Source organism: Myotis nattereri (assembly GCF_964212035.1).
Source record: "Myotis nattereri genome assembly, chromosome: 4".
Classification (NCBI taxonomy): Eukaryota; Metazoa; Chordata; class Mammalia; order Chiroptera; family Vespertilionidae; genus Myotis; species Myotis nattereri.
In genome coordinates this window covers 10,421,208-10,565,386 of record NC_138079.1, presented here as the reverse complement: position 1 = coordinate 10,565,386, position 144,179 = coordinate 10,421,208, and the positions used below count along the sequence as shown (strand labels likewise).

General features: G+C 39.0%; 1 protein-coding gene across 1 annotated transcript; it reads left to right on the top strand.

Moving 5' to 3' along the window:
- Window positions 1-46,145: 46,145 nt before the first annotated feature.
- On the top strand, window positions 46,146-126,716 carry FGF10 (fibroblast growth factor 10; the record flags this gene model as incomplete). Its single annotated transcript, XM_081090216.1, has 3 exons — window positions 46,146-46,524; window positions 120,743-120,846; window positions 125,064-126,716. The coding sequence occupies 3 exons, from the start codon at window positions 46,146-46,148 to the stop codon at window positions 125,259-125,261; spliced, it is 681 nt and encodes a 226-aa protein (XP_080946342.1). The 3' UTR covers window positions 125,262-126,716.
- Between the last annotated feature and the right edge of the window lie 17,463 nt (window positions 126,717-144,179).

The window sequence follows — 144,179 nt, the reverse complement described above, 5'->3', positions numbered from 1 at the left end:
GGAAAGGCTTGCCTTTGCCTTAAGCAAGCCCTGTCCTTTGTTTCTGTGCATCTAGCCTGACACACCTTTGAAATAAGCATGACCACCCTCAAGAGAGCTCATGACCTGAACTATTCTGCCTGCGTTCTGCCACTCTCATGTAATCTTTCTTAATTCCCAACGGATCAAGGAGCTGCAAACAGTCACTTCTTTGAAGCATTTATCTCAGTCTGTTGGGATCTTCCTTCCAGGCAAATCCTCTGTTGGAGTCAAATTTTTCTAAAAATTCTCTACAGGTTTGGACGTTCTTGTTCTTACATTGACATAATAAAAGATCCACACCTTTGTAAAGGTTTAGGAGGGGGCCTTCAGTCTGGGCAGGGAGTCACACACCCTGTCGGCAAAGACTACTAGTGCTTCGGGTAAGAAGAACAGAAGTTTGCAGCCTTCTTTCCTGGGATGCTGTCATCACCGCAAACATCCCCACCCCCATCTGCTAAACTGGTCCTGTTAGCCAAGAGTGAGTCTCTCCGTGAGGGTCAGCAGAAAGAAGGCAGAGGGGACAGACATGGCCTTGGGGCGGGGCCAGGTAAATTCCTTATAAAACAAGGAAAACCTATAGCTTTGCCAGCCTGAAGTTGCAGTCTAATTAGGAGTCAATAGTGGACCAGCCAGAAATTTTGTTAGAGGCCCTGGAAGTGAGAGAGCTGCAGCAGTCCTGGGTAAGCCATGGCTGACCGGACACTGTGGCCATGGGCAGCGAGACTCAGGAAACTAAAAGCCAAGCTAATGTCAGACCTGGCTCAACGTTGGATGTGCGCGTCAGCCACACACACGTATGTGCAGAGAGAGAAGCCTTGCAGAGTCAGTGTTTGAGCACAACCTCTCCCCAGACCCTGGACCATGCAGATCCAAGGGTGACCCCCAGGAAGTCAAACTAAAGGAAATAAATAAATAAACAGCAGACATATCAACAGTCCCATTCCAAACATAGGTCAGACAATCTTTTTAAGTATTCTATTCTTTCCATTCTAGTCTGTCTATACTTGTCCTAAGAATGCATATTTTTTCAATCCAGAAATTCTTCCTTTTCATTTTTATTTATATTTTTATTCCTTTGTAATTTTATCTTTCCTCCCCTCAATTCTCCTATCCTATCCAAAGTACTGTGTCCTTCTTTCTAAGATTTTTATCATTTAAATATGCAATTAATATTGTCTCCTGTATTATTTGCACACATGTAATCTTATTCATTCCCATAAAACCACCATTAATAATGAAGTAAATGACACCTTTTAAAGTTAATTTATTTGCCCATAATCATTAAACTAGGTAACAGAAGTAGATTTGAACCCAGATTTCTTAACTGTAAGCCAAACTGTTTGTTCTACATCAAGATGGCAGATAAGAGGATTTGCTTGTTTACTTGAATAAACAAATGCTATAATAAGAGACAAAGAAGAACATTACATGATGATAAAGGAAACACTCTAACTTCAGGACATAGCCTTTATAAACATTTCTGCAACCAACATAGGAGCACCAAATATATAAAGCAAATATTGATAGACATAAAGGGAAAGGCCAACAGTAATGCAGTCATCGGAAGGGATTTTAACACCCCATTGACATCAATGGATAGATTTTCCAAACAAAAAATCAACAAGGAAACAGAGGCCTTAAAAGACACACTAGACCAGATGGATTTAATTAATATTTTCAGAGCATTTCACCCCAAAGCAGCAGAATACACATTCTTTTCAAGTGCACATGGGACATTTTCCAAAATAGACCACATGTTAAAACACAAAACAAGTCTCAATAAATTTAAGAAGATTGAAATTGTATCAAGCATCTTCTCCAAACACAATGGTATGAAACTAGAAATCAATTACAAGAAAAAAACAACAACTAAAAAAACACAAACATATGGAGGCTAAATAACATATTACTAAAAAAAAAAAATGAAGGGATGAACAGAACTAAAATAAATAATCCAAAAATTTATATGGAACCACATAAGACCCTAAATAGACACAGCAACCTTGAGAAAGAAGAACAATGTTGGAGGTATCATGCTTCCTCATATCAAAATATATGACAAGGCTATAGTAATAAAAACAGCATGATACTGGCATAAAAACACACACAGAGAGCAATGGAACAAAAGAAACAGCCCAGAAATAAACCCATGTCTGTACAGCCAATTAATATTTGACAAAGAAGGCAAGAACATACAATGGGTAAAACAGTTTATTCAATAAATGGTGCTGGGAAAATTGGACAGATACATGCAAAAAAACAAACAAAACAAAACCTAGACCATCTTCTTACGCTATATACAAGAATAAACTAAAATTGGATTAAAGACTTAACTATAAGACTTGAAACCATAAAACTCCTACATGAATACATAGTCAGTAAAACCTCTGACATTTCTCTTCACAATACTTTTTTTTCTTTGCTGTACCTCCTTGATCAAGGGAAACAAAAGAAAAAAAATACGCACAGTGGAATACATCAAACTAAAAAGCTTTTGCACAGCAAAGAAAACCATCAACAAAACAAGAAGACAACCTACTGAATGGAAAAACATATTTGCCAATGATACATCCAATAAGGGGTTACTTCATAAAATTTATAAATAATTTATGCAACTCAACACTAAAAAGAACTCAAATAATCCAATTTAAAAATGTGCAGAAGACCTGAATAGACAATTCTCCAAAGAAGACATACAGGTGGCCAAGAGATATATGAAAAGATGCGCAATGTTACTAATCATCAGAGAAATACAAATTAAAACCACAAGGAGATACCACATCACACCTATAAGAATAGGTATCATCAATAAATCAACAGGCAACAAATGTTGGCAAGAAAAAAAGGGAACCCTCAAGCTGTTGGTGGGAATGCAGATTGGTGCAGGTACTATGAAAAACAGTATGGGGGGTCTCCAAAAAATGTATAATGGAAATGCTTTATGACCCAGTGATTCCACTTCTGGGTATATATCCAAAGAAACCCAAAACACCAATTCAAAAGAATATATGTACTCCTATGTGTTTTGAAGCATTATTTACAACTAGAGGCCAACTGCATGAATTTGTGCATGGGTGGGGTCCCTCGGCCTGCCTGGCAATCTGGGCCAATTGGGGCCATTTCACCCAGTCTCAATTGGGGCCAATGGGGGCTGGCTGGCTGGGGAGGGACTGTAGGAGGGCTCCAGGGCATGTCTCACCCAGTCCTGATCAGCCAGATCCAACAGCAAGCTAACCTACCGGTCGGAGTGTCTATCTCCTGATGGTCCTTGCTCATCATAGCGACTGGTCAACCAAATGGTTGACTGATCTGTTGGACACTTAGCATATTACACTTTTATTATATAAGATAAGCAAGATACGGAAGCAACCCAAGTGCCCATCAATAGATGAGTGGTTAAAAAAGTGATGCTACATATACACAATGAAATATTACTCGGTCATAAAAAAAGAATAAAATCTTACTTTTGCAACAGCATGGATGGGTATCATGTTCAGTAAAATAAGCCAGTCAGAGAAAGACAACTATCATATGATTTCACTTATATATGGAACCTAAAGAACAAAATAGACTAATGAACAAAATTGAAACAGACCCATAGATACAGAGAACAGACTGATGCTTGCCAGAGAGAAGGGGATGGTGTACTGGGTAAAAAAAGTGAAGGGATTAAGAAGTACAAATTGGTGGTTACAAAATAATCACAGGGATGTAAAGTACAGCATAGATAATATAATCAATAATACTGTGTAACCATGTATGTTGCCAGTTGGGTACTGAAAATACCAGGGGAAACACTTTGTGAAGTATATGATTGTCCAGTCACTATGCTGTACACCTGAAACTAATCTATACTAATGAAAGACAAACATGAAAATCGACCATACCTTCGCTATGCCTTAAGCCACGCCCACCAGCCAATCAGAGCGACTATATGCAAATTAACCCAACCAAGATGGCGGTCGGCAGCCATGGAGCTGGAGCAAGCAGGAGGCTTGGTTGCCCCAATGATGGAGGAAGCCAAGCTGCCATGGCTGGCTCTGAGCTCCACTCAAAGCAACAAAGTTTCAATTATAGAAGGTAAGTAAACCCCAGATAACTGCTTTCAGCCCGCTGTGGCCACAGAGCTGGAGTGAGCAGGAGGCTTCCCTCCCGCCCGCCCTGGCCGGCTCTGAGCTCCTCTCAAAGCAACAAAGTTTCAATTATAGAAAGTAAATAAATTCTAGAATAAAAAAAAAAAGAAAAAAGGAGAGGCTGAGAGCTTCCATCGCTGGTGGGCTTGGCCAGCCTGAAAATGGCCCTCAGCCCCTCACCCAGACTGGCCAGGCACCCCAGTGGGGACCCCCCACCCTAAAGGGGGTGTGGCCAGCCTGCAAACAGCCATCAGCCCCTCACCCAGGCTGGCCAGGCACCCCAATGGGGACCTCCACCCTGAAGGGGGTGTGACCAGCCTGAAAACAACCATCAGCCCCTCACCCAGGTTGGCCAGGCACCCCAGTGGGGACCCCCACCCTGAAGGGGGTGTGACCAGCTGCAAACAGGCATCAGTCCCTCACCCAGGCTGGCCAGGAACCCCAGCAGAACCCCCACACTGATCCAGGACACCCTTCAGGGCGAACCAGCCGGCCCCCACCCATGCACCAGGCCTCTATCCTATATAATAAAAGGGTAATATGCAAACTGACCTTAACAGCAGAATGACTGGGAATGACTGGTCACTATGACACACACTGACCACCAGGGGGCAGAAGCTCAATGCAGTAGCTGCCCCCTGTGGTCAGTGCGCTCCCACAGTGGGGAGCTCTGCTCAGCCACAAGCCAGGTTGATGGCTGCCAGTACAGTGGTGGTGGTGGGAGCCTCTACTGACTCCTCAGCAGCGCTAAGGATGTCTGACTGCAGCTTAGGCCTGCTGCCCACTGGCAAGTGGACATTCCCTGAGGGCTTCTGGGCTGCCAGAGGGATGTCTGACTGCCAATCCCCTGGGGAGCAGGCCTAAACCAGCAGGTGGTCATCCCCCAAGGGATCCCAGACTGTGAGAGGGCACAGGCCGGGCTGAGGGACCTCTGCCCCGAGTGCACCAATTTTTGTGCACCGGGCCTCTAGTATAAAATAATACTGAATATAAAGTATAATTAAAAAATAAAATTTGTAAAAAATAAATACATTAAGTAAATAGCATTATAAGAATAATTTGAAAAATAATCTCCCTAAATCTTTCTCGGAAAGTTATAAGTTAAAAAGCAACAAATAAGTACAAAGAAGAATTGAATAATATATTTATATGTCAATCTAATAATTGTATGTGGGATTTTGTATCTTAAAAATAAATAATTTTTCCCAAAATTAAATTTTTTAAAAACTGATAAAATGCCAGAATAAAAGGAGGCTTTAACAAAACCAGAGATACACTATCATGCAGGTCATATGTTAATATATAAAATACAGCTAAAAGAAAAAGCTTACTATAATTCCCTTAAAAACATCCTAAATGAATATGGGTTGATAAGTGAAGCAGTTCAGAACAGGCCTCCCCAAGATGTGCCGCTTCCGCATGGGGGTATTTTGAGCTGAAGGCAATGGAGATCCTGCAAATCCAAGAGAAACTTGTACCTCTCCCTTAAGAATTTCAACTGGGGCCTTGCCCATAATAAGCGTTACCACTGGAATGACTTTTCCAGACCTATCGATAGGGAGTGCAAATTTCTTATTATTGAATGTGTGCTCTTATCATCCTGCACATGACCTTCCCTTCCGAAGCCCCAAGGTGCCTTACTTCATCCTTAGCTCAGAATGACATTTATACTTCATCTTAACCGCCTCTCTCTGAACTTCTCATGTATATGGGGTCTCTGATTCTCTCATGTATGTGGGGTTCCTATATGTATGTATGTAGTTCTTTTGTCTTGCTAATCTCTCGTGTTGATGTAATTATTAGACCTGCTGGAAGAACCTAGAAGAATAGAGGAAAATTTCTTTCTCTCCCAACAAAAGTAATTAAGAAAGATATTGTCAACTATCTAGAGATGTAAAATACTGGAAATGGTACAAAATAAAACTCATGGGATGCATCTAAACAATTATTTTAAAAGGACATTTGTAGCCTTAAATAAATACATTAGGGGAAAAGAGAAAAATAATGATCCAGCATTAAATGCAAGAGGCTAGAAAAGAAAAACTCAGTAAATTCCATTTAAATAGTAGCATAAAAATAAGAGTGGAAATAAAGGAAAAGAGAAAATAAATATTACAAAGGAAAAAGAACATAACTACATTTAAAGACATGATTAAAAAATATGAGGGAATTCTACAACCTACTTCATGCCAATAATTTTGAATTCTTAGATAAGAAAAATAAGAAAGGCCATTCAATTTATTTTTGAGATGATATTCAAAGAAGAATTAAATACCAACTATACTTAAATGCAAAAATCCTAAATAAAATAGCAAATAGAATTCAAAAATGTGAATAAAAAATCATGACCAAGTGGGTTTCCCAAATAATGCATGAGTGATTCTTAATTAGAAAATCCATTATTCTAAGATACCACATGAATGGATTAAAACGGAAAAATCCTATGACCTTGTTAATGTATGTTATATAGCATTCAATAAGATTACTCATTTAGGATTTTAAAAATAACTGAAAAAAATCTTAATCAACTAAGAACAGAAACACTTAAAGATTGCATTTAATAGTGAAACCTTAAAAGCATTCCTAGTAAAATCAGAAAGGATTCTTTGAGGTACTAATTAGACCAAAAAATCAAATCAAAACAAAACAAAAAACCCCAAATGTTAAGAAAACTGGACTTAAAGATGAAATAAAGGGGCATTTCCTTTTCTCAGTAGCTCTGTGAATGGGCAGCCCACCCAATCCACATACAGACTTTCTTTGAGGGCAATGGGATTAGTGTGAGGTTTAAGTACAAAACAAGCAATTGAGATCTCCCCTTTGTTTGAAATATTTCCTATGCTAGACGTTAAAGAGGGGCAGGAGCTCCACCAGCCTGTTTGAGAGCCAAGCCTCCTGCTTAAAACCTTATGAACTCTTTGGGTGATCAAACTTGCAGCACTAATAAGTTAGGCAGGGTAACATAAGTCCCCAACATAAAAGTTTTTCAATTTTAAAAGCTTTTTTATGGCCATTAAACATTTCAGACAAATACTCATTATGAACTAATTGGTAGCAAATGTTAATTTGAAAACTTAAGCTGGCTTTGAGTTATAGTGGTTTGGTTTTGAGACTTAAAAACTAAAATAATGAGAAAAAATTGTGTCAGCATCTTTTTCATGCTTAAAAATTTTAATCAGCGAAACCTATTGTTCTTTACATGGCAACTCTGAATAAAAGAAGCCTTCTCATCCCAGTGCTAGGGAAGCCCTTCTAAATTCTTATACCTTTAAGATAATTTCTCCTCATGGGTCTCCCCCCCTTTTCACTGTCAACCTCTACATCTGCTGAAACATGCTTGTGAAATTCTCTTTAAGTTTTGAAATCTTGAGGATTAAAACAAAGATTTTCTATAGATGTCTACCCATTCTTAGGATTCCTATACCTTTTTCTGCTTTTTCAATTTAAAAAAAATATATGAAGCATCATAGTATGGACTAATCTAAATATCTCAGGAATTAATTTCTTCCTTATCTAATGATACTGGACAACTCAGGCTGCAGGATATTTTTTCTTTTATTGACTCTACATCTGTTTTTCTTGCATAATAATGTTCTCAACTTCTATCAGGTTTGTGAGATGGGAAAGGGGGATACCTCTCCTCCCTCTCCTCCCTCTCCTTCCTTTCAACATGATTTCCCTCCCCTACTGGCAGGTCTAAGCAGTCTTCTCCCTCCCACCCCACCGTCAGTGTTTCATAAAGTCTTAGTAGATTAGCATTTCAGAAGGGAAGCTCATTCTTACATGTGAGAGAAGATCCCAGTTCCTTCTCATTCAACCAGTCACACTGGAGTTGCAACAGGTGGGTCATTCCAAAAAGTAAAAGGGAAAAGAACAAGAGAAAGAACCATTCTTTAAGGTTTTGTTTCTCTAATTGCTACCCATTCCCACTGAACCCTCTACCATCCATCTACCCTGTTGTTTGTCTTTGACCATCAGTGAGAGACTCCATCTAGAAGGAGTACCTTAGGGGAGGGGGCATTGCACTCTTTATTTCTATTAGTTACACTGTGCTTTTAACACATTACAGTCCCTGTAGAGTAGGTGCAGGGGGGGGAGGGGGGGAGAGGGGAGGGAGGGAGGGGGGAGGGGGGCGAGGGGAGGAGGAGGGGGAGTGGGGGAAGGGGAGAGGGGAGGGGAGTGGGAGGCCCTCCTTGCCACTTCTATGCTTTCCTACAAGCCTGTACTCTGCTACTCTATCCTCATCACTTAAATCTTGGCGTAAACCCCATCTTCCCAAAGGCTGTCTTTTATTAGTTTTACTTAAGCTGATTACTACTCTATATTCCCCAATTTAAAATCTTACTTGCAAATTTTGATTGTTATATATTGGTTGAATATATACATTTTGCTTCTGAATATTCACATCTCAAGTTTGATGCATGAATTATGCATTCTTTCTGTCTTTTATTTCTTTCCTTTCTTTACTTCCTCCTTTCCTTTTTTCCTTCCTTCCTTCCTTCCTTCCTTCCTTCCTTCCTTCCTTCCTTCCTTTTTCTTTCTGTGTCCCTCTCCTTTTCCCTCCTTTCTATACTTATTTTATTTCTAGAACTGAAGATTCTTTATAAACATTTGCTCAACTACAAATTCAATTTTTAAGGTATTACAGTATAATTGATTAGATTATATGTGGAAGTTGACCATATATTATTTAGAGAAAATATTAAAAAAAAGAAAATAGATTCTAACCTGTCTGTTTCATGGTTTAGCCTTTTTCTGTATATGTCTGTATTTTTATCTAGGGGAACAGTACAGCATGCTGGTTAAATCAGAGTTTGATGCTGTACCATGAGTGTTCAGATCGCAACACAGTCACTGGCTGGATGACTCTGGCTAAGTTACATGACTTCTCTTCACTCAGTTTTTCTATTTGTAAAATGGGAACAATCATAGCATCCCTCTCATAACATTGCTGTGGGAATTTTAAAAATGAGTGTATGTAGGTACCTGATACACTTAAATGCTACATAAGTTTAACTACAACAGTTTAAGAGTACCTTGTCCACACATCTAAACTCCAAAGAACTCTGAAGCAAAATTGCCTCTCATGACTAATTTGCAAGCACTGTACTTAACTTTTATGAGACCATTTATAATCTTTCTTATATAATTTTGTAATCTTTTTTAGTATATATATTTTTATTGATTTCAGAGAGGAAGAGAGAGATGGAAACATCAATGATGAGAGGAAATCATTGATTGGCTACTTCCTGCATGCCCCAAACTGGGGACCAAACCCACAACCTGGGCATGTGCCCTGACCAGGAATCGAACCCCTGGCCTCTTGGTTCATCTGTTGATGCTCAACCACTGAGCAACACCAGCCAGGCTTGTAATCTTTCTTAGTGCAACTCAATTTACATTACAATGAAGAAAAATTACTGTATTTGATTCAGACCCTACAGAAGGATGCAATATTAAATTCAATAGATTAAAAAATATTACCTTTGTAAACTAAAAATACAACAACCAACCCTATATCTGAAAGACAGCTAACCCCCAAAATTTTGGATAAAATGTTACATATTATTATAAATTCCTCTATATTTCTGCCCTGATATAATATAAATTCAAATTATGAACTTGCTCTTTGTATGCTCACCCGATGCTTGTGTTTGAAGTGAGTGATTATTTCCATTTCTGCATGCATGTCACTCCAGAGGACCCTTCTTAGCTTTCCACACATTGTGTCTCTCTTCTCTTTTCTCTTCCATGTTGTGCTTCTCCTATCATCCTATGTCAGTTAGGAGTTGTATTTAGAGATGAGTGACAGACTGGATTTCAGAGCCTTGGTGCTGAGTTTATTCTTATGCTAGGGTAAGAAGTCCAGGGATTGGAAGTGCCAGGTCAGTACAGTAGTCCCATAAGGGCAGTCTCATAATAGCATCAGTGCCCCAAGGGAAGAGGCCACCCCAGCAGATGTCCACTTATCTTTTATTAGTCTGAACTACATTATAAGCTCACTGTTAGCTGCAAGGAAGATCAGGAAATAAAGTTACATTTATTACAAATTATAAAGCAGAGGCAGTGAGAAATAATTGGCTTGTAATGGGCATTAAGCCAGCCACCCTGCAGTGTCTGCTGCTCAGCCCAATCCCTCAGTGGCAGATGGTGGAACCGAGTGAGAAGACTGAGAAGACGTCATCATCACTGCTTCAAGAGGAAGGAAGACGTTTAAGATTCTTTGTTGCTCACACCCCAATGTGACCATATCAATACTGTAGCTGTCTCATTGAGTGGAAAATTGAATCTTCTACCTTCTCCCCAAGTCAAATCTCCAAGTTCTTAGCCTTGTGGCCTCTGTTCTATCTTCTCCCATGCATTAAGCTACATAAGCGTTCTCTTTTGTGTTTAATTTAACATATAAGAAGTTCAGCATGTATATGAACACTCCTGGTTCTGTAAGAGTTTATCTGTCGGTACGTTTGTGTACAAGCATGAAGAATGAGTGTAAGGCTGTGGAGGGACGTATAAGCCTGTGTTTGTTTGTAATCGCTTTTTCAGTAAGTCCCAAATTGAAGGAAAAGGTGTTCTTACCAAAAAAATAATGAAAAGGTAATAGTCCATCTCTCCCTGGTTTCCTCTCTTTTGTTATAAACCTTTGTGTGAGAAACTTCCACTTCTAACCAGTTGCTTTTCCTTTGTCCCTGATCTTTTCTTGGTACTGATGTCTCCTCAGCAACATGTAAAAGATTTAGCCCAAGCCAGTTTACTCAGTGGATAGAGCATTGGTCTGCAGACTGAAAGGTCCCAGGCTCCATTCTGGACAAGGGCACGTGCCTCCGTTGTAGACCCCTCCCCAGCCCGGGCTCTGGTCTGGGCTTGTGCAGGAGACAACCAATTGATGTGTTTTTCTCGCATCAATATTTCTCTCCGTTTTCCCCTCTCTCTTCCACTCTCTATAAAAATTAATGGAAAAATATCCTCGGGTGAGGATTAAAAAAAAAAAGATTTACAGGAGCAATCATTGAGCTTGGGAATGTTGTAAATCAGTCATATATCCCCCCAAAACGTTTCCTTAATGTAGAAATTCATAAATACTTTATCCCCATATTACCAAATTCTACGATGGCTTCTCTATTCCGCTTACTTTACAAAGAAATATTACATCTCTTCCTCCAACCAGCCTACTTGAAAGAGCAGTTGCTTTCAGTGACTGAGCACAAAAAAGTCTTAAATGCCTATGTTGGATGGTTAGAAAACAGAATATGTAAATGATCAGAAGTGCACACAATCAGAACACCACACAAACAGGAAGGCAGCGGTGGCAATGACACATCCACAGCCTACGCATGCCAACAATGGCTAGCAAATCCCAGAAACTAGGGGGAGACGTGGAACAGCTTGTCCTTCACAGCCCTCAGAAGGAACAGCTCTGCCAACAGCCCCATCTCAGATTTCTAGCCTCTGGAACTGTGAGACAATAAATTTCTGTTGTTAATCCCATCCAGTGCATGGTCATTTGTAAGGGCAGCTCTGGAAAACTAATACAATAATCATATAATATTTCTATACTCTAGATCTTCAAATTGTTGAATGATGCCCATTGTCTATGGCCGTGGTCAGCAAACCGCAGCTCGCGAGCCACATGCGGTTCTTTGGCCCCTTGAGTGTGGCTCTTCCACAAAATACCACGTGCGGGCGCACACATACAGTACAATTGAAACTTCGTGGCCCATGCGCAGAAGTCGGTATTTTGTGGAAGAGCCACACTCAAGGGGCCAAAGAGCCGCATGTGGCTCGCGAGCCGCAGTTTGCTGACCACTGGTCTATGGTATCGAACACAAATGTCTTATCATAATACTATATAGATTAGAACCTAATCTGATCTTGGCTGCATTTACCCCTTTATTTCTGTTTATTATTGCTTTCCCATTTACTACATTTCATTTCTTCCATTGTAACATGCTCTTATGTGTTTTTGTGTTTAGTTACCTTCTGCCTGATGCGTTTCCATCATCATTTACTGGGTAATTTCAAGCTATCCATTATGGCATGTCTATGTCTCATTCTCTGTGAATTACTTCAAGCAGAGTTAGATTTCTGTTGTCCGCGTTCCCTTGGATATTTCTCCCCTGCCCTGTTGTGGTGTTTACCAGGGTACTGTTCAAGCTTCATCGACTCTCCCTGCCCGTGCACTCATTCCCCATACACTGAATTCTTAAAGGAAAGACTTTCTGACATGTTTATCTGGCACAGTGAAAGCTAAGCAAACATTCTGAATAGATAAATGAGCCCAGAATTTCTTTAACCCTCTACTCATTAAGATACTTTCTCTTCTCATCCAGGTATGTAGATAGATACTCTAGTCTATGCATTCATTTTTTAAAATTTTTAAATATATTTTTATTGATTTCAGAGAGGAAGGGAGAGGAATAGAGAGATAGAAATATCAATGATGAGAGAGGATCGACTGCCTCCTGCACACTCCACACTAGGGATCGAGTCTGAAACCGGGGCATGTGCCCTGACCGGGAATCAAACTGTGACTTCCTGATTGGTAGGTCAACACTCAACCATTGAGCCATGCCGGCCTGGCTCTATGCTTCCATTTTTAGTTATTCAACTTTAATAGTTAAAATGTTAAATGCTTTGTTATTTTATTTTCATCAGATTATATAATTTATTCAAAGTTAAAATTCATTTACAAGCAAGGAAAATAACTTGTTATAAACATTTTTTTAAGGGCCTATTGGCCAGGATTCATAAACTTTTTATAACATTCAATGCAGAAAATCATTAGACAAAGGAATAAAGTAAAATGGTTTTATCAGAACTTTGGTTTAAATCCTGATATCAAAATGTACTTCTCAGCAGAGGGCAATAGTTGAAGTTTAAAGTGAGATTCAATAACCGCACAATGTTCTTGGCTAGAAGTGCATTACCATAGAAATATTATCAAATATTATGAAGAAATATTATCAAATGGAAAAAGAGTGAGATACAGCATTGCATTTATTATTTGTTTAGCAAATATTTGCTTTAGAAAGTATAAGTGTAACAGTTAATAGGCACAATTCTGGACATAGGTAATGATATTTTTTTCTTAGAAAGAATTTCAATATAACCATAATTCCACTTGCCAAATTTTTCTGCATGGAATATCTCAACTGATTGCATTGAATTTTAATATTCCACTCATTGTTCAGTAGATGCTGGAATTTTAAGTCAAAAAGGAAAACACTGGTTATCTAGTTAAAATCCTCATTTTTAGGTTAGATGGCTAAGGCCTAAATAGTGTAAATAACTTGTCCAAGCTCATGCAGCTTTTTGGTGGATGGAGAAAGATTGGAACCCAGATTGTCTGCCTTCCGGTAAAGTAGCCTTTCTATTCTAGTAATAAAGTCCAATCACAACAAACTTTAAGAATAAATGTACTCTATCCTTGCATCACACAAAGGACACCAATGCACCACAAATTATTTATTTTACCTAAAACTGTAAGCTCCCTATCATATATTCCACTAATCTAAAATCATATTAGCTGTAATAAGCAGTGATCAGAGGTTTGCAGAGTATGTTTTCATTGGTTCATACCAACCAAAATAACTTCAAAACACTCACTGTGGAGTATAAATAGGTGAAGGCATTATTACAATTTTATGTGCGAGAGTTCAAAGATCCACTTTATTGGGAGATCTAAAGTTTGATGCCATTTTCTGTTTCTCTGTGGCTTGTAATCTTAAATATGAACTTGTTTATTCTTAGTATTTCTTTCAGGACAGGAATATTTGTATCCCCTGCATCTGGAAGGGTACTACACATACAGTAGCCAGTCTATAAAGATTGGTGTGCCTGAAAAGGTTAACACTACGGAAAACACGTGAAATCCTTTTTAGATTCAGGTAAGGAACTAATTATAAACACAATTTTAAGTGAAAGCTGTTGGCAATTTCTATTGAGACCTCTCTGGCGGTGATTGTACACTTTGGCTCCCTAAAGTAATAATGCATACCAGTTCTTATATCCGGGGTATCAGTTCTAAGACAGCTGTGCTGCAATCTTGCCCATGATAGTGCTTCACATTATGGCCTGTCAAATAATACATCACTGAATCTGTCTGTGTTATTTGATTAATATAATTCCCACAGGCAATATCCTTTAAAAAATAGATGTTCAAAGTAGTATAGGAATTGGACTTAGGGTTCCTGAATTCTGGTTCCAAATCTGTCACTGCCAAAGTGCATAACTATAACATTTATTGAGTAATAAACTGTGGGGAACAATTAATAATTTTCCCAGCCTCTGCCTAGAGCTTCATTCCACATTGATTAGTGATATTTTGACGAGATCCCTTGGCTTCCTAGGTTTGTATGTGATACAAGGAGTCTCATTTTGGTCACTGAGACTCATTTTTCTATTACAAAATGTAGTCCCATCCACTTTAAATGTGAATTCTCATCTCACATCCAAATAAAAGTACCTTCCTGCCTGCCAAGTTCAGGCCTGAACCATGCTGCCGAGGAGAGCAGCCAGGTATGATCTTTGCTTTTTTACTTTTTCCAAATGTTTCCTTCTTTGTTTTTGACCCATTCTTCTGCCTCTAGATATCCATTTTTTTCCCCATGAAGTAGAAGGGAAAAAGAATGAAAAGTTTTATATGTTTATCTTCTTCATAGGTAGTTGTAGGTGACTCTTATAGGCAAGCACCCAAATTCATGTTCTTTTTTGTGGCATATACTTATGGTTTCCTGCTGGGGTCCAACCCCAGCAGGTCCAGGGGTCCCCAAAGGCGTGGACGGAGTCGGCGAAGAAGGAATGACACGGAGATAGCGTTCAGTTGATCAGCATGGTTGGGTTCTCTTGCCTGGTTCTATTGCCAGGTTCTGTAGGTTCTCCAGCCAGGTTCTGTAGCCATGTTCCCTTGCTAGGTTCTCCAGCCAGGTTCAGTCCAGGTTCTCCAGCCAGGTTCAGTCACCAGGTTCTAGTCAGGTTCTCTTGCCAATTTCTGTAGTCAGGTTCAGTCCAGGATCTTTTTCTTTGGACTCAGTATGGCACATCTTCTAAATCTAAGAATCAATACAGTCTTCTTTCTTTGGACTCAGTATGGCACATCTTCTCAATCTGAGTTCTGTACTATCCACCTTCTTACCCTACGTATCCTCTGTAGGGGGGTCTGCAGTACCCTGGTGGAGTCCTATCCGTCCCAAGTGTGGGGTTCTCAATGGAGCGGGGGAGGGCTTACCTAGGGGAATCCTGTTCCAGGAGTTCCCAAAGGTGTGGACGGAGTAGGCGAAGACTATCCACCCTCTTCCTACGGTGGAGTCCTATCCATCCCGAGTGTGGGGCGCTTACCTAGGGGTCCCTGTTCGGGCGCCAGATGCTGGGGTCCAACCCCAGCGGGTCCAGGGGTCCCCAAAGGTGTGGACGGAGTCGGCGAAGAAGTAATGACACGGAGACAGCGTTCAGTTGATCAGCAGCCTAGCCAGGATCTCCAGCAAGGATCTCCAGCCAAGTTCTGGTCTGGATCTCCAGAGAGGTTCTGCTTAGGATCTCCAGGATCTTTTGCCATGTTCTCTCGCTAGGTTCTGTCTCTAGGTTCTGAGGCCAGTTTCTGTCCAGGATCTTTTGCCATGTTTTCTCCAGCGAAGTTCTTCTGTCTCTAGAGAACGATCTGTGTAGGTTCTGTGCCAATTTCTGTCTCTCTCTCTCTGTCTCTTGCTGTCTTGTTACATCTGTATTTATACCAGTTGATTCAATCCTATCAATCTCTATTTCAAAGGTTAGGGCGTTTCTTATCTCCATTCCAGGGAGTAAAGATTATGTAGCTTAAGCATGATTGTTCATAGTTAAAGTGATTAATTACCCGCCTGGCACTTAGTTAACAGGTTTTATTCCCTCCCTAACTTCAGGGGAAAATCCTTACCTGGGGAAACAACCTTTCTCAGAGAGGTGACCTTGGTTAAAACACATAGTGCCAAGAAGGTGAGCAAACATATTAAGAACAGTATGCCATATATGCCAGGTCCCTTGAAACAGCAAGCATGGACCAGCTCCCGGCAGTTTCCTTAGAGGCCTGCACAGAAAATGTTCATATTATTCACCCACTGATGCCCTTTGTGGGTTACCATATCTGTCATATTTTGCTAGGTTGTGCAATGGCAACAAGCAATCCCATAACGTAGTGGTTTATATCTACTTTACTAGTACATTGCATGCCCTCTGCTGATTAGCCTCAGAGTTTCTCCCAGCATCTTCATTCAGGAACTCATAAGGAAGAGACAGCCCTAATCTGGGACCTGTTGCTGCCATTACAGAAGGAACACAAGATAACTCAAAGTTTTAATTGAGAAACATAACACACCACTTCTGCTCAAATTCCATTAGCAAAGAGAGTCACATGGAAAAGCTGGGGCAGGAAGTATGATCCTCCCACAGGTAGGAAAAAGAATGTTTTCGATGAAGAAAACTGCCTTTGAACCTTTACCCCATTGATCTTCAGTTCCAGGTAACATTGCACAACCTCCAACTGTTGATTGAGGTAACACCATGTCATGTCATGCTGTTGGGTGAAATATTTTCAAGATGGCTCCAACATGGCTACCTTTAATTATATCTACTAGCCCCTAATATCTGTTCACAACATCTACTTGGTCCTTGGAATCTGTGATGTCTACTTGGCCTTGGAGTCATAGGCAATTTTCATGGCAAATCATGGAAGGCACACTGCTTTTCTGTTGCCATCTCTTCTACCTTGTTATTAGATGGTGTTTTGTTTTTGTTTTTTTAAGCTAATTCACACTAAAGTTATCCTATCTAATAAAAAAGTAATATGCAAATTAACCATCACTCCTCACACCATCAGTCTGTCACAAAGATGGTTGCGGCCACGGAATTGGAGCGAGCAGGAGGCTTGTGTTGCCCCCGGTGATGGAGGAAGCCAAGCTTCCTGCCTGCCCTGGCCGGCCCTGAACTCCGCTCAGGGTACAAAGTTTCAATTATAGAAGATAAATAAACCCCAGATACCTGCTTCCAGCTGGCCTGGCCTCCGCTCAAGGAGGGGCTGGGAGCCTCGGTTGCCAGGGACAACCCGACCTGGGCTCTGCTTAAGGCTACAAAGTTTCAATTTTAGAAGTTAAATAAATCCCAGATACCTGCTTCCAGCCTGCGGCCGTGGCCAGCCTGAAAACAGCCATTAGCCCCTCACCCAGGCTGGCCAGGCACCTTAGCGGGACTGCCCCCATTCACCCTGAAGGGGCTGTGGCCAGCCTGCAAATGGCCATCAGCCCCTCACCCAGGCTGGCCAGGCACCCCACCAGGACCCCCCCGAAGGGGCTTTGGCCAGCCTGCAAACATCCCTCAGCCCCTCACCCAGGCTGCCCACACCCCCATGGGGTGAGGGTCCCCGCTGGGGGGCTTGACCAGCCTGAAAACAGCCATCAGCCCCTCACCCAGGCTGGCCAGGAACCCCAGCAGAACCCCCACCCTGATCCAGGACACCCTTCAGGGCAAACCAGCCAGCCCCCACCCATGCACCAGGCCTCTATCCTTTATAATAAAAGGGTAATATGCAAATTGATCCTAACAGCAGAACAACTGGGAATGACTGGTCACTATAACACACACTGACCACCAGGGGGCAGACGCTCAATGCAGGAGCTGCCCCCTGGTGGTCAGTGTGCTCCCACAGGGAGAGCTCTGCTCAGTCACAAGCCAGGCTGACAGCTGCCAACACAGCAGTGGTGATGGGAGACTCTCCTGCCTCCTCAGCAGCACTAAGGATGTCCGACTGCAGCTTAGGTCTGCTCCCCTCTGGCAAGGGGACATCCTCCGAGGGCTCCCGGGCTGCCAGAGGGATGTCTGAATGCCAGCTTAGGCCCAGTCTCCTGGGGAGCGGGCCTAAGCCAGCAGGTGGACATCCCCCGAGGGGTCCCAGACAGCGAGAGGGCACAGACCAGGCTGAGACACCCCCCGAGTGCACAAATTTTTGTGCACTGAGCCTCTAGTCCAGAAATAAACAGGAACCAGGATATATGTTCTCCCTACATTGAACTCAATGTGTCAATTTCTCCAAAGTGCTTTCTCATCACAATCTACTCTGGTATATCAGGAGGAAGGCCTAAAAGCTTCTGATGCTCAGCAAACATTCAGCTACAACTGAGATGCTTGTGTTTCCCTGCTGAGGAAACCCACAGTTTACTATCATGGATTCTCTTGTGGCAGGGGAGCAGCCACTCTCCTTTTCTTCAAGAGAAGAAAAGGGGACATACTACCACACTCCCTACTAGGCTGAAAACTCATGAAATACATAAAACTATTCTTTAGTAAGTTCCAGTCTTCTCTTTATTAGCCTGCGATTCATCTTGAGGAGTAGAGTTGAAGGACTTTGTTAGCCATCGCTTCACTAGCCCTGGAGGTGGTGCCTGGGTTCTCCTTGAAACACCTTAGAATATGGAGATTTCTAATGCTTATTATCCATAACTTGAGGAATTTAGCTGAATCCAGAGACAAATACACACACACACACACACACACACACACACACACTACAATATTCTTTTTACATAACCGAGGACAAGTAAATTAGCTTATACAGGACTTAGTCTTCTTGTGGGAAAGAGCACTGTTAACTGTAGGATGCTTCTCTAAGTCATCTCAAAACCAATAGGAAGGGGATTAAGAGGTACAAAATTCCAGCTATAAAATAAGTCTCAGGGATGTAATCTACAGTGTAGGGACTATAGTCAATAGCTCCATAATTCAGTACAGTGACAGATGATTACTCCAGACTTATCATGATGATCACCTCAGAAGGGCTATAAATGTTGAATCATTATGTTGCACACCTGAAACTAATAGTACATGTGAACTATAATTTAAAAGAAATTTTTTTAAAAATAGAAAAGGTGGAGAAACACTGTATACAGGTGATGGGACACTTTGACCCTGGACTTATTTACATACTAGCAAGGAACAGTAGGACTTATTTTGTAAAGCACAAAACACATATTGTGAACCATTGAACTTTTGCCTTCATTTTCAAATGACATTTCTGACTAAATGAAACACGCCTCCAACATGTAGGTCCCTGTTAGGCCAATTTTAAAGCACTTCCAGTTTTGAGAAACCATAATGTGTATACTTCAGAATTTTCCATTCTCAACTACTCCTTGCACGTCATAAGATATTTACTTAATTTAAAGTAGAGAAAAGATTTTAAATTAAGTTATAAAAGATTCAGAGAACTCTAAATTCAGTCCAGTTTTTTGAAACCACAACTGATGAAAAATAAAGTTATTTTGCAAACTTCAGTTTGTGTTACATTCTTAATTTTATTTAAATGTAGGTATTTTGTAATTTCCGTTTCCTCTCATATAAGAAAAGAGCTGTCTGAGGGGGGTTATGGATATAAAGCCTTATGAACTGAATGTATCCTGCAGGAGCTGGTTTGTGCATCATCTTACCCTCTTGGGAACAGCACAAGGTGCATCTTAGCTGATGCAGAAATTCTGGGGCGATCGTCTATCCTCAAACTGTGTGCATAGCACATAACTTAAAAGGAATTCACAGCTTACATAGCATAAAGGACATTATAAAAGAAGGAGAAGAATCAATGTCCCACTGGACATAAGGTGCATCTTAGCTGACGCAGAAATTCTGGGGTGATCCTCTCTCCTCAAGCTGTGTGCATAGCACATAACTTAAAAGGAATTCACAGCTTACATAACACAAAGGCCATTATAAAAGAAGGAGAAGAATCAATGCCCACTAGAAATGCACTAACATTTTTTAGTTTATTTAATACATTGGTAATCTTATTTTATGTTTTATAGGAGATTATTTCCCTCCTTTGAAACAAAATATTAAAGTAAACTGGTCTCTCAGGAAGCATTGGTTGATTTTAACATGCCCCCATGGTACCTTCTATACCATGTGAAATTCTCTTTCAAGTATCAGTTCTAAGTTGGGAATATATAATTTGCAAACACATAGCAGCTTACGTGGTTCATAAACAAGCACCATACACTCAATAGCTAGAAGGAATGTTAGGTGTCATCTAAGAGCTCATAGCAACAGGTACTAGCAAATAGGAAGAATAAAACAAGAGGAAAGAATTAGTATTTTTAAAAGTTAATTAACTGACTCTATTTGCTGATTGTACTTAATTTAATAGCTACCAGCTCGGCTGGCGTGGCTCAGTGGTTGAGTGTCAACCTATGAACCAGGAGGTCACAGTTCCATTTCTGGTCGGGGCATGTGCCCTGGTTGCTCCAGTGCAGAGCATGCAGAAGACAGCCAACCAATGATTCTCTCTCATCACTGATGCTTCTATCTCTCTTCCCCTTTCCCTTCTTCTCTGAAATCAATAAAAACATATTTTAAAAAAATAAAATAAAAGCTATCATACTAGTGGTAACTATGGGTTAAATTCACACAGGAAGTTCAGAAGGTGAGAAGGCACTAGAACCACCTAAAAGACATCCACATGCCACTCATTTGTTCATATAGCTTTTCTAGGGATGGAGGAGAGAGGTAATTTGGTATAAATACTCTTCTAGTCTTCTTTCTCTAAGTAATAAAAATGTATGTTGATATCTGCAAGGCAACAATAAATTAAATTAATGAAATTAAAAGATAAAAGTTAGAAATTTTATCCTTTGCTACATTGATTAAAACAGAAAGTTATTTCCTGGATAACAGAAAGAAGAAGTGAAAAGAGAAGATGTCTTGAGTGGCCATAGGGCAATCCAATTAGATCAAGTCCAATCGAATAATATTACAAAAGGAAGAGGGGTAGTAGAAAGAAATTTGATCCATGACAGGGACTCTTTGGGGAAGAGATGTATAATTTCTGGAAAGAAATCAATATGCCATATTTTTTTAAAAGACAAAAGGGTCTTCTAGCATTAGGAAATGGGAATAAATTAGTGGATCTACAAAGAAGAAATAAGGGAATGGAGATAGACATTTATGTAACTTACATGGACGAGCAGTAGCTATTTTCTCTTCTTAAAACTAATGCCATTATCTCAGTGTACAGTCCATGGGGACTTATCAATTTGCTAACTAATATTGTATCTGGAACAAAGATCGGTCATTAAATGTAGTTTGAAGATGAGCAATAAGTGAATGAATTCCCTGGCTCACCTTAACTTATTTCTAATGTTGAATAGGGATACATGAAATGAATAGAATCAGAGCTCTAAGCAGGGAAGTAAAGGGTTTATTGATAACATGGTCTTATCCATGCTCCCAGTTTAGAAGACATGTGATTTTGTAGATAGAAAAAAGATTGAAAAAAGAATGGTTAGTTAAATAAATAGAGGTACAGAACAGGATCTGGTCACTACACCAGGAATTATTCTGAGAGACTAATGAACACCTGGCTAAAGAGTATATTAAACTGAATCATCTAGAAGTCCTCCAGATTTATACTAACTTTAAAATCAAGTCTATGGGGAGGGAGAACGTTATTAGATAACACTATAAAACTGGTTATATTGAAGGACATTCACCATTACAATAAAACAAATTATGCAATTGGTACAAACAAAAGAATAAAATGACTAAAAAGAGGGTCAAGAATTCTACTGTGTATTCAAAGCCCAGAGTAACAACAACTTTTGGAGTTAAATTCCAAATAGTAAATCAAGATTTTCTGTTTGAAACCATGATTATACCAATAAAAAGTTACACTCTGTTCTAGTAAAATCTTGGAAGAAGAAGATTTAGATGAGCTCTACATGCCATGAAGATGGAAGCTTGTGTGGAACTAACTCAAGTGATTTGAATGCATGAAAAAAAAATCAGTGAAGGCACAAGAAGAGAGCAAGAACAAGGCGAAAATGGTAGAGAGTGTTCTCTACAATCTAGTTACTGAAAGAAGATCTTGTTCCCACTCTTTGAACTACAGGATTTTGAAAATGTGCTTAGTGATGGCCACAAGGTAGAAGTCCTGGGCTCATCTTATTAGGAACAGTATTTACCTGAGGAATTAAGGGACTTGTGAGTGGAAGAAAAACCTGGATTTTATTTGAATGGAAAACAGTATTGAATAGCAGAGTTAAAGATCAAGGTAAGGCAAAAAAAAAATAGGAGTGGCCAGAAGCAGGAAGGATTAAGGGTGAGCTAGTATGTTATGGAAAAGTTTGTGACAAGCAATTCACAATTAAAACAATAGACAGAAAGCAAGGAGGTGTTTGGGTTATCTTCAGAGGGGATGTTTAGTGCACAAAAAGCGGGCGTGGGCAGGAACATGAACAGGTGGCAGAGGCAGCAGCTTGTAAGAGTCAGAAGGCATGAATCTGGAAAGGAAGACAAATATAACTGCGTGGGAAATTTTCCACTTCCGGGCAATCTGTTAAAAGTCGAATTCTGTCTGGAGAAAACAGTTTGATATGATCGTGTAAAGCACAGATTTTACCAGCTCATAGGCTTCATCTGAAACCTAGCTCTGCAGGGCTTTGTGATATTGGGCAAAAAATGCATCTCAATATTAGCCTCAAACTCCTCATCCTTAATTGGGTATTATAATAATGCCATCTACATCACTGTGATATCAGTGATTAAAGAAGATGTTACATTTAAAGGGTTGTTTTATGAACACAGTAATCCCTATATAAATGTTAATATGCTCTTGTTAATATGTAGCTAAAAGTAAACTATCTGATAAATTCTTTATTTACCTGGAAGTAACCGTTTTCCTACCAGATGTCAATCAACTTTGTTAAGGAAGATTTGGTCAGAGGGGTAGGAATGAGAAGACCTTTGATGGAAGTGATCCTGCCCTGTCAGTAACTCTCTAATTCAATGTATTTATAAGGCACCTGAATGTGGGGTTTTTTAAAGTATATTTTTATTGATTTCAAAGAGGACAGGAGAGGGAGCGAAAGATATAAACATCAATGATGAAAGAGAGTCATTGATCAGCTGCCTTCTGCACCCCCTGCACTGGGGATCAAGCCTGCCACCTGGACATGTGACCTCCTGGTTCATAGGCTGATGCTCAACCACTGAGCCACATCAGCCAGGCCTGAATGTTTTTTTTAAGATGCCCACTCTGATTCAGTTGGCCTGGCATGGGGGCCTGAGACTCTGCATTCCAACAAGCTCCTAGGTGATGCTAATGCTGCTGGCCCATGTGCCACGGTTGGGTTAGAAAGGCCATAGAATACCTGAAAATGAGTACAGGAAATATGGCAGGAAATCAGACATGCAACATGGACTTCAGGAAGGAAGCCAAATTTATGAATTAGCATGATATATTTGTATGGTGTTTTGGGTTATGGCCTAAAAAGAAGATGGCTCAAATCCAAAACCAGTGCTATAAGATGTAATTTTCAGAAATGATATTCTGACTTTATAATCTCAAATAATCCTAAAGAGGATTTCTATAGAGCCACAGACATCAATGTAGAAAAAAACATACAGAAAATAAAAGAAAAATGACTCAGGAATAAGAGAAGTCTAGGCCTGCCAAATTAATATTAGAAAGTTGATGAATTCTGGAATTTACTGAGGTTGACAAAGACACCTAAAATTAATTTTTAAAGATATTTTTATCGCAGAAGAACACAATGAAATGGGCCCTCTATAAAAAGATTAACCTGCCAACAGATTATGGAGGAAACACCAAACTCGTTTCCAGCTTGCTTCTGATCATGATCTAAACTCTAGGAAGTAGAGATTATAGTTGTTACCAAGGACAAGAAGCTAGTACATGGTGGGAGTGCCATATTATAGCACAAATTTCACTAAAGGAGCTCAAATGTTTCTGTTTAGGTAGATTACATCTTACACTAATTAGAGATTGCTGAACAAAATCTTTGCGAAACCATGAGGAACATAAAAGTTCTAGACAACCCTAAGTTAGCAAACATTGTCCTATTTGTTTTCATAGTGATTTCGGCGAAGTATTGTCCAATGAACGTGATGATAATCCTTGGCTGGATTTAAGACATATTTTTTTAAATATAATTAATAAAGACAAAGCGTTTTTTCCAATATTTTTGTTTTGTTTTCTTTGTCCAATGAACTCATATTCATCCTTCAAGAACTTATCCAAATGTAGCTTTTGATGACATAATTTCTCATTCTCTTCCATAGAATGAGTTACATTCATTCTTTGTGTTCTCCTTAATCTTAGAATACGTATTCTACTTAACAACTTAACTGTACCTAACAGCATTATATTTTGGTACCTTATTTGCATGTCCATTTTTCAACTTGACAGACAATAGCTTATTTTTATCCTTAAAATCCTTATGTTCTATTCAGTATGTGATGTATATATTAATAAAAGTTTCAAATTGGAGTCTACACACATAGAACACACACCTCTAATTCAATCTTAAGCTGTACTCATAGAAATACAGAATAAGGGAGACATAAGCCATAGTCAGTTGGGTGATGCAGAAAGTGCTTCATGTGTAAATTTTTTAAAATGCAGCTCATCCCAGTGTTGAAGAGCCTGGACTCTGCAGCCCAGATTACCTGAATTCATGACAATTCAGACGCATCATTTACTTAGACAAGCTGAGGAATGCCTCTTACTCTTAGATCTCATGTAGATAATTACAGTACTATTGCATAAGGCTGCTAGGCTGATTAAATGAAATAACGTTGCATATATATGTATATAGGTATATAGGTATATAGGTGCATAGGTACATAGGTATATAGGTATATATGTATTTACGTACATACACACACACACACACACACATATAAATACATAGGTATATATGATCACTTGAAACAGTGCCAGCACATAACTAGCACTAGATGTCAGCTGTTGTTTATTTGTTTTTTGTCCTGGGTGCTGCCCTCTAAGAGCACCATTGCTAAGTAACCCAAACCCGGGACAAGTGGCCAAGAGAACAAAAGAGTCATACTCATTTCATAAGGAATGTTAAAATATCTCAAGCTCTGAGGCTGGAACTGAGATTTGAGAAAAGTAAAAGGTACAAGAGACAAATTAGCCCTCTTCAAAAATGAGACAATGAGCCTGGCTGGCATAGCTTCGTGGTTGAGTGTTGACCTATGAACCAGGAGGACTCAAATTCCATTCCTGGTCAGGGCACATGCCCGGGTTGTGAGCTAGATCCCCAGTGTGGGTGTGCAGGAGGCAGCTGATCAATGTTTCTCTCTCGACATTGATGTTTTTATCTCTCTCTCCCTCTCCCTTCCTCTCTCTCTCTTTATTTTTTTTTATTTTTTATTATTTTTTTTATGAGACAATGAGTACCCTGGCTCTAGGATACTCAAAAGGATAAAAATAGGACCAAATTTGGAAACCACATAGAGAAAGATTTAGATTCAAATAAGGGAAAACTTTTCTCACACATTAAGTAGAATGGAATGTCTGTAGAGGTATTCCAGCAGGATTTAGAGAACATGCAGGTAGAGCTGATAAGTATGAAATTAAATCACTGATTGGCAGGAAGGGCTGGGTTACCTGGTTCATATGGTACTCCTCCCTTTACAGATGATCACCTGAGGTCCAGAAGGATGAAGAAATGTGACAATAGACAGATAAATCCTGGCCTGGAACCCAGTCTGCCAAATTCCCACTTTAGAGCTCTTTTCCAGGAAGTCCTCTTGCTCACACAAAGCAAGTATTTTCCAGAACTAGTAGAGGTGTGCTCCTGAGAAGTGTGAGGCAAGTGTACAAGCGAGGCCGAGCACTTGAGAAAGGATAGGTAGAACAAACCATGTGGAATAAAGCCACTGAGTCTTGGATACACCTGGCACTTCTCTGGTCACTTTATGTAAGGGATTCCCAGACATGCACTTATCTACACTAATAAAGGAGAAACATGCAAATTGGTGTCACTCCGCTACACCCACCAGCCAATCAAATGAGTATGCAAATTAACCCAACAAATATGGCGGTTAATTTGCATATGGAGGCGCAGAGCGAAGACTGAAGACAATGTAGAAGGAAGCCAAGTGCTGCAGAAGGAAGCAAAGCTGCCAAGAAGCAAGCAGGGTGGCAGAGGCAGGAAGGAAGCAAGCGGGCCGGAGGATTTCGCTCCCTTCTCTGCTTTGCTGTGGCCGCAGGAAGCCCTATTCTTGCAGGAATCTTCCTGCAACAGGCCTCTAGTGTGTGTATATGTGTGATCAGAGAATATTCTAGCATGCAAAATTTAATGAGTATAAACTATATGAATCTGAGACATTCTTTGCCAATTTTGCTTCAGATGTCCCAAATTTTCATCTGAAATAAATGTATGCTAGACTTCAGTTCAATGGTCACACATATCATCTGATTTCTATCTATGTATTTAACTACATATGTGTGGTATTTAAGCTGTATAGGGAAAACATTTGAAAAATCTGACCTTTAAATAGGGAGACTCACTGGGAGAGTTGAGAGGTCCTGAGATTCATAGCAATCACGGAATTGAACCTCTGCTGTTCAATCCTTGAATTTAGGGAAACTGCTTACCTTCTAAAATCTCAGCTTCTACCTCTGTAAAATTGAGGTAACAATAGTATCTATGTCACAAAGTTGTGAGGATTAATTAAGATGATTTATGCTAGAGTACTGTTTAATGTTCAGTTTTGTTTTATTAGATTTTTATGTTCATTTTTCATTCAAAGATAAGAATAAGCAGCTAGAAAATGTTGACTTAAGCTAAAAAGGAACATGCAATTAATCTAATACTATCCTGACGACGTTTGTTGGTGTTGAGTCCAAGGGAATTCTGTGCACGGATGTTTTTTCTACAAAAGAGTCTCTCTCTACGTATTACAAAAACTCATGATTGAAAGGAAGCTTATAGGCCATTCCAGCCACCTGCTCTAATCATCGCTGTAACTTCATTCAGGACATCAACTAGCATATGATTGAATATTTCAAGAGACATCACTCATTTCATCTGTATTTAACAGTAATGACAAAATTGAGTGAGGAAAAAGAGAGTAATTCCTTCACATAAAACCCAATTGGTTTATAGAAGAGTTTATTCTACTTTTTTCAGGCATCAATTATCTGAAGAATAAAATAAACAACTGGTTAATGAATTGCTTGATAAAATGTAAAAATAGATATTTCAAGTTTATTAGTGATAAAATGAATTACAAATTGTAACGGGGCCATCAACTATAGTATATTCCAAGTAGGTTTTGTAATCAGAGATATTTTGTTCCATGTGGGAAAATGAGAATATTTTAGAAATGATCCATATCCCCTAACCTCTCAAAGTGTTCAGTATTACGAATTCTCCCCTTTGTCTTTCCTTTCATAAGAATATGTGCCTTATGAGAGCAGAAGCTCTATTTGTTAACAGATATACTCCAACGTGCCTAGTGTAATACTTGGCATATAATTGGTACTTGGTAAATGTTATTTGAATACATGAGTAAAAAGTGAATGAATTGACAAGCAGTAGTGGAAAGATAGCTCATGAAAGCTCCTTTAAGTTTGCCAAATTTAAGAAATAAAAAGGAGCTTCTTATAGTAATAAAGCTAAATTATTTTTTATCTGAAATTCAAATTTAATTGAGCATCTTATATTTTATCCAGCAAGTCTACACTTAGGGGGAAAAAAACCCAAGGGCAAATGTATGTAAAATATTAGAGGAAGAAATGAATTTTCTTCCAAGATTGTTGATGGATATAAATTAAAAGATATGTATTAAATACATGTCTTAAAAATAAACAAAACTTAAAAAGAATTAAAGGGGATAAAGGCAAACCTCTTTAAAAACACAGGGTTTTTTTAAACCTTGCCAGACCCTAAGAGATGTTATGATGTATACTATCGTGAGTGTACATAGGTGTGTTTTGGGATAAACCCTAAAACAGCTTTTAAATGTTTCCTGTACTTTGTCCTTCTCCACTTAGAGGTCATTAGGGATGAGTTGTTGCTATGGTTGCAAGCATGGTCTTACACTTTGGGTTTCATTGTGGAGTCAGAAAAGATTATTACATTAAAAGTAAAATATTGATTCACAGTGCCAAAACCTCAAATAGAACTATTTTATTCACTGACTATGGGAACTATATACCTGATAATTTCCTAAATATTAAGCAAAATATTTGATATCCTAGGCTGGTGACTCTTAAGATCCTTCAAATCTCAATTTAGCAATTAACAAATGTGAAACAATATTAATTATTTGTGAAATTATGTGTCTCTAATAATAGCATAACTTCTAGAAATATTAGGAACCATATCTGAATTATCCATTTTTTATGTAGCTGGAGTTTAGCATGGATCCTGGTATATAGTAGATACCCAATTATTCATTGAATTAATCAAAATTTATGACAAGATGAGACATAAATATGAGTGTCAGCCTCTTTTCTATTTTTGTTAATTAACTTCTCAATTGTTAATTACTATGTTTTTCTGTTCCCTCATACCTTCTTAGTATTTATTGAATGAACAGTGAAATAATGTCCGTTTCTTTATCCGTAAAATGGAGAAAATAGCAAACCTATCCCACAGTGTTATATGAAGACTAAGCAAATTAATCCTGATAAAGGGCTTAATATAGGTAATAGCACTCAGCACACAGTAAATGTTATTATCCATTAGCAGCAGCACCAGCAGCAATAATATTTAGACATTTTTCCAGTTAGCGTTTCAGAATTCTAAATTCTTTTGTCTTTATAGTCTGATTAGAAGCTGCATCTCGGTCTGAATAAACTCCGCTAGTTTTAACAGAAATGTCATCCCTTCTGGAGGAGTCTAGCCTAAGAGTCTCCTGGAAAAGCAATGCCTCCCATCTACGCTTGATTGTTTACCCACCTGGCACCAACCCGCTTCTTTAGCACCCTGCCCTGAACATTGACTATCACAGTTTAACTCTGCCTGTCTGGTCCCCCAACTTTCCTCTTGTATTAAAACAGTCTATTGTGATGTCATTGTCTCAGCTGCTTTTCATCAGATTACATCAATGGAAAATGATCCGACAAACTGTCTTTTACAGACCTGTTTAACACAGAATAGCATGTTTTGTACTATGTTGGCTATTTCACAGAACTTCCTATCATCTATTGTTTGAATAGACCCAGATTAGCAGACCCAAGTTACATGTTCAGTATACGTCATGGTTTGAAATATCTTGTATACTAAGCTAATGTTCTTTCTGTACGTACACTAGCTCTCAAGCTTTCTTACAACAGTTATATTAATAAATGTAAATAAGTTAAAACTCTGCCACAGGAATCTGTGGTTGTTGTAAGAAGTTGTTAAAATCTCGTTCCCCTGTGTTGCCAAAATTGCCTTCCTGATTTACCTGGCATAGTGACTAAAGATGTCAGACTACTTTTATTGGGCCCTCTTGCTAGAGCAACACAGCTTTCTGATGAGATCATGTTCCAATCATGTTCCAGTGTTCAATCCCCTCCCTGCTTCCTCCTGAAGTCTAGGAATGGGAGTCACTCTCAATGGGTCAACTTCACTTAATTCACTTACCCTTTAATCTGTTTCACATAGTATTATCTCTTGCAATGAATATGTAAACATATGTAATTGACTCTAAAAAATATTTTTCAATGCTAACAAAATTTCATTTTTATAAAAATATCTAACACTACATTTTCCCTTTTTAAAATTATCCACACCCCAGATACTCTAATCCCGCAACTCTCAACTTTGGCTGTGCAGAATTTAAAAAATACAGATGTTCTCTACCTGACTCCCAGAAAAGTGAATGAAAATTTTATGGAAGAAAACAGACATTATATTTTCAGATAAGCTTTAAAGGACATTCTGATGGTCAGTCATGAGATTCTTCTCATTCATCCTAGCTCAATAAATTAGTAATATGATTGTTTATTAGAGCTTGAAAATAATAATAAAAGTAATAAGATAATAAAGATTTAAGGCAAATTCTAGAAATGAAGAATATATACCAACCTTATTTCTTTATATCCTAGCACATCATCTTATAATTGGGAACACCTTGCTCTTGGAAAGTTTTGATCTTTGGTGAGGAATGACGGAATGGTAGAAAATTGCCTGTGGTACTCTTTCAAATACCCTCTATTGAATGACATTAGAGTTTTTTGCTCTTCAAATGACTTTTTTTTTTTTCTTTTGGAAGTATTCCACTTGATGAAAAGGGACAACTGATGTAGAGTTACATTATGTAAATGAAGTTCTTTGAGCCAATTAGTAACAATGTGCAATGTGATTAAAAGATGTATTAATTTGAATTTTAATGGTCGGTTTTTATTTATACACTTTTAAAATAATTTGCAGCTTAAAGGAAAATAGAATATATAACTGCATTTTTTAATCTTGTTCTTAATCCCAAACATATTGCATACATTTTAAATACTGTTAGAGGATACCATATCATGATGGTTCAATTATCCATTTTAATCTTACTAAAGATTCATAGATTTTGTTAATAAATATGCATCATGACTAAATAGACAAATACCCAAGTAGTTTTAGAGCCAAACTTTCAGAAGAATCTTAGTAGGGGGGAAACATCTTTTCTTGGAAAGGTTGTACTCCTAAATTTAAATAACTGTGACTTACTCTCTGAGTCATATAATAGACATTAACATCTACGTACCATAATGAGAACTTAAAATGAAATGTGCTCTGTTGATTCCTAATATCTATTCAAATATAAGTTATTAACTCAATTATTCAGGGGCCTATTTTCCAGTTTATGAATTATTTATTTCCTTTGTTTTGAAAAGGTTATTACAGCTGTCAGGGCCAACGCAATAGTGAAGATCCAGAACTTGATGGGAATGCTTATGAGATATTCAAGCATGGAAGGAAGGCACTGATTATAAGAGCAAACAATTTTCAGTTGAATGAAGAACCAAGCAAGATGCTTCAGAATTGTGAAGGCTCATTCTATATCGACTTCTGAACAGAGGCATCAAATGAATTGTCCATGAATTCCCATGTTCTTCTAGTTTGAAGTGAAATACAACAGATAGGATTTCTGCCAACATTAAATCTAGGAAGGAAGCTCATATCAAGTATTATAGCCACAACTTTTATTTGATACGATTAGCAAACCAGACCAAAGGTCTGGCCATTGATTGGGCTTGGCTGCTCTGTGCCCACCGAATTCCAGGACAATTTAAGTTTTCCCAAAAAGGGAATATTCTATTTGGCTCTTTCCCATGGATTAAAATGGGAAATAACCAATAGATGTAATGCATTATAGAAGGGGGAATTTTTGAACTTGATGTCAAAATAGGTTTCTAAAATTTGAGAAACTCTTCTCATAGCATCAAAAATAATGGCCAAGTCACTAACTATATCCACTATTAACTATCATTAAAATATTGTTTGTTGCTTTATCGATACAAGGCAGTATGCTGTGGGTAAATGTTATTAATGACAAGTTTCAACCTGACTCAGGGAAATTACATATGACTCACACTTCTGTGAACAATGTTAGGCTAATCCTGCAAATTAACTCAGCTTTGAATTTTTAAAGGATTTTGGATAAATTTTATTACCAAAATGTCAAATACTTGTCTAATGAAGAAGCTGTGACATTTGTAACTACCCAGATTTTACAACTTTTTCTTTAAGCCATTTTATCAATGTCACCTCTAAGTCATTTTAAACATTAAGAAGAGTGATTTAAAACCACACATTTCTAATGAAAATGTATTTCAATTAGATAATAGAAGTAACACATTCTTTATTGCAATACAATTCCATCAGATTTAACTTATGTAAACGAATAGCTGACACAATTCTGTTTTGGGACATTCAGCACTTTCTCCATCATCATCAGAAAACCAAAATCTTTAAGACAGCCATTTAAGTATGCTAAATAGTTACTTTAAATTATCTTGCAATTCCTTATATTTTAGCACATTTCAACTGATATATATAACTGGGAAAGGCATAATACTGTTCTGCCTCATAGAAGCAGTCTTCCATGAAAAACAGCATAATGACAATAACAATAGATTGCTCATGAGATGAAAAGAAGAGCTCAAAAATAGGTCACATACCAGCTATCTATAATAAATTTTATTGCTGACCAACATAAGCCTAGAAAACATCTGTGATGATTGTCTAATGCAGTCTGGATTATGCACAAAGAACTTGATTTTTAAAAAAATCTTTTTCTGGAATTACTTCTTTTAAAGTTCATGGACTGAAACTAGAGATGGATTTTACTTCTTTTATAGTTCTATTATCCCAACAAAAGTAGATACTTAAAGTCAAGAGCTACTATTAAAAAAAAACAACACTTCAGCAATAAAATGTCAATGACATCATTGCCCAAATCAAACAATTACCAAAGTTTTCTGAACATTGTTACTGGAGCATTTAGTGAAATATATTGTGGCTAAAAGCTAATTTAATTCTTAAGTATCATAACTAGTTTAAGTATCTTCATTTTTTATTTGCTTCTTCTATTAACCTGAGACTCTATGATTTTCCCCATCAAAATACATCTATGTTCACTGTTTTTTGAGATTTGAAAGAACTGCTACTGTCACATGCACTCCCAATCTTCACAATCTTATTCTCCATCCCTCCACCTTGATTCATAGTATATATTTGATGGTAATACTTTATGGTTTAGAATTCAGGAATCATCAAGTCAAAAGCCATCAGAGACACGGAAGGCAATGCTCATTTGCAAAGCAGCCAGGAGTAAGGTAACAGAAAGGAGCAGGACCTGCAGTGAACTGAAAAATCAATTCCTGTTCTAAAACATTCAAATTAAAATTATTTTTTAAATAAACACAGAATTAACCCAGCAAGACAGGTTAAGGGTCTGGCTTCAGTGCAATGTCTGCCATGGCACAACTTTTAGTCTAGATGTGTGGTTCTCAAGACTGGCTGCACATTATCGTCACTGCATGAGTGAGGACAAATAGCTACACAAGCCCAGGCCCCTCCTCCAGAAATCTGGATAAATTGATCTTGAGGGGAGGAGAGTGGTAGGTATCTCTGGAGCACAAGCTATACCTTGGATTAGACCTTCCCAGGGCAAGACAGCTACCTTCATAGCCCTGCACTGCCCCAGACCAACACTAGCTAAGGGTCACCCTGAACAAACACCAGGCACTTCTAGCTCTCTTCACGGGCAAGTGAATGTAGTCCCACCTTTGAACAGTCATGGGTACAGGCTATTGGAATCAAAAGAGCAACAAACCTCAGGTCAGGACCCAGTGAAGAGCCAGGAGCATCTGAGGGACTCTGACAGCAACTGATAACGGTGGTGGCATGACAGGTGATTTTAGTTTATGTGTATGTAAGCGTTATTTAATTAAAATATTTTTACATTATAATATGATTAAACTAGAGGCCCGTTGCATGAAGAGATTCGTGAAATAGGCCTTCCCTTCCCCTGGTTGCCAGCACCAGTTTTCCTTTGGCACCCGGGACCCAGGCCTTCACGGCTCCGGACGGAGCCTTCAGTCTTCGTGGCTCCAGACGGAGCCTACAGTCTTGCCTTCAGTCTTCACTCCACCGCTTCACCCCTATGTATGCAAATTAACCGCCATCTTTGTTGGGTTAATTTGCATACTCTCCTGATTGGCTGGTGAGTGTAGCAGAGGGACCATTAATTTACATGTTTGTCTATTATTAGGTAAGATATTTTATATGGAAAAAGCAATGTTTCTTTATCACAACTGAAGCAGTACAAGATAGAAAACAAAATTGTAATCTCCCACTAATTCTCCTCTATTTCTACTCCCTCAAGTCACCAACATTAAAGTTATTTATTCTTAACATCCTTACCCACATTTATAAAAACACTAGAGGCCCAGTGCATGAATTTTTGCATGGCCGAGGGAGGGGCCATGGGAAGTTGGCTGGCCGGCCCCACCCCAAATTGGGCCAGGCGGCCAGCCACAGTGCACATCATAGCAACCAGTCATTCCGGTCATTCTGGTCATTCCAGTCGTTCCGGTCGCTTGGCTTTTATAGAGATAGAGATAGACAGAGATAGAGATAGAGAGAGATAGAGATAGAGATAGAGATAGAGATAGAGATAGAGATAGAGATAGATAGAGATAGAGATAGATATATAGGTATATAGATATATAGATAGATAGATAGATAGATAGATAGATAGATAGATAGATAGATATGACATGCATGCATGGTTTGCTTTTGTTTATTAAAATGGTAACAGTATACACAGTACTTTTTATCTTTCTTTGCCCACTTAAAAATATGTTACACAGCCATCCTTCCAGATAAATGATAAATTTATTAACATTTAACCCATTTTAAAATAAAAGGAAATATTCAATAATATGGAAAACCCAAAATGTATTAAATGATTTCCCTGTGAATGGTGAACATTAAAGATGATTTTTTTTTCTTGTCAAGTATAAATAATGCTACACTATAAAAATTGGGTACCTATGTCCTTATATGCCACTGACTTATTTTATAGCATAAATACTGAAAAGTGGAATTCCTGGGCCCAAGAGCAGGTCATTTCTAATTTTAAGAGCTAAAGCTTATATGGAGAATTTGGGTCTCCCATTCTCCAGCTCTTCAATTTACAGCATTGCTCCTCACCTTCCAGTGGTCAAGGTCATCACTCTGTGTTTTGGTGTTTCAGCTCAGAAAGCCAGTGGATTTTCATCGAAGTTTCAGCCATCCCACCTGGCTGCTCACTGTAGTTTGCTGCCCCCTCTGTAAACAGGAGCTCTACCACAGTTCCAGTGACCACACCTACACATGGCAATAGCTGCCTTCAGTTTATCAGCAGGTTGCTAGAGGCATTGCCTAGGCCAGAACGGTGTCACATGTCCGTCCTAAAACCAATCGCTGGCAAAGACAATGGTATATTATGTTTGGCTCAGTGAGAAGAGAGTTCAGTATGAGACGGACCTTTCAGTTCCATGATTCCACAATTACTCCATAAAATAATTAAGGTGGTAAGGCCAGGCTTTCAGCGTTAACTACCATCTGTGCCCAAGGGGGCCACCGTTCTCTCTGCCAAGCTCCGCCCCAAACTTGCAGCCCCTTCCGCAGGAAACTCACACCCAGGATTGAGAACAGTGCCTCAGCTTCTCTCCACCCAGGAGGAGAGTGTTTGGGTCCAGGCCGTGAGTCTTGCAGCTGCTGTGATGAAAGACAGGGGCCTGAATAGCGTCCCTCCATTTTCCTGCCAGTGCAGCGGCTCTCCTTGCCCAGCGTCCCTGGGTCCTATTTGGAAGCAGCCTGTGTAACAAAATATCTTACCTTCCCCTCATCCCCTCCCAACTGTAGGTACCTCCAGCTTCTACCCTTTCCTCATGGAAGTTGGAAGGTAGAGCTTCCCCTTCCCCTCCACTAGCATGCAGTGGGCCACGAACTTCCCATGTTCCCTGGCAGTCACTCCATGGAGGCTTTGGAAAATGCACTTGGCAATAAAGAGAATTCAAACAGGAAAAAAAGGGTTCTCTCCAAATGACAGAAACAAGTATTTTTAAAACCAAAAACATGATGTAAATGAAATTGGCTCCCAGCACTTTATACCGTGATTAATTTCTTCCTAAAACACTCATCCGCTGTCTCGTGGATACGGCCCTGTGTGTTTTCAGTAGGCCTAAAAGGGTAGTGTTTATCAATAAAACGTTCCTAAGTACCCAATCTAATTACACTTTATATTGCTAAATCTGGATGTTGCTTTATTTTTCAGAGAATCTGAGTTCCTACCTTTATTAGATATGTGACTTTCTAGCTGTCTATATCTCATTTCCCTGCGTATTTACCCAAAGATACACCAGTCACTTTTTCCTCCTGACCATGCTGGCTATAATTTTTTTAAAACCTCTGGACAATTTTATTTTGGTCTTTGATAATGGAAGAGGCCATCCTTGGGCTCGCTGTGCTTGTTCTCATTTAAATCTTTACCTAATTTAAAAGTGCATTAACAGAAACTCAACTAACAAACTCAACATGCAGAAACAGGGCTGAAGATGGCAGCAGCTGGGTACCTGAATGCTAACTCTTAAGCAATGAGTAAGGATTTTGTTTTTGTTTTTTAAGTGATTTGGCCTCATGCCTCAGGTCTGTCGTGGGCAGACTGGGATCCTGTGCGAAGAATCCTCACCCAAGAAAGTGCCAGAGGCTTCCTGGGAACACCCTCAAGTCGCTTGAAAAGGTTTTCCCTCACTAATTATGTAGAACCTATGTGCAGCCATCCAGCCTTCAGTTTCTAAGCAAAATAAGCAAATTATTTTTCATTTTGGGACAAAAGGAGCTCGGAACTCAGGTCTCCACCCCTAGGGAAAGCAGGAGAGGAATAATGACATAGAGCACAGCACCCCCCTCCCCGCCCCCTGCAAGTTGGGAAGGCTCCCTTCCCCTTCCCCGTATCCATAATCAAGCAGAAGACAATTTTTCAGAACAAATGTCTGCAGTTAGGAAAGGAATGAAGAAGCCGAGGACATGCTTTCATCTAAGTATACATTCAAAACCCAGAACTTTCCAGAAGAAATAATTAAATCATGCACCTGGAAGAGAAAACTATAAAAATATATCGCTGAAGCGTACCACTGTCTTTAGCCCTTAGAGCCTTCCAGCACAGACACCCTCAGACTCTGCCAGCTGGCTTTGCTGAAGTTCTAAGTACTCAGCACTGCTCTAGCCACAGCATCGTGTCAGAGGATGAGAGTAAGTCCTAGCTCTGCTATGTGGTCAGGTTACTTCACTTCCCTGGACTTCACCACTTAAATCTAAAGTCACTACTCCCCTACCTTGTCTGTTGATGACAAAGGACTCACACATCTATTCTTGTAACACTTACATTTCTTGGGTAGGTCAGATATTCATAGTTGCCTTCCCGTGACAATGGACTATGCTTCCTGCTCTACAAAGTAATTTTTTACTAGAGTTATTTCTGTATCTATAAGTTGACTTCTAAACTAGACAGCGTCTAGCACTAATTCATATCAATAATATAAATCTGTTGCAAGTAAATATTGAACTAGTGCAAAAGTTGTATATGTATTTGGAGGAAGTTTGTGAAAAGATACAAACTTAGGGTTATAAGAAATATGAGTACTGGGGGTATAATATATATGATGTTAACACAGCTAACACATTAACACTGCTAGATGAGGCATAGGAATGCTGTTAAGAGAGCAGAACATAAGAGGTCTCATAAAAACAATTTTTTTTTCTTTTTATTGTATCTATGTAAGATAATGGATGTTAACTAAACCTATTATGGTAACCATTTCAAAAATATGTAAGTCAAAGCATCATGCTACAGACCTTAAACTTATAGAGTGATGAATGGCAATTTTTTCTTAATAAAAGTGGAAAAAATAGTGAAAATTGGTCAACTTAACTATTGCCCATCTTCTCAATACTTTATTTAAAGTTAAAAAAATATTTCTCAGTCAATTGAAAATATTTTTCAGCAAATGATCTGACAGGCTTTACTTTTCAATAATTCAAAGTGAGACTAGATGTCTAACAAGAGATGCTTGAAGGTGTGTGTCCATGCATTTGTGTGTATCTGTGTGTAATGACAGGAATGAAAGGAGTAAGGTGGTTTCCCACAATTAAGTTTCAAATTTAAATATTTCTCATATATATTTGTCTATTTTTAGGAAATATAAATAAAACAGTAAAAACAAAATCAGGTAAATAAACAAATCCAGAAAATATTGCTGTCTTGTGTTATAAAGTAGGAAGAATGTGCCCTTATTTGCCCACAAATTAACATGACTTTGGTTAAAAGCAAAACAGTATTTCTTCCTCACAAGTTAGTCAATGAAATATTTCTAAGTCCTTTCTTCCTCTGCCAATAAAATTTAAATATATTAAACCAAAATATCCAAACCTCCACTGATCACTGAAATAGGAAGATGAAAGCCAGAATGGCACAGACACGAAGGAGCCATTATTGATTCCTGAGCAGAAATTAATTGTGAAATGATTTCTGAGCTGTTATCCTGAGAGCAGTCTCCTTATCCCTCGGCGAGAATCCACGTGATTTACTGAGATGCTCTCCTAATTTAGGGGGAGCCGAATACGTTCTCAACCTCGAGGACATGCTCTTCCAAAGGCACATGTGGAAATAAACCCTGAGATTCTAACCTGCTAACGGCCCTAGATATTCTGAAATATTCTCTTTCTCCCTCCCGGTCCCACAGACTCAGAAGGGGCGCTGTTGTTTCTACAAGTAGATGACACCCTTCAGGTCTGTGGAGGCTGACATTCCCATGATTTCCTGGTTGACTGCACACAATGTAACTCATCTCTACTAGCCCTGTCACCCAGCCTTTTTAAAATCCCTTCTTTTTTAAAAAACATTTATTCTTTTAAATTTCCACCTGTAAAGTAAGGGCAGCAGAACTAAGGAAGTTCAATTCTATTCCAACATGTTATCATTGTTTAGGGTGACCAGGTGAGAGGATAAAAGAGCTACAGGAATTCCAGGCTGGATTGATTTCTGTAAGTTATTTGTCTGTAAACTTTGTGGAATTGTCTGGACAACCATCAACCCACAAAATGATCTGGATCTGTATTTTATCTTAGCCGTTTTGGTACTATACCCAGCTAGTACGCCTTACTGTAAAATTCAAGTCTGTCTGCATCTCCATTCATAAATAATTTTCTTTAGATAAAAACAAAGTAGGTCAGGAAATAATACTATTAACTTCCCTCCTCCTTTTTAAACTAAACTATAAACAAAGGTTGATATAACAAATTTACTCACAAAAAAATTACTGATTTTAAAGATTAGTAAAAATTTATATTAGGAAACATTTAAAGTTTTCATAGTATAGTGGAAAGGGGAAAGCTAATTTTATTACAGAGTTTTTAATACAGCTTTCTACAAATGTGTCAGTTATGAACATAATTTTGACTTCCTAACTTCTTTTCTGAAAGTTATTTAGGTAAAAGTATTTCATTGAATATTTAGCAGTCAAAATGCTTTGCTTTGATTTTGGACCTCAAAATAATTCACTAAATACAAAAATAATCAAGAATCAATCAAAACTCAATACTAGATTACATGTTTTCAAAGACAAGTGCCATGTATCATTACCTTTCGTACAGCTCAAAGGACATAGCACATCGAGCAAGCACTCCACGCTTCGCAAGCACGTTGTATGAAATTATACTCCCCTGTCAGCTTGCATATGCACAAAGCCCGTATTAATATGCACTGGTTACTTACTGCGGGAGGTGTGTATGGTAGTTGGTGTCCTAAGACACAGAATGTACCCCAATTGATTCAGGTGAAGAGGTTCAAACAAAATCACCAGTTACAGAGGTGCGGGCAGGTGAAAGGAACAAGTAAGGGAGAGATGATGACAGCTGATCAGCCAGAGAGAGTAACTGTTACCTACCCTTGAGCTTAAGGGGCAAGGGGAAGAACATTATTGCAGGGACTCCAGTGGGAAGTGTTGATCAGGAGAGGGACAGCCACTAGCAGAATAGGGACGCTAAAGCAAAGAGGACGAAGAAATACCCAGAGTTCTCTCTCCTCCTGCGCTCTGATCTCCTGAAGCTCCCATTTTCCCACGGACCAACACAACTGCAAGTCATCTGCCCAGGGGACACTGGTGATGCAGAGATGGCAGCACAGCGGAGCAGGGAAGGGCGGAAAGTGGATCTGGGGACCAATCCAAGAAAAACCAGCACCACAAATACTGCCTTCTCCCAACACGATCATATTTCTGTTAACAGTAACACAAAGTCAATAAATCTTCTTTGCCAAAGTCTATCTAACAGAGGCACAATTTGTCAAATGGGACAATGTGTATCAGGTCAAATTATATTTGATCACATGTATGTTTTAATAAGAGGCACATAGGACAGCAGATGGATTAGGGAACTCACTGGGAACTGATTAAATTAATAAGCTGGAAAGCATAAAAGAAACATCCAGTACTCTGAGAGCCAAATGGAGGAAGAGCAAGGCTGGTTGAGTTGGTAGAAAGGGCCAGCACGAATGTCCAGACTGGAAAGGAGAGGGATTGTGCCAGGGACACAAAACAGAAAGACCCGGTCTTGGACCATCAGGAAGCCAGAGGACAGAAGTTGCAGTTTCCTTCAGCTCCTTTTGGACAGACTAGGAAAACCAGAAAGAAGTCTCAGGGTCTCTCCTTTCTCCTCCCACATCTCTCTAAGTGCTTTCTGAGTCCTCAGATAGTCCTGTTAAGTTCCTCATTAATAATGATGAATGATTGAATAAACATTCATTCAATTCATTCATTCATGCTCATTACAAGGTACGTTGCTCTGTCATATTTATTGGTAAAATTATGTACCATGCACGATGCCTACCTGGCACATCCTAGGTGTCAATAAACATTAGTTGAATACAAATTAATTAAGTGAATGGACAAAGAAAGGAACACACTCTCAACGCCTGTTGCTGTAAGACACTGCAAGTTTAAAGAAAACATTATGATCTGCCAAGTAAATCACACATAAATATTGTGACTGATATAAGGATGTTAAACATTTTGATCTAGAACACAGGACTAAGGAACCCAGAGGGCTGTGCTCCGCAGAGAGCACAGAAAACAAAGAGAACTCTTCGGAAACTTCTCAGCTTTGTCAGAAGGTTCTGTTTACCATCCGCTGGGAGGAGACGAACAGCAGCTTGGTGGAAATATGTTTGTGTTTGGTGCCAAGATGCAGAGTTCAGTTTCCAGGAATTTTTGGTGATTTAGTATATGATTTAAACATTCTTACACAGAGTTCTTTTTTCCATTCAATGATCTTTGTCACCATCATGGCCTTCTAAAAAAGACCACTAAGTCTGTCTGAAGGCTAGGAAATACAAAATTTAGCTTAGCCCTAGTACACTGCTGGTGGGAATGCAGACTGGTGCAGTCACTGTGGACAATAGTATGGAGTCTCCTCAAAACATTAAAAATGGAACTGCCATTTACCCAGTAATCCTACTTCTGAGAATATATCCTAAGAAACCCAAAATACCAATCAGAAAAAATGTATGCACCCCTATGTCCATAGCAGAGTTATTTATAATAGCTAAGATGCAGAAACAGCCCAAGTGCCCATCAGTGATGAGTGGATAATTTTAAAATTTGCAAAATAACATATAAGCCCATATCTGTTCTTTGAAATATCATCCTACCTTATGGAAATTTAATATGCAAATACAAAAAGTAGAATCAAATTATAAATCTACTTTTCTAGAAGATGCCATACATTTTCTGGAGGAGAACTTACAAATTGACATTATATAGAAAAAAAATCCTTGAATATTCTGAAAATGTGTGCTATGTCTTGCTTTCTAATTGTTTCCATTTCACAAGCTTTGATAAAATATGTGTCTTTGCCAAATATGCGTCACTATGTATTTAGCTAATCAGCTAATACTTAATAATTCAATACTAAATTGTTGTATTACTTTTCTCTGTTAATTTATTGCAGCAAAGATATATTGGTTTTTTTTTCTCTATAAGTAAAACCTTCTAACCTTTCTATCACTTCTACCCCAGCATCTAAGATATGTTGAGGCGATGAGTGGTCAGTGATAACGAAAAGAGGAGCAGGCAGGGTGGAGAGAGGAAATAGAACAGCAAAACAGGTGCTTAAAAAATTCAGGACAACAGCCTAGAGCCCAGCACCTGAGCTCTAAACTCATTCTAACACTGACTGATGAGGGCATCAGTTCATTTCATTCATCTCTAACATGAATGAGATGAATTTAGTTATTTCTAATACTCCCATGGCTTTGAAATATTGCACTACTTACTCTCTGTGAGGTAAGACCTCTTGTCCTTTCACTAGAAATGCCTAACTAAAAAAATAATAAGCTATCACTATTTTATTTACCCCCAATGTCACTAGCTCTAAGCATCATCTCCAGTTGCATCCTGGGAAGACCACAAGCCCCAGAGATGCCTTAAAACTGGCATCTTCCACATCCCAGAGGGATCCTGGGCTGCCCACTCACTCACATCCCTGTAAGGGCTACACTGCATGTTTCACCAATGAGGCCTGCACATGTCTACGTCGTGGAGCAGCCTGGCCGGCTTTTGACCTGACTTGGTTATCATTTGAAGCAGTTTACTGACACTGCCAATAGCATCACACATAACTGGACACGCGTCTGTCACTGAGCCACAGATAGCACCCGGGAGCAGAAAGAATCCAGGACATACAGACTTAAAACATAAACAGCTCCAACGGAGTTGCTACCGCAGGATCTGCAAGGAGCAATGCAAACGGCTGGTCTGAGGTTCCACAGCCACATTTTAAGACTCTTCAATGGCTGGTGCCGTGGCCTCACTTTTAAAAGCCTCAGTCATTTCTCAAGTAATCGCACTGAACAAAAGGCCACATCTAGTTGCCCCCCACATCAAGATGTAGCCTAATATTACTGAATCTGTTTAGGGCATAGAAATCAAGCAGGCCTTCCAGAGGTTGGGGAAAAAAAGAGAAAAACAGCCTCTTAGCATGAGTAGGTCCCACTCTCATCTGAAGCTTGTACTGTCCTTTTCAATCGCTGCAGAGAAACAATTAATAAAGGAACCCATTAAGAGCTGATTATTGCTGCGAAAAAAGGAAGGTAGGGTTTCAGCCCTTTGAAGTAACTGAGAATGATTCAGGCCTCATTACAGAGATATAATCTACATTCATACATTTATGTTAGTGATTCAAATCTATTGGGAGAGATTGAATTCCGTTAAATAGAGCATCTCTCCTGCAGGACTTTTCTCAGGCTTTCTCTAGCTAACCCAAGAGGTGACCTAACAATGCCGGCAGCGGAGTATTTAGGGATTCGGCTGTGCTAGGAAAGAAAGGCTGTACAGAAAAGAAAAAGAAGAATGAGATATAATCTAAAAAGCTATGTCAGCTTTTCCTTTGGGCTGTTTTGTAAATGCCCTTCCTGTCATCGCGCTGCACAGAAAGGCGGAGAAAGGGCTCTAGAAGTTTTAAATAGCGCACCTGCTGGAAACAGCTTTTAATATGGAAGTTTTGAGGGCGTGTGTTTCCCCATTTCAGACAGAATAAAATAAGGAAAGCTCTACCTTAAAGATCTGAATAGCTTCTTCCACTGGTGCAGAAATTGGTAGGGGAAGAGAGAGAGGGGAGGGGGAGAGAGAGGGACTCCCTTTGGGGTGGGGGTGGGGTGTTTCTTGTAAATAAATAAAATAAAAAAAGAGATCTCAAGTGGCATCAATAATGTTGATGCCCAGTGTAGAGAAACCTCAGAATAATAACTTCTTGTGTTTTTTAACTTTTCACGACAGAATTTTTATTGTATGGTTTCATCAAACATCATTTTTTAGAAAACATGAAGTTTTAATTAGTTGTCAATTCAAACATTTGGATTCTGCGGAACAATTGGGCTGAGACTCCAGTCCCTTCGAAACACCACCCTTTCTCTCAGGCATTTGTCAGCTCAAGTACAAAACTGTGAACTAGAGAATTGAAATTAGCACTGAGTTCATTTTTAAATATCCGTGCTGTCCTGAAAGAACAAGATTTGTTTGACGTATGCTCTTTATTTGCCTAACCCCTCAATTAAAAGCTACTGAAATCAGAGCTAATTATATTAAATTTTCAAAATTAAAGTGTGGTGCTCACCATATTGTCAAAATCTTCTGAATGTGCATTGCAATGGGCTATAAATAATGCAATTAGCATCTTTGATTCTGGCATTCAGTGGTGCTCTTTCAAAGGCTCCGAGTGCGCAGGGAAATATAAGGGCATGCGTGTAAAGTCCCTTTTCAGGTCGCTAAACAACATAACTGGCAATCATTCCCGATGCCCATCTCAGAAGCAAGATTTTTAACTTCTCTGCATCTTCTATTCACAATGAAGACTGCGGCCACTCCACCTTATAGGGATTCAGGCTCCTTTGTGCAAACACAAGCTCTTCTGACTAGTTCCCTCTAAATCATAGTAGTAGAGGTCAAACTCTCAAGTTCAGCTTGAAGTTACTCTTCTTCCAAGAATAGCAGTTTAAATATTAGGTGAGACCATATGAAGTTGCCAGTTTGGGGGGGGGGGAGGGTGAAAACCCATAAAAAATTGACAATTTCATATGTTTCAACCTGATACAAATGTTCAACTGCTTTACAGAATAGGAATATACGCTACGTCTTTAGCCACTCCTTCCAGGCATACTGTCCATACTTTAAAGTAATCCTTAAAGCTGTGATCCCGTAGGAACTGTCTCTTACTGACTGGGACAGAGGATCACAGTCTTTCTTTTTGTGACTCTGAATTCTTGTCCAAAGACTTGCCCACTGAGGACTTGGTTAGGACGTTTCCCTGGGTTTCGTGCAAGTTTCTGTGAGCGATGCGGGAGTTGTGGGGCGGTGGGTGTGGGAAAGGCAGAGAGTGGTCGTGCAGAGCCACATTGTAAAACAGAGCCCTTTAAACTGGAAGATAGAGGCAAGAAAACGCCCCTTTATGGCAAAGTGCGGAGGAAATGGCATGGAAAAGAGCACAGCAGAGTCGTGGCCAGCTTGTGTGGTTAAGCCTGCGCCATCTCCATAAAGCGCGTTTGCTTTGAAGTGTGAGCGGGATTCAGCAGTTACAGGTCCGTCACTGGGGTCCCCGATTTCATTTGCGCCCAGAGAGGAGGCTTTGAAGGGTGACGATAAATCTCCCTGAGCTTAAAAGGCGGAGAGGGGCAACGTGTGAACTCTTTCCTTCGCCAACGGAAGGGAGAAATCAGAGCTTCATTAACGCGGAGACCTCCTCGGACGCTGGCAGAGAGGAGGACAGGAAGCTCATTAGGTCTCCCTTTTCCCTGCTCGCTGCGACCGACCCGTTTACAACCCGCTGCTGGTCCGGAGGGTTTGTCCTCAGCATCTTCTTTCTCCCCCAGCCCTCCCTCCTCCTGGGAGCCAGAGGGGGAGGGAAAAAGTCAGCCAAGCACCAGGCTCCAGGTGGCTCTCAAGTACTTCGCTGCCAAAAGGGAGGGGAAAAAATCCTAGGCTGGAAAACAAGTGAGAAAGGGGCTCCCCGGAGGGGACTGGTTCAGGCTGGGAGGCAGCAACATTGGGAAAGCCCGAGGGAGGACACGGCCGGGCTGGTGGCCCGCGCAGGGAGCGCAGGGGCGCCTTCGCTGCAATTCGCCGGAGCTGGAGGCGCAGCGGGCGGAGGCTGCACGGCCGGGGCGCGGGGAGAGGACCCGCCGCCCCCCAGACCCCCAGCCCGCGGAGGCAGCTGCTCCCTGCCCCTCGCGGCCCGGCTCCCCACTCTCGGCCCCCTCCCTCCGCCCTCTCGCTGGCGTTCCCAGCAGCCCGGGGTTTCAGATGTCCCACCGCCGCTTGACCCCCTCCCCCTGCCTCTCCACCCTGCAAATGAGGTTTGACCAGCAGAGGCAGAGCCCCCCTCTGGCTCAGAATCCCTGACATTTCGACTCGGCTTCAACCTGTTTACAAGCCGGCTCTGCAGAGGAGGGGGGAGGGCCACGGGGCTCAACAAAACACCACCGCCGTCCCCCCGAACAAGAAGCGACTTTCTGCGCGCTTCCCATCCACCGGCGCCGCCAAAAAGAGAAAGCGAGAGGGAGCAGCACCGGCGGCGAGGCGAGCGAGCGGGCGCCGGCCCCCAGCGCTGACACCCGGAGGCGCGCGCGGTGCTGCCGTCTAGGGGCTGGGCTCCGCGGACAGGGGCCCGAGGGCGCGTCCCGGGCGCGCAGGCTCTCCCCAGCCTCCCCCCGGCCCCGTGGGTTTTGTTCACCGGCTGTCATCTGTTTTTTTTAGACTGTTTTTTTTTTTCCATCTAACATGGTGAAGCAAGGAGTGAAGAGGAGAACAAAGTAACTCCTGGGGGAGTGAAGGTCGCTGGGGACCAAGAGCACCCGCGCCACTGCGGCCACCCACGGCCACGCTTCCCCCGGGGACGGCAGGGGCGCGCGGCGGCGGCGGAGCCCGAGGGGACCGGGACGGGGGCGAGGAGAGGCGGCGGCCCTTGCGAGGAGTTATGGATGGTGGTGCATTCAGTTCTGGCCAGATCCGCTCCCGGAGGAGGCAGCTAAGCGGCGGCCGCCACCTCCAGCTGTCTCCCTGCCTCGCACCGGGTCTCACCCTTCCAGCATGTTCCTTCTGATAAGCCCCTTCCCAGCGCCGCGAGTTCCAGTACAATGTGGAAATGGGAACTGACACATGGTGCCTCCGCCTCGCCCCACCTGCCCGGCCGCTGCTGCTGCTGCTTCTTGCTGCTCTTCCTGGTGTCTTCCGTCCCCGCCACCTGCCAAGCCCTTGGGCAGGACATGGTGCCACCAGAGGCCACCAACTCGTCTTCTTCGTCCTCCTCCTTCTCCTCCTCTTCCTCCTCCTCCTCCTCCTCCTCCTCGTCCTCCTCCTTCTCCTCTCCTCCCAGTGCGGGGAGGCATGTGCGGAGCTACAACCACCTCCAAGGCGATGTCCGCTGGAGAAAGCTCTTCTCCTTCACCAAGTACTTTCTCAAGATCGAGAAGAACGGGAAGGTCAGCGGGACCAAGAAGGAGAACTGCCCCTACAGTAAGTAACCAGGCGCGCTGTCTCCCTCCGTCACCCACCCCCACCCGCGGGGGGAAATCTGTTCCAGATGTGGCCAGCTAAATATTTACGTCCCCAACCCCTGTAAAATGATTAAGTGGGATACTTTCACACTAAATCACACCCCCCCCCCCCGCCCCGTGTATACATTGTGCTGCCTCACCCCTCCCCGCGGGGATCCCTCCACACACACCCCCACGCCTGGTCACCCTACACGCCCTGTCTCTGGGCTCGTCACCGGGTGGACACCCGGGAGTTGTTGCTGCGCACGGATGCCCCTGTCTGTCTCCATCGCCCTGCCCTACCTCACCCCAAGGTCCCCTTCCCCTCCCTGCTGGAAATGGCTCAAGTAAACACTGTGTTTCTTTTCGCTGGCAATCTTATGAAGAGTTTTGGGACAGTTTCCTCAAGCTGAAAAGAATTAGCTGCTGACAATTATCCGGGTTTTATGGAAACTTTATTTAAGAAAGAAAAGTCCATTGCCCTTGCTCCTACCCCCATCCCGTTACCCACCATCTCTCTAGATAGGAGCGGTAGCATTTTTCTGGCTTTGATTTTTTTTTGGGGGGGGGGGTGGGGGGAGCGGGGGTGTCGCCCATGTTGCCTTGAGTGATTGCAGTCCATGAAGTTGGCTTTTCCGGCACTACCGCTATTAGTCCCGGGCCTGCCTTCTCTCCGGGTAACATGATGCTCATGTCTGCGTTGTCAATAGCATATGCGCTGCTTTGTGGTGTCCTGTTGTACTGTTTCTTCTGAAACCTCTCATATTGCAGAGCCCGACTACTACAGCCTTGCGAACATCTGGGGCTGGATTCGCACAGACCTCACACAAATTCCATTGTCATCCTTCTATTTTCAAAGTAAAAGTCATAAGTCCGTTTCCATGGCTGTCGTTTATCCCCTAGCTAGGATGAGGTTTTTCTCCTTAGCGCACATTATTCCCTGGATGTCTGGATTTCTTTCCCTCCCCCCCCCCTTTCTTTCTTTCCTCCCTTAGCTCTTGTTCTTTCTTTCTTGCAGGGGTGTGGGCCGGGAGGGGGCGGGAGAAGGACTAGAGGAGAGTGGATATTGTGTCTCTTCTTGAATCAGTCCAGCAAAGCAGATTACTCTGTTGGCTTCCTTTCCTAGTTACTTTCAAGTGGTGAGACTTATTCATCCTCTATTGATGGCCTTTTGAAAGGATCCTCAGGCTATGTAATGGCGCACTGAAGACAGTAGACAAAGACGTTTGAACATCTTTAATGACCATTTAGCCTTATCTCCATGGTACTCTCAAGTCACCTTTCTAAAGGGACCTTTTTGTGTCAGTTGTTTGGGAATTTGAAACATTATTTGCCAGCTGACTTAAATTCGTGGGTCATACATTTCAAGATTCCTTGGCCCAGAAAGTATCTGGTAGGAATGGGGAAAGATAGTTAACCAGAACTTAGCATTTTCTTTTTAAACAAAGATGGACAAGAATGAAGACTTAGTTTTCTTGTTTGGGGACTCACATACATTCAACATTAACTTCTATTCCTCCTCAGCTGCTGCTTCCATTTACTAAAATTAGCAATATGTTTACAAGTAATGATATTTGTAGAAGGATTCTTAAGTGTTCCATTTTATGTTTAATACTAAAGATGCTAAAAGCCCATTGCCTATATATTTTTTCATTCTGATTTATAGAGAGCAGGTGGAATAATGTCACTTATGATAGACTTTTTTTCAATTGTTACCTGAATTAACTAGAAACTATATATGCATGTTTTAGTTGATGAAAATTTAATTCCTTTGTTGACTTCTAAAACAATAGTTGTGCTGTCATCTAGGTAGGACCAGGGGGAAGAAGTGGTCCAAACAGTTACTGAGGAGTGAGCTGAGAAGTCAAAATAAATAATATTCATGGCCTGAAATTCCTCTTCATATTTTTACTTCAGGAAGATAACTCAAAGAAATATCAGACAATTTTAGACTGCTACCCTTGAGCAAACTTTCTTCCTCCTCCTCCTCCTCCTCCTCCTCCTCCTCCTCCTCCTCCTCCCCCTCCTCCTCCTTCTTCTTCTTCTTCTTCTTCTTCTTCTTCTTCTTCTTCTTCTTCTTCTTCTTCTTCTTCTGACACTAACTTGATTTTGCTATTGCTATATTTTAAGTGCCTTTATGATGTGATGCAAGGACCAACCCACACTAGCTTAGTTATGCAACTTAAATGACTATTTTCTGAAATAATGATCACTGTGTGATTAATGGTTTAGTGAAATGATTTCCAGAGTACAGGTTGAATTATATTTTTATAGTAAAGAATTATCTACAAAGAGAAAAGGATACAACTTCATTGCATAGAAACGAGTGTGGAAATGTTTTATTCTAACTGTCCAAATATATTAATATCTCTTCCAAATGATAAAGTATACTCATAGCCCTTGTGAAAATTAAAGCATCCTATGTCATAATGCAGTCTTAATCAGTGGTTGAAAATGAAAGGGGGGGCGGGTCTTACTCTGTTAAATAAAGCCATAAATAATTTAGGCTTTCCAAGAACATCTGTATGAAGACATAGCACGTGAAAAGTAGAGGTTGGGAAAGCCTTAATTTCACATGTGGCCAGGTAATCAGAATGCTGCTACAAATCCCAGCTGGACTGATTCAGCTGAACTACATGGTATCATTAAGATATTGTCTAAATGTTGCATAATTATATGTGAACAAACTTTTGCAATGCCTACAGGGTAACCAGCCAGCCAGCCCAGCAAATGGTAGCCTGTTAAATATTAGGGTATCTAACCTCTGAAGAGTGTCAGTTCCTTGTCCAAAAACCACATTTCAGTAACATTTTCCTAAGCAAGTTATTAATTATTCTCAACACACAAAGCTGTTCTTTTGAGGTTTGCTTATTTGAAGCTTAATTTTCTTTGTTACTTTTGACCCTAATGTTAAGGCTGCTAAAATACAGTAACAGCTTATCTAAGAGGTTACATGTTTGTGATGTCCTGGATAATTAAACAACCGTTTTACTGGCTTGTTGCCAGCAAAATGCTAACAAAAGGGAAGTAAGGGAATCACCCTTAAGCATTGCAAAATCAATTTTAGCTTCTACCTCCAAAGCTGGATCCCAGAATTTAGATGGTTCTAAAAATATTATATGTGCTAAAGAAATTCTTCTCAATTTGGGTGATAATTATAATGGGGGGGGGGTATTTTCTTTTCTTTTTGGCCACTTAGGATAGCAGAATGAAGGAGAGCAGAGATGAATTATGTTTCTCCTGTTAGAAGTCTGAGAAAGCTTGAATAATTTAGAATAGCTGTGGTGTATCTGTCACTAGACATGCTCAGGCTCATTTAGGTTTGTTTTATCAGTCTTTACATCTAGAGCTTTGCCCTTGAAACATTACCACTCGGCTCCAGTTCTGGCCTCCTGGAAAGGCTGGATACAGCTGTTAGGTACCCTTGCAACTGGGACTGGTGGACTTATTTCTGGACATAAATAAAACAGCTGTGGCCTGCTCCCATGGTTGTCACTTGCAGAAAAGGGGAGTCTAGTGTAAAGAAAATGAACCCTAGATATGAGACAGTGAATGATGGATATTCTCAAAATGGAATATGAGCCCTTCCAGAAAAGGAATATGGGATACAATAGAAAAATCCGTATGCACTGACTGTGTAGTATGTGCCCTATTTCTTTAAGTCTATATATCATTTAACACTCATAATAGTCCTATGATTTAAATATAACTACACACATTTTTTGAATATGAAAACTAAGCCTGAATAAAAGTAAATTACCCAAGGTCGTCAACTTGAAATTGGCAGAGCTGGGATTCAAGTCTATTGGGTTATATCCCTCCTTGTTTTTTCTACCTCTCTGCTACTAAAAACACTGATAACAACATATTAGAATTAGACACCCCAGACCCTAAAAAGCAAATTACCCAAAAACGTAATTGCTATGAATACCTACGGTTCTCCAGAGTGAAATAGGAACGGTAGTAAAATGATGGTGGAACCGAAATGAACTACATCAAAGGCATCACTGCAGGTGGCTCCCTGGTATCAGGCTCTGTTAGGGCATCCTCCAGGTGAAATGCCCTTTTTGATACTATGCTTGGGAATATAATTGCTTCTGGGTACACAAAATACACATACATCAATCTCACTCATTTCAACAGAGGGCATTAGAAATACATGACTACTTAAGAAAACTCCATGAATGTCATTGTATGTAGTAATTGTTTACAGCTGAGGGCCAAATGTTTAATTGCTTCCATGTGTAATAAAATAATTTGATTGTAAATACCAGTATAAAATTGGGCTGCTGCAGAAACGTTGGGTATATGACCCTAAAGCAGCGGTTCTCAACCTGTGGGTCGCCAACCTGTGGGTCGCCAACCTGTGGGTCGTGACCCTTTAGGGGCCGAACGACCCTTTCACAGGGGTCGCCTAAGGCCATCAGAAAACACATATATAATTACATATTGTTTTTGTGATTCATCACTATGCTTTAATTATGTTCAACTTGTAACAATGAAAATACATCCTGCATATCAGATATTTACATTACGATTCATAACAGTAGCAAAATTACAGTTATGAAGTGGCAACGAAAATGATTTTCGTTATGGTTGGGGGTCACCACAACATGAGGAACTGTATTAAAGGGTCATAGCATTAGGAAGGTTGAGAACCACTGCTTTAAAGGGAGGAAATCTTAAGAGTCCTGAAGATAGATAGATAGATAAATAGATGATTAGATAGATAGATGATAGATAGATAATAGGTAGATAGAAAAAGCTTTTAAATGAGTGTGCAAATCAAAAAGGCACTTTACCACATAAAAATGAAAGATTACTGTCTAGGATTAAAGGCTTGTATAATTACTTTTTAATCAAGATGGGAGCTTATTATAGGAAGTTCAATAAAGTGAGAAGATAATTGTTGAGGAAAATAGGGACTCAAATATTATCTCCTAAAAATAATACAACAGTTTCCTGGGAAGAAAGCCAGTATTCAACTTAAGGCTTCCACCGGTGTCTTATTTAAGATGTGGTTGTTTCTAGAGTTTGGCTGCATGATTTATAACCAGGAGCATTTAATCACAGCACCCAGGATTTATGAAGGTGGAAGGCACTGTATTTAATGTTTACGTGACACTGGTCCTGTTACCTTTACTGCATTCCTACCATATGGACCCTCCACTTTGATGGCTTTATCATAAATCCATTAAAAATACACAATTACAGAGAGTTTCCTCTTCATAAACCTGATTTATAACCATCTACCAGGAAAAAAAAAAAAGCAAACACAAGAAAACAGCAGAAATCACATGCCAGAGTTGGAGGATGAGAATTCAGAGACACCAATTCCTAGGTCTGGCATAATCCATTACCCAAATGTATGGACCACTCCTTCCAACAGGTTTTTCAAAATGATGTTTAAGCACAGAATTTAACAGAATCATATCTTATAGAACAAAGGAAACCCATTGTATGTGTATTTCTTATACATCTTTACTACCCAGTTTAGAGCAAAGAGTCTTATTCCAGATCATTCTTTTTAGTGTTTAATGAACTTACAGTAGAACATGAATGAGCACTTTAAATTCCTGCACAATTACCTTAATGTTCAGAGGCAAACCTCATTTGTTATCCAAAAGTCCGACTTTCCACAAGCCAAAATGTTGGGGAAAAAGTTGACAGCTCATTTGAAATGGAGCTAATGTTCCTCACATTTATGAGCTGCCTATGACTATCTATATCTTTCCTAAGCCTTAAACGTCTATATGCTTATCCAAAATTGTAGTACAAATGATATTTCTTTATTATGCTTCAGAAGGAAGATTAATGCATGTGTATTAGTTCAAAGTGATTTTAATCTCTCTTAACATTAATTCTGTGAACTTTGTAATGAAGAGTAATTCAGATGACGTTTTTAGTATTACTTCTCCAACATTTGTCAGCATTAATAGTTGATGTTTGCTTAATGTAAGTCAGTAAAATATTAGCATTCCCCGCCCAGAAATTAAAGTTCTCTTTTAATTTTCCAGTACGATGGTGCATGAGATTCATGTTTATATAATTTGAATACAGCTTTATTTGTCTAGAAAAAGTAATGAGCCTCATTTTGTCTCAAGTCCTTTCTGCAGAAGTACCATCATTTTCACGGTATATTGCAATGATTTAAGGTTGTTTGCGTTTGCCTTTTGACCAATAGTGTTTGTTACTTGGGCTTGCAGATTAAAACTGTTTACTTTTCATAATTGGCACTCTTTTTTTTCACTGCCTGTTACTTTTTCCCCTGTCTGTCAGTCAGTATAACAAGGAATGACCTAGAAATGTGCCTTTAATATTCATGAAAGAAAATATAGCTACATCTTAGGAAGCCACCTCCAACACTCTGTTACTGAATTAACGAATACAAAATGTTGATGCTTTACAGAATCCGTTTCAAACCAAGTATTTAATGAGTACGGATTTTACACAAATAGAAAGTTTCAAGATATCTAAAAGGGAGCCAGGTTACCCACAAAATAATGGTCTTCAAGGCTCCCTGGCTTTTAAATCAGGTCAGTTGTGTTCTTTCTTTGAACATTGTGTTCTAATTGGAACAATAAATCAAAGACGACACACAGAGTAGATTCCCATGTAAGGTGGACAACTGGACAGTGACTTTTTACTGCTGCTCACACGTGCATCCAATTACCATCTGATAGATCCATCGCGCCAGCTCCAGAGCATGGCCTCGTTTTATAGCTCGCCTAATAATTCTTCACCCTAAATCTGTCCAGCTTCACCTATATCTAATCTGTCAGTATGTGTGTTATCATTAATGAGGAATTTTTGAATGTCTGGCATGCTTCCTACAATGAGTAATGACATGGAGATATTAATGAATCATTTAGTTCATCAGAATCGAGGAGGTAAAGTATTAAGTCGTATATCCCCAACTTCAAGTAATCCTCAACAAAAAAAACCTAACAATTAAACTACTTAATTATGAACAGTCTGGTTTAACTGCAACTTAGATCTAAATAGTAATAGTTAACCCTACAAAATTAAGAACATTTTTAAAACGGTATTTTCTATAATCATTATTTTCACTCAAGGACCTTGAGTTTACATGCTTCACTGAAAAACATCCATATTAGTTCGTCCTTAACATTTTTAATGTGTTTTTATTTATTTATTTTTAATCCTCACCCAAGGATATGTTTTCATTGATGAGAGAGAGAGAGAGAGAGAGAGAGAGAGAGAGAGAGAGAGAGAGAAACATCAATGTGAGAAATATCCATCAGTTGCCTCCCATATGAGCCCCAGAGATGAACCCACAACCTGGGTATGTGTGCTGACAGGGAATCAAACCCATGATGCTTCCGTGCACAGGACAAAGCTGTAACCAACTGAGCCATACCAGCCAGGGCCACCCTTAAACTTTTTTTTTTTAAAATATATTTTATTGATTTTTTACAGAGAGGAAGGGAGAGAGAGATAGAGAGTTAGAAACATCGATGGGAGAGAAACATTGATCAGCTGCCTCCTGCACATCTCCTACTGGGGATGTGCCCGCAAGCCAGGTACATGCCCTTGACCGGAATCGAACCTGGGACCTTTCAGTCCGCAGGCCGACGCTCTATCCACTGAGCCAAACCGGTTTTGGCTACCCTTAAACTTTTTTGAGTCATTGCCTTGTTTGAGGATAACTTGACATATTCAAGACCCATCGACTTCTGACTGATACTTCTGTCTTGAGGCAGTTTTACTTCTGAAATATCGACCATCTGTGACAACCCTGCCTCCAAGACATCCTGAATTCCTGACGCTTTATCGCCCCTTCACCACTCCATTCTTTTTCTTCGCCTTTTCTCCCCCCACCCCTATTTTCTCTGGCGTCTAAACCCATTGAGGCCAGGAAAAGTTATCATTATCATTGCTTAGCATCCCATGTTACAGTGAGAGCCAGTGGCCTAGCCGTGTTTGGATGTGTAGCATCCAACATAGTTAATATTCAAGCCTAACAGTCTTCAGCAATGTAAGTTCAATAGACTTGAACAGGAGCTTCTGTTCATTTTGAATCTCCGTGACTTCTCCCTTCTCCCAGCACACTGGCCAATGTCTTACAGCCAGCATTGCCATCCAGTGAAGTTCACAGCCCACAGCAAGCACCTTCTGAGAATGGATGCTGGCTGGCTGGTTACTAAGTCATCACTCTGCATTTTTCCTCCAGGTTAACTATTTCCTCCCCAATAACTCTCCCTGCAGGTCCACTTTCTTTCAAGTTGTTTTAGTACAGGCAACACTTGCCAGCTACTTGGTCAATGTCCTTATCTTTTTGCCTTTTCCTAGACTCCTATAAGAGAGAGAAAGTGAAGATGGTTTAGGAAATCAGACAGTTACTCCTCTTCTATTTTAGTCATCATGTATTTCACAAAAGATGAATGCTAGTTTAGAGGTCTTTCCAACTTCCAGAACCTCATGTAGATTATAAAGCTTCTCTGTATAACCCTGCTAAAAGGAGAAAAGTTGAAAAGATACATGCATGGACACTCGGGGCTGACCCAATATAGAAATGTACATATCTTTATTAGAAAGGTATCAAGACACCGACAGCAGTTAGAATTTGAATTAATCGCCTACCTGTGTTCACATCTTTCAAGGAAGAACTCCTGACACTGCTGAATTATTTGTATTATATGTAGAAGCTGACTATTTACATATGTTACATTGGTTGTTACTGTGATAATAATTAAAAGCCAAGCTTCTTTCTACCCTTGGTTTCAAATTATATAAAGCTATCGATAGCTATCAATAGTTTTGGTTTATTGATAGAATTATTCAAAGAAAAAATAGTATTCTGAGACATGGAGAAAATGGTAACACATGGATGTTAAGTTACATACTATTTATGATCTCTAGTGAAATTTGTTTATAACGTTATTAGTAATAGCCATTGCCACTGTAGTAAATCAGGTTTTTAGGGCCTTTGGGGATACCTCTGTGGAAGAATAAGATTCCACAAATATGGGAAAAAAAGTGCCAGGGATGTTAGTCAGATTACAGTGTAAAAACTTGATGAACAAATCTACCGAAGTGCTTTAGAGCTGAAGCAAGAGAGATGGGGAAGGGCATGTTATTAGAATGTTGGGAGCCAGAGGCAGAGCAGAAGAGGCCCAGAGCATAGTCTGTGGAGGAGGAGGAGAGGCTGGGCGGGAGTGATGAAGACAAGGGTTTTGAACTCCCAGGAAAGAACTCAAGCTAATGAGTAGCACTGCACCGGGGCTGACATGACAAGAAAGGTGTGAGGGAAATATAACCCAAGCCCTGGCGTGTGCATGGCTGTTAAATGAACTGAAATGAGAACCTGTGATCTAAAAGGAATCCCGCTGGAGTAATCCCAGGCACGGGATTTCGGAGTAAGGACAGTGAAGTCCCAGCGCCTGCCAGAGGTGGACGGGTGGAGGAGCTGCAGTGTGGACTTTCATCAAAAGGGATCACAAGACTGGACAGGGGTTGAAAGGGAGCTTTGAAGACACAAAAGTGGGTGCATCTGAGGCTCCAAACTGCCAGACGATTGTGTAGTAGGTGGGCAAAGTGTCATTGGTAAGACAAGGATATTCATGGTACCTACCTCCTTCCTACGTGGAAAAGATTGAGTAAGGCCACTCATTCATTCAACAGAAATGTACTGAGTGCCTGCTTCATGCCAGATACTGTGACACTTACATGCAGTGCTAAAAGCAATGCTGCCTTTGCCCCCCAGAGCTTTCCTACAGTGTCAAAAATCAGCAAGTACACAAAAAGATGCATGATGGGAATTGGGGATAAATGCTATGGAGAAACAGGTAGGGTTCCCTAAGAAAACAATTGGGAACTGCTCCAAACCACACGGCTAGAGAAACCTTTGGAAGGGGGAGATGGGAGATGGGAACTGCATGGGGTGAGTTTGATGTCGCCCCCAAAGGTACAGAAGAGACAGACTGAGCCTGGGGCTTGGGGGAAAGTTTGAAGGAGTCGAGTTAATGCGTGTAATAGCTTAATGGTGCCCGGCGCATAATAAGCCCCCATGAAGCGGCTGCTATAAAAAAAAGAAACTACTAAAGGAAAGCACCAGAAAAGCAACTGCGTGACTTGAAGCGGGGATTACACATACTGGGATTGAAGAAAGTGGCAGGAATGACGCCCACACCTGGCATTTTTTAGAAAGGGAACTATTAGAGCTTCTGAAGTTATTGAAGATTTGGAATTGCAGTGTTTATAACATTCTGAAGTTCTGAGGAAAGAGAAGTCTGGTTCATTAAGAGGCTGGTAGAAGATGTTTGAATATTGAAAGTCACCTGAGGAGAGAGTGAAGAGCTGGAAATAAAGAAGATACAAATGTGTTCAAGGACACAGCGATAAAAGAGAACAAAAGAAAGGAGCAACAAAAATAAGCGCAAAGCAGGGAACTGTGGAGGTTGGGAGACGACGGATTACTGCATAAAAGGAAAAGTGATTCCATTTTAAAATATTGCGGAAGAAATCTAATATTTCAAGTTACAGTATGGTTTTGAAGCAGGATTATCACAGTTGCTCCGCTTTCAGTAAATGCGGCAGTTAAGTGTCTTATTTCTCCTTTCAGCCCAGGCCCTCCAAGAGTTTGCAAACCAGAGATGGAGACAGGAGAACTTCCCAGGGAGCTGGGAGATGATAGAGGCGTTTACACTAAAGGCCAGAGAAGCAGAGCAGAAGACAGCAGCCTGCAGGGAGGGAGGGGAGACGACGGGAGGAGGGTCACGCTGAGGATAAGGGGCTTCAGCGAGTCATAGACTCTGATAAGAAGGGAGGAATCAGAATATCCTTTCAGAAAGCACAGAAGCTTCAGTGATGTTTCAGGAAACAGCAGGCAGGCCACCGGAGGGAGCAGAATTTCCCAACCCGGGGGGTAGCTTACGGAGTAAAAAGCAAAGTACACTGTAAGCAAAGTACATGTAAAAAACTATAGGTTTGACAACTTGATTTGGGGGTGGGGGGGCTAAAATATTACATGAACACGGTTAGCACTTAAAATCAGCCTTGTTTATTTATTTTGCTGTTTGAAGTAAAGAATAAAAAAATAAAAAGAGAAAGCAGAGGAATATTTGAAAAGGATATAAAATGCAATACAATTGATGTAACCTAAATATATTCAAATTGTACTTTGGCAAACAACAACAAAAAACTCATTGTATATGTGAAGCTTGAAAAATAGCTCTGATATACTATCATCTTTAGCATCCCTGATTTGCTAAATGGTCATAAATTTAAAATGTAAAAGAGTTCCTACTGCAGAAGTTAAACACACACACACACACACACACACACACACACACACACACACACCTCACTGGGAAGAGGTCTGGCCCTGCACAGCAGGTTCCCAAAGGGAACTACAGAGGCTTCAGTTACCTGCTCCCGATGTGTACTTTTTCTTGTCATTCTTGTTCTAAAGTGTCTCAGATTTACTTGGTTTAGGTGAGTAGAAAAAGAAACGCAGTGCACTACAGCTCTTCATCTTGCAAAAGAGTAGACTTAAGGACTTACGTTTTTAAAAGAGTAGGAGCAGGATATAGACAGCCCGCTATGCAACTGCGTCCCCTGTTCACACCTAGAGCTTTGGAGACAAACTTCTCGACGCAGAAGCTGGGTTCTAACACTGTGTGGCTTTGGACAAACTCTTCCCTGAGCCCTGGTCTCGGCACCCGTTAAGTGAGGACAATATTACCTCCCCCACTCAATCACTCTTGGAAGGGGCGGGTTGTAAATTTGCACATGAGACTATAAATGTAGAGTCCCATGTGGGGCCTGGCACATGTTAAGAGCACAGACGTGTTCGCTCTGTTTACTGATTTAGGCCATGACTACTGTGTTGTTTGTAATTATACCATTTGCTGCAAAGATATCTAAGTCAAGGGCTAAACAAAACATTTAGACAGAAAATTGATGTTCTAGCGCCTTACTCTATTTTATAGTTTATAAAGCACTTTAATGTTTTCATCAGTTGGTTGTCCGAAAAAAAAATATGTGAAGTGGGTAAAATAATCATTGTTACCACCATACTGTATGTGGATGAGAAAATTGAGTCTACCAGTTCTGGTGCCAACTGCAGGTATATACCTATAGTCAGCGTGAGTGAGTCAGGATTCCCACCCAGGGCAGCCTTAGCTGGCATACCCTCTGTCCTGGTGTGCCTGGGACAGTCTCAGTGTGCACCTCTTGTTCTAGCATATTATTAACAGCCCCCTATTCCCTCTCAAAATATCCCATTACAGATTCACCCTAGTCTCAGCCAGTCTGGTCTGCATAAGGCACAAGTCTAATCTACACAGGCTGGTTTCCTATTAAATACTTGAATGTCTTCCCAAAGTCTTCGGAATAACAGCTACATTTTTTTGCCTGTGATGTAAGGCCCATATGATTTGTTCCCTACCGACCCCCTGCCGCCTCATGTCTATGACACTCCCCATTACAGACACACTGAGTTGATTTTAGCTCCAGGACGTGCCTCTCCTTCGTGTGTGGCCTTTGCCACACGACTAGATCTGGCTGGGGTGATGTTCCTGCCCTCATCGTCCCCAGTACTCCTTCCTTTCAGGTGTCACTTAGATGTCATCTCTAGAAAGCCTTCCTGACCACTCATACTGTCCCACAAGACCTGTGCTCCCGACACCTGCATCTAATATGTTAACATATTCTCACATTAGATTAATTTCCCAGTGCAGTTTCCTTACACACAGAAAGCTTGTTAAGGGTGAAGACTGGATTTACCACATTGATCTTTGCATACAAGCCTTCAATACAGTGTCTGGCATATAATGCCTCCTCTCTATGTATTTATCTAGTACGTTGTTCTTTATAAGTGCATGTCCTTGACCCAGGTCATCCAGACTATCTTCAGTTTTTCCACCTGGTCTGGAAAGTGTGATTCAATACACTACCTACCTGAAAAAGAATGACTAAAGTTAAATATGTCTTACAAACTCCATTCAGTTCTAAGTTCCACAATTCCGAGAACTTAGAAAATGAGTTAGGGCCACCATTACTCAAGTGAACGTGAAGTGCTTCATTTCATACACTCTGGTGAATGGAAATATTGTGTAATCCTTGAAATGGATTGCTTCCCATGTTTCTCTGACTTGCCTAAGGTTACTATTGGCTCTGTTCATGGAGATAAATGAGGACTCGACTCCTTTTTAAAATTGATGCTGGCTGTGAGATAGTTATTTATGGTTTCAGAGTTATATTTGGGTTCCGGGGTAATTTGGTAACAATTAAGAAATGAGCGATTCTTGGTAATTCATTTAGAGAAGAAGAATAATGAGCTGCAAAGAGTGGGAGTAAAGGGATATGGTTCAGTGTTCGCTGTGTTGAAACATTTGCTGTGCGATCCTAGGCAGGTCTTTATCCTACCCTCACAGACTTAATCTAGAAAATGAGTTCAATATACTCATTTTCTAGATTAAGGACAAGATTCCAGGAGTACACCTACTAGGAGATAATGAATATAGTATGCTGATATCAGGTCCTAATCCCTGGAGCCTGTAAATGTTACTTTATATGATCCATTTTTTCTAGATGTGATCAAATTCAGGGTCTTGAGATGAGGAGGTTATACTGAGTTATCCAGGTAGGCCCTGAATGCTATCACTTGTTCTTGTTATATAAGATACAGAGACAGACTAACTAAACAAAGAAGGCAGACAGGGATTTGATGACGGAAGCAGAGCAAGAGAGATTTATAGATGCAATGCTGCGGCTTTTAAGACAGATGCAGGAGCCATGAGCCATGGAATGGGGCTCTAGAAGCTGGCAGAGGAGAGAAACAATGGAAGGAACTTGGCCCTATTATCTCCTTGATTTGGATCCAGTGAAACTGATATTGGGCTTCTGTGAGAGAATAAATTTCTGTTACTTTAAGATACCAACTTTGTGGTAATTTGTTATAGCAGCCAAAGGGAACTAATACAGACTGTGATACTCAAAGTGGGGTGCTGCTGCAACAAATACCTAAACATGTGGAAGTGGCTTTGGAATTGGACAATGGGCAGAGGCTGGAAGAATTTTGAGGCACATGATAGAAAAGGCCTGGATTGCCTTCACCAGACTTCCGGTAGGAACATGGACACTGGAGGCACTCTGCTGAGGGCTCGGAAGGAAGCGAAGAGCACCGGAGAGAAAGCCTGTGTCCTCTTAGAGAATACATACGGCGTCATAAACAGAATGTTGGCAGAAATGTGAATATTAAACATGCTTCTGATGAGAGGGAATAGAGAGCATGTTACTGGAAACTAGAAGAAAGGCAATCCCTGTCACAGTGTGGCAGACATGCAGCTGAACTGTGTCTTATGGTTGTGTGGAAAACAGAACTTGGAAGTGATGAACTTGGAAATTTAGCTGATGAGATTTGATGGATGATGAAGCCTAATTTCTTCTAGTTGCTTAGAGCAAAACTTGAGAGGAAAGAGGTAAAGTGGAGAAAGAAGTGTTAAACAAAATAGAACCAGCACCGGATCATTTGGGAAATTCTCAGGCGATCCAGATTACCAAAGAGGCACAGTAGGAGAATTACTGTTAGGAAAGAACTCTAAAGAAAAAGTCAGGGATGTGGCTGCATGGCCTTATGCTAGTGCTGCGGAGATTAGGCATGTGACAGATGGGTTCCCCCTGCCATCTCAACGAAGGCTAGGAATAGAGATTATCCAAGAAAGGTCTCAGGAGGACCCTCTTGTCTACTGACATGAAGGCCTGTGATATACACAGGAGATCCACAAGCTTCTTTAGAATGTTATATCAGTAGAAACACTGCTGGCTCATTCTGAAAAAGGCAGAGTTAGGACAAAATGAAAGAAAGATGCCAGACTCCCAAAATTCTATAGACAGCAAATAGGCTGGTAAAACTCTTCAGCTGCAGACACATGGAGCTTTCAAGCAAAAGGAAGGATCATGGTGACTGCAGAGCCTTGGGCCCAGAGGGCAGAACCACAAGTGCAGAGGCAGAGAATAGGACCACATCAGGCCATTACCAGGCCTTGGAACATAATTGAATTTGTCCTGCTGGATTTTGAAATTTGTTGAGATGGGTGAGGCTTTTCTTCCTTCCATTTTCCCCTTTTTTGTGATGGGAATGTCTGTGATTATTGTACTGTGCCTATCCTACCATTGTGTTTTATAACAGATACCTTATTTTATAGTTTTATAGATCCAGAACAGAAAAGTTTTACCTCCGGATGATTCTTAGCCAGAGTCTCACCCATACCTGATGTAGATTATTTAGATGATGAGATTTGGGATTTTTGAACTGATGCTATTTAAATGAGATTTTGGACTGGAGTGTATGCTGTAATGTGTGGTAACTTTTTGGGATGGGGTGGTGAATGTATTTTATTTTAATATGGGATGGATGTGAATTTGGGGGTCCAGAAGACAGACCATAGTATGATGAATAACACATATCCAAAGATATCAGGTCTAAACCCTGGAACCTATGAGTGTTCTATAGTAAATTTATGCATATAAAACATTATATAGTTAAGTTTTCCATTTTGAATTAAATTAAAGATTTTGAGACAAAGAGAGTATCCTAGATTATACAAATGAGCCCCAAATACCACCACAAATGTCTTTATAAGATAGAGGTAGTAGAAGTCTAGACATACACACAGGAAACAGAGGGTAATTTGATGATGGAAGCAAAGAGAGGGATTTGACGATGTTATATTGTTGGTTTTGAGGACAGAAGAAGACTCCTGAGTCAAGGAATGTGTTCCAAGAGGCAAGGACTGATTTCTCCCTGCAGACCCTGACATCTTTATTTCAGTCCAGTGGACTTCTGGCTTCTAGGACATGAAAGAATAAATTTCTGTTGTTTTAATCCACCAACTTTGGGGTCATTTGTTACAGCAGCCATAGGAAACTAATACCATAATGCATGACAGCTTTATGTGGTCCAAATTAAGGATAATCTGCCAAAACAGTATCTTATATAGAAAGCATGAAGTAGGGATAAAGTTCAAACACTTTACCCACCTCTTATGAATTGTGTGATTGAGAGCTCTCTGTGCTTCTGAGTCTTCATCTGATGAATGAAGATTAGAATAATTTATGTCGAGATATCTAACAGAGTATCAGGCTCATAATAGAACTTCACATTTTAGTTTGGTCTACATTTTAGTTTAAATGACTACCTGTAAAACATTGTTTGAAAGCATTGTGCATTTGCACATAGTACCTTGACTGCTGGGCACTACAAGAACAAAGCAATGACTTTGTTTATGCAGAACCTGGCTAGATAGGTGGTCTGTTTTTTCATTGGGTCATAAATTCAATCTGGATTAGGGGGAGTTGTTCTCTTTCTCCTCATTGGTCCAAGAGTCATTCCCGTGAAGTTGCATGCTAAACCCATAAGAACCTTTCCAACTAAAGAGGATTCTCTATAGTTAAGGGTGATAGAAGCTCAATTTAATAAGTGGGTAATAGTACAACTAAAATGTGAGTGCCCTCTCTGAAGTATTTCAATGTTTAAATATGTTGAAGGTGGTGGGCATTTGTTGCTTTCCTTGAAACCCTTTATCATCTATCCCCTTTCACTATGGATAAAATTCACATAGCATCCTACGGTTCAGCTTCTCGCATCTAAAAATGTTTCCATAATAGTGCAACTCTCTCAAAATTTATTATCATGGCTATTTATATCACTTGAATTTTAAACCCTGGGGGAAAAAAGCATGATTCTAAAACTAGCATTTCCTCTTACAGAAAATTAGTTTCTCACACCAACAGGGCTATGAAGTTGTAGACAGTAGGTGAATGTTTTGCATTGTCTTAGTAAAGGGGCACTGTCCAAGCTGAGGCTGGCAGTAGCATCTCCTCATTTAGTGCTATGAGCTCACTCTTTCTCTTTAACATTCATTGTTAACAGAATGCCGGGCATGGTAATTTGAGAAGAGAGGTAATGGTGGTGATACTGGGAAAGTGGGTGAGATCAGGAATAGTGCTTTGCTGCAAGGGATGAGGTTAAAAGGTTGACCTGGGATTAGGTGGAGCACAGTGAGCAAGCTAGAGCTACGGATCAATCACCAGCCCTGGTGTCATGCAAAGATTTCTACTTCTGTGCTCTGAGACCAGGCAAATAGCTTAGGTCCATGCAAATCTACAGGAGGCTTTTGAAACTTTCCTAGCAATAGAATGGCTACCAAGACATTCTATTTGAGATCCAGCCCCTACCCATTTCTCTTAATAAAAATAAGCTTCCTCTAACAAGTACTTAGAAAAGGGGCTTGCCCTGACCGGTTTGGCTCAGTGGATAAAAGGTCGGCCTGCGACTGAAGGGTCCTGGATTCAATTCCGGTCAAGGGCATGTACCTTAGTTGCGGGCACATCCCCAGTGGGAGGTGTGCAGGAGGCAGCTGAATGGATGTTTCTCTCTCATCGATGTTTCTGACTCTCTGTCCCTCTCCCTTCCTCTCTGCAAAAAAATCAATAATATATATTTTTTGAAAAAGAAAGAAAAAGAAAGGAAGGAAGGAAGGAAGGAAGGAAGGAAGGAAGGAAGGAAGGAAGGAAGGAAGGAAGGAAGAAAGAGAGAAAAGGGGCTTGAAGCAAATGGAGAAAGAGGCCAGATTTGAAAGAGCTGATAACACCCAATGTGAGGTATTTCTCAAATTTGGGCCTATGGACCCCATGATCAGAATAACTAGGGTGTTTGCCCAAAATACAAATGATAAGAGTCCTATTCAGAAATACTGCCCAGGGTGGGTAAGAGGTGCATGCACAGAAATCTGAACTTTAATAACCACTCTAAGCATTTCTTAATCTCAACAAACTTCTAAGAAATAATAAAATTAAGGCTGTCACTAAGCTAAGTGTGGATGTGAGGGGATGAAAGGCCAAAGGTGTTTTGAGCTCCAGATACTCTGAAGAATTTGGCAGAATGACTTTCTTACAGTCCATGTTTTCACATTTGCCATTTTTCACATATTCTGGCAAAGGAGAAACTGCCAGATATTTTATAAAGAGGAAGTCATTTTGAAAGTTAAAACATATGCTAATATTTAAATACTCCTTGGTTGGTGGGAGGTTTTCCAATACATCTGAGATTAGGTCAGTCTTCAAGTCACTATTGTAAATATGCTAAATCTGGGGAGAGGGGCTGGAAGAGGGGGTCCCCCCGAAAGCTGGCCGTAGGTCACCATGTCCAGTGCACTTCCACTGCTGTTTACTGGGATGCGGCGCTGAATGACAATGGTGTAAACAAACTTGTAGAGACTTAGGGCTCCTCCCTACTTTTTTTTTTAAAGCCACAGGCATTTGTGTATAAACGCCTCTAATCCCAAGAGTGTTGGCAGGAACCTGGCCCTCCAAGTGAGCACTCGAGTCTGTGGCATGGTTTCCAAAGCTGCAAACGCGGAAAAGGGAATATTGATGAGATTCTCGAGTTTCCTTGGGAACAGTCTTTTGAACTCAAGCAGTTCTTTAATGTCCTATCTGTTACTGAGAGACATTCCCCTTTAGTGTGAGGAATTCTTGCTTTCAGTTGTGGAAATTATTTTTTGTTTCAGTTCCTGTAAATGACCCTTTTGTCAGGTAGTGGGACCAGCCTTACAGTAAAGCTGTGACCATGTCCACCTGCGGTGTACCATGAATATGCAAATTAGAGGCCCCTTCTGGTGTCAGTGACATTCCTTTACTTTTTTGTTTACACACACACACACACACACACACACTCATATATATTGATTTCAGAGAGGAAGGGTGAAGGAGAGAAAGAGATAGAAACATCAATGATGAGAGAGAATCATTGATCAGCTGCCTCCTGCATGTCCCACACAGGGGATGGAGCCCGCATGTGCCCTGACCAAGAATTGAACTGTGACCTTCTGGTTTATAGGTTGATGGTCAACCACTGAGCCACGCTGGCCAGGCAGTGACATTTCTTTATGCCTACAAAGGACACCTCCGCCCATGTAACTCAGGGAATGTCTCCTGCAAAGTCACAGGGGATATGGATCAGGAAATGTTAATAAAGATTGAAAACACTTAGCACACTCTCTGGTGCATCTTTTTTTCTCTATGTGTTTTATACATGTATTTCTTCTTTGTACAGAAGGCTTCAAAGTCATTTAATAAGATTAATCAGACTCTGTTCAGCTGAGCTTAGCAGTATGTAAGCACTGCCATTGCCTGCAATTTATTAGTCTGACATGGTTAGTGTACTGGCCAACCTAATGTGTAGTGATAGGGTATTTCACAATCCAAGAAAACTTCACGGGGTTTGAAATTATTTGTTATATCCTGTTGTGCTATACAAGGCGTTTGGCCAGAGGCATTTTGCCCTAATGCTTTGTGCTCCAAAGAATACATCAAATTATTTCAACTATTAAGAAACCTGAAATTGAACACTACTGATTTTGTTCACCAGAAAAATGCCATCCATCAATTGTCATATTATTTTTCCTTTTGGTGACAATGATTACAGAATAAAAGAATGCTGTTCTAGACTCTCCTACCATTCCATGTCCTTATTTAGAGACTGGCCCTTTAACTGAATTAACAAAATTTTCAACCAGTAACAGTGACATTCTGTAATGCAGTAGAACTGATACTAGAAGAAGAAAAATTAGAACTTGGAAAGTTATATTATTAAACCCACTCTAATTTCATATTGAAACATTTAGTAATATTCCTACAATCTTTTAGATTAGCTACATAACAGATCCTTGTTTTTCTCAGTTGATCATGAAACATGTTTTGAGGCAGTTCAGTTTTAACCAACATATGGGTTCTTTGTGTGCCATTGTTTATCATTTTGGATATTGACAGAATCCATTGAATAAACAAATAAAGTTTATTTTATTTTTAAAAACAATATAACATGGTTTGTTTTAGGCAATTGAATGATTGATTTAAACTGGGTGAAGAGTCTCAACTAATGATATCTAGCTCCATGGTTTTAGATACTGTTTCAGTGTCATTTTTAGAATGGGATAAAATCCTAATAACAGCTAATGGTATTGCATGCTTAGTTAGTTCTAAACACTTCACACGTGTACTCATTTAATCTTCAAACAACCTTAGGGTGTGAATACTAGTGTCATTCCAGTTTATAGACGGGAACATCTGAAGCCACTAAGCGATAGAGTAACTTAACTGAAGTCTTCCATTACTAAGTGGCAGAGCTAGGATTAGAACCAAGTGGCTTCAGGGCCCATGCACCCAATCACTATAACACTGTGCCCTTCAGGAAGGTAAAATATACAACAGGTCTAATTTGAAATCCTTTAGTCAGAGGCAAACTGGGCACTATGGTACATCAGCAAATTAAATGCTATAGCTGGAGGAGCCTTATGTAGTATTCTATGCTTTCTTCACTCAACTTTTCCTACATAAAGACCAAAGATGATCACTTCTTGCCCTTTACAAATTTGTATTTGAAGCTATAAAAATCTGTCTCCTGATCACTTTTGTCTTGATACTCCCAATGACAAAACAACAACAACAACAAACAACAAACAAATAGATAAAAATATATGTGCTTTTCCAGTAGTAACCTCTTTAAAGAATGAAAAACTGGACATATTTTAAAATAAAGTTTCACATCAGTATTTTTCAGCTTAAAACTGTCATTTATTTACTATCAAAGATGATACTTTTGACCTAATCACACATGAGGAGAAAATATTTATTCTGTTTTCTTGCAGTTCGGGATACCAAACTGACCAAAGACATACTCTTTCACCAAGAAAGCAAAGTTTTAAAAGAATTTACTTAGAATTGCTGATCTTTTTTATTTAATGTCCCCATAGTACCTAAATTCAAGACCTGAAGTATTAAAGTCATTCATAGTAAACTCCCACATCTACATGTAGCCATTTTTAAGCCCAAAGGAGAACCTAAAAATGATCCAAAATATCTAATCAAATGAAAGATGTATCTCATCTTAGCAAATGTCTTTCCTAATGAATTTCAACCAAACTAACCTAGAATCAACTTTTGGCATACCTTATGCTAATAGTAGATTTGCTTTATACTTTTGAAGGCAAATTGATACTCACAAATCATATGTCACAAGCCACTAAAAGTGTCAGAATCCCACAGCAGGCCCATGGTGGCTTGTTAATCTCTCCTGTTTAAAGGAAACAGACTAATTCACTTACATATAATGAAAGCCATACCTGCTGCAGCCCAGTCCCTTAAACAGTGTCAGCCCATACAAGTCCTGCCTTCTTTCTTCACCTCCTGTCCTGCTCTGACAATTAAACATGAAGCTAAGAAACAATGATTTCCTTAATGTTGCGTGTCTGAGCTATTTCAGATGTCATATATGTACAAAATGTAGGCTTTTTTATTTACTTTGAAAATATAAACAAGGAGGTATCCCTGCCCACCTTTCACCATTATTTCCAACAAAGCATAAAAGATAAAACAGGATGTTAAATGGAGGGGCCAGATGTATGTGTGTGTGTGTGTGTGTGTGTGTGTGTGTGTGTGTATATATATATATATATATATATATATATATATAACCTTTTGCCCTCATTATTCTAATTGGCTTACATTAGGGGAAGAGAAAAAATAATACAAAATAGAAAGTAATTGATAGAGAGGTATGAGGGTGAACTTTTACAGTGAGTGGATTGGCTAAAATGTGGACATATGATCATAACAGCATGTTTCAAAGGATCAAATCAAAGATTATTGATATAACATCAATAGGCTGAAGAAAAAATAATTCTTTATTCTATGTACCCAGAAATTGTCCAATTGTGATAAATTATTCCCAAGTGAATTATTTTTAACATTTCTCATGTTGACATTTATTTTTGTACTTTGAAGAGTCAAATATTCCCCAACTTATTTGCCCAATACACACAAATTGGGCTAATTCTGTTTGTAGTGAGTTTTCCCCTCCTATCCTTGTGTAGTTTTCCTTTGCAACAGCTTTGTCTGCTTTTGGTTCTCCCTGCGGAAGCTCACTGCCACGGGTAGTGAGGTAGCTCTTCCTACCAAATATCTTAGTGACAGAGGAAGGAACCTAGGCCTAAGATGAAAACTTCCTAGGATGAAACAGACTTTTCCTGTGAACATATGTCTGAATCAAGGCTTAGTGGCATGAGAGTGAAAATCTGAGAGTTAGGACATTTTGGGAGGGGAGGGGATTTTTCATTGCAAGCATACTGGATATGTATGTTAGACATGGCTTAGAGCAGTAGAAATTTTATGGAGCAAGAAGGGGGTTTTGAGTTTCCTTCTAAATGTATTTTTAAGAAGCATTAGAGAAGCAGAATTTATGAAGAAAGGAAGACAAGAACAAGAAGAAAGATTTTCCTTTGGCAAATTATTTGAAAACTGAACTGATCATCAAGACAGGGCCATAAAGAAACCACAATGAGATGACTGATTGAAGAGCTCCCGAATGTGGCAAGATCTGCAACCCTACAAGACAACCTGCCAGAGCCTGTTGACAGCTAATCTTGGGGCATAAAATCTGTGTGGAGGTTGTAGGTATGGAAGGGGCTTTCCAAGGTCACTTAAATCACCTCCACTCTTTCCCCACAAACCACATTCTTTGTCACTTGTAATATCTCACACCTACACTGGTAATCTACACTAATAAAAGAGAAAAATGGTAATTGGCGTACGACGCTACCCTTTTCATTGGCTAATCAGGGCTATATGCAAATTAACTGCCAACTAAGATTGGCAGTTAACTGCCAACAAGATGGCGGCTAATTTGCATATGTAGGCACAATGCAGGGAGGCGAAAGGTAAAGCAGGAAGAAGCCTCCTGCCACTGACAGTGATCGGAAACCCAGGGGGGAGCTAAGAGCTGGGGGGCAGGGCAAAGGCGGCCCTGCCCCCCAGCCATGATCGGAGAATCAGGCACCTTTGCTGCCCTGGCCAGTGATAGCAGGAAGTAGGGGTGGAGCCAGCGATGGGAGCTGGGCACGGTCGAAGCTGGCAGTCCCAGGAGCTAGGGGTCCCTTGCCTGGGCATAAAGCGAAGCCCACGATCGCGGGGCCGCTGCAGCTGCGGGTCCCCGCTGCTCAGGCCAGACGCCTCAGCCAGAGGCATTAGGTCTGGGCAGGGGCGGAGCCTGAAACCGCGGGGAGCTGGGGGTCCCCTGCCCAGGCCTGACCCCTCTGTCAGAGGCGTCAGGCCTGGGCAAGGGGCCGTTCCTGCGATTGGAGGGTGATGGGGGTCAACGCCTGAGGGCTCCCAGTATGTGAGAGGGGGCAGGCTGGGCTGAGGGACACTCCCCCCACACACACACCCAGTGCACGAATTTCGTGCACCGGGCCCCTAGTAGACAATAATGATCATAATTGGAGAATCTATAGTACTCAATAATCAATTCTAGTGTTCGAATATAATATCCAGATATAAGAATATTTAAATGTTTTTTTTTTTACTTAATCCTTTGGTTATCTAATTTTAGCTCATTTTGTATTAGATTATCCTCATGAAAAATGAGCCCAAATAACCTACTTAAAATCTTTACATTTTTCACTTATTTCTGTCTTATTTCATTAATGTTGTATAGACTTCAGTGTACATCTTCTTCATTAAATTTATTCTAAGCATTTTATTTGTTTTGACGCTATTGTTAATAGGATTGTTTTCTTTTTCAGATGGTTGTTAATATATAGAAACACACCTGATCTTGTAGGTTGATTTTGTATCCTACAACTTCATATTTTCCACATTAAAACCATCTACAGAAAACCATCCACAGAGATTATATTGCTATAGTTCTACCTTAATTTCCTTGAATCAAAAGGATTCATATTATGATGGAATTCATTTGGATATTTTATTTGGTTTACAGGATACTTTTACATACATGATCTTATTCGATTTTACAGCAGCTCACTCAATTAGGCAGGGTAGGTTGTAATATCTTCATTACCTATGTGAAAGCACTAATGATATTGTACTTAAACTAGAATCCTTTCCTCTGATTTCTAATTAATAATATTCTGCTGCATTACTACATTGCTCCTAGATCAGGGTTTCCTAGCCACAGAATTACTGACATTTTGGGACAAGGAGAATTCTTTCTTGTGGGAGACTGCCCTGAGAATTGTGGAATGGTTAGTAGTATCTCTGGTCTAGATGCCACTAGATGCCAATAACACCCCTCTCCCAGTTGTGACAACAACAACCAATTTATTGTCACAGGCCATGGACTATCAGATTGATGATCTGATCAGATCTGGAGAATAAGTATATTAAATTAGTTAGGTATTCTGAAATCTCCTAAATGTAGGAGGAATCACAATAAGAAACGTTAATTGGATTTTAATTTCAAGTTTAAATTACAAGTGCAGAAAATGTAACTTAAATGAGTTTGGAAGTCTCTTAGCCACCTAAGGCCAAGTCTATAGTCATAGTCTGAGCCGGTAGTCTTTCTTTTTTCAGTATTTGAAACTGTAAGCTTCTAAAATATACTAATATAGTGAATTCTACAATGTAATTCAAATATTAGGAAGTTGTCCTTATTACCATTTGCTAATTTGTTGCCTCATAACCTTCTGAGCCCAGGCTGTCTTAACTTGTATAGTTGTCAGCATATGAAAGAGCTGGAGAGACAAATCAAGAAGAAAAAATATATCTGTGGAAAACAAGAAGATAATTTATGAGAACAAAAAGAATTAAGATTACCAATAGACCAATCTGTTTACAAGATTATGAGTGATTTCAAGTGGATATGTAGACAGTAACACTCTACCTTCTAGGATCTAGGTTAATAATGTGTCCTAATGATATAGAACAAATACCAGCTTGCTCCAAATTACTATCTTCATATTACAAAGAGGGTCTCATTAATCAATGAAGAAAGATAACGTCAATGACCTTATTAGAAAGTCACATTTAAAGTGGATAAATCCTTCACATTCTATTTTCACTTTTCTATCACTTAACTTTTTTGGTAATTGTTGGGTATATAATTTGCGGGGAACTTGATCAGTTCAAATTCTCATAGGACAATTTATAGCAGTCAAGTTTTATTAGAAATGCCTTCCAATCTGTATTTTTAAAAATTGCTATTGATTTTACAAATACCTAATGGCTGAATCTTGCTGGGTCACTGCAAGTAGTAATTTTATTTCCTTATGAAAGATTAAGTACCCATCTTATTACTTCTATTTATCTAAGTTTCCTGATGACATTCACAATTAGAAATTAAAAGAAAATTATGTTTAATTGAGATTCATCAGTTATATTAATACACGTTTTCACTTGAAAGGCCATTATCTTTTGTATTTCACATTGAAAATTATTAATAGTGCATGAAACAATGGACATTTAGAGATCCGAGCAAGTGAAACAAAACTTTTATAACATGTAAATTTGGGTAAATTATATTCATCAGTTGTTTTTCCCTAAAATGAGCTCCAGGAAAGTTGATATTATTGTAGAAGACTGAAAAAGTTAGAGAGCATACTTATTCAGAAATGTGTTCATTATTTAACAGATACTTATTGAGAACCCACTACATAGCAGACCCTCCGAAATATTTGGGGGACAGCAATATTAGTCACTGCTGTCTCACACATGGAACTCATAGTCTATAACCAGAGCTAGACACCTACGCACATGATCATATAGAATAGCAAAGCAGCGCAGTGGGGGAAGAGGGAAGAGTTTGGGGCAGGCACACTCAGAGATGACTAATGTCACTTCAGGTTTCTCCAGGGAAAGACTTCAGCAGAGGAGAACAGAATATATAGAATATCTCTGAGAGACTAGGGACATTGTGGATAGAGGGAGAGTAACACATCTAAGGGCAGATCGGACTGAAACAAGTCCTTATAATTATTTGGGTAAGCAAAAGATACTTTACTTAGTATTAATTCTCCAGCACAGTGATATTCACCCTATGCTAAAGAATTTTTAAAACATGCAATACCTGACTATTATTAAGGGCACTGACCTCTTTTCCCTTAGATTGTTAATTTTTTTAAAAAATGATGACAGCCAACACAGTAGCCATCTGGTGTGAATGGCCTTCTTTAACCATAAATATATAGACCATATAATAAAATTGTATCTTATTGGTAACATGACATAATAAGGTTGCATCTGAAATCCTTATATATAAGAATAGGCACCTGATTTTTTAAAAAGTCACTTTGGAGCTAAAGGGGCAGGTAATTACTATTACTACTATTTTTTGTAAAGCAATCAAAATTATCCCAATTTTTGGTCATATCAGCAAAAATTATATTTTTTGATGTGCCACAGAATTTTAGTAATTAGTCTGTGTGCCATGAGATAAAAAGGTTGAAAATCACTGCCCTAGCATGTAGCACCCATTGATTCTCCATGATATGTCTACATAGGATAGAGAAATGACAAAATGCTTCAAGGACCAGCTACTGTGAATATGTTCATGCTGTCAAATTCAAGGAAATAGAAAAATAGCTGCTGTGTTCAACGTTGTGCTACGAAAGCTTTACATAGGATTTGGTTAATTCTGTCAAAAATACTATGCAGCAGGTGATATTTTTTTCCATTTTTAAGAAGAATTAGGAATATTTTCTCAAAGTTTATAAAGATGGTGAGTAGCAGAGTCATGATGCCAAGATAGGTCTTCCTGAATCGAATCCTTACAGAATGTTGTCCCTCTTCTATATGCGTCATCAGGTAGAGTAAGCGGTTTTAGAGAGTATGGAAGCAGAAGGCAAAAGTTACAAGATTTTGGACAAAACAAAAACAGATCGCCTTTCTAGTAAAGGGAGCAACTGTGAGAGTGGTAGGGGGTGACTTTGTGTGTGTGTGTGTGTGTGTGTGTGTGTGTGTGTGTGTGTTTCTGAGAGAGAGAGAGGGAGAGACTTGTTTGCAAATGCAGATAAAAGGAATGAAAAATGGTGTCCAGGTACTTAAGAAATGGAAACTACAAAACTGCTGAGCAGACAAACCAAAATCAGTGAACAATTTCAAGTAAACTTACAGAAAATATCAAATGCAGATTTATTAAGTGCAACGTAATAATGAGTTTGCGAGGCACAAAGAATCTGTAGAAGCCCAAGGTTCCTAAGTCTTGCCAGATCATGCAAGACAGGCTTCTCTCTCCCCCTTGGCTCAGCTCCTAAATGGAGCTATTATCTGGAGAGATAATTCCAGATGCTCTGACCCCTTCCAAATTCTTATTTGATGATCATTCATCTGTAGTGGAACTCTTACTCTCCATTGGGTTTTGAGAATGATGCGCCCAGCTTTGCTCTGCTAGTTAACACTGTGGGTCATCTCCATGCACCCAGTAGTTCTTGAAGACTGTCAGAATTCTCAAATCTATGACATTGCCCTCGGGGAGGAGAGGGATGGGTGGACCTCTTGAGTGGCCTTCAAATGCCTCAGCATTAAAATAGAAGTCTCTCATGAGTGTCTGAAAAATCTCAGCTGTTATTTCCCCAACATAAAAATTTTTTGAACACAGAAAGCAATAAAGTACAAGCTAAAATGACCCAGAGAGCTTCTGTGGACAGCAGAAGCCTTTTTAGCTGAACCAGCAAACGCTGTGATTGTCATCATTCCAGTCAAGATTTCAACACTGAAGGATAATCTTGACAAAGAGTTGCAGGGCGACTCTTTCCACTTAAAATTTTTATTATCGCTTCTAAGTACATGGAGTACCTTTTAACATAGACATTTCAGGGCACTTTGGTTTGAGTTTTATATTGGGTCAATGAGATAACTAGGATATTTATTCAGAAAAATATTAGAAGTCTAAGTTAGAAAAAATAGGAATTCATCCATGTTTTCATCAGCAGCAGGCCTCCTGAGAAGATTCAAATCTTAAAATATAATTAAGACAGAATATTTTCTAGATAAAGCCATGCCCTTAATATCTTTGAAATCAGCCAATTGGGGAGGGAATGGTGTCTTGTTACTTTTAGTGATACTGATAATGATTATAATGTGTTGTAAACATTTATTTAAGTACCTGTAGGCATGGCATAAAGAAGTGTAAGGTTCCAGCCCCAAGCTTAAAAGATTTGCAATCTCACTTAGGAGAAAAGTTGATAGTATAATGATATGGATCTATAAAAATTCCTAACTATTGACTACAAAATCAATACAGAGGCAGGTATGGAGGTAGACCCTCAAGAGATGCTCTTTGAAGGAATTATGCAAATTAGAGAAGTGGCTAGGATTGCATGGAATTCAAGGTAGTAGCCATGGACTAGAAATATGGCCAGTATGGTCAGGGATCAAAGACCGAATGAGTGTGGCAGGATGAATGATTGCCTCTGAGAAGGGAGAGTGGCGAATAGCGGGGAAAGCTAAGGGGGCATATCAAAAGCCATCAGAAAATCTCAAATGTTAAGCTGAGTCAGAAAGTTCAACTAACATATTAAATGTCTTACACTTCAAAACTACTTTTCTTGATAAGAGTATGTTTTAAACAATAAAATGAAATCTGTGGTTAAAGACAATTCTTATGTGGTTAAGATAATATCGTTTTACTAGAGGCCTGTGCACCGGTGGGGTCCCTCAGCCTGGCCTGCACCCTCTCACAATCCGGGACCCTTGAGGGGATGTCAGATAGCCGGTTTCAGCCTGATTCCCCGCAGGCCCGATCCAGACAGGAGGGAGCCCAATCCTATGCATTGAGCATCTGTCCCCTGGTGGTCAATGCACATCATAGCGACTGGTCAACCAGTTGTTCAGTCATTCAGTCACTTAGGCTTTTATATATATAGATAGTGGAATAATAAATTATAGCATTTAGACTTCAAAATTCTCCAAATGTGTCTTGAGAAATGACATCTCATGAAGTTACAGTATGTCATTGTGAACCCAAACATTGCATGAACACTGGTAGCTGCAAAACTTTTTGTGGTTTTCAGGACTGTGAGGATTGAAATGATCTGAAAGAGCAACTTCCAGCATTCATAAAAGGATACAGATATTTCAAGAAGGTGATTCAGTTCAAGAAGAGGTAATTTGCTGAACAATCACAGGACTAAATATCAATCACATATTTTCAAGATGGACTCAGGTTTTCTAGTCCAGCCAAATTAGACTGCCATTATCTAGCCATTCAAGCTACCTTGGGCTCTAAGGGGCCATATGCCAATGCTGTTGTATTGATCCCTATTGACACTCTCCCCTCTGATTCAGTCTGTAGAATTGGCCCAAAAGACATTTAAATAATTCCAACTTCCCTCCTCCCCGATAACTTGGAAGGTTCTTTAATTTCCCTGGAAATCTGTACAGACAAATGGTAGGTAGAATAATTAAGGATTATGTGCCTTAGGAGATCCAGAACCATGTTAGTGCTTTTGAATACACGTATAATTTTTGCAATACTATCTTTCCAATGTGTGTTGGTATCATTTTTCCTTGAAAAATCCCAAATGTAAAAATGTGTAGGTTCAGGACCTTCCTAATAGCAGCAAGAAAACCCTCAAAACTTCACTAGAACATAAACTCGATATAAGCACACTGTAAGGCACTATGGATGGTTCAAGGGAAGTGCACGGTGGTACCCCAACTTTACAAGACTTTGCAACTTGTTAGGAGGCTTTCATTGGGGTATAAGGCTGCACATAATGGACTGCTGAAAGGCTTGATCCATCGTGCACCCTGAAGTTTGGAGGTTTGGAGCTGTCTATATTGCACCACAAAATAAGAGCGTCTCTCTTGGAGAATATCATTCTGCAATCTTCTATTTTGGTTGGCTAATCCTATTAATTCTATGATTTCCATTTTTTTTTCTTTCTTGGCTTTCAAAATAGATATATCAATTTAAGATACAATGTACTCACTTTTAGTGTTGTCATGGGTAGAGCATGTACCATTCACACTGATGTGTGGAGATAATATGCAACACATGGTTCCTTATGTCTATATGTCTGGCTTTAATCACAGATTCATCATGAAATGTTGCAATCCTGGGGTGAGTTAGCTGTGAGATTCTTCTGGGGTGCAGGCTGGGCTGTGGAACATAGGTGGGACTGCATTATGAGGCTACTGAGGTTAATCACGTCTGAAGGTTTCCAGTCCGATCCACATCTGTTGACACTCTGTGCACACTACATAAACAGTCTGGGGGAGGGAGCCCTTTATTAGGAGAGCGAGAAAGCAGCTAGCTGCCTGTGCTCTATACAGTCCTTTTGTTTTTTAGAGCTTCTGACTCAGCCCTTCCGTTTGCTGAACGTGTGCGTCGTCAAACATCTGCTTAGTAAGCTGAATAATTAAGAGCCAAGAAAATGAAAACATTGAATATAGATTCTTTACCAAACAGAACAGTTCTTATTTTAAGTTTATGTGCTCCAGGACAGCAGTCTCCTGCATTCCCAGGGTGTACTTAGAACTTGAGAGGACATGTGTCATGCTGGGAATCATTCTAACCTGCAGAAGCTTTATACAGAAGTTACCCAACAAGCACAGGTTCAAGATCGTCTCCCTTGTGTATGGGGTGCCACATCCCTTGAAGTTTCTGCCATGTAGAAGCCTCCTGATTCTCAAAAAGTCACGATACTCTGATCTGAAATACCCTTTCAGTCTCAAACAAAAGAAGGATGGAAACACACACTGGGGGCCCAATAGTCTAACCAGCCGTGGGCAAACTACGGTCCAGCCCGTTTGAAATGAATAAAACTAAAAAAAAAAAAAGACCGTACCCTTTTATGTAATGATGTTTACTTTGAATTTATATTAGTTCACACAAACACTCCATCCATGCTTTTGTTCCGGCCCTCCCGTCCAGTTTAAGAACCCATTGTGGCCCTCGAGTCAAAAAGTTGGCCCACCCCTGGTCTAAGCTGACCTGGGAACACCTTTGCCTTCTGTGAAGTCTCCTGACTTTGAAGTCGTTCTGCCTCTGAAATACACCAGCTCCACTTTCCCTCGCAAGGGCTCTCTCGTGTCATCATATAATTTAGTGGATATATAAGTTCCGAAGGAGAGAGAGGGAAATGTATAATTCCTACTGGCTTCCTCAGTACTTCCATGGCAGAATGATTAGAAAGCTTGAGGGGCCTGATAATCCTGTAAGTGAAAAGGCACTGCAGTTAGCCATAAAGACAAACCTATACTCACCAACAAGTTGAGAAAACAGGAGCATGTTGCCCCACATTGTCATCTTTATCATTAAATCCTGAAACGACTTGCCATTTAACAGGGTAAGAGAGGCCTCAGGCAGGTTCCTGAACCTCTGGTGCTTTTTATTTCTCAGTAAAATAGATACTAATAGCATCTCATCCATAGAGCTGTTCGGTGGTTAAAGGACTTCATACGTGTCTGCTGGTAAGTGTTCAACAAAATTTCAACTGGAGATTCTCAGTTGCATCCTTTTTTCTCTGATACCAAGTTCACTGTTAGTCATTTACATACACATCAAATTTTATACCCCAAACTAAACTAATGAGAAAAGGAACACACACATATTACAAGAGGGTCTAAGTTTCTGCCCTACCCCAGCACTGGCGAGCTATATGATGGTGAGAATACTCGATCTTTTGGGTTCAGGTTCCCTCAGCTGTAAAATGAGGATGTTGAGGTAAATTACCTCTTTGGCCCCTTTCAGGTCTAACATCCAGTTTCTTCAACTGGAGTTTTGTTGGTGCCAAGCCAAAATAACTCATCATGTTTCCAAATTGCATTGGAATGATTTTTTTTCTTTATTTTTTTAAATTTTTCAATTGCAGTTGACATTCAATATTATATTAGTTTCAGGTGTATATCATAGTAGTTAGACATTTATATAACTACTTAGAATGTTTTTCAATAAAATCTTAGGAAATTACAGGTAGTGTTAGTGATCTAAATGGCATCCCTCACCTACTCATGCATATTTTTTTGTAACAATTTATTTTTCTAAACGTTTTGGCAGTTGGAGCAGGAAGAAGTGAAACATTAGATTTCTGAAAGTCAAGTATATTGCGGGGAAAGGGTTATAAGGTCACCTGGTTAGTCTGAAGTGTGTAATTCTTTTCTCTCTCACCTCATTCTTGCTTCTTCAGAGTAGCAGTTGAGTGATATTGCATCAGTCTGATAAGGCTCTCTTGCCCTCCTAACAACTAAAACCATCTCGGACACCTTTCCATGGACACTCCCTCCATTAAAGCATCAGAGAATTTTCGAACTGCTTTTAGAAATAGCAGAGAAATTAATGATTTTCTTGAGAAATGCTTTTCACAAGAAGAGTTTGACTGAGAAACAGTTGATAGTACCACATAAGATTCTTACACTGAATAAAGACATGGAACACGTCTGCCTTGAGAAAAATATCCCTGGGACATAGATATTAGAGAAGGAACAGACACAAACTCCGCTGCATTTGGCTGCCAGTAAAGAGCTCGTTTTGTTTACATTATTACTCTCCAAAGAGACAAGATGAGATTGCCATTATCCAAATGTTGTCCAGTGTTTTCCAACTCAGTTCCTGAACTAAAGTAAGAGATTGCCAAAAATCATGTTTACAACATTGAATGCATTGTGTAATAAAGTGTTAGGTAGATCAGCTAATAAAATTAGCTATTTTAGACTTAAATCTAAGTTGAATTTGGGTCTAATTCTCTTCCCCAAAGAGGACAAAGAGAGTTGACTTTTCGATAAACTGAAACGTACCCAACTTTTTGTTGATATTAGAGGGGAGATTCCTTTTCCAGATATTGCCCTTGGGAACCACTCCCTTTCAGTGGAAAAAAAGTTGGCCAATCTCAACTGAATTGCTAATGGTCATCATCTAATTGATTTTGATTCTCAAATTTGTTAAAACTAAGTTGGCAAAGAATATTCTTTATTGTCCCTATTGGCTGACCTAGGGACTCTGAGCTGGAATGGAGCTGGTGAAAGTTTAGGAAGGAACTGAAATTCAATCCTTAGATTCCCATCATTGATTTCCTAGGGGAAATTGTAACAACTTCACCTCCCACCCTTTCCTGACACTGAGAGTTGTATGATCAGCATTCCCTTGTTAAAGCATTAGTGGTTCAAGCCTCTTGGGAAAGGGGATGATGTGTTTTGAATAGTTGGCCCAAAGTACCACTTAAGATAATTTATCTCAATTTATTCTACTTACAAAATGCAGATTAGAAAAACTGAATCATGATGCTTTAAATATACATGCACCCTACTCCCTAAATATCCATGTGGAGTCATAAATAAGAAGTCTTTTATGTTAAGTTGTAGTTACTGTTATTACTTTAGTGTTGCTCAAATATTTCAGAAAAATATGGGCCACTGGATTCTCCTTGTTTTCATGATACCTTTGTACACAGACACCTGATTAGTCACCTTTGTTTTGAGTTCAGCAATCAGAGATGCTTGTTAGTCCTCTACTTCCTCAGTAAATGGTACCGTTTTCCAGGTAGATTGTAAGTATGGAGCGCAGGTTTTAACCACACTTTCGAGTTCTCAACAAGCTTCCTCTCCCCCTGATGTCTATTCATATAAGATCCTTACACATGGTTTTCTCTTTCTGTTCCATCTTTCATCATGTCTACAACAAAGACATTATTATCCCAAGTAGAAAGGGAAAACACTTTGACTTTTCCATAAATAGCCCCTTTTGGAAGATTATCTGTAACATTAGGTTGAGGCCATATACATCCGAGTCCAGGCGACAATGGCTATGCTTCCTGATTCAATCATCCTCTTTCCCACCCATTTTTTCAACCCTATGTGCAAGTGAACTACATGTGCTTGTAAGTCCTGTTTTCCTTATCATGCCATCGAGGTCATAGTGCTGCGCTACCGGGACACATAACTCGGAGACTGGCTACATGCAAGGAAGATGAAGTTCCTGCCTTTTTAAGACCTAGGTTTATATCCACTCTGCCTGGCCAGATAGAAAGCCTAATGAATGGGAACGGGAACTGGTATTACAACGGTAGTGAATCATGAAAGCTAATAAAACCAAGATCCGACCGAAGCCACATCTGGGAATGAGGTTTTAAGGAGCAGGAAGGAATGTGCACTAATTATCAGATTGTTAATATGTTACATGTGTTTTGGAGAGAAGATAGTGTGATTCAGAGCGGGCAGTAGCTGAACCAGTAGCCCTTGGGTTTGATCCGTCGCAGATTTAGTATTAAAACGGGAGCTGCATTATAACTTTTCTAATGGAACAAAGTCCTATACAGGACCTGGGGCTGCCACAGAACATACTACCACTCTCAGAGATTTTAACATTTATATGGAGCTGGGGGTCTGTTTAGACACCTTCTTAACAGGATGGAAATATTAGATATATCCAATAGGCAATGTTTACGGCTCCCCCATGACAATAAACAGTATTTGAGGGCTCTTAAGGTCCTCAGATGCAATTAGATTTAAGAGTAAATTGATTATCTGACTTTAAAAATCCAATGTAATTTGCCCTTTAATGTGAGGTAGGGAAAGATATATTAAATATAATATAATAGGGATTATATTTATATTTAATCAGCACTTCTAGTTAAAAATGTAACTCCTACTTAGCTGATCTGAGGAATGCTAATAATTATAATGTTAAGGCAACATATATACCAGGCAAAAATATTTTAGAAATAACTGAGAACATAGACATTTAACTTGTCACCCATTCTTTAATTTATCTTTAACAGTTTTACTTGAAAGGGAGATTTAAATGTTACTAGAGATTCAATTTAAGAATCTGTTATGTTCTTTTTTTAAAAAAATTCTTTATTAGTTAAGGTATTACAAATGTGTCCTTATCTGTTATGTTCTTTGTTAAGTGGTCTATTTCTTTGTATTTTCCTAAGAAAAGGGAACTCTATAACTTTCAAAAGGTAAGGCAGAACCAACCTATTCTAGTTCACCTAAAGTAGGAAAAGAATTCCAGAGAATCATAGCTTGTCATTCACCACCTTACTTTATGCTTTGCTTTATTACCTGGTTCTATTGCTGTCAGTATGAGAGACAAAAATAGAAGAAAACATCTGCAAAATATTTATGAAATAAGTATATTTGTTGTAATTTCATTTTATTTCAGAAATAGAACCATCTGATCCAGCTGGATAGATTAGAAGTGCTCTTTCAAGCTAAGTTGCATTCTAGCAAATAAAGTAGAGCCTCTTCTTCATGAAAAATTACTGAGCTCTTCTTTGCAATGATGACTTAGTAGACGGCTCACTTCATCATAAAGCTAGGAAGGGACTGTAAAAATGTCGTGATTTTCCAGCTTCCTTTGCTGAAAAAAAATTTCAGATACATTCAATTTTACGAACAGTATCTTCCAATTTAGAAGATATCTAAGAAACTCAATATGTGGATAATAGCCTCTGAATTTCTTTTCCTTATTTCTACAAAACTACTAAAGCATTTGAGACAATTTGAAATAAAATACAAATGCAAAATGAAACCACTAAAATAAGGAAATGATAATAGGGATTATGTAATAAGGGCTTAATTACAATAATTTTTATTAGAAACTATGCTACAGTTTGCTACTAAGCATAGCATTTATCTCTAAGCTTACTGAACTGTAGAAACAATAAAACACACAGAATGAAGCATATACTTCTCAACAAGAAAACAAAGAAAAACTGACAAAAATAGAAGGCTCATCTGGTCAATAAAAATGGTTCTTGACATTGGATTCTTTTGTGGCTACTGAAGAGGGAGGATGAGTTGCAGACATGGAAACTAATATTAACAAAAAGACAGTACAGACCAGACAAGCAGTAAATAGCATAATTTAATTCATAATCATCATAAGATCTCTATGAAATGAGTAGTATTATCTCCATAAGAAAGATGAGGACACTGAAGCTATATGATTTCATTCTACCAACATATTGCACTATGTCATATTAAGGTAATTTTAATTTCAAAACATTTTTGCTAAGAAAGTATCTCTTATCCATTCTTATGACAAATATAGGACATACTATTAAGAAGCTTGAAAGTTTATTTTTTAATAGTAACAAAACAACTCTATGAGCATTTATTGAGCACATACTACACATTAACTCACTTAAACTTCATGAAAATACTCGTTAAGTACTATTAACATGCCTATTTAACTGATGAGAAGAGTCACAGAGAGATCAACTTGCCCTGGTTCCCGTAATTACAGAACCTAGAAGTTTCCCAACATAATGTCTGAATCATGTACTCCTAGTAATCTCAATTAACACAGGGGTGGGACTTAAAATACCTTGGCTTTAGACTGAGTCAAGCAGAGTTTCTGAAATGCTGGGTTGAGATTTTATTCCCAAAATACAAGAGCCTGGTTTGTCCCCTGGCCCAAGTAGGGCCATGCCACCTCTGCATTGGTGTTGCTTGGGGGGGGGGGGGGGGAGGGAAGGGGGCGGGGCACAAAGGGTCAGGCCCGAGTTCCCTCTGTGGCAGGTTTTGCATTGTGTATACAAGCAGCTCTTTACAGAACCTTTGAGTTCCGACAGTAGATTCAGTGCGCTCTGCACTTGTGCATGGAAGGTTTCAGAAAAAGCCCTCAAGCCCTCACCCTGCTGCTGGGGAGAATCTGTTAGGCCTGGTGTTATCTTTGTTCATCAGTCCTCCTGTGGCCAGTGCTGAATGACAGTCACTGGCCCAGGCCATTGCATCCCCAGATGTACTTCTCTTTCATGGATTAAAATTCTAGTTAATGGTTGGCCTGTCTTAGCTTGAGATGCAATCACTAACAATAGAATAATTGATCTATTCTACAAACACCCACTAGTTTCTGAATTTACCATCGAATTCAAATTAAAACATAGCACTTAGTTATTGGAAAATTCACACTTTAAATCTTATCTATAATCGAGTGGAATTTGCATGGTTCAATGCAGTAGTAGCGAAATATCCTTGGAAATGTTAGTATAGAAACTGAGTCATTGGTAACCTGGAAGCTTTCCTTCCTTCCTCCCTCCCTCCTTCCCTCCCTCCTTCCTTCCTTCCTTCCTTCCTTGAGAAGATAAGATTCCAACAATGATATGGCCTGGACATCTCGTACTTCTGGCTTTCAGAAGGAAAGCACACATTATGCATGTCTCCCTGCTCAAGCACATGCAGTTATGTGTGAAGATCTAACTGTTTTACTTATATTTCTCAAAACCTCAGAGCTCTTTCTGTCTCTAAATATTTGGAAAACCACTTAACTTTAAAAACAAATCAGACCATATCAAATGGGATACATCAAAGTGCATGTCCTGTATTAGAGCAAGCATAGCCTCTAAGCACCAAGAATATAATAGCGGACACCTAGGTTGCTTCCATACTTTGGCTGTTGTAAATAATGCTGCAGTGACCATGGGGATGTATATCTTTTTGAATTAGTGTTTTTTTGTTCTTTGGATAAATACCCAGGAGTGGAATTGCTGGATTATATGGTATATATTTTTATTTTATTTTTTTTTTTGAGGAATCTCCTTATTGTTTTCCATAGTGGCGGTGTCAGTTTTCAGTCCCACCAGCTGTACACACAGGTTCCATTTTCCCCACATCCTCGCCAACATTTACTATTTGTTGACTTTTTTTTTTTATAATAGCCATTCTGACTGGTGTGAGGTGATATCTCATTGTGGTTTTGATTTTCATTTCCCTGATGATTAGTGATGTTAAGCATATTTTCATGTGTCTGTTGGCCATCTGTATATATGTCCATCAATAGATGAATGGATAAAGAAGATTATATATATATATATATATATATATATATATATATATATATATGAAATATTTCATATATATATGAAATATTTCACAGCAATAAAAAGAATGAAATCTTGCATTTGCAACAACATGGATGGACCTTAAGGGTATTATGCTAAGTGAAATAAATCAGACAGAGAAAGACAAACATCATCTGGTTTCAATTATATGTAGAATCTAAAACAAACAAACAAGACAAACTCATAGAAACAGAGACCAAAGGGATGGTTACCAGAAGGGATGAGGTGAAAAGGGAAAGGGGAATATAGTGATAATGTGAAAAACTTACACAGTAGCAAATGATTACTAAAATAGTGGGTTTGATCACATTGTAAGGTATAAAAATGTCAAATTACTATACTGTACACCTGAAACTAATATTAATTGTATACTAACTATAATTAAATTAAAAAATAAATAGATTTTAAGCCCTGGCAAGTGTGGTTGGGTTGGTTGGAGCATTATCCCATGCACCAAAAGGTAGTGGGTCCAATTCCCAGTCAGGGCACATGTCCAGGTGGCAGGTTCGATCTCAGGTCTGGGTCCATGAGAGAGGCAACCCATTGATCTCTCTCTCTCTCTCTCTCTCTCTCTCTCTCTCTCTCTCTCTCTCCCCCTCCCTCCCTCCCTCCCTCTCTCTCTCTTTAGATAATAAGAGGTTTTAAAACCCAAAGAGAATTCAAATTTCAGCATAGTCTAAAATGTATTAGCTTATTTTTACTAATTTAACAATGTCAGAGAAAGCAATCTAACCTGTTAATTTTTAACAAATGGATGTTTATGTATTTTAATTACTTTTAAAATTCTTAGGCAGGGGCAATAATATACAAACAACAATTATCATTGGGAATTATTTTCTAAACTACCTAATGATGCAAATATAAACAAGTTTTCTCAGTATGGAAGTTTCTAGAATCAACATTCTTCTAAAAACACAACTGAAGCATGAAGCAAAACCAAGAATGGCCATAGTGATTCCCCAAGCTCTTAACCTAGATACTGATTAAACCCAGATACTGATTTATTTTTACATAATAAACTAAGGATAGAATAAAAATATTGTCCTGTCATTTTGAAGAATTCTTATGGATCATTTTAAACTAAATATATTTCTTAAATTATGTATAAAATATATGTAAAATCCAAATATATATTATTTAAGAGCACCTATGTATAGTCACTTATGTGTTACATACGTGTATTATGCATATACATATATGTTTGCACATGCAAACATTTACTTTTCCTTTAGTATTGCATATCCACTGTTAGAAATATGTAAGGTAAAGAGGCATTAATATAATAACTACTCATAATTCCACTACCTAGAAGTGACCACTGTTCTATTTTGGTCACTTTTGTTTCATTCCTTTCTCTGTACCTATGATTATGTAATTTGCAGTTACCTAGTGGGTGTCATACTGTACACAGTACATGTATTCTTGTTATAGTTTTCTTTTTGTCATGGGCACTTTTTTATATTGTTAAAAATATTTATAAATATTAGTTAAAGACTCCTACAAGGTATAACCTATAGCCATGTTATGGTTTACTTAAGAATTTACGTATAATAGATGTTTATTATATATATTTAGGGAATGTATGCATATCAAGAGTTAAAATATTCAAAATAGTTTTATTAGCGTAATATTCTTGCTATCTCAGACCTTCAGATAAGCAAATGAGACTTTCATTTTCCCATAGCTAGTAGGTGGCAAAACTAGGATTTGAACCCAGGTCTGTACGATTGCAAACACTATGTTCTTAACCACTCAACTTTACTGCCTTCAAAAGCTAACTTTTTAGGTCAAAACCCATTAACATTTTTTAATTATTGACACATTTCCAATCAGCTTTTCAGTTTATTCTAAAGATATGTAACCAGAGAAAAATTAGAATGTTAAACCAATTCAAAACCAAGTATGAGTCAGACTGATATGACATATACATCAAGGCCAAGTCTAAATTTCAAAATAAAGAGATTGTATTCCAGCAAGAGAAATAAATTACTTCACCAATGATAACAGTGATTATACACACACACACACACACACACACACACACACACACACACACTAGTGGCCCGTTGTACGAAGATTTGCACAATAGGACTTCCTACACCTGGCTGCCGGCACCGGTTTTCCTTCGGCACCCAGGACCCAGGCCTTTGGTCCGGCCACAGCAGCGAGGCTTAGCTTCTCTGCTCCAGCTGCTCCCAGTCCCTCCTTTTTTTTTTTTTTCCAGCTCCTCCAGCAGAGCACAGGGAGCCTGGGTTTCCCCTGCAACCCAGGCCCCCAGCCACTCCTTGAGTGGATCCCAGGCCCCCAGCTCCTCCTTGAGCAGAGCCCAGGCCACCAGCCTTTCCTTGAGCAGAGCCCAGAGTGGGCTGGAAGCTTGGCTTCCTCCATCGCTGGGAGCAACCCAAGCCTCCTGCTCGCTCCAGCTCCATGGCCGCCGCCATCTTCAGTTGTCTTCAGTCTTCGCTCCATCCCTGTGTATGCAAATTAACTGCCATCTTTGTTGGGTTAATTTGCATAGTCACTCTGATTGGCTGGTGGGTCTAGCGGAGTGGCAGGGTGATGGAGTGATGGTTAATTTGCATGTTTCTCTTTTATTAGTGTAGATATATCCTAGATAATAAGGCAGTAATATGCAAATTGACTATCACTCCAACATACAAGATGGCTGCCCCATGTGGACACAAGATGGCCAGCAAGGTAGGGCAGTTGTGGGTGATTAGGCCTGCAGGGGAGGACAGTTGGGGGGGACCAGGACTGCAGGGGAGGGCAGTTAGGGGCAACCAAGCCGGCAGGGGAGAGCAGTTAGGGTGACCAGGCCAGCAGAGGAGGGCAGTTTGGGGCAACCAGGCCTGCAGGGGAGGACAGTTGGAGGGGACCAGGACTGCAGGGGAGGGCAGTTAGGGGTGACCAGGCCACAGAGGAGGGCAGTTAGGGGTGACCAGGCTAGCGGGGGAGGGCAGTTGGGAGGGACCAGGCCTTCAGGGGAGGACAGTTAGGGGCAACCGGGCCTGCAGGGGAGGGCAGTTAGGGGTGACCAGGATGGCAGGGGTGGGCAGTCAAGGGCAATCAGGCCGACTGGGGGGCAGTTTGGCATCGATCATGCTGGCAGGCAGAAGAGGTTAGGGGCAATCAGGCAGGCAGGTGAGCAGTTGGGAGCCAGCAGTCCTAAATTGTGAGAGGGAAGTCTGACTGCCCATTTAGGCTGGGATTGGACCTAAACAGGCAGTCAGACATCCCTCAAGGGGTCCAAGATTGGAAAGGGTGCAGGCTGGGCTAAGGGACACACACACACCCCTGCACAAATTTCGTGCACCGGGCCATATATATATATATATATATATATATATATATATATATATAGACATTACAGAAAAGAAGCCCTATTTCACAATGCAACCAGTATTTTCCTCAAGAAGAGCAGATTAATGAAAAGTGAGACATAGTTTAGTGAACATATAAGATGGAGGGTTTGGTGCAAGCAAGAATTTATATCCAGAGGTGATGAAGAGATCCATAACTCACTACCTCCCAGAATCCTCCCCAAATAAGGTTGCCAGATAAAATACAGGACTCCAAGATAAACATGGAATTGAGATGAATAACAAATGATTTTTAGTATAAATGTGTCCAAAATATGGCATGGCATATTTATACACCAAAAATAAAAGCTATTCATTGTTTATTTGACATTCAAATTTAATTGAACATTCTGTATTTATATTCACTAAATCTGAGGGGCATGCAGGAGGCAGATTCCTCAAAACCTCCAGAGATAATGGGAAGAATGGCAAGTTCTACTGTATCTCAGATAGCAGTGACAGAAATTTGTGTTGAATGTTCTTTACAACGCAGAGGATAGGGCACACACAAAATGCATCATTACTGTCAGGTGGTTATAAAATCTAGATCCCATGTTAAGTACCTGCTATGATCTAAATATTTGGGTCCCCTCCAAATTCAAATGTTGAAATCCTGACACCCAAAGGTAATGGTATTAGAAGGTGGGACCTATGGAAGCTGACTAGATCATGAGGCTGGTACCCTCATGAAAGGGATTAGTGCCCTTATAAAAGTGACTCCACAGAGCTCCCTGGCCCCTTCCACAGGTGAGGACACAAGGAGAAGTCTGTGACTCAGATGAGGGTTCTCACCCGACCATGACCCCAAACTTCCAGCCTCCAGAACTATGAGCAATAAATTTCTGCTGCTTATAAGCCACCTCATCATTGGCATTTGATATAGTAGCCCGACCAGACCAAGACAGCCTCCTTTTCTCTGTTCCTAGTTCTACAGTTTTGGCAGGACTATTCCTTTGGTACATTTTATTACTGTTAGCTTTGTTTAATACTTACAGCATATTTCTTCCTACTATTGCCACCCTACTCTTGATTTCATAAAAGAAAATTACATCTTTAATAACTCACTGCTGGCCCACCTTTAAATGCACAACTCTTCAAAATAGGACACTTCCTCAAAGAAATACTGCAGTCTAGCAATGCCCTATCAACCACTTCATCCATGATACAGCTAGAAGACGATAGAATCCTTGGGATCTTCTGTTAACCATCCTCACATTTGTAAAATATTTTCACTCAGACAGGTTCTGTTTGCATTTTAGAGCAAATTATGACAGTCTTAAGAAAAATGACAACTCCAGAAAGGTTGGATGGAAAACTCCTATATTTAATTCAATAAAAATGTATCATGGCCCCAACATAAATAAAATCACCTTACACAGACACTAAAAATAATTGTCCCATATAAGAAAAATGGAGGGGAAAAAAAGAAAATTGTTTTTCTATAGGAACAATAAAAGGCTTGAGCCAGAGCCCAAGGTCCCATTCTGGTACAATGGAGCCCTGCGATAAGGATGCAAGCCAAGTTTGATTAAAAATTATTGATGGCCCCGCTGGTATGGCTCAGTAGTTGAGCATCGACCTATGAACCAGTAGGTCATGGTTTGATTCCTGGTCAGGGCACATGACCAGGTTGTGGGCTCAATCCCCAGTAGGGGCATGCAGGAGGCAGCTGATCAATGAATCTCTTTCATCATTGATGTTTCTATGTCTCTCTCTCCCTCTCCATTCCTCTCTGAAATCAATAAAAATATATTTTTAAAAAATTATTGATGGAACACTTACTAAGTGGTACAGCTAGATCTTTTGCTCTGTACAAAGTAATTCACAGTCCCTGAAACCAAGTACAATATATTCATGTAGCAATCAAAATAAGAATATGGTGGAAAAGGTGTACAAAAAGAAACCCGGAAGACAAAGGAGTGATCCTCAACAAGTGGAGGAAGGTCATGGGCGAATCATCATAGCGAGCATTCCTTCAAGCTTCTGAAGGGAGTCTAGAGAGGACACGGTGATTAATGGTCTGAACCAGAGATATTATGACACTAGCCTCACTTCAGCAAGAAGCAGAAAGGATGAACTCACCCATTTATTCATTTGCCATTTTCCCCAAAAAATATTTATTGAGTACCTACTATTTGCTGGGCTCTCTTATAGGCTTTCGGACAATACAATCTTCAGTGTTATTTTACTTATTTTTCCCCAATGTATCTTCAATTATTCTCATTTCTTCAGTCTATCATTCCTTATTTTTCAATTAAACAATATATATATATATATATATATATATATATATATATATATATATATATCAGTAATTCCCAACCTTTTGGCATTTGAAGACCATGTTTAAAGTTAAGATAGTTTGCAGACTCACACATGGAATTGTTATACTTACATATGAGAAAAAAATACTAGTGTGAATGCTAAGTGAAATAAGCCAGTCAATGAAGGAAAAATACCACATGATCTCACTCATTCATGGATAATAAAGACCATTAAAAACTTATGAACAATAATAGATACAGAGGCAGAGCTGCCTCAAACTGATTGTCAAACTGCAGCGGGAAGGCCAGGGAGGGTTGGGGGGCAGGAGGGAGGGGCCTAAGAGATCAACCGAAGGACTTGTATGCATGCATATAAGCATAACCAATGGACATAAGACACTGGGAGGTAGGGGAGGCCAGGGGATTGTCAAGGGCGGGCGGGGGGGGGGAGGGGGGGAAGGACACATATGTAATACCCTTTGTGATACTTTAAGCAATAAAACAATAAAAAAGTATCATTTTATCATTAAAAAAATCCACATGTATTTGAAAAGTAATATATGTGCATGAGATATGATGCATCCTGGGTTATAGCCAGTGTGTAATGTAACCATTGATCACAACACCTGAAATCCTTCAGGCATCCGAGGCCACAGATTGGAGGTCCATACACAACAGGCAAAGAAGGAAGCCGACAGATAATTGTCTGCACTACCGTAGCGGGATGAGGGAAGTTAGTAGGAGTATACAAGTACTTTCATCCAAATTCAAAATGTTATTTTTCAAATGGAATCCTTTGAAAGTCCAAAAACTTCCTTTCCTTTACTGACCCCTAGAAACCACTGACCCAGTGCATACCATAAAATCAGAACAATGTTGAAACTTACTGTTATTATTAGCAAATGTTTCTTGAAGGAAACAGAAAATTATCTTGAAGGAAAATTTGTACTCCCTCAATTCTAAGTATTGAAAATACAAAATATTTGTAACTAGAAGTAGAAGTGGGTCAGGGAGTTAGTAAAAAGTAAGTAAAACCCTAAATTTGGCTAAGAAAAACCATATTTAACATTTGCTCAAATTATAACAGCTTAAATCTCACATTTTTACTGTTTTTTTTATTTAAAAATTTTTTCAATTACAGTTTACATTCAATGTTATTTTGTATTGGTTTCAGGTGTATGCGTAGTGGTTAGACAATCCTACACTTTACAATCTGTTCCCCCTGATATTTTCAGTACCCACCTGGCACCACACATAGGTATTACAGTATTATTGACTATATTCCCTTTACATCCTGGGACTATTTTGTTTGTTTTAAATTTGGAAAGCAAAAAACATTCACTTAATCTTTTTAAATTTTTCAAATACATCTTGCAGTTTTATAGCAGCGTAGTGAGAAGTACAACTACTCCAAAAGCTACTTAGCTAAGAGCGCATCTTTCATTAATTTATCCCCATGCAGGGGTAAAGCGTGGGTAAGCCTCAGAACTAGACCCTGACAATGGACTGCGCTGAGGCAGCGGGGCTGGGAGGGGAAGCCTGCCTCGGCCTTGGAGCTGATTCTTTTCCCGTGTTCTCCACCTCACCTGTCTCATGTTCTCCATGGGTGTTCCTTTGTTTGCTCCCTGCCAAGATTTCCGATAGAAATCGCGTCCTCTTGGCTTGTCTGCTGGTCCCTGTTATTGCATCCAGATCTGTCCACCACTCTGGTTCCCTAATCACAGCCTTGCCCTGACCTGTCTGCTTGCTCACAGAGTAAAAAGTGACATCTTTAGGTTTGCAGCCTTCCTCCTCTAAGGAGAAACAGTCCCTGATCTAAATCATTAAAATATCTCAAAGTATGCAACTGGCCTTTTAAAAATATAGATGAACTTCACGACGGGCAAGATTATAACGCATATCACAGTGTCTTCATCTCCTTTACTGTGAAGGTCCCTCGGCTCCCCCCTCCCGCCTGCGTTTTACTAGGTGCCTGACCTAAAGCCAGCCGTCAGTAAGTGCTCTGAATAGTGTATTCTGCTTTTTCCATAAAACCTTTTGTACCTTTCCTAATCCCAAATCATTTTGCCTTGAACGCCTATTGAACTTGTCGTTCATACTATTTATTTAGCAACATATATTATAGCTAGATCTGTGACATCTATATCTAACCTTGATTAACGTTTCATAAATGTTTTGCTCCTTCAGAGAATGTGCCTGACACAGTGTCCAGTGACTCTCTGGGGCTGAATGACGAGTAAGGTCTAGATGCCAGAGTGTGGCTGCTGCTTGCCTGTGTCCTGCAGTGAATGATGCACATGCAGTGCTTGACAAGCAGCCTGGCTTTGTCTGTGATGCTTATGAAGATCGAATTTGAGACTAAAATAATATAATTTTATACAGGAGACAAATAATTAAGGCATATACGGAGACAGGTGGCACAGACTGAAAATATAAATTCACTAACTTCCAAATAGGATTGAATACATGCGTATTCAGTATATGAATACACATAATATGAATACACATATTAAAGGCACAGTGGCATTATTAAGGGTATAGACCTAGTTTTTAAAACGTATACTAGAAGGACAATGCTGCCTTCCCGGCTCTGCCTCCATCATCACCACGTGCTATAGAAATACTAGATTAGTTAGAGTATAGAAAGTAGAATAGCTCTTATTTGTTGAATACTTCCCAGGCATAAAATAAATTATTCCTTATATAACCCTTATGAAATAGGGTTGTTTGCTATCACCCAACATAATAAAAGGCAGACCTGGGTTCAGGTCTATCTGATTTCAAATTCTATGATCAATCCACTGTCCCATGATTTCTCCCCTGTCGCTTTAGGTTATTTTCAGGAATGTTTCTCTATTCTTACATTTAGGCCCTAAAATAGCATTGTTGAGCAACTCTGGTAGTTCCCTAGTTGATTTAGGTCTTCAAATAATGGTGTGAAGTCTCTCCCAAGAGGATTTTTCTAATGACAGGGGTGGCCAGTGATGTAGACATTTACAGATTTTTTTTTTTGTTTTTTTTTTTTGGCCGAATGTCCTGAGTTTCAAAGTAATTCACCTACTTGTAAACTCTAAGCTTTATGTACTTATTTTCTAAAGATGGGGTGGTGAGTGTGGGAATAGCCCAGGCCTTTTTTATCTATCTATCTATCTATCTATCATCTATCTATCTATCATCTATCTATCATCTATCTAAATATGTAAAATAATGAACCATACTATGTTGGTCTTTCACTGTACTGAGCAAATCAGATCCATGACCTAATATAATATGTAGTTTTATTTTAAATTCTTGCTTCTTTCTAATAATTCCTTCAAAGCTAAATCTAACCCACTTTATGTAGCCCACTATTCATTACATATATCAAATTTCCAAGAAGACATGTTAAATGAATCTGCAGAATATAAATAGAAAAGCAATTTCTATTATAAAAACATGTAGTATAATATTTCTTAGGTTGACACACATGAATTGCCATTTATTTCACCAAGACCTCATGTGCAAACTTTTGCTCTGGAACCTAGTGATCAGACAGACTCCGGAGGTGCTAAAAATAAGAATAAGGGAAAATTTTTTTAGAACAAATTTTGCTTTCATTAGATGGACAGCATTTTTTAGATGATCATATAAATCCATGCTTAATTTGGGATGTGTCTCATGTCAATTTCTAGGATTTATATAGGAAAATTGATTTTTTTTTCCTTCCTTGGCTGATTGTATCTTTTACTTCCACATTTGGGGGCGGGGGAGACACAGTGAGGGGAGCTGGCAAAGGAGAACACATAAAATCCTGATTCTCTTTTCTCTGTCTTTCTGAATTTACCCAAAGTGATATATTCTAAATCCTAGAAAGATGACTAGCGGTGTATCAAAAACAGCTATTCTATTGGAGCCTAAATTCTCAAAAGGCTTTTTCTTTCAGAAGTTCCCATCTGTTGACACTCTTCACTCATAAAGTAAGAGCTACAGGCCAGCAGTTATTTATCAATATTGCCAGAATAATGAAAAGTAAAATTATCGCATTGACAAAAGATAATGCCTGTAGCCATCATGATAAAGAAACATTTAACTTTCCTAGGAGTCACACTTGTCTTAATGCCTCAAGAGGCCATGTTCTTAAACTTTCAAACATTTATTACATCTCATAATATTTTGATATTGGGTCACTACTGAGTGTTTCTTTTAGAGTTAATGGGGGGCATCAGGAAGCTAACCAGGTGGGCACTTTATGGGTACAAGGCCAGATTTCAAGGGTTTATGACTCTTATTCAAGTTTGTAACTCTCAGGCAATTCTTGAAGGGATTGGGAAAGAAGCCAACCCAAGGAATGTCATTCCTGTTCTTCCAGTCACTCTCATCCCACCTTCCTCACTCCTGCTTTGGCCCTGCTCCCACTGTTTTGGTCTCATCTGCTACTGTCATGTTGTATATACCTGTCTCTTTTTTATTGCCACTCCTCCCTTCCCTGTCCAAAGTGGTAGATATGTGTGAAGTGGGAAAATTCATGCTCACTCCCCAGCAGTGGCAGTTGGTGAGTGAGGAAAAGATATGACTGCATTCCAGAATTCTTCACTCCCACAAATTCTGATTCCTTACCATGTTCTGTCCTATTAACCAAATAATGGAGAAACTTAAAAAGTTACAGGAAATGAACAAGGTAGCATCTTTTTTAAAGAGGTGTGTAAGAATGGAGACCTAGGTCTTCAGAGGCAAGAGATGGGCATTGATAGGAAAATGAAAAGAATGGGGCAGATGGCCTGCAGTGTAGTCCTTTGTTCAAGATAACCAGGAGACTGGGAGGGGGTGTGAGGGGGAGGTGGGATTCAGTCAAAAGCGAGAAGGTGAGGAGGTGAGGAGATGAAGAGCAAAGAGCAGAAAGCAAGATGTTAAAGATAGGGGTCAAATGGCCAGGGGAAACCTTTAAGATAAGAGAGCACCATTCAAAGAATTTCAAAGTGGAAAAAAATAAATAAGTGGCAATTTCTCAGCATGGGCCTAATAGGTTGCTGTTTCACATCTAGAGTGTTGATAGGAGGTTATCACTGCATTTTAGATCATTAGCAAATACACAGAATGGAAAATTCTCCTGTTAGGAAGGAATATAGCCCATTTGTATAAAGAAGGATAATTTCTCTTCTAGGAGGCCTTACATGAATTATTTTTACTTTGTGTTTTATTTTCCTTGGTCCCACGTTTCTTTCAGTATTACTATTTGTATATTTAAAAGTGAAATAAGCCAGTCAATGAAAGAAAAATACCACATGATCTCACTCATTTATGGATAATAAAGACCATTATAAACTGATGAACAAAAATAGATACAGAGGCAGAGCAGCATTGAACAGACTGTCAAACTACAGCGGAAGGCCAGGGAGGCTGGGGTAGGGGGGTGGGGGGGAGAAGAGATCAACTGAAGGACTTGTATGCATGCATATACGCATAACCAATGGACACAAGACACTGGGGGGCAGGGGAGGCCGGGGGAAGGTCAAGGGGGAAAAAAAGAGGAGATATATGTAATACTCTTTGTACTACTTTAAGCAATAAAACAAAATTTAAAAAAAGAAAAGTCAAGTCTTCGAAGTCCTAGAGTCCCACAGATATTAAAGTGGCAGAAGCAAGAAAAAAAAATTAAACACCAATTAAATTTTAATATGTGTAACAATGTTGAGGGGTGAATTAATTTATACTTACTTGTATCGTTAAATTCTGAAATGATTTAAGTATTCTATTCATCACTTCACAACATTTAGAATCGAAGATGTACAGGCTTCAAATAAAAATGAATACGTTTTCAACATATTCTATGTGTTTGGATTTCAATCTCTGTTTTTAGAGACAGATTAGATATTTTGGAAATTTTTAGAAAATACCCTCTTTAAATCATATTCATTGTTTGCTTTTATCACTTTTAGAAAAGAAAATAACCAAAGGAAAGGGGCCTTTAAAAATTAAATATACTGGGTCCTAAATGAACAGGAAATTAGAGTCTCGGATTTGACTTTCCATGAACATACATCCATATTCGGACATTCGTCACATGCTTTGAATTCATTATTAAGTAGCTGGCTAGGTAATCTCAAATCTAAATATAGTTTGCTTTTCTACATTAATTCTCTCTGTTATCTTCTTACATTTCTTGCTGAAAAACAACAAAATGTCTCTGCAGTCTTTGATACTTGAAACAGAGCACATCAGTCACAAATGGCTAATGAAATTAAAGAGCGCTTTAACTCAGCTGTTCGGGCATTTCTGATAAGACAAGTTATGGATAAACTTCCCATTATACTCCAAAGCTGGGGAGAGGCTTTTGTTACAATTTAGCCTCTTCAAAATAAATGCTTCTTTGAACTTGTACTGCAGCGAGGGAAGGCCAGGGGAAGGCTTTGCTGATCTTTTAAACACATCAAAGCCTTAGGAAGCTAAACGCCCTGGACAGATGCTTTTGTCAATCTGAATGGTATCTGTGCCCCTTCTTCCTGTGGAGACGTGGCGTTTATCACCTCCAAATGGCCCCACGGAGCTCCTGGGACTGAAGGAACTCTGGGAGATCTACGCAGACCTTCATAATTTCCATTTTCCCTCAACTCTGGTTATTAAGTCATCTTTTCTCAAAATCAGTTTTGTATTCAGAAAAAAAAAGTTCTAAATACTCATTGTAGAAAATATAGAAGTTTATAAAGAAAAAGAAAAAAATCTACCAAGAAAGCCATCACTCAGAAATAATCAGTTATTTTAGATTACCTTTCTCCTTTCTGATATATACTATATCATATGATCCAGTATCATATTTAAAGCTTACATTATTAGCAATTCCTCAAAACATTAAATAATGTTATTTTGAACATTTTTCTAACATTTTCTATGATTGCTAGTGGAAATATAATGATTATATATCCAATAATATGTTCAGTAATTATTTACTTAAAACATACTTTCAGTTGGACATTGAGATTGCTTTCAGTTTGTCAGTATTATATATTACGATTTCTACGTGCTTTTTAATGCATAAATTTGTTTTTGGCATCTCTATTTCTTTGGCATAGATTTCTAAAAGTGAAATTATTGGGTTAAAGGATATAAAAGTTTTTAAGGCTATTCAAGCAAATTGCTTACTTGCTTTAAAAATGTTACAATTTTCAAGTCTATCAGCAATTTACCAAACCCATTCCAACATTGGTTTTCATTGGTTCTTTTCATCTTACCTAATTTGAGAAGCAAAATGTTTTTCTATTTTAATTTGGATTTCCTTTACTAATTAAAGCAAGCAGGTCAAAATCACGGCCAAGGCATACAGCCCACCAGCCGCGAGTTTGACATGCTTGAATTAAAGGGTTAAATATTTTGTATGATTAAAACTTGTGTGTCTTCTCTTGAATTGTATTCTTCTCCTTTGCCCAATTTTCTGTTGTTTAGTTTTTTTTCTTTTTTTATTGATTTATTTGAACTCTTAATGGATTGGGGTTAGCTATCTTGCCAAACTTGTAATATAAAATGCTTTCTTTTAAAATCTTTTCTTTACGTTTATCTATTATCTATTTTGATATACAAACATTATTTTTATATTCAAACTTAGATTTTCACTTTGAGAGTAGGTCCTTGTATTTTGATTTCTCATACCCTGAGACTAGGTTATTTCCCTGTAGTTTTACTTCTGATTATATTTTGGTGTTGTTTCCTATGGGTAATGTTTTCATCCACTTGCAGTTGATTGTTGATTTGATGAAAGAATCCAATAAAAAAAAGTGAGAAAGAAATCTGGAGACTCCTCCAATCTAATAGCACTTGCTTAAGGGAGGGTGGGCAGGACATTTCTTCTCCTCATTAAGATCCGTGAGTGTCTCTGGGTGAGGGACCACTGTTGTAAATGATCATGGTTATTTTGTGCTCCAAGGACTCCCACCTGCAAGGTTAAGTCCTTATAACTGATGACAAACTATTCAGAATTTTAATTTATGTATACTGTTATCCACCACACTTTATGTTGCAGTTAAAGTTTGAATTGGGCACTAGATGAGAGATCAAATTAAACCAACATTATAGCTTTAAAAATCCTAGAGCATCAATAGGAGGAAATGTTCAAGTGAGAAGGATTAAGAAAGAGAGACAGAGAAAGTTTTTCTGGGCTGTAAAGATTTTTCTTAAGCTCAGTTGTGGGTTCCCTCACCCCCAGTATTTATGATCATTTTCCGCGGAGCCTTCCTAGGTTTGTTTAGGACAGTGTATTCATTGTCCAGTAAGATGAGCAATTTCAGGCACCAGCTCTCTTGTTCTCCTCATGGCCATCTCATAGAAGCTACTTGTATAGCATCATTTTTCTAGGGCTAGTGGAACCAATATTACAAGCCAGAATTGGAAAAACCTAGGCAAACCACCAGTTGTATAAAGCAAGGTAATTCATTTAGCCGTTGTGTTCACCCATTCTGTATCTCTAAATTATTTAAAGTCTTTAATAAGGCCTCCAAAGCCACTCATGCTGGTAAGTTTCCAGGGCCTTTTTATATGTAGGTGTGTTTTTTGTGGGGGTGAAGTGACCATATTCCTCTTAGCAGGGATGACAAGGTGGCAGGCATTTCTTTTTAGTGAATCTGAAGAAACCTTACATTGGTAATGGGTTTTGATAAATCTTTGTAGAAGAGGCCTAGAAATATTCCAAACACACTTAAAGAAAGGACTCGAAGAAGCAATATTTTTCAAATGGATTCTCACCCTAGGGCACAGGGATAATAGGGTAAAAAGGAAGAAGGTGGAAAACCTAAAGGTAAGGACATAGAAATAGAGCATTTTTACCCTCACACGGAACAATAATTCGGGGCATCACAAAGACAACCCCTGCTCAATGAAGCAGAACACTGGGAAGACGAATTGGGAATAGCACGTACCACTACTGTAAGGAAGGGGCGGCCATTCCCAGGTGTGGGAGCAGGAGGTCTAAGAACCCCCTTTCTCAGCTTGTGACCATTTGTTTCTGGAAAGGAAGAGAACGGGGCCCAGTGGAGTTAATGTAAGAGAAGGAAAGCTCTGGTGAAGGAAACCAGACCTAAAACACAGAAAGCTCTGCCTTCTCTCCCACCAGCTCCTCCTTCTTCCTACGGTCATACTCCCCACACATAGAATACAAATGCAGAGATAGTAGCATCCAGACACACATCATTTCTTATTCCAACTGGCAGCCTTTGCATCATCTTCTTCCACTCTACTAAACAGGCAGCTGTTAACAACATGAAAATCAAATCCCACAGAGAGAAAGCACCCCATTGGTCTGTTAGTCAACTAGAGTTAACATTTTGAAAAACAATGACATGCAACATAATCTGGTGACGAAGAGCCTGCACATGTAGCATGTCATGTAAGAGTTTGGACCATGATGCTGAGCTCTTTCAGTTTCACCTTCCTGATGTACATAATGGGGCCATCAAGGTAATAACCACTATGTACTTAGCACAGTGATACCCCATAAACTAGAACTATTGTTAATCCCCTACACTGTATCATGTTTATATATTCATTTCCTTTCTTCCTCTCTGTGAAATGCACTCATGACAAACATTACTTTTGTATTCCTTGGTTAGGTTGTGTGTGTTTTCCCTGCTAAACACAAAGCACACTGCTAAAATCCAATTATGCAAGAGTTCAGTGCATCTGCCCAAATGTACTCATTGTTCCATCAACACAGCTTATTTCTATAATAAATTATACAAATAAGGTGAATATTTTCTGTCTAGAGTGATTTTAATCCTGACTTAGTGCCGGGAGCCGGTCCATGCTTGCTGTTTCAAGGGACCTGGCATATATGGCATACTGTTCTTAATATGTTTGCTCACCTTCTTGGCACTATGTGTTTTAACCAAGGTCTCTGAGAAAGGTTGTTTCCCCAGGTAGGGATTTTCCCCTGAAGTTAGGGAGGGAATAAAACCTCTTAACTAAGTGCCAGGTGGGAAATTAATCACTTTAACTACGAATAATCATGCTTAAGCTACATAATCTTTACTCCCTGGAATGGAGATAAGAAACGCCCTGACCTTTGGAATAGAGATTGATAGGATTGGAATCCACTGGTATAAATACAGTTGAAACAAGACAACAGCAGACAGAACTTAGGAGACAGAGAGAGAGACAGAACCTAGGCACAGAACCTACACAGAATGTTCTCTAGAGACAGAAGAACTTCGCTGGAGAGAACATGGCAAAAGATCCTGGACAGAAACTGGCCTCAGAACCTAGAGACAGAACCTAGTGAGAGAACATGGCAAAAGATCCTGGACTGAACCTGACTAGAGAAATTGGCAAGAGAACCTGACTAGAACCTGGTGACTGAACCTGGCTGGAAAACCTGGACAGAACCTGGCTGGAGAACCTAGCGAGGGAACTTGGCTACAGAACCTGGCTGGAGAACCTAGCAAGAGAACATGGACACAGAACCTGGCTGGAGATCCTAAGCAGAACCTCTCTGGAGATCCAGACCAGAACTTGGCTGGAGATCCTGGCTAGGCTGCTGATCAACTGAACACTGTCTCCGTGTCATTCCTTCTTCGCCGACTCCATCCACACCTTTGGGGACCCCTGGACCTGCTGGGGCTGGACCCCGGCAACTTAGGTTCAACTAGTTCTAATTTTTTATAGGTCTCTCTGTTAATTAAATTTTAATAAAACATAATAAGGACACTATATAAGCCCAAATGCATATAATGTCATAGTAGGCCTAGACTTAGACACTTTCTAGAGTTGGCAATGATCATGACAATGTGGCTTTGCCTCATGAACCCTTTTAATCTGTTGGATTGATTTCCTCCTCCTCCTCTTTTTCTTTCTATTCCTCCTCCTTCCTGTCCTCCTGCCCTTCCTTCTCCTCCTATTTCTTCCTCATCATCTACTAACTAGAAACATTGCTTAGCACATGCTGAATATGTTTCCTTTCTTACTTGAACCAAATATGTACCAAAGAACACATTACTTCAACTCTTGCTTTTCCAAGTGTGGTCCCAAGACTAGCAGCATTGAAACCACTCGGGAATTTGCAATTCAGAAGCTGAGACCCCCATCTGGGGTGATTGTATGAAGCCTGAGAAGCTCTATCTTAACCGTATCTAGGGAAGAAATGGGTTCACCCACTAGAGGGCAGTAGGACATGTGCATCACTAGGCATCGCCATCTATTTCAAGAATGATAAAAAGTTCTTTTAGGAGCCACCCGCAGATGCCAAAGGGATAGCATGCTGAGTTCCTTTAAAGGGAAAACAACAAAGTCAAACCAGGTTACATAGAGAAAGGCAACATGTGAGATTAATGAAATAAGCCGTTCCATGGCACCAGCATAGTATAAAAGCAGGTGCCAAATCCTAAATTGTAATGTTGGCTCTTGTTCATAGATCAGAGAATTGTAAAATGGGAAAAGACTTTGATAATCACCTCTGGGGCAACCTCCTTATTTTACAAATGAGGAAGGAGATTTTGAGAGGTTAACTGGCTCTTCCAAATTCATACAGCTCACAATTTGCCAAGCCGGAGCTGGATTCCCTACCAAGAGTAAAAAGAGATGTTAATAAGATGCTAACCATATCTCTGTAGTACTCCTTGGTAAAAGGGGGTTCATACTTGTGCTTTACATGCCTGGTGGGTTTAATACTATTAGATGTTGTTTATTAAGAGGCAGGGGATAGAAACAGAGGCATTTGCCATTTTCTTTGTTCAGTCATTTCTATTCAGCTGCACTACCCTTAGAACACAGCCTAGAAGTCTTTAGCTTGAGTCCAAAAGTATGCACATGTAACTATCAACCAATCACTAAGTACTGAGTAACCATAGCATCCGTGGCACAGTTTCACATTCCTTTTAGCATGATTTGTGCCCTTGGTGGTCTTTGATTTGTGCATTACAATAGCTTGGCTGTTGACTGCTTTTAATTCTCAATTCCTTATGTTTTTTGCATGCAAAATGGGATCAACAACATTGGGTCACAGATCCAAAGACACGGAAGGTGATGACAACTGAGCTGGTCGATCCTCATTCATCTAAGAAACTAGGGAGGCTTTTCAGAGAAAGGAACCCTAATTGCACATGCAACACCATCAGTACAACTTGCTCACATGTCTTCAAAATGACCTTTTAAAGAATGTTTTAAATGTCAATGTTTTTTTTTAGAAAACACTGAACTGAACGTGAAAATCACATGGGAAAAAATGCTAAATCTCCAACTAAGGCACAAATAGCCATATTTTCAATTTCCTCTTCCTTTTTTTCTTTCTCTTACTTACCCATGCAATTATTTAATAAACATTAAACTTATATAAAACCAGTAGGCAAGCATTTGGATGCTGATGGATATAATGTAAGTAGTTTCTTAGACCAAGCCCAGTCACTGAGTAAAGCTCCAAGATGAAAAATGTAGTGAAGACAATTCTTCGTGGAGTGACCCCAGCAACAAAGATGCTCCTAAAATAAGTGTGTATTGTTTTAAGGAATAGCTAATCTTGCTTGATTTCTACCTTGACCAAGAAATTTAAACCTAACTCCCAAATACATTCATCAGAGTCACTTCCCATTCTCCCATCTCACCACTTACTTATAGCTACAGTGTATAGATGATGTCATAACCAATTGTCCTAATTGTACCAGCCATAACTGTTTATAGTGAGTTACTCACAAGCTCACTTTTAATTATGAAGCATATAAATATAAAAGACAGTCACTGAGATTGGATTAGAGTCTGAAGTAAAAGATCTACGTATTTTTTTCTATGTTAAACTAAATAGACAATAATCTTAGCAAAAAAAATCCATGATGATGTCTGATGAATTGAGCTAGTAATCATAATCTATAATTTAAGCAATTTATTTTATTTTCCCAAAGGATAGACTGGATTATATACTATTTATATAGGGTATATGTTTTCTCTACCATAACAACAGTACAACAACCATAAGTAAAAACAGTAGCATTTAATAAACTTTAATTTTTAGCATTCACATAAAAATGTATATGCAGCTATTTTGAAAGAATAATATTACCATTTGGACTTACTCTACCTGTTTCATCTGATAACATCCTTTCCCCCCATTATAATAAAAGAACAGTTCTCAATTATTGCCAGTAATATTAGTGGCATACTCATGTTTATATCTCAAATATGCTTTTAATTTTCTGAAGCAGAGGCAAATTGCTGGTGATATCTTAATGTTTTGAGGTAGTTAATGCCAAAAGGCTTGGACCTGATTTTAAACTGAATATTTCCCAGATGTGTGGCAGGGTGAAAGGTGGAACAGCTAACAGAAACCAACTTCCTATCCATGTTAGACTTACCTGGTAGAATTTTAAGTAAGGGTTAATTAGGCAATGAGACCCCATACGAAGTCAACCTCACAGCTCCCAGAGATAAAAGCTGGGACCTGCTTGGTTGTAACATAAGCCATATGTCGAGAAAGAAAAGTATCAACTACCACTGTGTCCTTGCACTTTGTTTATCATGTTCTTTGAGCCAACTTTCTTTTGAAAATTCAATACTTTTCAGAATGCTGAAAAGCTACTCACTAAAGGATGAAAGAATTTAGTTTCTGAATAAGTATCAGATATGTATATTGAAGTAGCAAAAATACATGCAAAATATTTAGCTCGTGAGGGTGATCTTATAAATATACTAATAAAAGGACAGCTTTAGAATGACAAGAGGACCCTGCCGTTAATGTGGCTCATCCTAGACAAGGGCAGATCCCCAGGGGCACGGGGGGCACGAAGGCTCTGAGATGCCATGTGTCTTTAGGAAGCCAGGCTACCTATCTTAAGAAGAAGAATTTGGTGCAAATTCAGTTGTCTGTTCAGATTCAGTAGAGACTAAAGATGCATTGGAACAAGATATTCTTGCCAATTACCCATTCTTAAGGGCTGGGTGCTTTAGCTTCATGAGATTTTGCCACCTAAAACAGCTGTTTTTCGTTGGAGACTAGCTGGTGATTTTGCCAGAAATACTTAGAAGGTCTGAACCCTAAATGTCAAAGCAAATATTTCGGAAACAGCACATGCCCGTTTTCTGATATCTTTATTTAAGTGTCATGTGGATATGAGTGCTGGTTTAAAGTGAAGGTATTGATGGAGAAGGCAATGATGTCAAGAGCCTCTGATCCAAATATATCAGCCAGTTGAGAAGAAATCGTATTCAACACATGTCGCCAAAAACAGAATGGTTAAAATCAAAAGAAGTCAATGAGGTGTACTTATTTGCTAACAGTAATATCAATTCTTCAAATATGGCAAGTTATTCTGGATTGGAGTCTATTTGGAATAATTTTCCTTATATGGCTTTCTCATTCTTGGACTTTTTAAAAGTATTTACTAACATGTGTGAGATTGTCAGGTTATGGTAAGGAATACGTGAAATGAACAGTACCTGAGAAAATATCTTGCAAAGAAAATAACTGAATATATATATATATATATATATATATATATATATATATATAAAATAAAAGTGTGATATGCTAATTACCCCAGACAGCTGAACAACCTTCCAGATGTCCTTCCAGTTGACCCTCCAGACGAAGCCAGGGCTGCAAGGGCTGAGCCCCTTGCACGAATTTCATGCATTGGGCCTCTAATATATATATTATTATTATTATTATTATTATTATTATTATTATTATATATGCCTATAATAACTTTGCCAGAAACTTTTGTCTACCAAACGAGTTAGTGTGTCAATATATTGTTTCATTTTAAAAGTCAAGAATATCTCTGCCTTTCCAGTGTGCTTGCCTTACACAGTAGTTAGCTAGCAAGGGCAACCGAAAAAAGAAAACTATCAGATTCCAATGAGTAGTACAATTCTTGCTGTACGGGGATGCCAGAATTTTTGGAGGGGTTGAATGAAGGTGAAAGGAAAACGAAGTGGAAACAATTTGCAAGTCTAGCCATTGAGCAGTATAGTGTGCACAGCCCTTGAAGTTTTGGGTGTGAGGACAGCTAAGAAAATGCCTCTGAAGCTCTCTTTGGAAATCTAGTTGGTGTAACTGGATCAGACATGTGGCACAAGTCTGTGCAATTAGATCACATAGCCTCCTCGTACCTCAAACATAATTATTAGCGGCTGTTTTTGTCAACTGGCAGGTTAGAGAAACAATAAAAAGAAGAGCTGATGATGATGAAAGAGGCAGAATGTGAAATGGCTGTACTCTTCCCCGTAGCTTTTAAGTCTCGACATAAAGAAAAGACTTTGTCATCTGCTCCGGACTCAAAGTGTTGACTGAGAAAGCAAAGAGGAATGACAAGGCTGTTTCTTGGCTGCAGGAATAAAGATAGGATCTCCCACCATGTCACAAAGCTGTTAAGCACTCAAGATGAAAAGACCCATCAGGGTTTAGAGTCAACAAGCAATTGTTTCTATTTGGACATTTGCAACAGACTGAATGACCTCAGCATCCTTGCCCAAGTTTCCGCAGCAAAGAACATCCGTGGACTGAGATACCAGACTTTGTGGTTAGGGGACTTTTTTTTAACCTTATAAAACAGGTTCTTATGACTGCACGCCTAGGTAAGGAAGGGGAACAAAGTTGCCCTTGAATTTTGCTGTGGTTGAAGCAAGTGGACTTTCATAGGAAAAGGCTGAGCAGAATAGTTCCTGATTTAGGCGTGGGACTCCATTGTACCCTTTCTCTTCCTATAACATGCAAGTCACAGTGACTCTTTCTATGCTCCTTGGGTGACTTCCATATAATGTGATTTTCACAGGGTGATATTAGGTAACAGGTCTTCAGGGTACATGTTCATTACTTTGAGTTGAATACATAAAATAAGGTGAGATCATGCTGAGGATGGAGTACCAACTGGGGCACAGGGGAGTGTGTGTGTGGGGGGGGGGGGGCGGGAGTGAGAGTAGTATGTTCCTCTGTATTCCTTGGCTTCTGATGTTACTCCACTGAGCATCCTGGATAGAGTTGGCACATTCAGATAGAGAGGGAATATCTGCCAATGGAGATGAGCTTCCCTTTCCTCTCTCCAGAGGAAACTAAGTTTGCCAAAGTTGAAAAAGGAACTTTGCATATTACTTTCTGACAAACTAATTATTATTATCCTATGATTTTATATTGGGTACCTGCTATGGGCTAGGTACTGGTAGCACAAATGTGGTCCACATGGAGAAATAGAAGATTCATGCTTTAAATAAACTAGGGGCAAGTTGAGTCTCTTCCCACCTCCAGCCCAATTCTCTTCTCTGTCGTCACCATAGTTCTCACTTCTGCCAAATAATCAAAAATCAGACTTGAAAGAATCAGAATCTGCATACTAAGCATTTTTCCTTGACATGGAAATATAGCTAGATCTTATATCAATGTATAAAGAAATAAATTCAGCTACATAGTAACCTGTCCATAAGTAAAACTTTCTGAATAGAGTCCTATTTCTGAGTTCCATTCCCATGGTCTGCCATAGTTTAATCAAACTTTTTAAGCATTTTAAGGGCTTTCTATATTTATTTATTTCTGTTTTATTAGGGTTTTAATTTTTAAAATTGTTTTTCTAACCAATTTGTTTGTGTAAGACAGATATGCATGTTTCTGTATCTGTTTAATAACAGTGACTATGAATTGTATGCTGTATTATGGATCCTGGTTTCTGAGCCTATTTTTGTAAAATATGGAAACTTCAAGTATATTCCTTTCTAAAATTATATTGGGATACTAAATTTGACATCTATTTGGACTTTATTCATAAAGATGCTTATATGAAAACAAATTAACAGGGTTTACTTTGAATCTTACCCAAGAATAATCTACACTGAAATACTTCAGTGTTTGTACTAATTAAATTATATTGCAATTGCAGTTTTTTCTGACCTTCTAGAATCAGTAGTAGAGGAGGAAAAATTTGAACTAGCAATTAAGTGAAACTCTTGATTGTTGCTCATTCTTCTTTATAGATATTTCCATTAATTTATTAACCTGACTTGCTAAAAAGCCAACCACTTTACTAAGAATTGTCTTTGCCATTTTTAATTGAATTTATTGGGGTAACATTGGTTAATAAAAATTACATAGATTTCATCTGTGTATTGTATTGTGTGTAAGGGAGAGATAAATGGTAACTGAAGGAGATTTGACTTGGGGTGGTGTTTTTGCTATTTTGATGGCAATTTGACAAATTATTTTTAAATATTTATGGTCCTTTCTAGCTTCTGTTTTCCCTTGTCCCATTTTGATGCACCAAAATTTTAATCATCATAAATTACTATACATGAGTCATTTTACTTCAGGTGAACTTAATTATTTGACAATACTTTACAAACTAATCAGAATTGAGCAAGTCATTTCAGGTTCTTCTTTCAACTGATTATATTAATTAAATTATATTACAAGACTATTTCTTCTGGGAGAAATGCTTTCAGATTTTGACAAATAGATGTCAATGGAAACATTTCTTCAAACTTTAAGTAGAGTTTTATCCACTAAGGTATATACTACAAAGTAGTTTAAGATAATTTTTCTTCAAATTTTGTTCCTTTTTTCCCAAAATTTTAAAGGTTTTAACAATTTTTTGAAAAAAATGAATCGATTAAAATGAGATATTTGTAATTAGCATGGTTTGAATGTGTGTTTTAATGCGAGTTATGCAAAATCAAATAAGTCCGGTAATTTTATTTCTCTCAGTGTTTCTTCCTTGTTAACTTTTATTTTTCGGTCTCCTTTTTTCCCTTTTTCTTGTAATCAGAAATATCTTATATTCATGAGAACTCAAGTACATAGTAGTTGCAATCTACTTTCTACTCTTAAATTCTAAGCTTTCATCATGCTTTATTCAGAACAGGTTTCTAAGACTTGAACCACAACTAGTATGAAATAACATTTATCTAAAGTATATATATAAATATAAATAATATAAATATAAATATAAATGTTCTCCACTTATTTGTCTCTGAGCGCTTTCAAATTGTTCCTAACACTAAGTGATTATTTGAGACCATGATCTACGTATAATGTTTCCTTATCCATCAGTTTTCACTTTCAAAATTGGATCAGATAGATGTTTTCTCTTAAAGCACTTGTGCCCTTTCTCAAGAGCTTACTATTTTAAACCAATTTAAGCATTGGTTTTTAAATAAGATGTAATATTGAGACAATTCCTGGTTTTGTCTACCATGGGAAAACAGATATAATGTGTCAGGTAGAATTCTTGTCTAGTAATTTATTTAAAGATAGCTTATCAACTCAAGAATTAATGAAACAACAAAAATGTTCACTGAGAGTTAAAACACAGATAGCATTCCATTTTCCATGCATAACTACAAAGAATAATAAAGGATATATGTTGGATCTAATATCAATCTGTAGCTGCTTCTCATTAAAGAAGGAATAGTACCTTCCTTTCACCCACATGTGGTTAAGGTAAGTAGTATCTAAGAAAATCTCTTCCTAGCTCTATGTTGCTTTTCCCATGTTGCCTATGGTAGAATGTTTGACTCTTATACTGAGTTTTAATATTTGCTTTTGTACTGTCTCAAAATATAATGTTTAAGTGCCAGCAAAAAACTTTAAATTGATTTCTATGAAAGTCTCCCCTCCAATGTACTCTGCAAAATACTGGCTGTGTGGTTTACTAGTGATTAGAAGTGAATGTGATGCTTCTTTCTTCCAGTGTCAACCTAAGAGGCCTGTTTTCTTTGCCAGCTGTGTGTTATGGCGATGACAGGGACTTTCCATGAACTTTAAGCATAAAAGATCACTTCTGCCTTGGTGTATGGCCAAAGGAGGGCAGTCTTCAGTTCAGGGGACCGTGATTTTCATGAGTGTCTTGATTAAACTTCCCTTTTTCAGCTGAAGGCAGAGTTTCTTATTTCAATATCATGAGTTACAGAAATGTAGTTTTATACTAGTATATGGCCATTTATCAGTGTTAAGTTGGAAGAACCCAGAGTCACATTTCATTTGCAAGAAAAATGCCATAATATATTGGGTTACTTGTTTTTTGCACAATTAAATAAAAAATACACATACCCATGATAATATTTATATTTCTTAGCAAGTAGAATAATTACCCACTCTCTAAGTAACTATGGAAATAATCTTTGAAAGAGTTAAGAAGCTGATTATATATTACTAGAGGCCCAGTGCACAAAATTCATGCACTTGGTTAGGGGGTGTCCCTCAGCCTGGCCTGTGTTCTCTCATAGTCTGGGAGCCCTTGGGGGATGTCCAACTGCCATGGAGGCAGGAGAGACTCCCGCCACCACCACTGCACTCACCAACCATGAGCCCGGCTTCTGGCTGAGCAATCTCCCCCTCTGAGAGCACACTGACCACCAGGGGGCAACTCCTGCATTGAGCATCTGCCCTCTGGTGGTCAGTGCACATCATAGTGACTGGTCGTTCCACTGTTTGGTCAATTTGCATATTAGCCTTTTATTATTTAGGATTGCATACTATGTAGAAAGATTGACAAATTTACAATATACATATTCAGAGTGAGCCTGGAGCTTGCACCTTAAGGCTTAACATACATTCAGTATTTGAAACAACCGAGGGATGTTCATGCTTAGCCAATTTGTGAATACTTTAATGCATCAAGTAAGGTTTTTTTTCTTGCCAGAAACCCAACATCAAGATGTGCTCTACTGACCCATTTTATTCTTTTCTTTAAACTGAGGAAAAAAGATATTCTATATTATATTTGGTTACCCTAAAGAAGGTCATAAGAGCTTGAGCAAATGTGGTAGACATTTTATAGGAATATCTTTAAAGTAATTATCTATATTGATGTGATGATCATTTAGTGAAAGACACCATGGAGTAATTCCTTGAACCCTTTATGTTGGCTTTTGAAATTTTCTTCCTTAATTAGTAAAATGCAGTGATTGAGCTCAACTAGGATGAATTGTTTCTGTGTAATGAAAAGATAAATTAGCCTATGAAACATTAAGTAGATATAAAATCTTTGCCTGGTTGCCAACAGTTTGTAAATGTTTATAGGAGCCTCATGATGGACTAGAAAAAAACATGTACTAACTGTTTATTCCAGGCTGTAATCTTCCAGAGGTACTTGGATAAGTCCCTCGCTGTGCCTGGTTTCCAGGTGTCATCTGTTAAGCAAGGAATCAGAGAGGTACCAAACACTCTCTAGATTTCGACAAGCTCATCTCTGAATCTACAATTTACTAAAAACCTAGTTTTATCTTAAGCCTTAAATGATCTGAACTTTTCTCACTAAATAAACTAGACTAGGTTTTCTTACTTAGTAATTTTAGTTGATTTTGAGGTTTTGAAATCTGTGCTCTGCATTAGACTTGACTAGAAGTTTTGACTGCATATAGAATATTTCTCAAAATAATTTATAATGACTTAGTCTTTTAAGGGGGAGGGGGAAATTTTCACAATTGATATGTCTCCTGATCACAGTAGGTCTAATTTAGGGAGTTGGTTGCATAATACCTTTCTAGCATCATTTTGAATTCTCTATAGATGTTTCCAGCAGCAATAACATTGCAAATGACTGTCTCTTATTTTCACGTGGTTGGAATGTAAAACTCTTCCTTCCTATACAGAATGGTAGAATCTCCTTCCAAGGCTCAGTGACTAATGATCAACACTGAAGAACCCAGAGTCACATTTCATTTGCAATAAAAATGCCCTAAGATATTAATCTTTAACACACTTTAACAATTAACTGACAACACAAGAATATTGTTCATAGATTGCGTTGTCAGTTTCTAATACTTTTAAAGTTAGACCAATGACAATGGTTACATTACAAATTGAGAAAAGTTTTAGAATTTGCCACTGTGCATATCAATAAAGCCAACTTAATCACTGCATTTATTCTATACTTGAAGTACCAGGTGAGACTGTAAAAGGTCATTTTGGTCTTTAGCATATTGGGGAAGATGTATCTTCTTATACAGAAGCGATCAGGATAGTCTGTGAACACAGGTCCTGTTTCCATCTGCAATTCTAAATGAATGTCAAGGGTATCTGAAAGAACTGTGGCTAACAGAGAAACTAAATAGCTCTATTGCATTATGCTGAACAGGCAGTCAGAGCCTATAATAGTATAAGGTAGACCAGACATACATTAATGATTAGCCCACTCTGGTATCCTCCTTTTAAAGGTGGTGAGACCATTCTAGAGCAAGCATATGCCTTTAACTCTGGGTGGAGGATAGGTGATCAAATGAATCCCTACTGATTTGTAGCAATTTCTTGGCCTGAGAATTAATGGGGCCTTATAGACCTGTAATTCCTGGAGTGTCAACACAATTAGTCCTATAGGAATGTCTATAAGATACTTCAAGGAATAGTTGAAGGCACTTAAGTTTCCACCAATACTTCCACACTCTTATTAAGAAGAGGACAATAAAGAGTCTGATAAAAATCTCATTGCAAGTCTGAAAAACTGACTATAGACAACAATGTAGTATATTTGTAAACAAATTCCAAGTCCATATATCACAATTATGCAGAGGTTAAAAGTCCCACATTATCAAAAACAAGCAGGACAAAACCCAGTACTTCTTTGCACATTCTTTACAAAATTTTCTTTGATGTTAAGCTGCTACAATTACTTGTGTCTATTCCTGTTTGTGGCTCTGCTTCTCTGCACATGTTTCTGTCAATACTTTTTTATATCAAAGGCCTGCTGTATCTCTGAGTCATAGTTTATAGAACAGTGTGTGGTCCTGGGACCAGCAGAATCATCCCTGCTTGGGAAATTGTTGGAAAGTCAGATGCTCTGGCACCTTCCAGATGATTCTAAAACATGCTCAAGTTTGAGAACCACTGGTATAAAAGACTGATTAACTTGCCAGCATTCCTGATTCAGCACAGTAAATACCTGTACAATATCCACAACTGAGATTTTGTGCAATCCTGTGAGCTACAGGCAATTAGCCCAAGGAAACGAAGACTCTGGGAGTATAACAGACTTTTCCAAGGTGACACAGCTAGTTAAGTAGCAGAGCTGAGATGTGAGAACTAAGACTCGAGGAGTATAAGGGACTTAACCAAGGTGACACTGCTAGTTAAGTAGCAAAGCTGAGATGTAAGACAAGTTCTGCTTATTAGAGTGACCACTTAACTTTCCTCTCATTCACACCCAAGCTCCCCCATAAATTTCATCACATAAAATGTGGCTTTGCTGTTTCCTTTAAAAATCTGTGCATGAGGTTATTTCCTGCTTCATTGTGTGTGTGTGTGGGGAGCGGGGGGGTTGGGGGGAGGAGGGAGAGACAAACAGACATGGGGCAGCAGAGTGGCAAAAATGAAACAGGGAAATATGTAGGCAATACAAAAATTACCTAGGTACATTTTGACACTCTTCCTAGACAGTTAAGCTAGATCTAGATCAGGGGTCCTCAAACTACAGCCCGCGGACCACATGCAAATACAAATATTGTATTTGTTCCCGTTTTGTTTTTTTACTTCAAAATAAGATATGTGCAGTGTGCATAGGAATTTGTTCATAGTTCTTTTTTACACTATAGTCCGGCCCTCCAACGGTCAGAGGGACAACGAACTGGCCCCCTGTTTAAAAAGTTTGAGGACCCCTGCTCTAGATGAAGTTTTTGAAATTGTTGAGTCAAGCATATAGGCAATCTCATACAGGTTTAAAGTGTGTGGGGTCCTTAAGCTAAGACAAACATAGTTCTGGTACCCCATAGGTCTGTTCCCCCTCAGCCATGCTTTCCTTCCCATTCTCGTTTTTCTTTTTGCATGCCCCACTTGTGGAATATTTTACTGGGCACATGCTACCCAGGTATTCGGTGATAGTTTTCTACTCCATAATCTCCATGATCTTTTTTAAGCTCAAATTGAGAAAAGTTTTAGAATTTGCCTCTGTGCTTGACAATTACATTTGTCAAACCCAAACCCAGCACCACATGCTTATTCAAGAGCCAAAGCAGATTTTGTTCAGACTACTGCAGTGAGGGAGAGAGACTGCAGTATTCACGGAGCTCAACTCCATCTAAGAAAGAGGTGGCTAAAAAATTGAAGGAAGAATAGATAGGGAGCCAAGAAGGGTTATGGGGAATTGAAAAGGGTGGAACAAAAGATACTGACCAGAGGCTGTGTGGAAATGAAAACTTACAGAACAAGGTAATGGAGGATCACTGGCTATGGTTTGGCAAGGGGGGTTGCCACAATGCACAATTTGCAGTTCGGTATCATTTAATTTTCTCAAGTAGAGCTCAGCATGAGGGTGGGGGTACCTTTAGGCACACAGATGGTTCAGATGGAAGCCAAGCTAAAGTCTGGCCCAGTGTCTAAGCACAACGTTCAGGAAGGTCCTTTGTATGCTGTGTGTTTGGGAGGTAGGAGTCCAACAGCTCACATAATTATTTTGAGGCTACATTTAATTTAGTTCTGTGTTGCATTAAAGAAAGGTGAAAACATCTGTTATTTGAAATGTGTCTAATTATTATGATGGAAATTATTTAGATATTGAAAACTATATATTTATCTGGCCATGATCATATAAGCCCAGAATCTATTGGACTTCCTAAATCTAAAGTAGTTTTAGTATCAAGAACCATGAGTGGAATCATGTTTTTAACAAATTCAAGGGTGTCAATGGATTAACTGCCAGCTGAAAAAATAACTGTTGTTTAATTTTTTCAATACCATTATTTATGAAGCAAATTTACACCCTATTTAATCATTTGCAAATTATCTATTATTACTTTTTAAAACAAGAAAAATTACATTTGTTTTATCATAGACATGAAAGATAAAATTAATACAGCTAGACATAAAGTTAATATTTTTATGTTTCCCCTGGAATTTAACATCACATTTGCATAGCTGTCCACTCTTAGAATATATCCAAGAACCTATAAAAAAAGAAATGTTAGGGTTGCTACAAAAAACCTCATGTCCTGTATTCAGAAAAGAATATTACCAAAATTTTCGCATATTTTGACTCAATTCTAACAAGATTACGTATTAATTTATCAGCTCCTGAGAGCATTCTACTTTCATAGCAAAGTCATCAGACCTAATTTTTTTAAAATTTTGTTTTATTGCTTAAAGTATTACAAAGAGTATTACATATGTCTCCTTCCCACCCCCCTTGACATTCCCCTGGCCTCCCCTACCCCCCAGTGTCTTATGTCCATTGGTTATGCTTATATGCATGCATACAACATCAGACCTAATTTTGATAATGACTCTGAGCCATCAAGAAAAGCAGTGCGCTGAAACCGGTTTGGCTCAGTGGATAGAGCGTCGGCCTGCGGACTGAAAGGTCCCAGGTTCGATTCCGGTCAAGGGCATGTACCTGGGTTGCGGGCATATCCCCAGTAGGAGATGTACAGGAGGCAGCTGATCGATGTTTCTCTCTCATCGATGTTTCTAACTCTCTATCTCTCTCCCTTCCTCTCTGTAAAAAATCAATAAAATATATTTTAAAAAAAAGAAAAGCAGTGAATTTTGATTATCATCTCTACATATGAACAAAGAAATGAGTGAACTTTATTAAAAATAACTTGGAACTCAAATTTAAAGTCTAAGAGCTATAATATTTTAGTTACCTAGAAAATTAAACTACATAAAAGTTAATTTCTTTGTGTTGACAAAACTATATGTTTCTCTAAAATACTTTTGAAATCTAAAAATCAAGTGTTTGCTATAATAAGGAGAAAAGTATTTTAAAAAGTAAAACTCTATCATTGCTTTTGTCATATTGCTATCTTCAAGTTTATTTAACAAAGCCTGCAATGTACTGGAAAGAGAATGGGCTTTGGATCCGAACACCAAATCTATACTATGTCGTGACTATGTGTTCACCAATTCACTTAGCTTCTCCAAGGCTCAGTGTCAACATTTTAAGAACATAATATTTACCTGATATCATTTGTGACTGTTAAATGAGACATGAAAGCACTCGACACATGAGAGCCGCTCTGAGTCACTTCTTGATTGTTGTGCTACTACTGTCATTACAATCAATTTACTCCAAATGGGGCTTTTTTAAAATATATTTTTATTGGTTTCAGAAAGGAAGGGAGAGGGAGAGAGAGAGAAACATCAGTGATGAGAGACATCAATCAGCCACCTCCTGCACGCCCCCTATTGGGGATCAAGCCTGCAGCTCGATATGTGCCCTGACCAGGCATTGAACCTTAACCTCCTGACTCATAGGTCAGCACTCATCCACTGAGCCACTAGGGCTAGGCCAAATGGCGCTTTCTTAACTGAGAACGTTGCCTTAGCTAGAGACCTCACACCCTAGATGGCCTTTCTGGTCCATGTTTGAGAAACTTTTCCTCACCATTCTAATAATACATAGTTGCAGAGCCACACATCTACTATTTAGAAATTTTAAAGAAATTTCAGATTATAAGAATTTCCCTAGAAATAAATTTTAAATATTTATATATTGTAATTCATTGACTTTTCCTTTGACGCATACAACATTTTGACATTTCCTTTTCCTTTCAGTTTCATTTTAATTGGATGTGGAGATATTAATGCATCTCAAGGTTTTACAAATATGATTCTAGTGACAAGAGAAAAAAGCCTGTATTTAATGAATACCCAGTTTTCCTGTACTCAGCCAGTCATTAGGACCTCTCATTGATTCATTTATGTATTCAGTAAATATATATGAAGACATAGTATGAACTATGCACTGTTTTTAAATAAATAACAAAAGACCACTGCAATTGTTGTGGTTCAAAGTGATAAGACCCACAGTGATTCTGAAGGAAGATCACATTGGGAGCCATGTAGCCCCATACTCTTGGGTTTGGCCACACAATCTCTGAGGTATATAGTGTAAATGAGACAACAAGTTCAAGGAGCTTAATGGGTTTTTCTATATTAGAATATAACCAACCATTTTTAGGAGAGAGAGAGGGAGAGATAGAGAGAGAGAGAGAGAGAGAGAGAGAGAGAGAGAGAGAGAGAGAGAGAGAGATTTAATTTAGAGATGTTAGGATTTGAGTATTACATTTTACTAACCATGATATATTTCAGCACATTGACTGAAACTACCAGACTATATAGCACTATAATGTATTTTGAGTTAAAATGCTTAGAGAAAAATAACAGACGTGACTGATTCTGAATTCGTGAGGTTCTGACATTTATTGAGATGCTTCCAAGTTTCACAACTGATTTTTTGAACAGTAGATTCCTCACCCAGGAAAGCACCACTGTTAGACAACAAAGTAGAGCCCTCACTTTTACGGAGAGTGGCCCCATGAAGTGCAGTTGTTGGTAAAGCCAACTGTGGTTCATGCACATGCTGAGCTCTCTTCCCTCCTTGTGCCTGTTTTTACTCATTTACTTTTCTCCGCCCAGAATATTCCCCTCAACTTTAGAAATCCCCACCTATTAAAATCCTACTCCTGAAAGGCTCACATCAAACACCAACACCTTTTTTAGGATGACTTCTTTACTTCTTAAAGCCATAACAGCACATTTTTCCCTCTGATATAACACTTATTATATTTTGTATTGTAATTACTTTAGTTTTTTGTGTCATTATCCTACTCAGCTTTAAAACTCCTTGAATGTAAAGACTGTGTGTTGTTTGTCTTTGCCCCCTCCAGAGTGAGAGCCAACACAAACCCTGCACATTTGTACTTAATACCTGTTAGCAGAATCATCTTTAGGATTCCTTCTTCTATTCATATTCTGTTTATCTAAAAAAGATTAATAGGTCTTTGCATTTATTGTTTACATCTACCTTCCCCATCTATCCATTTTATTAAAGTTTTCTTTGTCTTTTACTTTCTCCTGTTGTGTCCATGAAAAAAATATTTAAGGAGAAAGTTACTATTCAGTACAATAGCTTGTTTATTCTAATAACCCAGATCATCTTGGTTCAATGATTTGCTGGGGAGAAAATGGGTCAGATGTTACTCTCCTAGAAATGAAAATCATAAGCTAGGAAAGATACTTGTGAATGGCCACCTCCTTAGATTTATTATTCAAGCATTCATCAAAACATAGCATGCCCTGCAATTTCAAAGAAAAGATGACTTACATGAAAATTACAACTATTAGGTTATTTCCATTTGGAACAGTTTACAAAATCCTCCCCATTACTATAGTGATGATGCATCATTAGGTATAATTTGCTCATTAATAGGAGCTGATTGATGTCACAATCACTTTGTAATGTTGATTATCAAGCTTTACTATTTAGGATTTCAAATATAATTCAGAATAAACTTTACAGATTGCTATTATTTACTAAAAGGGATTTGCTAAATGTTGGCTTTTTCTAATATGTTCTTTAAAAAGATATATATTTTTAGGTAAAATATTCCTGTTTGCCTAAATTCCATACAAGATTCTTGATAACTTAAGTCTGACTTAACTTCCTAACCTCACTTCTTACAACTTCCTGCCTTATTCCTTTTACTCTAATTGGTAAAGAAAACTTATAATTTTGTTTCTGAAAACACCATATTGTTCACCATAATGTTTTGCTTATGTCTTCTCCTTTTCCTCGGTTATCTCTTACTCAGTTCAGGTCTCACTTCCCATAGCTGGTCTGCCTTGGAACCTCAGCCAATATGAATTGCCTTCATCTTTGCCTCCCTTGTCTTCCATTTAAGTACTCACTATCACTTCATATGTTTTATTGGAATTCTCTCTGCATTTGTCTTACATTCCCAATAAAACATAGACTTTGCAAGAGGAGAGCCATAACTTGGCTTTTTATCATTTCCCAAAAGGGTGCCCTTCTCCTCATGGGCCTTCCTATGTATGAAACTGTTCAAAAGCCCTTAAACCGATTTACAATGCCACCTGTCATATTCATCTTTTGAGAGATAGCAAAACTGATGTGGTTACAACTTAATATAAGTGACAGAATTTCACTATGAGAATGTCTAAATTTACAAAATATCTAAATATATGGGAAATATAATTTATGTTTCTTTCTATTGATGATATAATTTTCAGGTCCTAGTTTCTTTTAGTGAAAAAACAGTGCTTTTTATACGTTTAATTTTAAGATAACTGTAGATTCAGATCAGTTGTGAGAAATACAGAGAGATTCTGTATGCTGTTCCCTTAATTTCTCCAAGGAAGCTGTCCTTCAGTTGGCATTTAAGTTTACATCAAGGTATACACATATAGAGCTATCAGTTATTACTCTAAAAATTGTCAAACAAAATTCTAGTGCTCTTTTCCAAAAATACTTATATTGGCAAACTTGATCATGCTCACCAAAGAACGGAGAACACTGGAGAGATTCTTTATGAAAAATAGAGAAGTCTTCTGGACTTGAGCAGTTTCTCAGAAAATCACTCTCACATTCAAAGATATTTGTAACAAAAGCAGTCACTGTCCATCACCCACAAGATTATCAAATTATGACTTACTAACATATGATGTATCCAAAAAATTATTTTCAGAATTTGAATGAACCTTACATCACCTACGTCTTCCCTCTTTCTATTTTGAAGTATATAGACCTTTCCAGGCGAGCTTTAACTAGTCATAGAGTGGGATAAGAGGTGAATTGATTGATGAATTTCTTGAATATTGAGTTCCTATTTTGTGCAAAGCAGAATGAAACCCACAGATTTTCAAGCTAAATATGCTCTACCATGTGCAATACACTCTCAGAAATAATCAGTCAAGGATTTAGTAATATTTATATCACAGCACGTTTCCTCTTCCCAACTTAGTCTGTTACTACAGTTTAATCCCACTACTTCTCATTCACCTTAAAAAGTTTTTGCTAAAATCATCCTTCATTCTTTTTCATTCTAACAGTTTCCAGTTACAAAATCATACATACATAGGGAACACCTTGCAATTTACTGGCAGTGTTTACTTGCCTCTTGAACAGGCAAAGTAAAAAGCAGCCTAAATATTTTGCCCAAGATTCCTAGCATCTGCCTTGCTCCATATCTTCTGCTTATGACATAAAGTCCATTAGATTTCTTTTTCTTAAAATCAGACATTGTCCTCTGTGGTATTCCTGTTAAACACTATTATCTTGATGAGTCATTTTGTCAGATGGTTTTCCAACAGGATTCCTGAAACAGGAAAGAGTGGGGAGATATGATGTAGAGGCAAAATAGTCAGAGATTCTGAGCAAGATATTCTAAAAGCCAAGGTTCAAATGTTGGATACATCATTCCTGGCCTGTGTTGTTGAATGACCTTACATGTGAGTTATATAACCTCAGTATCCTCCATTTTTTTCATCTGCAATTCAAAATAGCAATACCTCCTTATAGGATTGTTATGAGAACTAAAGAAATAAACTGCAAAAAAAGTATGTCTTACAATATGTAAATGAATGTGTGTGGGGTAGTTCATACCTTGAAGGCAACTACCAGTGTAAAGAAAATAGATGTTAAAAGTCTCCTTCACCTTTCATCATCTTTCCTTAGTTTGAGTTTGTCCAAAAAAATTGATCTTACTCTGTTAATGAGAGAATGCTGTGTCAGGCTGGAGGCTTCCTTCAGGGTACGTGGACGAATGGCCCCTGGCATGTAGTTCTGGCACGAGTCTCTCTGGTTATGCCAGCTTTGCCTGGGGGGAATGCGAGCGTGTCTGTTGACCTCAGCATGGCTCATCAACGTGTGAAAGAAAGGGAGCCATTCATGTCTTGAGAACAAGCCACTCTCCTTCCCATTGGGAAGAGTATAAATACAGTTTGTCAGTGACATTCAGGATGGTGTTTCTTACGCCAGGTAATATGTGATGAGTAATAACATATGATTAACTTCCAGATTGTATGGGCTAAGCCCGTAGGAATTTGTGGATTCTGTTCAGGAAGAAGTTCCAAAATCTATAACTCTTAGAGGAAAACTTCACTCTAATAATAATTAAGAAGTCACTAAGCTCTAAGCAAGTTTTAATTATTTAATATGTATCTCTGATTTAATCCTCACAACAAGAATCTGAGGGAGTTGCTCTTATGTTGCCCATTTTACAAATGAAATTGAGATGCCAGGCAGTTCAGTGACGTCTGCTACAGTCATTGACCAGTAAATGCGAAGCTGGGATTCAGACCCAGTCACTCTGAATCCAGAGGCGTTTGATCATCACAGTGCAGCTTCCTACCCTGAGAAAGCTTTCCCAAGAGTCATAAAATAAGAAGTAAGTAGTGAGTACCCAAGGCCTACTTAACCTAAAATAGGTGGGCATTTTGAGTAGAATATCAAATGCCTTTTCTCTCATTACCTAGAAACTTTTCAGAGAAAAGTATCTCTAGATGCACCAATCGAAACTTGTGTATTAGGGGATAAGTTATCTTGTCTATCAGTTACTAATTCCCTTAGTTTTTCATTCTTTCCAGAAAACAAAACAAGACAAAACAAAAACAAACAACAAAAAAACAACAACTGAAAACTTAAATTTTCCATTCTTTCCAGAAAAATAAAGAAAACTTTTAAAAATGCTGATGGATTTCCTCCCAAACCAGAGTAGTAATCCTGCTATGTTAAAGATAATGTGGGTGTGGGATTAGTCACTCTGTACCTCAAAATGTCAACACATTTGCCGAAAATCAATTTATCAGTTAAATGTAGGCAAAAGATTTAGTTTATCTAAGTGTCCTACAAAGAAGAAATAGTTTACCACTGTTTTTACAGATTGAGGCAAATCTGACATATTACTGACATATGCTACAGATTTAATTTAATACCATAATACAGATGTGCGCTCTGATAAGTTTTTGTGAAATCTAGACTAAGATGAGTAGAGTTGTTTCAATATTTATGGGGTTGAAAATGCAGAGTTAGCAAAGGAAGCATTTTAATTGAAACAATATTTCCCCATATTCTCAGAGTAAAATACAGGGGAATTCTTTTAAAGAACTACTACCTGTTTTTATACAGCTTCTGGGTTTTCAGGCACATTGAAAGAAGCTGGCATTTTATTTCCAAGTTTTAAAAAAAATATTTTTGTTTTAGAACCATCAAAAATAAACTCAGTCATTTCTTCTCATTTTTCTTCCTCTCAGCTGAATGTATGTGACTCCTTTAAGTGTAGCCTTTTGTAATTGTATGTTTCAGGTATCCTGAAGATAACTTCAGTTGAAATCGGAGTTGTTGCAGTCAAAGCCATTAACAGCAACTATTATTTAGCCATGAACAAGAGGGGGAAACTCTATGGCTCAGTAAGTATTCTGCTTTCATTTTCAAAATTCACTGCAGTAAATTACTACCACAGTTTTGGACTGTTTCCCGAAGACATTGAATAGCTTTGTTATCGTTCCATTGCTAGTAAATAGAGCCACAGTGGGCTGCTCAGCACAGTTTCAAGGGCTGGCAGGGTAGCTCTTCCAACTCTATAATCTCCTCTGTTGTTCACCCATTAGCCTACCACACAGGCTGATGCTGGCGTCCGTCAGTCAATGTTCTGGATTGCTCACCAGTCAGCCTCTCACGGAAGCATCTGGTCAAACTGGCATGGGCACTGCAGACAGCTTAGAAAGGATCACTGAAAACAAAAATCTTGAGTAGAAAACCATATAAGGTGTCTGTGTTAGCGCTGAGATGAAACAGAGACTTGGGTGTTTTGTATTCTGTTAAAATCTGAAATTGGGAGACATATCAAAAAACGTATCATTTTGTGTGCCATGCAGTCAACTCCAGAATTGTATCTGCCCAGACAATAGTGATTAACTCCATTAAGGAGCTGGTATCCAGCCGGTGCTTTGGTTACATACATCCCCGTGTTCCATAGCCAGAATCAGGAAATATCACTTTAAAATGTGTACATAAACTTCTTTTGTTGATGAACGTCAGGATGGGAGTGCCAGGAGCTCTCAAACTTGAGCATGTGTTCAAATCACTGGGCTTATGAAAACACACTCCCAGATTTTCTGATTTAGTCCATCTAGGTAGGATCTAAGAATTTGCCCTTCTAACAAGGTCCTGGGTGTTCCTGCTGCTACTGGTTTGGGAACCACAATTTGAGAATCATTGGAACTTGATTCCATAATTGGTCTGGGTATAGAACAGCCTTGTATTTCATTCCTATCAGGTCCACTTATAACTGGAGAGTCAGACATACGTTGGGTCGGTACCTTTGGCTGGGGTGGGGGGAGTCAGAGAAATTTTAGTTGAAAATTTCCTATATATGTTGCTCTACTAATGAGCCTAGAAGAGTAATAGAGTATTTTAGAAAGTGACTCTATTTAGAGGTTCACAACATACTCATCTTTGAGGCATTTTTTCTTTTTCTTTTCAATGAATATGCCCAGGTCTCTCCTAAATCTACTATTACCAGGTTTACTGGGTGAGAGGAACAAGTATATGTATATTCTTTAAAGAGCTACTGATACGCACACTCAGACAAAACCAATGCTTTAAAGTAAAGCCAGCTAATACGAGTTTAGATTGAGGGAGAAAATGTAAAATACTGTAATTGCAATAAAAGATTGAAATAATTTTTAATTGATAAAGTATACTTCTTTAAAAAGGTGACATCAAGGAGAAGTGAGTAACTCTCAAATTAACTATGTCATAGAAGTATTAAATACTTTGTCTCTCATTGCCCCACATTTTTTTCTATCCCGACACAGCTCATGTGCTGTGCCTATGTTTCTTTCTGAGCTCTGAGGTCTATGAATTCATTCATTCTATCTCTATCTGAAATAGGTGTCCCGTGCTTTCTATCACAGCACCCTTTTTAGTGACCTGCAATGGCTCTTATCATATATTTTTCTCATTAATGTATTTTTAATATATTTTTATTGATTTCAGAGAGAAAGGGAGAGGGAGAGAAAGAGAGAAATACCAGTTGATGAGAGAGAATCATTGATTGGCTGCCTCCTACATGCCCTACACTGGGATTGAGCCCGCAACCCAGGCATGTGGCCTGACTGGGAATTGAGCCATGACCTCTTGGTTCATAGGTCAATGCTCAATCACTGAGCCACACCAGCCAGGCACATTAATGTGTTTTGTTTTTTTGTTGACTGTCTTCTCCTAGTAGATTGTGAACTTTAAGAGGTCAGAGTCTGCTTTGTTCTCCACTATTTCCTCAGCACTTAGAACCATGCAGTCCACTGAGCTGTGTAATGCGTAAACCTAACTACCTCTCCAGTGAGCTCAGCTCATTACAATCTAGGCTCTCCACTTCCAGCCAGTTTCAAAGAGAAACCCATTCTCTAACCATAGTGCATCATCTTGTGATTTGGCATTATCATTAGGAAGAGTGAAAAATGATGATTTGTTTAAATTAAATGAAAAAATCTCCTCAAATTGGATGTCCTGTTCAGGATGGACAGGTCTGGGAACTTTGCATCTAAAGGGTATGCCATCAAAATTCGTGAGCACACACCTAATATAATTCTGTATGTCAGGAGACAACCCTTATAATTTCCGGTCTTCAATTTTATTTTATTTTATAAGCTTTCTTAAAAATATCAGTTAGGCATCCAGAATCATTGATTAATACAGCTCCATATTCTATTCTTTTGCATCGTTTCCTCCATTTCCTTGTGGGAAAATGTATACCTCTTATGTTTTCATTAGTCATTTTTTGAACAATGCATCTATTGTGTTATTAGTTTTCTCTTGATTGACAGAATTAAGAAAATAAATTATAAAACTGAATTTAAACAGAAGAAGCCTTCAAAGGGCCTGATGTAAGGACCAAAGAAATGTACCTGGTATCCTAAAGAAATTCAAAACCTTTTTCTAAACTAAGACTCTACTTTGAGATTTTGCTCTAGCCTAGATTAAAAAACAAAACACAACACGTTAACACTTACGATTTACCTAAATGCTATAAACAGTAGATTCCTAGGGCCTCCTGTGGAGACTCTGATACAGCATGTGAGCTATGGTCTAAATATTTTTAAAAAGCCTGAGATGAGGGGTCTGCAACAGGTGTACCTCACTTTAAGAAGCATTGTTGTATAAATTTTTTCAGGGGGGGGGAATAACCACTTTTCTATACAACTCTGTTTCAAATATAAAATTATCTAAAATTTTCTCTATCCTCCCAGTGTCTAAACTGAACCCTATTTAATGAAATGAATGTAATTATTCATGTAAAAGGTCATATCTGCTTTGAAAACCACATTTAAATATTACTTTATAGAAGAGAATCACATAGGATAAATTAATTCCAGGTAACAAAGCTTAAACTAATCACATCAACATAAACTATACCTGTTTATGTTGATTCTGCTAATGTTCACAATTACAATCTAGCCCACATAAACCTGGATATTTAAATATACGCATGTTCAAGAATTATAAATTAAGTAGAAATTTCAAAAAGTACTGAGGTGAGAGAAACTATCTGAACTGACCAGTAGACCCGTCAACTGAGAGATGCCTACAATGCCATTGGTTTGGATGGAGAATGTTAGAACTAGAAGAGCAAAAGTCTCAAGTGTTAACTTCTTGACTGTGTTAGTTTGGGTATAAGGAAAGAAGGACATTTTTGAAGCCAGAGTCTAGAAATTAGTGAGGCACCTCCCCTTCATTATTAACTCCAGAGTGAGATCCTGGATTTATGGAATGAATAAGACATCAATCCTTGTCCCAAAAGATCCCCCTAAAAACACATGGTCACTTGAAACAAAGCCAAAGCACTATAGCTATAGAGTGGAATTTCCCAAGATCAAAGTCTTCAGGGTTATACAACATTGCCAGTGCTAGTCACCATATTTATAATTTCTTTGATATGGTAATTCACAAAGAAAGGCCTTCCCCCTCCTACTTTTCCATCATTCCTAGATCTCAGAATAAAACCTATCAAAATTCCAAATTATGGACAATTATAAATAATTTTACAGAAGTGAGAAATCTGGTGTTTAGAAGAGAGAAAAATACTCATTTCTCTCCCAGCCGCATGGTTATCTAGAAATATTAATCTGCTTTCTCATCAATGTCAGTGTGTTTATCGTGGATTTATAGGTAAAGTTTAAACACTTGAAAAACCTACCTTTTTCTTATAATTCAATTTTACCCATGAGGCACCCTAGTCATTACTCTGGGGGGTGGAGGGGATAACACTATTTTTGATCATTGACTCATCACAAATATTGTTAGTGGAATGTTTATTTCATGATCATCATTCTAGGTACTTAAACCACATCATATTCAAGGCATGCCAGCTTTGTAAAAGGGCCTCAGTATGAGTCTATGATGATCAATTAAAGTAAATAACCTGTCTTCACACATAGAATCTGCTTTTAGTTATGAGTTATTAGTTTTACCCTCTGCTGTTGAATTTGTGTTATTAAGTGCACACCTTGCATACAAATGTCAACAGCACACAAACCCTAGAACTAGAATTCTACAGCTGGCTCCAGCCCAATGGAACCAAGTATCATTAACACAAGAATAAAAGATTTTGGTTTTTACTTTGCAGAAAGAATTTAACAATGACTGTAAGCTGAAGGAGAGGATAGAGGAAAATGGATACAACACCTATGCATCCTTCAACTGGCAGCACAATGGGAGACAGATGTACGTGGCCTTGAATGGAAAAGGAGCTCCCAGGAGAGGACAGAAAACTCGAAGGAAAAACACCTCTGCTCATTTCCTCCCAATGGTGGTGCACTCATAGAAGCAGCCAGGGCTTGTGGGTGCAGTGGAACCAAAGGCTCTTTGGCCAGGAATAGTGGGTATTCTTCACGAACACAGTAGCTCAAAAGGCAAAGACGCATGGCAGGCATCTGCTTGCTTGAAAGAAAGAAAGTCTTTAAAGACTTTTGTACACACTGCTGATGTATGATGTTCCTTTCATTAGTTCTGTGTCATGCCTTATAATCCAGATAGAGGTGGAGCAAACGGAATAGAAGTTACTCCTATATGAACAACATTGTGGCTGGGTTTCTTGGTTAAGTTTTTGTTTATGTTTGTTTTTGTTTGTTTTTTTAACCTCTGAGATAGAACTTAAAGGACATGGAACAATCTGTCGAATGATCTTCAGAAAAGTTATTTATGGAATATGAACTCATGTCAAAGACTTTCGTTGCTCATTCCAGCCGAGTGATTCAATGAGCAGTAAGACACGCAAGCATTTACTGGAAAGCACTTGGGTCATGTTCTGTGCACAACCAAAGGAGCTTTGGGCGTGGCATCGTGGAGCATTGGACAGGATTAAAAGATGTACACATGTTAGTGTAAAACTGTTCTAACAAAGCAAATAGTATGGTATGCTTGTGCATTCTGCCTTCATCCCTTTCTATTTCCTTCTAAGTTATTTATTTAATAGGATGTTAAATATCTTTCGGGGTTTTAAAGAGTGTCCTCAGCAGCTGCCCTCTGACTGGCCTTTGCTTTTTCTTCAGCACACCACAGGCATGTTCACGACAAAGTGATTTCAGAACTTGGCAAACACTTCAAGAGTAGGAGATGACATTGTGAGTGCCCAGGGGCGACCCGTTGACTTAGTCTGCACTTCTGCAATGAGAACTGTCAACCTCCCACACGACAGTGCTGGGGGCATGGCTTGAGTGACAGATGTCTGCCATCATTTAAAAACATGGATCACTGCTAAGGCTTTCTTTCCTAAGAAACAGACCAGAAGGCTAAAATGTTTCCCTTCCAATACATCCATGGGTCTCCAGGAATATATAAAAGAAGGAAAATTGGTTGTTAAATACACCTTAGTAGCCTAGCCTCATTTTTTACTAACGATTGTCTGCCACCTGTAGCAGTGGTAGGTGATGACGAGGCTGTCTTCGTATGTAAGTACCCTTTATAAGTCCCCCTTGTGCATCTCCCTCAAAGGAACTCTCGAGGAATTTGGTACGAAGTGCAACTCTCCCAGGGCCTTAATCTGAGCAAAGATATCCTGGTATATGTGTAACCATATGCTGAACAACCTGTTCAAGCTGTATGATCTAGTCTCTACAAAACCAAATAAAACATCTTTTCTGTAAATTCAAAGAGCTTTGGAAGGTTCCATAATGTAACCATATCGAAATTCATTCTGTTAGAGCAGGTATAGAAAACAGGACGTAAGAGTGTACCGGTCAACACACATTGTACTCCACTAAATAAATACTTAAGCCTTATTTGCAGTGTCTGTAGTGATTTTAAAAATGTAGAAAAAGACTATTTGTTCTAACTATTTCAAGTGACATATATATAAGAGTATATTGATGCTGCAATTTTACCTTCATACTTCTTGTTTTAAAAAGGCCTGTTTACTTTATTGTTTGGACACGGTATTTTGGTACAAGAAAAAGACTCACTAAATGTGTCTCTTTACTAAAGTTTAACTTCTAGAAAGGCTGGTGTTTTGTGACTTTTTCTTATACCTTAATTGTGTCAATGTTTAACCAGCACTTCCAGTTAATCTGTTATTTAACAATTAGCTTTATTAAGAAACTTTCCCATAAAGTAATCCTATAAAAGATCTCATTTTTTCTCATTTTTTTTTAAAAAGTTGGTATTTCAAAAAGAAATGCATTTGAGACAGTGAATAGGCTTATGGCTAACATTGCCTTTCATGGTACCTGCCTTCCAACTTGCTTTTTAACAAATGAGATACTAAAAAAATGTTTAATCTTTGTGGTTGGAATCTATATGTTAACATTTAATTGGTAACTGAGTCTGTAAGCTGCAGTGTAGTGCACTCCTATCAGAACTAGATTATCTTGGTTCTTTTATTTTAAAATAATAATTGCACCTGACATATGAAGATGGACCACCCACAACCCAAATTAAACGTTTGATGAGACAAATACAGTATTAGATGACCACGGTCAGAGCAAATAGGGCACAAACTGGATTCGTGTTTCACACAGCCGTTTAGATTACCAAGGAGACCGTGTAAGCAGTCATCATTATAGTACTCAAAACACTAAAACAGCTTCCAGCAAAATGTATCAAAGCTGGCAGAAGCCAAAAATAGAAAACATCTCCCTTACCTCTCCCCCCAAAATACACACACACACAAACACACACACACACACACACACACACGAGCACGGAAAGTCAGATAAGGAGAAATGAGACTCTCCTGCATTTAAAAATGGCATGTTTGCTCGATATGGAGACGGAATACTGGCCCCCTTTGCAGCTGGATTGTGCTACTGAAGGAAAAGCAGTTTCAGCCCTGAATATTGTATATATTTTAAAAAGCATCATTATTTCAGGAGCTCTGCCTCTATGGGAATCGTGCTCCCCTTCACACCTCACCACAATGTCAAGGTACATCAGCCTCAAATGCGTGTCCATCGGAGTGCTGGCCCTGGGGAGACTCCTCGTGACAATATAGAATCCCCCCTCCTCCCACCTTCCGAAAGGCTGCACAGTGTATAGCATGTTTCATTTAAGTAAACTAATAAAAATGCTGGGAAAAGAAAATTAAAATAGTGTCCTTGTTTATTTTATTAGCCTAAAACGATACCTGGTAATGCAGAGAGAAGCCTGAGTGTGCCTGGCAGGAAGCGGTTAAATGCCCCACAGCCTCCAACAACAACAACAACAGAAAAAACATCACTCAAACATTTGTAAGGTTTCTTTAATGTTTTACATGTGTGAGTCAGCTATCCTTCCTCTAATAACAACCAAATGCGTTCGACTTCTCCAGAGTACGCAGGTCCACCTATTTACACAGTGGACCGGGAAGGAAGAATTGAAAATAAGGATGGCTTGTGAAACAATGAGACTTTTGGAGAAAAGCCAAGAGGCTGCAAAATCTGATTTCAAGGGCATAGAGTAGGCCGATGAACTTGATTTGAAAAGTAGAGAGAGAAAAGAATTCAACATAATGACTTGGATCCCGGGCCCAAGCAAGGTTACAGACACTATTTGAATGGATAAACATTCATGCTGCACAGATCTAGTAATTTTGATGTTGTTAATTCAGGGTTTAGGCCTATTCACAAAAGTAAATTTCATCTTTTCTTTGTCAATGAAGTCCAAACATTTTGTAAATAAAGATGCCTGTAGGAAGCCATGACATATTTAAGGGAAGATACCCAGTAGAAGTAGCCCAATTACATGCAAATATTACATTCATTAAGAATTCCTGTCTGTTTCGCTAGATAGGACTTTTGCAACTTAAACTAAGCAGTAAGAAAAAAGAGGGATGTTTGGGAGGAATACTGGAAAGAAAGGGCAGCTCTGTGTCCCACCAGCACTAGACAGGAAGCAGCTCCAATCGGCTCCCTGTGGCTCTCATGTCCTCTGATCTCTGACTGGCTTTATGTTCTCAGCTATTCCTTGCATCCAATTTACTTCCAACTCCAAAACCCAAGACCTTCTTCTCAAGATCCTACAGTGGAAACAGCCTAGGTATGACTTGTATCGGCCAAGTCTAAATAACATAACAACCTCTAGAGCAGTGGTTCTCAACCTTCTGGCCCTTTAAATATAGTTCCTCATGTTGTGACCCAACCATAAAATTATTTTTGTTGCTACTTCATAACTGTAATGTTGCTACTGTTATGAATTGTAATGTAAATATCTGATATGCAGGATGGTCTTAGGCGACCCCTGTGAAAGGGTCATTTGACTGCCAAAGGGGTCGCAACCCACAGGTTGAGAACCACTGCTCTAGAGTCATCTGTATGACAAGGGATGCGGGCATTGGGATGGACCAAGTTTCAGTCACATGACCAGAGTTGCCGAGGTATGGATTTTGCACCCCACACGACAGGAACTAAGGAAAAGCAGTGCACCAAAGGGCAGTGCTGGGCAGGGCAAAAGCAAAAATGGTTCTTAGCTACATCTATTTAAATGAGACTACTGACTTAAACATGCATCTTCTAATCGCGCATTTTTTCACTAATTCTAATTAGCCTTCACCTATTTATTCAAATCAGAGATTTCAAGATCTTATTCTATATAGCATTTTTTAAAAGGGAAAGATTGTATTTGTCTTGTCTTATTTTGTTTTGTTTTAAAGTCAAGAGTAGAGCCCTGACTATAGCCAGGCTCAGTGTAATTCTGCAAACTTTTGAGAATGATCATTGAGATGAACGCAAGTTTTCATGAAATCAAAAGGTGGTCCTCCTACCAAATATTAGCCTATATCACAACATGACGTAATAAGCCTTTCTTTAAGTTTATCCAAGAGTATGTACTAGTATTTTCAAGTATATCAACATGTAGAATAAAATCTAAAAATGAAATGCCGTTTGTGTTTTTCATTGTAAAATAAAAAAGAAATAAAGTGAAAAAACCTCCTTTATATCTCTTACTATGTCTTGTGTACAACGGATGAGACAACAAAAAACTTCATAATGTGCATTTTTCTTTTCCTTTGCTGATTTAGAAAATAACAAAACACAAAGATGCCCTTATAAGTTCATATCCACTAAGAACACCTTTGTGAACAATATGTATTTGTTAACATGGAATAATCATGAGCAAACTAAGGAGATCAGAGGCATTGATCTCATTCCTAAGTGGCTAATAGTGAACATTTCCATTTGTCTTTTCCTTGACAGCAGCTAAGGACAACAGTTCTAGACCCAAAGAGAAAAGCCATATGCCAACCATCTATTCACGTGGCGTGGATTATCTTGCATATTTTATTATCCTCCACAAAAGAGTCTATGTTCCTGTTTTAAAATAGGCCATTGCATCCTCTGGAGATGAGCACAGCAAATGAAGAATCAATCCATCCCGTGTTCCTCATTACAACTGTAATTGAACATATGCCTTCGTACAACTCCAGCAGTGACCCTAGCTGCAGAATCGCCAACTGCAGTCAAACTCACCGTCCTGAAGTTTGGTTTTAATTACCTTGCACACGTCTTCAGTGCCTAAATGATCGCACAATTTTCTAAATTATTTCGTTATCATTTCTGTGGTCAGTTTTAGCTGCTGACAATGCAAATATTCTCAGAGGCCTTCCAGGGAGAGTAAATGAAAATCCATGTTTTATGAGGTGCTAGCAATCAAAAAAGACTGCTTCTTACGGTTAGAGGAAGCATTCGGGTTAGGGGTCATTTATCAATTCAATTCAACATTAAAAATATTTTAACATCTGGCGTTTAAACACTAGACTTTTCAATAGCCTTTTTTTTTTCAGTGAAGTGATCAATATGCTCTGACATCAGTGGTATTTAAGCCATGTAAAAATAAATGATACAAGAAAATATGTCTGGGAGGATCTTTCCTACTAAGAAAAAAACAAAAGAGAAACACACTGAAAAATGGCATCACATACAAGGAAACAATATCTTATTTGTTTTCCTGATAAATTGAATATTGGATATAAAGTGTGGTTTTACAATGCAGGGAAAAAGAAGCTAAATAGTGTACTTTTTAGTTTCAAGAAGGAAAAAAGAAACTAGTATGTGTGTGTTTTTAAATAGTATTTTTAAGTCAGTATTGGCAACCAATCCTCCTTATCTTCCCCAGGAGAATTCTGCATTCCATCCTCCAAGATCTCCTAAGAAATAGTCAAATCAGCATAATTCAACTGCAACAGTTTCTCTTTCTCCTCACTTTTAACTCCAGGTGATATTAACTAGCTATGGGAAAGTTATTTCCTCGTTAAACGCACAAGGAAAAGATAGATTTTATTTAGACCAGTACCTAATTGAGCTGCTTCAAATGAATAAAAGACTCCACAGTAATGTAGGCAGAGACTGTTGGAGGCAATTAATTAATATTGGGTACCTAGAATTATTGTTACAGTCTCCTGGCTATGTTTTTTTTTATCATGTTTCTCTCCATATATATAAATATTCCATAGTGATAAAATTCATGGTTTCTGAGCATTTAAGTTATTCATTCCTACTATTGGGGAAAAAATTAAATACAATATTCAAACATAGGGCCTGTTGTGGGTTGCAGTCCTGACCCCTATCATTCATGGCAGTTTACACGAGAGAGAGGTAACTGGACTCACGTGGATTCATAATATAACTCCCATCTTTTAGTCTTCATTTCCCAGTATAATTGCAAAATCAACTTTTGAACCCAAATACATTACTGAATTCCTATGATCCTACCGTGTAAAACCACAAGACAGGTGAATAAGGATCCCCTTCTCCCAAAACTTTAGTAAATCCATTTTTTTCATTATATAGTTCTTTTGTAAACAGACATATTTCGCCAAACCTTCTGTCTTACTTTGTTTATTCCTTCTCTGGTCATTTACCAGTAAAGCAAATAAGATCCAGGATTCCCCATTTGTTACCATATCAGCTTCCATCTTCTTTTCTACACCAGATAGTTAAACAATCAAGGAGTTGCCAAGCTGGCATGGCTCAATGGTTGTGCTTCCTCCCATGAACCAGGAAGTCACAGTTCAATTCTAGATCCGGCCAAATGATTGGATTGTGGGCTGAATCCCCAGTAGGGGGCATGCAGGAGGCAGCTGATCAATGAGTCTCTCATCATTGATATTTCTAACTCTCTCTCCCTCTCTCTTCCTCTCTGAAATCAATAAAAAATAAAATAAGCAAGGAGTCAGCAGGACTTCAACAAAACAACATTCCTCTGGGGGAACCCCCTGCTAAATCAATGCTGCATGTAACCACAGAAGCATTCAGCCTTCAACATATCTCAGGTTGGTTCTGGGACATAACATAGTTCTGTCACCAGAAACCTTGTTTAAGATTTGTCTCTTATATCAAATACATTAAATTATCTAAAATGTTGATCTCTATCATTCTAATTTTATATCCTAATTTTATGAATGATAAAATTGAGGTCCATTTTCTTTTCCAGAGCTCTTTGCCAGGTAATGAATGCAGGTCTCCTAATCCCAGAATCACTCTTCGCACTCTACCAAAAAAAATAGAACTACACCATGCATAGCCCAATATTTTTCAATTTTTCAGAAATGTAACTCTACAGATAACAACAGTATTTTATTTTAATGACACATTTCTCTTTATGGATACTTTTCTTGAAAGAATCTATATATATAAAAGCCTAATATGCAAATTGTCCCCACAGGAATTCGACCAGGAGACCGATCACTCGCTATGATGTGCACTAACCACCAGGGGGTGTTGCAGAATGAAGAAAGGCCCCAGCCAGCAACCAGCAGCCAGGGAAGGGAGGCCCTGGCTGGCAGCTGGAAGGAAGGCCCCAGCTGACAGCCAAAAGGCCCCAATCGGCCCTGATCACCAACCAGGCCTAGGGACCCTACCCATTCATGGATTTTGTGCACCGGGCCTCTAGATGAATATATTTTTCTACCAGAGAGATCATTTTTAATCCTGGCTCTGCCATGTCTAGCAGTATAAACTCTTGGAAAAGTTACCTCATTTAAAATTAAAATGAATGACCAAAAACTTTGAATATGCCTAACACTTGGGCAGAAGTAAAGATTGAATGCTATCAAGTTTTTTAACTGTTTTGTATAATAACTCATTTCTTCCCTCTTTTTGATCAATTGTGAATATTTAAAAGGTCTTAATGTGATAAAATAATGACTGAGTCATCTTCAATATCCCTACATTTACTCGAGATGACTTTATTATACAGATTTCAGGTTTAATTTATGTATTATTTCTTTCTTCTCCAAAAACTTTCTCTGACCATTGACTAGAGCATCACTGCATATAAATTCATACTGCTCAGCACTGTGGGTTCTGGGCTTTGGGTCAACTCAAGAGGAGGGAGTTGGTTTCTGAACCTCCTCCTCCCCCCGTGTCCCCCTTCTTCCGGGAGGTGGGAGAGCTTTCTGAGGCATCAGGCAAGGGAGGCAGAGATCATGTGAAAAGCACCGCAGCATGGACACTGCTTTCTTGCTGCAGATATGGAGGCGGCAGTGTCTGTGGGCTGGTGTGTACAATAGCTCCTTGAAAGGGAGGGACACACACTATGAGCATGAGCAGTCCTGGCAAAGTTGTGTGTGTCTCAGTATAGCAGTGGTTTGTCCATTTATTCAGCTTTTGTTTTTTTTACCAACTAATACAAAGCCTCATTTTTCATAAAACGTGGATGTGGTAACGGTCCAACCCACAGGAAATAGAAGGCATGACAAATGGGCAAAGATAGCTTGCACATTCTTCACTGTGTGACCCTCTCCTATTGAGTCCTTAATCCTTTTACAAACACATTGAAAAATGGGGGGGGAATGTGCCTACATCTTTGCTTCCAAGAAAGCAATTCAGCTTTTTAGAATACTGCCTAGAAATGGGGGGACCATGGCCCAGATCACCTTCTCAGAACCCAGGCACTCATTCCCCAGGTGCTGAAGGCAAGTTGCCCGCCCCATTCTCTCCTGCTATGGAATCCACATCCAATGACAGCTCAGTGTCAGGTATAAAAGCCTTGCCCCTTTGCACAAATGGGATAATCCAGTGGGGTCATCCCCTGTGGGATCAGCTGAGATATTTGTTGTGACTTCATCTCAGATCCACTTTTCTCCCCCTGCTTAACCCTGCTTCTGCCACCCCTCACAGGTGTCCCAGAAGCTCGCTCCCGTAAACTTCCCCGACGCAATTCTCTATCACGGCCTGTTTCCTCTGGAACTAGATCTAAGACACCTCGTATGTGCTGTTTGCTTGTTTTCAGGGTGGAGACAATTTGGCAGAACCATAGCAAACCAGCTACCCCTTCTTCTGAATGATGGTTGCCCCAGTTTTTGCTTAAACAGCATGTGAGTTTAATAAGTCCATGGAGAAGCTTAGGACACACAATACTTCCTGGAACAGACTGATGAGGGAAATGCTTAGGACCAGCTTGGAGAGTGCCAACAGCACGGGAGAGTGAGAATGGGTTCACCAGTCTAGTTCCAGGATATGAACCAAAGGCAACGGGCACTAAGCCAAGTGCCAAAACGAGGCAGAGGCACCATAGCAATTGTCTAAAATCATTCTCTTTTTATTTTATGAAGGAATGAACAGAGAGAACCTGTGCAGACAGTTCGGTTGTGGATCACCTAAAGATTAGAAGAGTATACTCAGACATTTCAAAAGGGACATTCCTAAATGTTTCCTTAAGGAGGAAAAAAAAAAGTCAGTCTGAATGGTAAATGAGAGATGGGTAGGTATGCAAACTTCGCTGGGAGAGAGTTCATTTCAATTTCCCATGAGTCCAAAAACTAAAGAATAATATTCTCAAAACTAAGAAACTCCCAAAGTAGTTCCTCCAAACAGTTTCTGGGACCTAAGTGTTTGTATTTTATAAAGAAAATCACTGATAATAATTTGCTATTATTTTTTTCCCCAAACTGCTCTGTTGAAATTCCATTACTGGGAACCTCAAACATCAATATCCAGGACAATTCCCTATTATTATGTTGGAAATGGAACTTAATTTTAGGTTTCCAATTCCAAGTCCCAAGTGGGAACTAAATGTCACAGAACAAAATGTCACGCAATGAGATGGGATACTAAAGTATGTGACAGTAAGCAGATGTTTCCCTAACAATTACCACATAGCAACAGCCAGTCACAAAATGAGGTACAGCACTTCTCACAAGTCAAAGGGCACCCGTATCGTTATTTGGCATGTGGTATTTGCCAGTTTATATTCTGATGAGCACAGAAATACAGCATGATTATTCCAGGAAACACAGTTTTTAGGAAATTATTCAAATAGGTCTCAAGGGGACAACTCATAGTATCAACAATAAAATCCAAGTTCTCATTAAAATAGGAATAGAGGGGAAATAGGTCCTTAATTGGTTTCCTAAAAACCTCATCACCACCATCTCTGCCTAACACCCTCCCATGAACTACTTTGCCATCTGTGACACATGAGAAGAGACAAAAAGAAAAGAAATGGGACTTATGAGACACATGTTCAGCTCTGAATAAAAAAGGCAACATTGGGAAAGACCAAAGCACAATAATACCACTCCCCTTCCCCTTAGATACTGGTCCTGACCAGATCCCGGAATCCTAGACTTTGGATGGTTCCTCCACATCAACATCAAATTGCCAATTTCAGGAAGCAAATGATTTGTTTCAGGGCAGATGTCCCTTTACCCTCTTGATATCCGCTTTTAACACTGTGACAGTGTAGCCAGTACTGAAACCAAAGATGAAAAACAGAAACACTCTTCAAGGCCATGGAGATAGGTGCCCAGACATCCATGAGGCAAGGGTAAATGTTAGTGAAATAGATCAGAGGAAATATTTCAATAACCCAGTCAGAAATAGAGATAGGGATTATAAAGCTTTGATGTAAAAATAAACTTAGGTGAAAACAAGTCTTAGGTCTGGCTGGTGTGGCTCAGTGGTTGAGCATTGACCTATGAACCAGGAGGTCACAGTTCAATTCCCAGTCAGGGCACATGTCCAGGTTGTGGATTCAATTCCCTGTGTGGGGATGCAGGAGGCAGCCAATCAAAGATTCTCTCTCATCATTGATGTTTCTATCTCTCTCTCCCTCTCTGAAATCAATAAAAATATATCTTTTAAAAACCTAAGTCTTAGTGTAATCAACATGTACAACTAATAGTTTCACACAAGACAACTTAAAAGTATACATATTTAATTCACACTATATGCACAATTTTTTTAATGGAGGCTCTATATTCTATGAACTAGTATAGTTTTTTTTTTATTACTATGCAGGAGTTTAACCTAGGATAACATTTGGGGAATGTTATAAGTTCTAAAATGTATCCTAGATTTTTTTTCAAAGACCTCATTCTTCATTGTATTTAAGATATCACAAGGCAGCTAAAATACAATATATGATAAGCAGATAGTTTTTTTTTAAATTCTGAGTATGCCAGTGAATCTTAAAATATGAAAGTGTGTAGTGTTCCTCTTTTTTCACTTTCACAAAAATAATCACGTTGAAATGTGCATTTGTCTTCAACAGCCTCACTGATAAAATGCAGGAAAACAGGTCACCTAGTCAATTTGGAGAGAGAAAAAGGCCAAGATCTGCCTCCATGGTTTTGTGCAAGTTTTATTTGGTGTGTGTGCTATGTGCCATTGAGTCAGCTCTGACTCCTGGCGACCCTCTAAATGAGTGAAGTCCATACCATTGTGTTCTCACAGCCCTGCTTGCCTTTTTTTAAATGGAGTAGGTCCATCTCATATTTGGTATTTTCCTGCTGCCGTCTATTTTTCCCAGAAGTATTGTCTTTTCTGAAGAACCCTGACTTCTCATGAAGTGACCAAGTAAGACAGCTTCAGTTTTGTCATATTTGCCTCCAGCAATGATGCAGGCTTAATTTGCTGTAGAGCCTACCTGTTCATTTTTCCAGTGGTTCAGAGTACCTGTAAAGTTCTCTTCCAACACCATATTCCCAAAGAATCAAAATTTCCATCAGCCTTCTTCACTGGTCAACTTTCACCTCCATACTTAGCAGTGGGAATAGGAGGGTGTGGGTGATCTTAGCCTTGCTCTCTAATGACACAGCTTTGCTCTTGGTGATTGTGCTAAATGTTCCACTGCTGCCCCTCCAAGGCTCAGCTTCCCTGCATTTCTTGGCTGAAGTCTCCATCTGAACTGATGACTGAACCAAAGAAACCTTTAACACTTTCAGTGTTTCTTCATTGTCTATGTTAAGGTTGTGTATTTCTTCTGTGGTCATGATGTTTAACTTCTCAATGTTCAAATGCAGTCCTGCTTTGGCATTTTCTTTCACTTTCATTGAAGTCATTTCTGTCAAGTCAAATGGTATCATCTGCATATCGTAAGTCATTGATATTTCTTCCACAGATTTTTACTCCCCTTCCGCTGAATCTGGTATGTTTGTCACATGATATGTTCTGATACAGACTAAACAAATAGGAAGATAAAATGTGCCCGTGTGTGCCACATCTACCTAAAGAAAACCGTTCTGTCCCCAGTCGCTTCCGGTCCCCAATACAGGTTAGGCATCAGGACAATCAAGTGCTGAGGCCTGCCCGTTTCTTGCAGAGCAACCCATAGCTTTTCATAATCCATGCCTTTGTTTTAGTTGTTCTGTGACACTCTCTTTTATGAAAATGGCACAATTTATTTATTCATCCTCACACGGATGCACATAGAGGCTGTTTCTAAATTTACATAACTACAGATGCCATGAATGTCTTGTCTAATCCCTTTGTGACAAGGTCAAAGGCCTCTTCACGGTGTAACTAGAGATGAGCATCTTTGAACTTTCCCAAATATTGTCAAATGCTCTTCAAAGAGTCTCCAAACGAAAAAAAATTAATATGGTTTGTGTTTTCTTGTTATTTTAAATACATTGTTCCCCATCGCAATGTAAAGATTTTCTCTTATAATTATTTCTAAAGGTCCTAAAGATTTCTTTCATATTTACATGTTCAACTCCTGTGGAATTGATTTTTGTTACAGTGTAGGACATGGATAAAATTGGATTCTTTTTACTTCTAGGATAGCCAATGGCATCCCTCTTTACTTCTAGGTCCCCCTCTATCATGTATGTAGGACGATTGTATTTATTTTTTCATCCAAATCAACAAGCATTTGAAATTGAAAGGGGCATCTATAATAATAAAAGCATAATATGCTAATTAGACCAGATGTCCTTCCAGACAAAGCTGGGGCTGCAGCGAAGCTTCGGTCCCGGGTGCCGGAGGGAAGCCGGTGCCAGTAGCGGGGGGAAGGAAGGCCTACTCTTGCACGAATTTCATGCATCGGGCCTCTAGTTACTAATAATCACACTCAGACAATAGGCATGAGCAGGAATAGTCCCAGGCAAACTGACACCTACAGACGTTGTACTCATAACTCAAATTCAAATATGTGTGTGGGTCTATTACTTGATTACTTAGCTTCCTCTGTTGAAACTTTTACCTATTCTTAAAGCCACAACACAGTTTTAATGATGAAAGGTTTAGAATGCCAGATACTTTGGACCAACTTTTAACAAAATTTTCAGAAAGCCAAAATCTTACCTGCAGAAGCTATTTCATGTAAAGTTCAGATTGGGAAATGATATTTGCAGCACACATCACTAAGAAAGATTAGTACACAGAACTCCTGCCAGTCTCTAAGGAAATAAACCAATAAGAGACCATCAAAATAAGAAAGTCGGAAATCCTGGTGGAACTAAGTGTTAGAGAAGATTTGTTAAAATGGAAAATCTCGTGTACTGCTGTCTCTTGGCAGAGAGAGAGAAAAAAGAGAACAATCTACGTAATTCCTTCTTCCACCAAAAAATGTTCCAAGACTCTTCCTGGCCCCATTCTAATTGTATGAGTTTTCCGATCACTTCGTCTTGTTCCTATAAAAATCATTTTGGTTTATTTGGGTGGTTTTTCTGCTCTCAACTGGCTACATCAGAGCTTGCTTGTCTAGAATACCAATGAATTTAAAGTATTAATCATGTCACTTTATTGCACCATGGAATAAACGTGCTTTACTCCACGAAGGGATACAGATGCCATGGAATATTCATTGCCAAGGTTGCCTTAACAGAAAGACCCAGGGAAGTTCAGTGTGAGTGAGGAAGCTCAGTTGTCTCAAGTTGTTCTCTAGCACCACGATGGTTATTCCTTTCTAAACTTGTAAATTAAACTTTTATTTTGAGATGCTCATGATCCACATGCAGTTGTGAAAATAAATAAACAGTGAGATCCTGTATATCTTCCCCTAATTTCCTCCGATGGTAACATCTTGCAAAACTATAGTACAATATCCGAACCAGGGTATTGGGATTAATAGAGTCAACATAGGGAACACTGGCCTTGTCACAGCATCTCTGCATTGTCCTTTCATAGCCACACCCACTTCCGTCCCATCCCCAACCCCTGCTTATCACCAACAACAAATCTGTTCTCTATTTCCATATTGTTGCTATTTTCCAAAATGTTATGTAATGAAATGATAGCACATGTAACCTTTGGAAGGTAGAGGAGAGGGAAAGGAAGGCAAGAGAAGGGGAGGGGCATTGGGAGCATCATTTGGGGGCTTTGATTGGACTGTTCAGTGTGCATAGCCTCATCAGGGGAAATCATTTTTTCCAACTGTCGCCTTCTCTTGTTTAAACAAGCTCTCTGCCTCTGCTGGTATATTCAGGTTCCCTCCTTTTTAATTACATCCCTGCCAACTGTCCTGACAAATTTGGTGAGGGAAAGACTCTGGAACCCTAAACTTAAAGAGCAGAGCCTAGTTATACTTCTAAATCATGACAGAACAGCAGCCATTTCAATGAATGTGCTGGTTCCTATTTCATCCATATTGTAGTACAAGCGTGCACCCCAGACTTGGACACTGACTCTCTTTCTTGCTAATACTGTGAGAACATCTCTTACTGTTGCCTTCCATGCTCAGTCTCCTCCAGCTCTTGGCTTTCACTGCTTATCCAACACACAAGCGTGAGGGCCCCTCAGCACTTCTGTCCTGGCTGGTCCTACTATGTGGGACTCTTTCCCCAGGGCATCACCCACCCACTTCCAGAAGTCCTCTGCTTAAAAGTCACTTTTCAGAAAGGTCTTTCCTTACTATTTGGCTTGACATAATAATATCTAACATTATATATTGATTTATCACCACTGAAATTTAAGGTCCATAAGAATAGATATTTTTTCTACACTGTTACATCCCCAGAACTTAGTAGACTAGCTCCTGACATGTAGTTGGCAGCCAATATTTGTTGAGTGAATAAATACTTGAATGAGAAAAAGAATTTGCACAGCCTTCAAATGCCTGGATAGCCCTACTCATTGGGCTTGTGGAGATCTTACTGCGGTGCATTTTTAAACAGGAAAATTCTGAGAAAAAGCTTAAAAACAATCACAAAATTAATAGCAAAACAAAGGATAGAACCTCAATTTCAGGATCCAAAGCTTAAACTCTCTCCCTTGTCCCCATGAAGCCTCCGACAATGCCCTCCTGTTTTTGGTTTTTTATTATCTGCAACTCTTATATCTGTGCAACCCACTGGAAATCTTACAGACTGAGTTTTTTTAACATAAAATTGATAGCAAGGGTTGGCTTCCTCGGGTCAGGCCTACATTACCCCAAGAATATGCTTTCCCCGTAGTATTTTGGCATTTCCCTTCCTGGCTTTAGCCAGATCCCAGAAGCCCAAAGGTGTTCCAAAGTGAAAGTAATAGGAAGGAAAAATTAACCCAACTCCTGAAGCCTCCACAAAGATTGGTTCCAAGTTGCATTTGCATTTTAGTGTGAATTAGTCATGAGAGAAGAAGGGGAAGGAGAACTGTTTAACCAGTCTAAGCATTCAGGTTTAAGTGACTCTCAGAGTGTCTTTGTTTATAGCTCTGCTGTTTCGTGCTGACAAATCATTTTTAACCAGGTTTCCCTTCATGTATATTTAGAGAATTTTCTTAACAGCAGCCAGAACACATTTAACATAATCAGGATGGACCTAATTAAATGGGGGACAGATGCTGATCTTTCCATAATACATGGAAATCTTGTAAAATTTCTTTTTAATTGACCATGAAATATACAACAGATTTGTTGCCACCTATGTAGAATCACATATTCAAGAATAAATATATGTGTTCATGTACACACACATATACAATAGGTTTTTTTTTAAAGATTTAGGAAAATAAAAAAGTAACACCTGTAGAAAAGGTTTTACGTTACTTGTTATGCAGGTGAGCCTAACCCCAAATTTACCAGACAAGTTTGAGAAAGAAAAATCTTCCATTCCTTCCAGTAATATAAAAGCATACTCAACAATGAAGAAAATCATTATAATTTCTAGCCTCAGTTTTGCCCCATTCCCCACCAAAACCCAAGGTAAAGCAACACAATACACTTTTTCCATACTCTATTTCACAGGCCTATTAAAGCACTAGCCTCACAATCTCAGTATATTGGAGAGGATGTGGACTTGGAGGTCCCTCATACCTGCATTCAAACCCTGGCTCTGCCATTTATTAGCTGAATTTAATGGTAGTTTACTTATGATAACATAGGGACTAAAATTCTTCTCTTAAAGATTGTTATAAAGATTTGAACAATACCAGTAAGGCTCCCAGCAAAGCTCTTGGTTTATGGGGAAAGTTCAATAAATGAAAAATCAACTGAACGCTGAGAAGAAAACCTAATATTTCTTTATAATGAAAAGCTGATTTGCCCCCTAAATTTTTCAGACACATAGACCTTATCCAGTGTTCACATTGAGAGGGACCTTAGATATCAACTAGGTCAACCCACTCATTTTGGAGATGACAAAACAGAGACCCTGAGAAAGTAAGTAATAGGAGGGATGAGACCTCAGGCAGCCTCGCTTCAAAGTGGTAACAAGAAAAGTTCAGAAAAAATGGAATTCATAATTCCACAGCTTATTGCTTTCATTTTTCTGTTGTTCTACCCTCACTCTCTTTTCATGTGACTATTTCTTCCCCTGTGTTCAAATTATAGCCTAAATATAATTTTACAGTTTTATTTAAAATCTATGATATACAAAGTCGGGGAAGGAGAAATTGAGTTGAAGAAAAAGAATATCCTGTTGGGAAATGACTGTTGTTTATAGACTAAATTCTGGACAATTGTCCTCACATTTATACTCATTCAGTTGGAATCTTCTTTTTTCTTTCCATCAAAGTAAAAGACCACTAGGATCTAGTGCTGTGGTCGTCCTCAACCAGGGCTAGTGGAGAGGACGGGACATGTTTCTATCGATTGTGAAGAAGTTTTAATTATATAAATTAACTCAAATTCTATGTACTTTCTCTTACTTTTTCCCCAAGTTTGGGTTTGAGACTCATCCACATTGATAAATCAGTTGCAGTTCATTTATATTCATTGTCATATGCTATATAATAAAAGGCTAATATGCAAATTGACCAAACAGCAGAACAACTAGTAGCTATGATGCGCACTGACCACCAGAGGGCAGACACTCAACGCAGGAGCTGCCCCCTAGTGGTCAGTGCGCTCCCACAGAAGGAGTGCCACTCAGCCAAAAGCTGGGCTCATGGCTGGTGAGCACAGCAGCGGTGGTGCGAGCCTCTCCCATCTATGCAGCAGCGCTAAGGATGTCCAACTGATGGCTTAGGCCTGCTCCCTGCTCAGGCCAGCCAGCAAGTTGTGGGGAGTGGGCTTAAGCCAGCAGTCAGACATCCCTGAGGACTCCTGGAAATGTGAGAGGGTGCAGGCTGGCCAGGCTGAGGGATCCCCTGCCGAGTGCACAAATTTTGTGCACTGGGCCTCTAGTAGTTTCATAAAACTATCACTGCTTATTTATTTATCCTATTGTTAAGGGATCTACAAGTCTTGTTTCTTTATTTTTTTTTTCTGGTATCTGCTGCTATAAATACATCTTCCAGTATGCACACACACTTAGGAATAGGATTTCTAGATTGTGTGCATGTACTACTTTACAAGGTGGTGTGAATTGGTTTCCACAGTGATGGTAATAATTCCCCTCCCATGGTGAGCCCATTACAACCCTCACCAATATTCTGTCTTTTCAGAATTTAAATATTTTTAGCAGCTTGATGGATTAAATTGTAGTTATTTTTAATCTTCACTTTCTTAATTATTAATAAAGATGAGCATTTCATACGTGTATAGGTAATTTTTGGCGTAAGGTCTGTCCTCAATACTGTTTCTTAAATTAATAAATAAACGAATACTCAAACAGCATTATGCAAATTCTATTAACTTGCAGTGTTACAGCAAAAGCCTACTGTTTTTCTTAGAGTCCCAAGAATTTTGAAAACTAGCCCTCGCCGGTTTTCTCAGTGGTTAGACTGTGGGCCTGCTGACCAGGTTATGGGCTCATGATTTCCTTAGATTCTAGAAATCAAAACTTATTTTTCCAATACTGACACTAAACTACTGTGGTAGACCCTTGCAATTACTTCCTCCTTCCTGTTTTTACACAATCATATTCTACCTCATCACTTTTCCTCATTTCTCTGGACACATAAAAAGCATGTAAAAAGCCATTATTTTGAATTTACATTTTTCAAATAATCTTCATATGTTTAACACTATCCACAGAGTCAAAATAACCCATACTTTTTTTTTTAATTAAAGACATATTTTAAAATAAACTTAATGGTTCAGGCCTTAGAATCTTCTGTTTGTTCTTTACACTTTTAACATTTGGGAACAGTTATGCTCTTTCCACTACAAATTTTATATATATTTTTAGGAATACTATTTTCATAAATATATGTTTACTATTTGAATTAATCCCATTTGTGTTTTTCTGCCGTACTTAATATATGCACTTTAAATAAAGAAGGAAATGTGTTTAATTAACCATTTTAATGAAAGTAGTAAAAAATAGCAACTTCTAGAAAAATAAATAAAAGAACCAAGTCAATGGGATCATGCTGACACTAAGTCTAATAGTTTTATTTATTCAGGCATGATCATATCACCCTTTACATGCAAACAAAACTTCCCCTCTGAGGCCACAGTGCTTTTTCTGGGTTAGCCCTTCCCTCCATAAAACGCGGAGTGTGAGTGATTCTTAGCCCTTTACATATTGATTTGGTTTTCATTTGCTTCCCCTTGAAATAGCATATCATTTCCACATTTTAGACATTATTATGCATCTGCATCCATAGAGTTTAATATTAGAAAATATTCCATTTTGAAAGTGTTGTGTGTATATATTTTTTTCAACTTTATTCTCTAAGCATTTTCCTGAGCATAAAAGAAAGATCAGTGCTGCACACCAGAGGCAGAAATGTGTTTCATTTCC